Raw genomic sequence first — 139,992 nt, forward strand, 5'->3', positions numbered from 1 at the left:
TATCCCCACTGATTCTGCGCAGGCCCTGTTTCCTGTAGATTTGTTTGGCCCCTCTTCCTCCTCCTCCTCTCCTCCCATTACATTGTGAGTTGTTCGAAGACCATCTTTTGCCTCAGCATGTGGCGGGGTGCCTGGTATGCAGCAGGCGCTTAATAAATGTTTATTGACTATTTACCAAATCCCCACCGGGTGAGCCCGGGCGTGAGGGGGGAGGGTCAGGCTTAGAAGAAAGCATGTCCCAGGAGCGTGGAGGGGAAGGTGGCCCGGGAATGGGGGCCGCGTTAGACCGAGTAGGACACACTCAGTGCACCTTCCGAAGGCCAGGAAGACGAGAAGGCAGAGGCAGATGTTGTCGGGGCCCACGGTGGTGCACCGAGCGGGCGGCCTCCGGCCCTAGAGTGTGAGGGACTGCGAGAAGCCAGCCAGCTTTTCTGAGGCTGTGCCCGAGGGAAGGCCCGGGGCAAAAAGACAGAGCTGGGAGGGGGAGAGTATTGGCCGGTTATTGGTCCAAACCGGTCATTTTTTTTTTTTTTTTTGCACGGGTAAACTGAGGGCTGGGAGAGCCGGAGTTGGGGACGAAATCTAGTGTCCGGGCAAAAGTGAGGAAGCTCCCATGGGGCGTTTCGCAAAACCAACCCATGAAGGCAGTGCGCAGGGTGGGATGTGGGAAGGGAGAGAGGGCCTAAAAGGATGGCCCCCGGGGCTCGCGACCCCCGAGGGTGGGGAAGCGGGCCAACAACGGCTCTCTTTGGAGGCCAGCGTAGCTCGACCCCGAGCACTTGCTCACTTCTCTCTCGCAGCCGTCCACACTGTCCGGCAGCACATTGGCTAGAACCAGGCGACGGTGTCCGCGCGCCTGCACGCTCGCGCAAGTGTAGACGGGCCCGGATCGGCTGGACGTGGCAGCAGCTATGACCATGGAGAGGGGTGACGCCACCTCACGTCCGAGCGGCCCGGGGCCGAGATCGGAGGGGACTGGAGCGGGCCAGCCTGGCGGGGTGGGGAACTGGGAGCCGGGCCGCGGCCCAGAGCGGGGAATGTGCCCCCAACAGAGCGCGGGGTGTGTGCCCGCGGGGAATGAGCCCCCGGCCCAAGCACAGGGAATGAGCCCCCGCCCACCACGGGGTATGTGCCCTCCGGCCGAAAGCGGGCTGTGTGCCCCCGGCCGAGTGCGGGGAATGTGCCCCCAACAGAGCGCGGGGTGTGTGCCCGCGGGGAATGAGCCCCCGGCCCAGAACGGGGGGTGTGCCCACGGTGGAGCGCGCGCTGTGTGCCCCCAAGCGAGCGCGGGGTATGTGCCCCCGGCCCAAGCACAGGGAATGAGCCCCCGCCCACCACGGGGTATGTGCCCTCCGGCCGAAAGCGGGCTGTGTGCCCCCGGCCGAGTGCGGGGAATGTGCCCCCAACAGAGCGCGGGGTGTGTGCCCGCGGGGAATGAGCCCCCGGCCCAGAACGGGGGGTGTGCCCACGGTGGAGCGCGCGCTGTGTGCCCCCAAGCGAGCGCGGGGTATGTGCCCCCGGCCCAAGCACAGGGAATGAGCCCCCGCCCACCACGGGGTATGTGCCCTCCGGCCGAAAGCGGGCTGTGTGCCCCCGGCCCGAGCGCAGGGAATGTGCCCCCGGCCGAGCGCTTAGTATGTGCCCCCGGTGGCCCGACTCTGAGTGGACGGCGGACACTTGGGCTCCCCCGGGCCCTCTGCCAACCAGTCCTGCCCCGCCCCGCCCACAGTCATCCCCGCCTCCCATAGAGCCTAACCCGCCCAACTCAGGCCAGAAGAGCAAGAAGCAGCAGCAGGGGAAGGAAGGGGGCGGGACGGGCGACGCTGGGGGTAGCGCCCCGCAATCACAAGGGGGCCGGCTCAGGCAGCCCGAGCGGACACAGCAGATGCGCCAGCAGCAGCAGCAGCAGCAGCAGTAACAGCAGCAGCAGCAGCAGCAGCAGCTCCTCTCTGCGCTCCGCTGCCCGCCGCCACTGGCTCCTCCGCTGCCACCTCCGCCGCCCCCTCTGCCACCCCGAGGAACCTGCACGAGCATCCCAAGTAAGTGGGCCCGCGCCCGCTGCGAGCCGGACCCCTAGGAGGGAGTCGCCATCTCCGGGAGGGAAGCCCGAGGGGTCCAGGAGGAGGGGGTGCCGTTGCGCAGGCGGCTCAGAGCCCGTGGGGATGGGGGATAGAGTAGGGGGCGGCTCGGCCTGGAAGGACTGAGGTATGGACCCGGCCCCCGAGAGCGGACTGGGGGGGGGGGCGGGTCTGAGAGTTCTGAGGCACTCCAATGGGAGGAGTGGGGGGGCGTGGCAGGCCCAGGGCTGGCCTTTATTTCCTCCTAGACTTTGGGGGCAAGACCCCAAGAAGTTGAACCAGACTGAGGAACTGAGGAGTCCTTTTCAGTCGGGAGCCGGAGACAGGCAGAGGGAGCCCACCCGCGGACCCCCACAGTGAGATCTCCGCGTTGTAGAGTTTAGACCTAGAACATGTAGTGCACTCCCTTCAGGTGGCCCACGTTGGCCAAGCCAGCTCTGGGGACGGCTCCGTTTAGGTAACGTGTGCCTTTAAGAGTTAAAGGACCAGGACCCTCAGCGAGTGTGTGGAGTGGACTTTTTTGGGTGGTAGGGGGAGGGGACCTTTCCACTGACATACCTTTCCCTTCCCTAAAAGCAGCTGAGAATCTATTTATAACCTTTTCCCTGGCCGGCCGAGTGAAATCACCCCAGCTATAAATGCCACTCTCTCAATCCGCTCTCTCCATAGTAGAGATAAGGTCTCCCTCCTCCCAAAAAAATTCCAAAAGAGGAAATTGACGTCAGCCCCATCCCCACTCCCTACCTCCAAAGAGCTAGGCCAAGTGACTGAGGGCAGAGCGGCCGGGCTCTCCGGGCCTTCTACATTTTCCTGGCAGCCCCTAACTTGGGGTACAGTGGGTAGGCTAGTGGTGAAACGGAGATGAGCTCAAGCAGCAGCAGCAGCGACAGGTAGGGGGTGCCTCGAACCCGCGGGGCCCAGAGCCACAAATGGACCCCTTGCTGGGCTCCTCCTGGCCGGGGCAGGGCTGAGCGGCCCTGAAGAATGGGTTGGGGGTGGGGGAGGGGGAGGGGAGTGTGGGGGAAGGGAGAATCTGGTGGGAGTGAACAGGAGGTGGGAGGGAGGACTGGGGGAGGCCCAGAAGGCCGGAGGGTAACCCGAGGCCCTTCCCTCTCCACCCCTACCCACAAGCTCACATCTTGCATGTGGCCACGAGTCCGCTGAGCTGGACGTGAGAGCCGGCCGGCTGCTCCCCCCCATGGTTCTGGAGGGCCTCCTGGGCTCTGATGATGAGGAACAGGAAGACCCCACCGATTACTGCAGGGGTAATAGCGAGCCGCCAAAGCCAACCGGCCTCCCCCTTTGGATGGGGGGGGGGCGCGGGGGCCTCCCAGCGCGAAGGCAGAGAGAGCCAGGCGACTGCCCTCCCGGGGAGGGGTGGGCCGGAGGCGGGAGGCCAGAGTGATAGCATCTGGGTCCTTCGCGTTCCCCTGGCCGCGGCGGGAGGAGAGAGCCGGGGGGGGCTGCGGGGAGGCCGGCCCGTGGCCCCCACGGTGGGGACGCGCAGCGAGCCCGGGAGGGGCGGAGGGCCCGGGGTCAGCCACGAAGTCGCCTTCCCCCCAGGTGGTTACTACCCCGTGAAGATCGGAGACCTGTTCAATGGACGATACCACGTGGTTCGGAAGCTGGGGTGGGGCCACTTCTCCACCGTGTGGCTCTGCTGGGACATCCAGTGAGTGGCTGCCCCCCCTACTCTCCCCCAGCCCGGCTGGCCGGTGTCCGGGAGGGGGTCCCCCTCCCGCCCTTGGATGGGGAGGCCGCTGGCTGACAGTGCTGGGGGGTCTCTTGCAGGCGGAAACGGTTTGTGGCTCTGAAGGTGGTCAAGAGCGCTGTCCACTACACCGAGACTGCTCTTGATGAGATCAAACTGCTGAAATGTGTGAGGACTGTCTCCCTTCCCGGCCTCCCTATCCGACCCTCCCTTCTGCCTGCCCCACCCCCCACATCCCACTGGGTGCAAGGGCTGCAGACCAAAGGAACCCCAGGGGAGGGAGAACTCAGGAACCAATTCCTGGAGGGCCCCAAGGCCTTGCCCCCCCCAGCCCAATCCCCACTGACCAGTACCCACACGCCTCCAGGTCCGGGATAGCGATCCCAGTGACCCCAAAAGAGAGACTGTGGTGCAGCTCATCGATGACTTCAAAATCTCAGGGATCAACGGCGTCCGTATCCTTGGAGGTTTGGGTGGTATTGGGGGGGGGCGGCACTGGAGAAGGTGAATAGTAAGGTCTGCAGTCACAGCACGGCCCGGTTTAAAAAATGAAACTCTAGGGGGAGCGGGCAGTGCCAAGAAGGCAGCCAAGGATGTCCTTGGGTTTGGAAAAGCTCGGGCCCGTCTGGAAAGCTATCTCGGGAGCCGTCTCTTCCCCAATCCCCTCAGCGCCCCCCCGGGGGGGGGGTCCCAGCACGAGGAGGGAGCGCCCATCCAGCTACTGTTCCGTTCCAGTACCTTCACTCCCTCCCCCGGCCAGATGTGTGCATGGTATTGGAGGTTCTGGGCCACCAGCTCCTCAAATGGATCATCAAATCCAACTACCAGGGCCTGCCCCTCTCCTGCGTGAAGAACATCGTCCGGCAGGTAGAGCTGGCCTTGGAACTGGGGGGGGGGGGCGGGCTAGGGGCACTTACAAAGGGCAGGGGGCTTCTGGGAGCAAGCCTGGGCAGCTCAACAGTTTGCTAGGCACTGTTCCCAGTGCTTCAAACCCAAAGAAAGGCAGAAACGTCCCTCACGCCTTCAGGCAGCTACTCCGACAGAGCCCACTTGGCTAATTGCTTACAGATGGATTCCCAGTTTGTGCGTGAGTGTACAATCAGGTGTGCTCCAGGTTCCCATCTCTCAGATAGCCCGGAGAACCACTCTGTCTCACGCCATCCCAGGCTTCCAAGAGCAATAGAACAGCCAGCACAGACCAAAGTAGGAATTCTCGCTGAAGTCTGTTGCTTCACCACCCTAGTCCTCTGGGGTTTTGTCCTGTATTATGGACTTTCTATATTGAATTTAGGCTTACTCTCCTGGACTTCTTTCTCCTTCTGGCTTCTCTGTTCTGTTGACCAATTCTCTAATTTTTTTTTTTAAACTACTATCAATTTTTTTTTTTAATGAAGTAATTGAGGTGAAGTGACTTGCCCAGGGTCACACAGCTAGTGTGTATTGAAAGTCCTCCTGACTCTACCCACTGCAGCATCACCTAGCTGCCCCTTATTTAAATTTTTTTTAACAATTTCTGACTTGTATAGTTTGAGATCTCATCATTCGCCTAACATCTCATTTATCTATCTTTCCGATCTGTTTTATCTCTTTCCCTATCCAATCTATTTCTATCTATTCTATCTCTAATGTATTTCTCTAATCCAACTATCTAATCTGTCTAATTTACTTGATCTACCCTATTTCTATCTGATCTATCTCGAACTCTCTCTCTCTATATCCCTTGAGTCTTGTCCTCAGAACTCCGAATCACATTCTGTTATTATCTTTTAGTTCTTAATAAGCTCAAATGTTGATAATGTGATGGGTAGGATAGCCTAAGGTTATTCATTTGTAAAATGAAAGGTTGAGGCCAAATAACCTCTTAAGATCTCTTCCTGCCACGAATCTGTGAGTCTATGACTTCCCTGGAGGGAGTGGGGGTGAAGAGAACCTTGGGGAAATCCAGTGGATCACTGATGGTTCCACCACTAGGTACTTCAGGGCCTGGATTACCTCCACACCAAATGTAAAATCATCCACACTGACATCAAGCCAGAGAACATTCTTCTGTGCGTGGGTGAGGTCTACATCCGAAGACTGGCAGCAGAGGCCACGCTGTGGCAGCAGTCGGGGGCCCCCCCTATCTCTGGCAACACTGGTACCACTTGACCTGGGGAGGTGGGGGTGGGGAGGTACCTTCTCAGCCTCAGCTCTCTTAGCCCCCAGTTCCTGGCCCTGGGATCTAAGACTTTCATCTGCATTAACCTTCTCTCTTTCTGTCTCCCCTCCACGCCCGTTGTGTCTGCTACTCCCAGTGAGCTCTGCGCCTCAGCAGATCCCGGTAAATTGGTGTCCTGGTGCCTGTCCCGTGCCTTTGAGTTGACTCCAAAGTTTGTGTCCTCCCATGGGACATAGTAATGGTGCAGGGAACCAAGGCTTGGGGGTAGTGTCCTTTCTGCCACCTCGTCCTGAGAGGAACGTGGGCTGTGGGTGGGAGTGGCACCGATTGAAGCCTTGTTGAATAAATCTAGTTAATAAATGTGCCTTATATTCTCGGAGAACTTGGAGAAAAAGTGGACTTTGCTTTGGCTTGGTTGGATTTTTAAGTTACTTTTCAAGTTTCGCAAAGTCAACTTTTTTTCCCCCTGAGGTAATTGGGGTTAAGTGACTTGCCCAGAGTCACACAGCTAGGAAGTGTGAAGTGTCAAATTTGAACTCAGGTCCTCCTGGTTCAGGGCTGGTGCTCTATCCACTGCAGCGCCACCTAGCTGCCCCTCAAAGTCAACTTTGAAGAATTTTTTTGGAGCATCATTTGTGCAACCAGTCTTTACTGAGCACCCCTTCTGTTTCCTGGAAGAGTCCCCTGGAGGACTTCGCTGCTGACCCGGCCTGCCCTCAGGGTCCCCAATTTACAGTCATCTGTTTGTGAATAGCTTGATCTTGGATTCCCAGGCCAGGTCCCTTCTGAGTGTCACCCGGAGTGACCTTCGGATAAAATTAATAGCTAGCCCTTAAGATATGTTGGGGAACCAACCTTGGCGTTCCAGGACACCATGGACCAGAGCAGCCATTGCAATTCTAAAATCAAATGTTTGTGAAATGGGCAGTGCTTGTGCCAGGGTACACGTGTACCAATCATCTCGGAAGATCTTGCAGACTCCAACCCTCCTCCACCCCTTCATTACCAAGAAGGAAATCGAGGGCCAGAAAGGGGGGGTTTGGTCCGAGTGGTAGAGCTGAATCATGAAGGAGCGAGACTTTGGGAATTTATTGACCAATTCACAGGAGCCTAGAATTAGCCTGCATAGGGATCTTAGAGACAATCTAGTCTAACTCCCTTACCTTAGAGTGACGAGGGGGCAGCAGTGTGCAGAGTTCTGGGCCTCAAATCAGGAAGCCCTGAATTCAAATCCAGCCTCAGACATTTACTAGCCGTGTGATCCTGGGCAAGCCCCCGGGCCTCAAATTGCCCAAATGTAAAAGCGGGGTAGCTCTGTGTCTCACAGTTGTCATAGGGATCAAATAAGATAATCATTATAACACTTAGCCCAGTGTCTGGCACCATATCAGTGTTGGTTATTATTGTTATTTCCATGCTGGAAATGGGGGAAGGGGGGAGATAGGGACTGAAAACTCTCCTAGGATCTTTGGACCGGACTTGTGACCTCAAAGGTGAACGAGCCAATCGGGGGTCCCTTGGTTGGAAACTGTTAATGGGGGGGGAAGGAACATGTGACCCGTGGGAGGATGAGTTCTTCTCCTCCCTCCTTCCTCATCCTTCATCCATGTTGGCTTCTCTTTCCTTAGAATGGAAAGCTGTCTAAGAACAAGAAGAAGAAGTTGAGACGCAAGCAGAAGAGGCAGAAGCAGCTTCTGGAGGAGCGCCTTCGGGACCTTCAGCGCCTGGAAGACCTGGACGGGGAGGGGGGCCTGAAAGCCCTGCTGGCTCCACCCCCCCAGCCTCCTGACATAGACTCCGATGAAGCTGTAGGGGCCACATGTGAGTGGGGCTTTCTTTGCTGTGGAGGGAGAGACAGGGCCATCTTCCCTACGCCCCATCACACCTGGCCTTTGTCTCCCACAGTCACCAACTCACAGCTGGGCGAAAGCAAAGGGACCACCGTTGCCGAAGCTTTGGGGAGCAGCCTGGCCTGCAGTCCCCAGAGTCTGACCTCCTCTTCAGGCTGCCACGCGTGGGGCGGTGAAGGAGCCTCCCCGGCCTCTTCCTCGCCCCCTTGGGGACAACGGACGGGCAACCGAGGCTTGAGCCCCGACTCACAGACTTCTGGATTTTCAGGGTCCCTCTTCTCCCCTACTTCGGGCTCCACCCTCTCGGGCTTCTCAAACCGTCAGGAGAAGGAGGGACTTCTATCCCTCAACAGTACGTAGGGGGGCACATGGCCGGATTGGCTGGGAAGCACCCCCAGGCTGGAGCCAGCCGTATAGCTCCCTCTTCTTTCCTTCCCCCAACTCAGGAACCCTCAACGCCTCGGACTTCCTGGTTAACCCTCTGGAACCACAGAATGCAGACAAGATCAAGATCAAAATCGCCGATCTCGGCAACGCTTGCTGGGTGGTACGGTGATGGGGGGCAGCAGGGAGGCAGCCCCTTCACCCTCCTGAGGTCCCCACGGGCCGCTTCGGCTGCTAGGTTTGGGTCAGGCGGCACCACCAGTGCTGTAGACAGACACGAAATGGGCCGTGCGCGTGCACAGGTTTCTAGAGTAGTCTTGGTCTCTCACCTCGTCTTACTTTTTACTGGGAAATGTAATAATTTTATTAATAAGGACAGCATGTTTATCAACAAAAAGGATGATCATGTGGCCATCTCCTAGACCATCCTGGCCGTGAGCTCAGGGCTGATGTCTTCTTTTGGAAGAAGAATGTTCGGAAGGACGTGGTTAACAATTAATGAGAGAATGAATTTCCCAATGAGGGGCTGGACTTGAACTTTGCCCTCTTCCTAAGTAAATCCTAGCTTGGATGATCTAGTCAAAGGATTTATGCCCCGTTGGAGCAGAACACAATGGTTCCCCCACTTGGGTGGGTCTGAACAAGAAAGTTCCTCCAATGTCATTATCGGCGATGGCCCGAGACGGAACTTTTACAATTCGGACCTTAGAAAAAAGGGGGGAACTCTGGATCTCCCCAAATCATTGGTGGCTAATCAGCATTTCTCTCATTCCCTCAATTGATTCCATTGAGAGGCATGGCCTCGAGTCCCTGACCCATATGACAAATACTCCTGTCCCACCGTTTCTTAGTGAACAGCCCTGATGTGGGAGTCAGGGGTCCTGTCTGGGAGCAATTTGGGGCCTTCCAATGATCCTGGCCAAGCTAACGCCGAGAACGCCAGGGCTCCTGAGTGGTGGCCAGTGGGAGGCGGGAGGCCTAGCACCTGAATCCGCTCATCCCTGCTGACTTCCAGTCAGAGTCTGGGATGAGTTGTGGTTTTCTCAAGGATTTTTATAACTACTTCAATAGAACTCACCTCCTTTGTAACCTTGGTGAGTCATTAAAACTATTCTGAGAAGGGACTTATGACAGAAAAGGTTAGGGCCCCTACGTGTGGGGAGAGGAGGGGGTGCCCCTTCCGCCCCAAAGAAACCACTGTGGCCCAAGGTCACGAGCACTCTCAGGGCCTCAGGAGGGAAGGTAGGCGCTGGAGGGCGGGTAGGGGTGCAAGGTCCCAAGCATTTCAGAGGTCAGGACGATCGAGGTCGATACCAACTAGCCCGATTCTTCTGTTCCTCAGACTTGAGGTCGACCAGAAACAGGTCCCGTCTCCAGTGACCTCTCTCCCTTATTCCCACAGCACAAACACTTTACTGAGGACATCCAGACCAGACAGTACCGGGCAATAGAGGTGCTCATCGGAGCGGAATATGGCCCATCTGCTGATATCTGGAGCACTGCCTGCATGGTAGGACCCACACATATGGCTCCCCTTCCTTTGGGCCTAGAGTCAACTCACTCCACTCTCTTTTTATCCCCCCTTCCTCCCCTCCCCCCAGGCTTTTGAATTGGCCACAGGAGACTATCTGTTTGAGCCACACTCTGGAGAAACCTATACTCGAGATGAAGGTGGGTAACATCTACAGAGAGGAACATGGGACTCTACTACCCCTGGGGGACAAGAAAAAGGGAGGTGAGAGGGAAAGAGCACTCACTCTTGCCTCCTCCCCAGATCACATCGCTCACATTGTGGAACTCCTGGGAGACATCCCTCCGGCCTTTGCCCTCTCTGGCCGATATTCACGGGAATACTTCACTAGGCGAGGTACTAAGTAGGCTGGCTCTGAGGGCCTCTGGGAATGGATGAGAAACCGGGTGGACCAGCAGCCTTGAAGTCGGTTACAGTTAGAGGCAGAGTCTAGCTTGTTACCCACCTAGTGCTGAAGGCTGGGAATTTCCATCTTAGCCAGCTGTTAGCCAAGGATTCTAGGTGGCCAGTGGTCCGCGGGGGAGCTCCCATTAGAGGTAGGCCTGTATGTACTAAATCCCAACTCTGCTGCCGAGCACTGGCCTCAGGGACTGGCACCAGAACCACCTCTTCAAGAACAAGTAGGATGGAAAGACGAAGGCAGGAAGGAATGGGAGAATGAGTCAAGGAGTATGGGAGTCCTGGCAGGACAGTGGGGACAATTGGAGCCAAGATGACCTGTGTGGGAGGAGGATAGAAGTAACCAACTTCCTTTTTTTCCTCGTTTGCAAGGCAATTTGGGTTAAATGACTTGGCCAGGGTCACCCAGCTAGGAAGTGTTAAGTATCTGAGGTCATATTTGAACTCGGGTCCTTCTGACTCCAGGGCCGTGCTCTACCCATTCCACCATCTAGCTGCGGGCCCCGCCCCCGCAGCCAACGTCCAACCAAGCTAACTGACTTCTGCTGTCCTAGGTGAGCTCCGTCACATTAAGAATCTCAAGCACTGGGGTCTGTATGAAGTCCTCATGGAGAAATATGAGTGGTCACTGGAGCAAGCAACACAGTTCACAGACTTCCTACTGCCTATGATGGAGTATCTCCCTGAAAGGCGGGCCACTGCTGCTCAGTGCCTCCAGCACCCTTGGCTTAACTCCTAAACCTAGGCTCCTCCTGTTCTCTCTGTCCTAGTTTGCTGTGGTAGAGGGTGGCCTGCTTTTTAAATGTACCTTGGGACCCTGCCAGACAGGAGGAGACCATCTCAAGAGGTCAGGGCACCAGGCCCACACCGTCAGTGCCTGGGTTGCTGGGAAAGGGATTCAAAGCTGATCCGATCCCCCCCGTCTCTCTCGGAACCTTGGTGCACCCCCTTTCAGGCCCATAGATGATATATTAAGTTGGGTTGGACCATTAGTCAGCAGCATTTCTGGAGGATTTAGAGTTGTTTCCCAAACTGTTTTCCTCCTTTCTAATCCCAATTTTCAGCTCAGGGCATGAAGAAAAAAAAATAAAATAAAATTGTTTTTCTTACTGAAAGTCTTGCTTGAATCTGTTAAGTGAGCATAGCTAGCATGACGGGGCCCGGGAGGGGAGAAGTTAGCTATTTCCTAGGGGAGACACGTTGTCGTCCCCACCCCCACGCGTTTATTAATACACGACAGATGACAAAACAGGTGGCGAAATGTGAGTGAGGGTCTCCTCGGCCCGGGTTCAAACACACACCACAGGCAGGACTGAAAGGGAACGGTTTTATTTTATAACCTAAGAAGCAAGGAAAAAGAATGCACTTGGGACCCAGGAGGAGGTGCCCCCTCGCCAGCCTCCATTCGACAAGCAGGTATTAGGAGTCCAATAAATAAGCAGTACAGCTGGAGGGAGTGCAGAGGGGGAGCTTGGCTGGCTGGGGTTCCAGGGCTAGCCGTCCATGGCCCGCCCATTGATGACTCTGATATGATGGATGATGTCCTGGATCGCTTGGGAGGTGGTGCCTTGGCCCCCAATGTCTGGAGTGTGCATCTAGAAACAGAAACCCAAATGGGCGAGGAGCAAATCAAAGTGCCTCTGTCTCTTCCCCTCCCCCTTTCCATCAAAACTGCTGAGTCCCCAGTGGTAAGGGAGTTTGTACAGAAGAGAGCTCGTGGGCCTTTATACTTCCAATTCAACAAGAAAATCAGAGACCCAGTAAGAAGGCATTCAAGTTGCAGCTCTCCCATTTAAACCCAAAATGCTCAGTGCCTTAACTAAAATCGAAGACAAAACACTGAGAAGGGAAGAAACGGCCTCAAAAACGTCTGCCCCGTGACCTTCCCCTCCCTCTGAGGGCCCAGGGCAAGGGAGCTGCTAAGCCTCACGTTTTCATTGTCCATGGATGCCAGGACAGCCTTCCGGATTGAGGTGGCATACGAATGGAGCCTGGAGAGAGAGAAGAGGAAGCAGAAAGATCAGAGTTCTGGTCCACGGGCACCAGGAGAGAGGGGAGACAATCTGCTGAGTGCCCGCCCCAACTGTCACCAAGAGGCCCAAAGCATTAGACCGACTCACTTCAGGTGGTCCAACATCATGCAGCTGGCCAACAAGGTGGCTGTAGGGTTAGCGATGTTCTTGTTGGCGATGCTTTTCCCTGTGTTCCGAGTCGCCTGAAAGAAGACAGGGTAGGGATGTGAGGTGGTCTTTGGGAGGTAACAATTCTAGCTACTTCCCTCCCAGTTCAATCGCAGCCACTCACCGTCTCAAACACTGCATACACATGTCCATAATTTGCCCCAGCCACGAGACCTGGGCCCCCAACCAGGCCAGCACAGACGTTATTGACAATGTTGCCATAAAGATTGGGCATCACCATGACATCAAACTGCTGGGGCCGAGACACTAGCTGTAGACAGACAGAAATGCACAGAACTGAGACTTGATCTACCCGATAGTCAACACACAGAGGAACCTTGGGAGCAAAGCAGAGGTCCTGCCTTTTCTAAGGGGCAAAAATCAAACTTCAAGGACCAAGAGCAAGCAGAAGAGAGGAAATGGTCGTTGTGAAAAATGGGGAAAGTCCCTTTGGCAAGGTAAGGGAATCAAGAAAGCTCAATTCCTCCTTCCCTCATGGGTCCACAAGGGCTAAAATATAGCACACAAAATTCTAAAACCCAAAATGCATTCAAATTAAAACCCAAATGTCACAATGAACCAACCCCAAGTTCAATCAAATAAATCAGGGGTTGGTCGAACAAGCTGGTTCACAGACCAGGGGTTTGTTTAGTCCTGGCTTTTCCTACAACCTGCCCTTTTCCCTTGAAATCAGAGGATACCATCATGGAAAGATGTCAGCCTGACAAAGCTGAGCTAAGCTCAACTGAGGTGCTTCCCCAAGTCACCCAGTTGGGGAGCTGCAGGCTCAGGCCTAAGCCAGGAGGTTTCTGGCACACTTTCTGCTCTGTCAGGAGGGTCTGGCGAATGCAACCGCATCTATAGGACTAAGGAGTTGGACTACGATGATTGCTGTAGCCTTTTCCAGCTCTGCCATCTTAAAGGCTACAACGGGTGGTTTATCTACTTTGAAGGATTATGGGTTTGTTTGTTTGTTTTACCAACTTGGGGTCCTGGGGCTGGGAGAGGAAGCTGCAGTTGATCTGGGGCTAGTCAGATAGTAAAATTGGCCCTGGGACCCAGGAGTCAAGTACCTGCATTGTAGTGTTGTCCACAATCATATTCTCAAAAGTGATGTTAGGATAGCCTGCAGCTACCTCCTTACAGCACTGGAGAAAGAGGCCATCTCCCAGTTTCCTATGAAAGGGACAGAAAGTTTGGTCAATCACAAGAACTATAGCATTCGCTGAAGTGGTACAGAGGGATGAAAAACAGGATTGGAACAGGAGATCTTAATTCTAGTTCTGGTTCTACAACCAGATTGCTGTATGATCTTGGGCAATCTCTTTAATCTCTCTGGGACTCAGTTTCCCCATCTGTAAAATGAGTTTGGACTAGCTCTTTCAATGGGTCCTATGATCTGGATCGGGGAAAGGCACTGGGATGGAGAGTGGAGAGAAAGAACAAGAAAGGAATGAAGGGGGGAGGCAGCAGTAAATGAATCAGCTGTCATCAGTCTTCCATCCCTACATGATGTTGGCCTTGTGCACGGCAGTCACTTTCTTGCGCCCAGTTTCCTGGGCCAGGCGGAAAGCATACTCAGCAATGCGCAGGGACTTGGCCTTGGTGATGATCTTCAAGCTCTCCACCACACCTGAAACACTCTGTGGGGATAAAAGAGTAGGGGTGATTCCTCTTCCCTTGGGAAGCCTTCAGCTCCTTACTGCATAGAAGAGAATGGCACTGGCCTCATCTCCTCCTAATCCAATTCAAGGGTCGACAGAAATCCTGGCCTGGCCACTCCTTCCCACACTAAGAGGCAGAAGAAAGGGAAGATAGAGGCCTTCATTGCAAGGAACCCAGTCTAGGTCGGGAAGCCAAAATTTCAGAAGTCGAGAACCAGAGCCTTCATAAATCCCATCTTATTGCTACAGTAAGACTGGCTTAGGAAACTGACCTACCAGCCGTGCAAACTACGGCCCCTGCCACACTGACCCACGGAGGCCGCCCCACTTCAGACCGCCATGGACTTCACTGGAATCTCCCTTTGAGAATGTTTAGGGAACTCAAGAAAGAAATGGGCAATTCCATTCCCTTGTGAGAAGATTCTCAGGCCCCAGACGGATGCTTTTCACCAATATCTTCACACCTGGCTCCCAACAACAGCTCAAAGATAAATCAAGGCCATTCAAAATCATCTATTCCAGGCCCAAAGAGGAGGATCTCCAATGTCCCAGGCCTATATTGAGCTGCCTCGTAGCAATTAGAATAGAGCTTCTCGAGGACACTGCTAAGGTCTAGTAGGGAATTTGTCAGAAATGAATAAAATGGTTGTTGCATCATCTAGACCACTTCTGTCTCCCTACCCCAGCCCTTAAGCTGAACTCTAGTTCTCTCTCCTCCTCCAGTCGCTGCAATGAGACAGTGTCAAATGGAAGAAGATCTGGCTGCTGGATCTCACCCTGCTCCCAATGCTGCTGCTGCTTCTTTTTTTTTTTTTTTTTTTTTTTTGATAAATTAAAAAAATTTTAAACAGATACAAAATGAGAGAAAAAAACAAAACAAAACAAACAAAAACCATTTCCATGTACACAGAACATGAGAGAGAAATCAATATAAAACAGTAAGTTTCCACTTTAAGAAAACCTATAAAATAAATATCACACTATTTTCAAAGCTGGACAGCTTTTCTTTGCTTCCCTGTTGGTTTTCTTTTGTTTTCTGCTAGGCACTTTTTACTTTATTCCCCCCCAACCCACAATTAAGCAGAGATACCCAGGCACATAGAGAGCCATAAACACACACACACACACACACACACACACACACGCGTGTGTGCACACTTAGTTCAACACTTACTATCCCGCAGCAATATTCCATCTTAATCACATCCTATCTGAGAAATTGTCTATGAAAAATTTCCTCCAATTTTCTGCATTCTTTCTGAATAGGTTTTATTTATACAAGAAAATTTTAATTTAAAGTCATCGAAATTATCCTTTTTACACTCCAGCAATGCTCTGCCCTTATACTATATATAGTTCAAGGTCTGTTACTAGGGAATCTCCTTCTTCCAAATGAACTGTATTTTTTCCTAACTCAGTAAGATGATGTTTTAGCATCTTCTCCCAATGCAATGGGCAGCTCCATCCGGGTCAGTTTTGTAAGGATCCCACTTCCAGGAAAGCTTTGCTCAGGAATGACACACGGAAGCCATAACTGCTCTGAGGGCTCCATCGGCCTACGGAATCAGGCCCAGGTAGGCCCAAAGTCAAGGTTTCACAAAAAGTGGTGTGGCCAGACTTTGAAAACCTGAGTTTAGAATAAGGGAGCAGCTCCCATTTCCCCTTCCAAGATGATCAAAGGCCTATTATATCCTTGAGATAGCATCAAAACATCATATAAATGACAATCTGGGGACCAAACTGTACCCGTGATCAAAATTAAGAAAAATTAAGCTCAGCAAAGCCCAATGTGAGCGGTGTGCACTGTCAGCCTGGAATTTGGCAGGGGTCTACAAATGTTCCCATAAGAATCCTTATATAGTACTTTCTTCTAGTTGTTGAAGATGTTTCATTAGTCCATAATGACCTCTTGTGTACATAACTAGCTTACAAACTGGAACAGAAAGATACAAAAGATGCATCGCTATTATAAGAAGGGCCAAGATTTTTCTTTCCCCAAGGCAGACTCCCCAGATAAGGCTGAAGCACACTGGCCAGGACAGGCATCCTCTTCAGCTTATCTTTTCATTTGCCGAGGTGATTCCTGGCTGGAAGAGGGACTCCAAAGAGGCTTACTCTCTCCCTGATGACCAGCCCCCCCAGAATTCCTCCTTTCTGCCCAAGCTCACACTTTGCTGACGCCAACAAGAGTGACCCAACAAGGGTGGTCAAGGTCCCAGTCGGTCAGTCATTGCTGATATACTGCTCTAACCTAGATTTCTGAAGTCTTTCCTTCCACTAGCTGGGGGTGGGAGAGGGGCTGTAACGGCTTTTATCCCTCCAATGATGGAGCTGATCATAGTCGTGGAAGCTCAGTTTCTCGGTTGGACCTCCCTCTCCTTTTCAGCATGTTTAACAAAGTGACACCTCTGCTATGGAGAAGCGTTTGTGGGTCACTGCCAAGCCTACCGGACTTTTGGAACATTGTAAAAGCAGCACACGCCCATGGAAGGACTCTCAACAATTCTGATAAAGAATAGGAAAATTGCCTGCTGGGAAGGTTAGAATCTAGAAGCTCCACTCCAGCAGCTTTAGACTATTCTATGATTCTTGACTTCCATCTCTTTGGAGCACCCACCTGGGTCTTCGGCTATTACCTGGATGGATTCTACATGTGGGAGGGGTTTCCCAGAGCCAACTAGGAGCGTCCCCGGGATAGCGCAGCTAAGCCTAGGCCCATCAACACTTCACGGTCTAGCTGGGGATGCAGGAAATGGATAGGGAGGAAGAGGTCTTACCTCATGTTCCAGGCTGCTGTACTCTCCCTCTGTGTTCTCCCTAACAATGAGGATGTCTATGTCTTTGTGGCGAGTCACCACACCTGGCAGGCTTTTACAATGGATGACATTGGCATACAGGTCTAAGCTGGTGCTAGAGGGGAAAGGAGAGGGAAGAGAGGGTTCACACATCCGGCAGGAAACTACCAACATTCTCCCCCCCCATCCCCCCCGTGACGCCGGCTCTTACCGCAGAATGTTGTTACGGGACTTGTAAGATGGTGGCAGATTATGGTTGGTTTCAATGTTTCCTAGGAATTACAAGCAAGGCAGTCAGCTTGGGTTAAGGGGATACAGAGAGAAGTCACCCGTGGGCTCAAATGCTATTTCTACCCAACTAATGTCTAGCTCTGAAATTTCTCTCTTTCTCAAAACAGGGGGAGATAAATACTTCTGCTCAAGTGACTGGGGAAAAAGGGTCATGTCTCAACAATCTGGAAACCGTCTCTTTCCTTCCTGGTATTTCCTTTCCACCGAGCTCCTGGCACTGCTTGGATCTGGGGAAGGCCGGGGAACATTCTGTGACTGTCAGGGGCACAGGTACCCGGATCCCCGAGACAATGAGGAAACCCACTCTCCCAACAGGCAGGGCCAACACTAACAAGCTATGGTTTCACAGGGACCCAAGAAACTGCCGTAACTCAGGTTAAACACGCAAACAAAAACAGCCCCCCAAGAATGGGACAAGGCAGCTCTGACCACACATCAGTTCCGATGACTTGAGAGTTTTCTCCAGCTGCAAGCTCAGTATGAGTCAATGTAACATGACTGCCAATAAAACAAATGAAATCTGATGCTGGATTCCCATCCCAAACAAGGAAGGGAAGAGTCCTTTGCATTTAAAGAGGCAGACCAGGCAGGGACGGCTCTGGGTACCACACTACGGCAAGAGCAGTGGAAGAAGATGGGGACAGTCAGCCAAGAGAAGAGAAGGCTTCCAGGAAATACCAGCTGTGCCTTTAAAATCAGAGTTGTCATATAGAAAAGGGAACAAGGTTGGCTTAGGGAGCATTACTAGGCACAGACTATAGCATCAAGGGAGCTTCCTATCAGAAGATGCTGCTCCAAGGCAATTCCTGTTCTGACAGAGAGGTCCAAGAGACTCCCACAGCCTGTGTTCAAGGCTAGAGACAAAGATACAATAAAATCATCTTTGACCTTGAGGAACTTCTAAGCTAAAATAGATTGATCCAGATGACCACTAAGGTCCCTTCCAACTCTTGAGCTTCTCAGATCAGATTCTGTATTAGACGGTCCTGGGAATGGAGCCCAGGAGTCTGACTTCCTAATCTGCTGCCCTTCCCCCACTTGAAGAGAAAAGGGGGACGGGAGCAGCAGGAAACAGCAGCGGTGCTGGAGTCAGGAGCAGCTGAGGTCTAAGCCGGTTTCCGACACTTGGGAAAGGGGAGAAAGAGGAAGAAAGCAATGGGGTTCATGGTTCTCACCCCCCCCCATTCATCCTAAGCATAATCACAATCAAGGATTGGGCTCACCCTTCAAAGCTACACGATTGCGTCGGATAGCCATGATGGCATTGCGGATGTCTTCCTCGTCAGCATTTGAGCTCACCTGTACCTCTTCAAAATCCACAGGCACGCAGGCATGTCTGGGCAAAGAAAGGATAGTGGAGTGGGCAGTACCAGGAAGCCCTCCTCAAGTCCCCAGTTCAGCACTGACCCCAGAGCCTGAAACGCCCGATTTCCTTGTCGGGAAGCTCATTTCTCCTTTAAGTCTCAAGGTTCACCTAATTTCCCACTTGATCACCCTCTCCCTGACTTACAAGGTTCTTGGGTAGCTTGGGGCTACTCCCCAAACACGGAACACATTCAGAAAGCTAGGGCTCGGGCCTCTTTCTGCTCCCTTAACAGTCAAACCAAGGCCACGCCGTGAAGAACCACAGCAGGTGCCCAGAGTGTTTTGCAAAATGAAATGAGTACCCCCCTCTGGAGCAGGTGGCAAGCAGAGCAAGAATGCTAAGAATTAGTGGAGACAAAGCAAACCAAGCCATCGACAGATGCTTGTGTTTTACTCAAACTTGATCAGGAAAAATCCTGTTTTAGTCAAAGTGGGTTAATTTGGGGATGTTGGGGGCCTGGGGAGAAGAAAGCAACAGAATATTTCACGCGGGACATTTGCCAATGCCTCAGTTTCCTCATCTGTCAAATGTTCCAGTGGGGCTTGGGAGAAGCCACCCGGTCCAACCTCCCCATTGGATACACAATAGAAATGAGCCCAAAGGAGCTGGAACGAATCGCCGGACTTGCAAAGGGCCAGGTCTAGAAGCCTGTTCATTTGGAAGTTCATTAGCCCCACATTTTTTCCCTTCTACCCCACTGGCCTCAATGAGGAACTCACCAAACATGAGGTGTGACGGTTTTGTTTTTTTAATAACAACAGCTTTTTAGTTTTCCAAATACATGCAAAGATACTTTTTAACAACCACCTTTGCAAAACCTTGTGTTCCAAAGTTTTCTCCCTCTGTTCCCTCCCCTAGGCAGCAAGCAATCCAATACAGGTTAAATGTGCAATTTTTCTAAACAGACTTCCACATTTATCATGCTGTACAAGAAAAATCAGATCAAAAGGGGAAAAATCAGGAGAAAGAAAAAACCCAAACAAACATATAACAGCAACAAAGGGGAAAATCCTCTGCTTTGCTCCACATTCAGTCTCTCTCTGGATGTGGACGGCTCTATCACAAGTCTATTGGAATCGGGAGGCACGACTGTCACTAAACAAACTTCTTTCCGCTTTTCAGACCCACTGGGAGCTTGGAGTCTCTAGATCGGGGTCCAGTACCAACCATCTCTGGCCTTGGCCTCCCCAACTACCCACCGACTTCCCCGGGTCAAATGCTCTCCGAGGGCCCTGCTACCTAGAACCTGTGCAAAGCAGCAAGGCCAAACGTGGGGAGGGGACATCAGGGCAGGAGCACTGAGAGAAGGGACAGGGACGAGGAGGGAGAAGTCAGTTCCATACCTGAACACAGACTTAACATGCAGCATGAGCTCAGGCCCAATGCCATCGCCGGGAATCATAGTCACGGTGTGTCGGCCTCCATACTTGGCAGACGGAGGCTGTGGGAAACAAGTCAGGGGGTTAAAGGAACACCTCAGCAGCCCCCACCCCTTACCTCATCCTTGCCCTCTTTCATTAGGCACCGTGCCCGTGACCTGGGCTATAAGAAGAAGGGGAGCTACCCGTGCAGAAGCCATCTGCCCACCTGCCCTGAGTTGGAATGGATATGACCCAGAGGGTAGGAGGGGCATCCTGGGGGAGAGAGACCGCAGGACAGTTCTAGAAGTGGCCTTAGGCCTCTCCCACCCTACACACCCCAAGGGTCAAGCGTACATCAGCAGGGCATTCCTAGGCCATCTGTGGTTAGGCTGGTAACAGAATACCCTTTTAGTCCTATGAGTGGGGGCAATGCTCTGCCCACTGAAGTGCCCGGCACAACCCCCCACAGGGGAGGATGCCGAGCCTAGTGCTGCCTGGCCTCTCCTATCACTGAAGAGAAACGATGAGAAAGGGGAGAACACCCAGGCTGAACACCTGGGGAAGGCAGCTGTGTCAACCCTTAAACCCAGAGGGGACGAGGTGGTGATGGCGGGCAGGACCCTGTGCCTACCCAGAACCCATCTCTGCCCAGAAGCAGGAAAAACAATACTCACAATTGTTTGCTGTTAGTGCCAGGAACAGGAAAACAAAACAAAACAAAAAGGACGGGGTAAAAGGGAGGAGACAAAACAGCAGAAGTTAGAGTGGTCACCTTGTGAGGTCTGGCTGCTGCTGCTAACCACCTGGGGTGGGGCTAGGGGCTCATCAAGGCTGGCACTCCCTGGCATAGCACCTCCTCCCTTTCCCTCCCCATTCGATACTGGTTAGCCCTGCACAGCCAGGTGCAGGGCAGGACAAGGTGACATGGGACTCTTTGAAGGGCAGCCTGGGACAGATGAGAGATGGCCCGGGAGGGGGACCCAGCCCCACTCTAAGTGGGAAACCCAGAGAGGATCCGAGCCTCCTCCTTGGAAGCTCCTGTCAAGCGTGCTGCGGGGAAGAGGGAGGGCAAAGGGTATGTGGGGGAGGCGAGCAGAACCCCTGGAGGCTGGCTACAGCTCAGCAGCACCCAGAAGGACTGAGGCAAAGGGAATTTGCACACACGCAAGACAGGCACTTACTGAGGAGAAGCCCCTCCAGCTGGCCTCCCGGGCACCTAAAACCTGGAAAACAAAAATGAGACCCAAGCTTCCATTACCTACCATGCCGTTCCCTAGGAGAGGAACTGGGACTGAGGGCCTGGACTTGGCCTCCCTCCTTAGGACTGGCATTAGCACCACGTCTAGCCTTGATCAGACACTGTTTGACACAGCCTCCCGCTGTAGCCTGGGTTTACAGCTTGACTCCCAAGAAGCAGCATTCACTTTGCACAGCAGAGGGGTGTGTGTGTGTGTGTGTGTGTGTGTGTATAATAATATATATGTGTATACACACACACACACACACACACACACACACACACACACACTGCAGAGTGTATGTGAACCAAATAACCAAATGAGAGAATCAGAAAACTGGGAGTTTCACTCCCCCATTCTATAGAAGGGGTAACCGAGGCCTAGCCAGGGGGAGAGCCAGGGCTAGAACCATCCCATGATGGCGCTATGTCTGGGGAGCCAATTACCCGAATGCACTCGGGAAGCATTAGGAAGGAGAACACCAAGGCTTGATGAAGTCCCTACTGTGGGCCCAGCCCTGGGCCAAGAATGGAATAATGACTTGAATACCTGTGGCATTTGAAGGATTGCAAAACACTTTCCTGGAATAAGCAGGCCAAGCACTCTCATCTTACAGAGGAGAAAAGGGAAGCTCACCGAAGCTTGTTCAGGGAGCAGGCAGCAATGTTAAATTGATTCTGAAGAAATAATTTATTTCAGAGAAGTGATTTATTTTAAACAAATGGCCATTTATCATGCATGGGATTTACTTTAAAAAGGGGAGCACATGGAGACTGGAAGCTCCATGCTGTCGTGCCTCCCTCCCACCCATCCTGGTGAAAGGCTGAACTGGACCACAAGTGCTGACTGGAAGGGGAACTGTTCTTTTCAAGGCTCTTGGCAAGGCCGAGCAGGGAATGGGACTGCCCGCTTCTCTTTGGAAGTAGAACAGGCTACAAAAGGCAAGATGCCCCTGCCCTGTCAGCTCAATGTACCACCTGTCTCCTAGTTCTCCCTGTAATCAGAGATGGAGGAAACCTAGGGTCAGGGCAGCTACCAGGCTGGGACTCTCTAACCCTAACCCCAACAAGCCAACTAGCCCTTTTCTGTTTAGAAAAAAAAACAAAAAACAAAAAAAAAAAAAACGGAACTGAACAAAACAAAAAACAAATAAACAACTACAACAAAAAAACCAGGCCAAGATATGCAAAGCCAATTAGGAGCAATTAGGAAGCTAATTGCAAAGGAAAATAAATCACATGATAGGCTAAGGCCCAAGAGAAAGGATTAGAGATCAGTTAGGTGGATCTCCAGCTCAACCTAATTGTAAACACCCGCCCTAATTCCCTCAAGAGAGCTGAGCCTGTCAGTACACCAAAACCACGTGTGTGCTCTCCTCCGCTGGGGTCTTGTTCTGATCCCCTCCTCCTCTCAACTCTCTTCCTGACACTCACCCAAGGGGAGGGGCAGACAGATTTCAATCCGAGGCTGTTTACCCATTTATTTAAGGGAGGAAGAATGCCTAGATTCTCCCCTCCCTCTGATATATCTTACTGTGTGTGCCACTTGGCACTCGCCTGTCTTTGGGTGCACTTAGCTCTAACTACGCTGTAGGCAAATTAATAGGTGATGTTGGATTCAAACAATTATTTTATGCTCATTGCAAGAAGACCCCTTGCTGAGCTAGGACACCGGGTTCTACGTGAAACAATCCACGTCCTCAGAGAGTATTGCTAGGGCTCCAGAACGCCAATTCACCAGGATGATTTGTGAATAGTAGGAGGCACTTCGTTGTATACAGAGCTGCACTGTTCACTGATGGTCCGAGTCAATCAAATCCAGAAAGATTTGTGAAACAACTCGGTTCCCAAAAAGATTGTAAGCTTCCCTTGTGTGGCCTCCAACTAAGGGATTCTCAAGGAAGTACAGATCACAAAGGCTCCATGCAAAAATAACATTTTTTGGAGCATTCCAGTGGTGAGCAATGAAATGTTTGCAAAAACAAAGAGAGAACTGGCCTTCAGGGGACTTCCCTTTAAGCCACCATGAAACCGTCCTCACAAGTTATTAACCTGCTCTACAGAAACGCTAGCAGGAAAATGATTTCTCTCACTAACAGAACTCCACGACTTATACAAATAAAACATCACTCTCATTTGTATCAATCCAAAACCGCACAGAAATGATTTCTGACCAAAGAAAGAACTGTAGAGAGGTCAAGCACAGTGAACTGTTGTCAAGAATTCTGGCGGTGACACTAGGCCTGACACTACTGGCAAGCCACCCCCCCCCCAAGTTAGTTTCCTCTTCATTCAAATGGAAATCACAATACCTGACCTGACCTACTCAGCACTGGGAACAAAGTCCCCAAAACTTTTCACACACACACACACACACACACACACACACACACACACACACACACACACACAATTATTATTATAGACAAGGAGTTAACCCAATATCATAGAATCTAGCACCGAAAAACACTGTTCAAAAAAATGTTTAAATCCAATGCCCTCATTTTACACATGGGGAAACTGAGGATGATACAGGTAAAATGATTTGCTCCAAAGCAGGCGAGCTGAGATTTGAAGTCATATCCTCCAATTTGTAATCCAGTAAACTTTTTTACCTTGCCTCCCCTGGGACCTGTGGCAAATTCATCAATAAGCATTTATTGAGCAGAAGTCCAGGGGATACATAAGCAAAACCAAAGCAGCTTCTGGTCTACAGATGGAAACAAAAGCCAACAGTCCTAGCAGGTGAGGAGATCGGAGAAAGCCCAAGTTAAGCTTTGAGTAAAATAACAGCTTAAAGGAAAATTACAGAGTAGCAAAACTAGGAAGAATTTTAGAACTCATGGAGAATGCCTCCATTTCCCAGAAGAGGAAAGTGAAGTCAACAAAGCTGATAGGTAAAAGAGCCGAGGCTCAGAACTCAAGGCTCCTCCCCGTCCAGTCCTTTCTGCACTTTACCCAGAGCCTTTCCTCAAATCTGAACCAGCCACACAAAGAAAATGCCAAATGGGGCCCTCCATGGGTTCAATTTTATTATTCCAGTCTTTACCCCAGGAAAATGTAACTGATTTTCTCCTGGCTGACTCGCTCTCCCAAACAGCTTTTCCTAAGTTTCCTATGCTACCTGATTCTCTCCCTCTCAGCCAAGGGTCTCTCTTACCTCCTTTCTTGAGAAAACCAGAGGCCACTGTCTGCTCATCTCAAAACTGCCTCATCACGTCCCTTATCCCTTGCTCCAATCCTTGCTTCTTGCTTCTCTACTTGTACCCTTTCTGCCTTTGTTCTCTCCCAACTTTCCTTTCTTTCCCAATCTCATTTGAGTCTTCTGAAAACTTTTTGAGTTGGGTGACAAAAGTTGACATTCACAAATGGCTTTAAGGTTTGTAAAATCCCTAATTTTGCTACACATTATTGTCCCATTTTATAGATGGAGTAACTGAGAAAGTATTGGGAATGACAGGGAGTCCCCCTCTACCTTGTGCCGTTCTTGCTTCTTTTAGGTCTCTGCATTATGGATCTCCTGACCCCTTCCTGGCTTGGCTTCAGTTTTTTTAGTTCTGGCCTCCTTTATTCAATCTCACTGACTCCCCTCCCTGCATCAGCACATGTACATACACTAAGGGCTGCCTGGTACCAGACCCAAATGCTATTTTGTTCATTTTCTTTTGTGGCCTCCCCAGAGCGAATGCAGGCTGCTCCCAGGCAGAGCATTCGGGGCCTTCTGCTTCCCCTACTATAGGACTGAGAAGAACAGCTACTTATAAATGAATAGCTCAGTAATCTGTACTACTACTAATGATGATAGTGACAACAGTAGGAACACTTACATTTCCACAGCATTCTATGACTTACAAAGGGCTTTCGGTGAAATGGATCCTCCAGATATTCCACTGAGGGAACGGGCTCATAGAATTGAGAAAAGGAAGAGCAACTAATCCCAGTCTGTCACTTTCTAAAATCAACCTATGACAAAATCTAACATTCATGACAAAAATCACTTTAAAAGGGGGAGGGGGGTTACTTAATTGGATAAAAATATGTACCTCAACCCAGGAGCTGACATAATCTTTGAAGGAGAAATATTTAGCAGCATGGCTGCCAAAATAAATAAATAAAAACCCTTTTAAGGATTTTATTTGACAAAAGAACTGGTACACCCCGAGTTCAGCAGAAATTCCTCTGCCAGTTCCAATTTGTTTTAGCTCATTTTGGCTCTCTATCCATTAAGCCACTCTATCCCTTTAGCTGTCAGGTTTGGAAATTGCAACAAAATAGGAAAAACATTAGGAGGATTGACTGGGTAATATAAAGAGAACAACGATTTCTCAATGGCTTAATGGCCAAGCCTTTTTCAGGCCTTTGGTTTCAGCCCTGCAGCTTTGGCTAGGGCTTCTGATATCACCTCCACCTAGATTTTTCCGTCCCCGGGCTAGTTGGGACACCCTCCCACTAGGTTCCTTCCGACTTGCCAGAGTGCTCGATCCCAGTTTCTATCTCAGATTGGCCAGGGCTCTTATTCCCTCGCCCCTCTCCCAAGCTCTCTTGCTCCTCCCAGCTCAATCCAGTTCCAGCCTGTCTCCACCAATCTCACTGAGAGGCATTTTTAGAGGCATGTCCTGCGGGCCTACTCGGGCTGGGAGAAGGACTCCTAGCTTCCTAGAGCTTAGCCAAGTGGCTGGCACATAGTAGGTCCTTAAGTGTTTCCGGACGGACTCCTAGCTTCCTAGAGCTTAGCCAAGTGGCTGGCACATAGTAGGTCCTAAGTGTTTCCGGACGGACTCCAAGGCCAGCGCATTGTACGTGTTACTACGCAACGTGATGGCAGCCCACAGTTCTTCGACAGGGATGGATCCGAGCACTTTCTCAGTCCCGGTCCCGGCCCCGGCCCACACCGGCCACTCTCACTCAAGGTGAAGTTCGCGGAGCCCTCGCGTCAACCACACGCAGGCAACGGCCAATGAGCCACGATTAATGACCCTCTCGTCCCACCCCGACTAATCAAACCCGAGGTCTCGGAAAAATTCCCGCCCCCACTTCCGGACTGTCTGACAAACTAGGCTCCCTTCGGAAACCGCGGCGGTCCCTCCCCCACCCAGTTCGTCGCTTGTAGAGTTGTTGGGGTCGCTTAGGGAAGCGGTGGCCAATAATCCTCTCCCCTCAGTCGGTAGCCCGCCACCCGGCCACTGGCCCGGAAGCCCTCTCACCTCCCAAGGGCGACTAAGAGCCCCTAACTTTAAGATGGCCTTCGCGGTACTGCTGGCGGCCGTCACCACCTTAGTCGCCATAGTTGAAAGTGAATCCCGGCACAGAGACGCTCGCGAGCATTAGCCGCTGTCGCGAGATTTGAGGAAGGGCCGAAGGAAGAAGATATCTAGACATTGAGATCGAAAACGGGAGGCACGGCAACGCGCGTGCGCAGAAGCAAGGCCAATTCTGACGTCTTCTTCCGGTGCGAGACAACTCCCGGCCGGAAGAGGGCAGCAGCGGCCATTTTGCAGAAGCGTTTAACTTTGCTGGAGGAGGCGAGGCGAACAGAGGAGGCCACGTCAGACCGCGCCGAGCTCGAGCTCTCCCAATGGGGTGCCTGGGGAAGCTTCCCGTGATTGGCTCGCAAGAGCTGATTACGTGCACCATCCGGTCCAGCCCTCAGCAATTAAATTGGCCTGCCGAGCTCCACGCTCCCTCTCTCTCCCGCCCGCGCTGGAGGGAGCTGATGGCGCGCCCTCTGAAGCTCTCCCTGGCCCCTGTCCGCCAGGCCTTGGTCCTGCTGCTGTTCTTCGTTGGACTCCCCTGCTGCTCAGGTATCGGGCGGGCTGAGGGGGGAAGGGATAGCCACCTCCTCTCCCGGGCTTGGCGGGGGGAGGGCCGGTCCGGCAAAATAAAGGGTGCGTGGGGAGGGGTGCGGAAGGGAGAGGGCCCGGGCCCCGACCGCGAGGCGGCCGCCAAGAGGCAGCCCGCTCGGCCCCTGGAGGGCCTGGAGTGGACTAATTGGACTAACTGAAGTACTCCTAACCTGGCCAGGGGCTCTTGGAGGGGGGGTTCGCGCCGGGCCTCTGTTTTATAATCGTCGCCCGCCCCCTCCCCCCCTTGCAGGCTTTAAAGCGTTACGTGGACGGTGCCACGTACTCCGTTAGCAGTAAAATTCACCAACTCATCTATGTGGACTTGGGGGAGGGGGTGGGCTGCGGGCGAGCACTTTGAATAACTTTTGCCCCCCCCCCCCAATTTCCTGCGCACGTGTGGAGTACCCGGATATCGAGTGACTGCAGGCTATGCCACTTTTCCTGGGCCTCAAGTTTCTCGAAAAATGAGAACCTTGAACTCTAGGTGGCTCTTGGGAGTTCTCCTGCATATTAAATCCAACAGTTACCAGTAATGGCTTTTCTTTCTCTACTGCGGTTCCCCCACCCCCAATCTAATTGCACAGAAAGCTTTACTAGTTGTTTCCAGAGTGAATTTTAAGTAGACTCAAGCCTGGGTTAAAGCACCATGACATGGTCTTAGCCTTCTGTCTTGTGGTTTGAGTCTAGTTGCTTAGGAACGTGCATGGCTTTGGATTTATGAAAAACCCTTCGAAACAGGGTTTCTCATAGTGTATTCCATGCCAGAGAAATTGACTACCCCGAACCATTGCCTGGCCTCCACATCTGTAGGCCTTAGGCACTGAAGTGGGTAGGACAGGATGTTAAAACATCTTCTGCCTCAACCGTCGAGGTAGAGCCAAAGGGACACAGGACGTTTGCCTGTGCTGATACTGGTCCTCTCAAGGGCCCCTTCATACTGTATATACATACTCCTACCACCAAGCCACCCCAATGGTATAATGTTAATGTGATATTCTTTATCCTCTCAAAACAGCGGAACCATGCACCGAGCCTATGATCACTCCTTCCTACTACACCACGTCTGATGCAGTCATTTCCACTGAGACTGTTTTCATCGTTGAGATCTCTCTGATGTGCAAGAATGGAGCACAGGTGAGGGAGGAACTTGGGAAGAGCCTTTATGCAAGAGGTATAAAGTGCCTCTGATCCTGGATTTACCAATTCCTTGTATTTATTCATGAGTCCTTCAACTTTTAAAGTAGCTTTCACATCCATGATGGATTTTTTAAAAAATCCAACCATATGATCTTGTCCCCAGACTAGACCTTTTTAAGTGCAGTCAAATATTTGCATGCCAGTTCACTACAAAATGCTTAAGAAATACCAGATATTTTACCAAATAAAAAAAATACCAAGAAATCCTGGCAAGAGTGCATACCATATGAAGAATGATTGAATGGAGGCTTCCTGCAGAAAGGGCTTGGAATAGAGTGACAGTTGTCTTGAGTTATAGGACTCCTGTTACACTTATTTTACATGCTCTAGGGAGCAGAACTAGTTAGAAAACAAGTTAGAAACAAATTTCAGTTAAACAGGAAGAATTTTCTGTTAATCAAGTCATCCAAAAGCAGGCTAGTCTGTCTTAGGAGATCGTCCTTCTGGCAGGCATAATAACCTCTGAGAAATGGCCGCCATTGAGCTGGACACAGAACCAAGTTCTCCTAGAGTTGGATTTCTTTCCCCTGGCCTAAATCATATGTGAACATTTATTCCTAGAAAAAAAGATAGGCTGGTTTAAAATCCTCAGCTGGTATTCAAATGTGACAAATAATCTGTCACGGTTTGGGGAGGGGGTGGTTAGAGCAGGACTTCTGAAAGGTTTTAAGGGTCCCAGACTCCAGTGGCAGTCTAGTGATCAATGTGGACTTTGTCTCCAAATATTTTAAGTTCGTGGACTAATGTGGTATGTGTCCCTACCCCACATAAGTCTGTTGACAAAGCTCTAACAACCTTCTCAAAAAGATCTTGGGCTTTTGATGATGCCTTTGAAAGTATTTTGTATTTGCTAAAAAGATTTATTAGCCAAGCAAAACATGATTAAATCTAAGAGTGATTGCCTGCCAGCTACCTCTAGGAGGCCATGAGTTAAGTATTTGTACTATGTGTTCCAGATTCTATCCTTGAAAGGGTTGGGATCAGGGAATTTAGGTGGGTTAAAATTTTATTTTACTGACCTTTACTTTCAGTCATGGGTATAGGAAAGATTAGGAGAGGAGTCCATATGCTTTGTTAGACTGCCAAGGGAGGGTCTGGGACTCCTAGACTCTAGATCTAGGACAGAAAGAAGTCTAGAGGGTGGAGCTAGGTAGGAATAGGGCACAAGGCATTATGACTTAAGGGGTTGATTTCCCCCAAAAGCTTAGTACCTCACATTTTCCAGGGTTCCTTCCTAGCATGGTTTTTGAATTGATGGTAGGTCCCTTCTCCATGGGCCTCTCATAGTGAATTCCATGCCAGAGAAATTGACCACCCCGAACCATTGCCAGACCTATACCTGTAAGTCATGAGCACTGATGTGGGTGGCACAGCATAGTGATTGTATGAATGTCCTTTTTGAGGGCTATCTCTGGCTTCCTTTGATTTTGCCTGTCTCAATTGCTCCCCAGAATGTAGCCCTCTATGCTGATGTTAATGGAAAGCAGTTTCCAGTGACCCGGGGTCAAGATATTGGCCGTTATCAGGTAAGAGAGGGGAGAGTGCTTGGGCTTTTACAGGAAGGAGGTCCCTGGGCTGATAGAATGAGAAGACAACACCCCGGGGGATTTGGGGGCTCAGATTGGAAAGATTGTGAATGGGTTGTATTCTGTAGACAGTGTGCCCCTTACCCCAAAGCAAAAGGGTTCTGGAGGGTGGTAACACAAAGCCCCAGGATATTTCTGACTAGAGTTCTCATTCTCCATATTAGGTATCCTGGAGCTTGGAACATAGGAGTGCTCATTCTGGAACATATGAAGTCAAGTTCTTTGATGAAGAATCCTACAGTCTTTTGAGAAAGGTGAGCAGGATTCCCGCCATGGGGGGAAGCATTAGGGACCCAAGCATACGCCTAAGTATCTCTTTTCCCAGAGATGAAGTTGTGGCCACTAGGGGGCTCTGTTTACACATGAAATAAAGAGTTTGTATATCATTAGAGTACAAGATGGAGGCTTTGTGGGTGGAAATAAGCCATCTTTGTTGGGAGAGGCACAGTGAACACCAATTACTTGACATTTTTTCTCTCCACACTTAAGACTTTGGGCTTGCCAGTAATGATTTGAGATTTCTTCCAGATATCCTTGTCAAATATCTTGCCTCTTCTCCGGTGATGAGGTGCTCAACTCCTATCCCATATCTTCTCTGCTCTAGGCCCAGAGAAGCAATGAGGATATTTCAGCCATTAGACCTTTGTTCACAGTTAGTGTGGATCACCGGGTAAGTAAGGGGATGAGGATTTTTTCAGAGGTGAAAAGGAAAAAATCTGTGCTGGCCCCTAAAGTACAGGAGAGGGTGGGGTAAAGTATATACTATTTGTCTCAAGTTGTTGGGATGAAAAGGGCATTTTTTGGGGGGGGGGGGAGTACAGGAAATGAGGAACTCTCACTTCCCTACCAACTGTTCTTTCTTTCAGGGTGCTTGGAATGGGCCTTGGGTGTCTACCGAGGTGCTGGCTGCAATGATCGGCATGGTGGTCTATTACATGGCCTTTAGTGCCAAAAGCAACATTCAAGCCTGAGCCATATGAATTGAGTTTCTCTGAATACAAGTTTTTCTTCATTCACAATAAAAGGGTTTGTTAACTAGAGAATATGTTGTGGTGGCAGTTCATAACTTCATTAAAGGGGGAACGTCGGGTGGCCTGATCAGGAGTAGAACAGGTTACTGAGGCCTGTGTGACAAATAGATCCCAGGGCCAGGCTTCAAGGCTCCTCTGGGTCCAAGATGGAGGCCATTGGGAAAGTAGCTGGCTGTCCCTAGGTCAGCACTCGTGATGGTCATTGACAGTCTGCCCATTTCATTCAAGCAGCCTGTGTCTTTGTCTTCCCTAAATCATGCCATCTGGACCCTATCGGTACTAAGGCTTTGAAAACCTTTCCACAAGGAGAGATGTTGGTTGTGTTTGTAAAACAGCTCTAAACACACGTTAATCTGCTCCATTTTACAGAGGAGACTGAAAAGAATGAAATAGATCAAAATCTATTTCAACAATCTATATCAACAAAAAAATGAGGGCCATTCAAAAAACCATGGGATAAATCTGAGTTTTTCAGTATTTGCCAATTACATTTTAATTTGGGTTTTTTTGGTGTATTTAAGAATTAAAGAGGAACTTTGACCTCATGCCACATGGTCTTTCTAGTAACAGCCGACCAGTGGAATACCAGCTTCTGCTTGATCCCCTTGTTTGGCCAAGCCTTTTGAGCCACCTGTTTTGACTTGGGAATAGCTGGAATCAGGTTTTTCCAGGCTTGAAATAGAAAGGCACTTCTTGGTGGTCATAGCTATCTGTTCCACTTCCCAGTCTTCTCTTTTCTAGGCTAAACATCACCAGTCCTTTCGACAGAACCTCAAGGTGTGGACTCAAGGCCTGTGATCATTCTGCATGCCCTCTGGATACCCTCCACCTTCCCAGTGGCCATTTTATCCTGTGATGCTGCTTAGAACTGAGCAAAGTGCTTCAGATTTCATCTGACAAAAAAGACAGGGGACACTGACACACGCAGATCTGAATTCATGCAAAGACCTGTCAAATTAGGCTTCCCCTGTCCTGGACTGTAGAATTAAGCTGATGCCATTTATACCCTTCTCCAAGTCATTGTATAAATGACTTGGATATGGGGACAAGTGAAGGGTTATGGATACTTCAGCCAAAGCCTGTTATGTTAGTTCATAACATTGAATTAACCGCTCATGAGTCTGTGCATTCAACCCGTTCCAAATCTCTGCCACAAGAATACCATGAGATACCTAATCACATATTGCTAAACTCCTTAGTAAATTTGCACTCCTCGGTGAGGACCCTCAAATTCTTGTCACAAATTTGCATAGTTTGTCCATGACCCTAAATTAAATTTTATTTTGTATCTTGTGTCTCAAGTGGTGGCATTACAGAAAAGTAATTCAGTCCTCTGGTGTCATAGTTGGTCATTCAGTTAACAGTTTACAGCTTTTGAAGCTGTACATTTTTTTTGGTTCTGCCCACTTGATGTCTTCCCAGGTTTCTCTGAACCCGTTTGTAAGAAAATCTGAATTTTACACCATCAGTCCTTAAATGTTATAGAACTTCAAAGCCATTCATTGACTTAGTCAAAAACTGCTGGGTTTGATCCATTAATTTTTCAAATTGGGACCTTTGCTGTTGGCAGAATTTTCAAATTACCATTTAGCAATTACATCTCTCTTTGATACTAGGTGATTTGGTATAATCTGATTTGGAAACAGCTTGATCTTCACATCCGTCAGGAATCTTACCCTTACAATTTAAGGTGTGGTCCAGAAATTCAAATTCTATTAGAGCCAGGTGGTACAGCAACACTGGCCCTGGCAGCAGTACCCATGTTCAAATCCAGCCTCAGACCTGTTGGTTCCCTTCTCATTGTACATGTTTAAACTTTAGAACTTTTTGTTCTAAACAATAGTGACCCCCGTACCAGTCATTTATCTTTGTTTGCTTCATGTCCTGGAAATAGCCTTGCCAATTCCCCAAATGAGCTCACCGAGAGAGGTATCCCATGTTCTAACATCCCTCAGCTTCAGGAGGTCTTCAAAAGGCCAGCACACCCTATACTTCTTGACCACTGAAAATAGCACTGCCATACATGGCCAGATGCTCTCACCAGAACAGAGCCAGATATTTGGGGACCCCTGAACCAGGTGATCCCTGGTTGAGAAGGATAAACTGGCCAGACACAGGTGAGCTAGAGGAGCAAGGGGTAAACTTCCCTGGTATTCTGGCTCCTTAATTGTTAGCCACACACGATTCTGGCCCCCTGGCAAGCCTTTCCACCTTATTGCCAGAACTGTGGCAATCAAGACCAATGAGAAAAAAGTATGTAATGAGGAAGTCACTCTGCAGATGATATGTACCAACAATTGGGAAAACATTAAGTGCTCCTGGATAGGTCCAGCGACTATAATTTAGTGCTAATCAGACTCCCGAGGAACTAAAAAAATAAAATCCATCTAGAAGAAAAGGTCAAGAATTTCAAAGGAATTAATGAAGAGAAAATCAAATGAAGGTGGCTTAGCTGTATCTGATCTAAAATTTTATAAAGCAGCAGTCATAACTATTTGGTACTGGCTAAGATCAGTGGAATAGGTTAGGTTCACAGGACAAAATAGTTAATAACTATATTTGACAAACCTAAAGCCCCCAGCTTTTTTTTATTTGACAAAAACTGCTGGGAAAATTGGAAACTAGTATGGCAGAATCGGCATTGACCCACACCTAGCAAAATGGGTTCATATAAAAAGGATGATATAAATAGAACATACCTATAGAGGAAGGAATTTTGTGACCAGAGAACTAGAAATCATTATTGGTCATAAGATAAGTTTGATTATATTAAAAAGTTTTTATACAAACAATACCAATGCAGAAAAGGGAAGAAAAAAATTTATATCCAAGGGTTTTCATAAATTTTCTAAAATATAAGAAATCAAAGTATTCTTCGATTGATAAATGATCAAAGGATATGAACAATTTTCATATGAAGAAATTAAAACCATTTAGTAAAAAAATGCTCTAAGTCATTACTAATCAGAAGTGCAAATTAAGACAACTCTGAGGTACACAGGAAAACAATGACATGTTGAGGGGGCTATGGGAAAACTGGGACACGGTGGAGTTGTGAACAAATCCAACCTTTCTGGAGAGCAATTTGGAACTATGCTAAAAAAGTTATCAAACTGGATAACTTGGATCCAGCAGTGCTACCACTGGGCTTATATCCCAAAGAAATCCTAAAGAAGGGAAAGGGCCCTGTGTGTGCAAAAGTGTTTGTGGCAGCCCTTTTTGTAGTGACCAGAAACTGGAAACTCCATCAATTGGAGAATGGCTGAATAAATTGTGGAATGTTGATGGAATATTATTGTTCTGTAAGAAATGACCAGTAGGATGATTTTAGAAAGGCCTGGAGAGACTTAACATGAACTGATGCTGAGTGAAATGAGCAGACGGCAACAGCAACATTATACAATGATCAATTCTGATGGATTGATTTTCAACAATGAGATGAACCAAATAGAGCAACAGAGCAGTAATGAAGAGAACCAGCTACATCCAGGGAAAGAACTCTGGGTGTGGCCCACAATATAGTGTTTCCACTCTTTCTGTTTGCATGCATTTTTGTTTTCCTTCTCAGTTTTTTTTTCTTCTTTCTTTTTAGAACTGATCTTTCTTGTGCAACAAGATAACTAAACATATATATATATATATACATACATATATTGTACTTAACAAATAGAGTGGGGGGAAGGAGTGGGAAGTTTGGAATGGAAGGTTTTGCGAGCTTCGGTGTTCAAAAATATATTAAAAAAAGAGACCAACCTTCTCTGCTCCAACAGTCAGCATGTCAGCTGCAAGAGGTGCTGGGATGGCTGCCTAAGCTATTTCTCATAAATGAGAAATCACCTCATCAGCTAGAAATGGAGTTTGCACCCGTTGGATTCCAGGGCAGAGGGAGGGGGGAAGGAAAGGGGAAAAAATAAAGTAAAAAGTATCCAGCAGAAAACAAGAAAACCTGCAAAGAAGCAAAGATGGATAATTCCAAATACAATGTGTAATATTTATTTTATGTTTTCTTGAAATGGAAATGGCCAGTTATATCTGCCAAGTCCCTTTGACAGTCTATGGGCCCCTTTTTAGGACTTTTTTAAATGCATAAAACACCTAGGATTATGGAAAAAACTCAATCTCAAAAGGAGAGATTAATAAAATTGAAGCTAAGAAAACTATTGAACTAATAAAACTGAGTTGGTTTTATGAAAAAAAACAAAATTAATCTTTGGTTAATTTGATCTGAAAAAAGGAAAAAAAAAAAAAAAAAGCAAATCATAACCCTGGTCTCAAGCTTAGCAGTAGCTTGACAAGTAGCTAAAACTCCTTGGATCTCAGTTTTTTTTTATAAAATTAAGCCTCTGGGATCTTTTCCACTCTAAAGCTGTGAATTAATATCTGGATTAGGAAAATGTTCTCTTTGGAGACTTGGGGACCTGATGGGGGTAGCCTATCTCAAATACAATCTAGCCTGAACTTTTTTAAGGCCTGCCAAATACTAGAGGAGTATAGGGATGGCCTCAGAAGAGGCCATCTCATTTTTGAAGAAAATGAAACCCAGAGAGCTGACACATAGGTTGAACTGGCTGGGTTTGAACTTGAGCCTTCCTGTATCCTCTGAGGCTTTAAGCATTATTACACCTGCCTATACTTAGGTTATAATATACTTATTAGGTTATATATACTTAGGTTGAGGACTTAGGTTAAGCATGATCCTGAATGAAAAAATACATTCAGGCTTTCAGGATTTTGTTGCAAAAAGACCTGAACTTAATAGAAAATTTGACATATGAGATCCAAGAGAAATATCAAAGATTAATTTCAAGGGACAAAACTATGCTTTATACATGGAACTGTAAACCATATGCCTAGATTGTGGGTAGTTCAAAAGACTGAGGTAGAGGAGTATGATTTTTGCTAAAAAGCAAAATCACATGTGCCAAAATGTTTGTGGCGGCCCTTTTTGTAGTGGCCAGAAACTGGAAAATGAACGGATGCCCATCCATTGGAGAATGGTTTAATAATATATAACATATTATATAATATATAATAATATATAATATATTAATATAATGTTTAATAAATACCTGATGCTGAGTGAAACCAGATCATTATACATGAAAACTACAAGATTATATGATGGGCGTGGCTCTCTTCAAGGCCACTTCCAATAATCTTGTGAGGAAGAGAGAGGACCATGAGAGCTGAGTGTGGATCCCAATATAGCCTTTTTATCTTTCTGTTGTTGTTTGCTTGCATTTTATTTTGCTGCTCTTTTTCTTGTGTGGCATGATGATTGTATAAATATGTATGCATATACTTAACATATACTTGCCATCTAGGGGAGGGCATGAGGAAAGGGGAGGAAATTGGGACAGAGGATTTTGCAAGGTCTAATGTTGAAGAATTGTCCGTGCATGTGTTTTGAAAAATAAAAAGCAAAATCATGTAAGAAAAGGTAAAAATAAAAAGTAATTAGCTCATACTAATTGTTAGAATACAAGAAGTGAGAGTAAGAATTGACAGAGGAATTAGATGGGGAGGAGGGCTGGAAGTTCTAGAATTCTACTCACATCAAGAATGTGTTAAAGAGGGAACAAGACATATCTAGCAGAGTAGAAAACTCGAAATTAAAGAAATAGGGGGAGGAAATAGGATAAGGGGACATGGGAATGGGATAGAGAGGGAAAATATGGGGAGAAGGGAGGGATCCTGGGGCGGGGGAGATTAAGTATCAGCAAGGAAAGGTAGCAAGTAAAGCAGGGGTTGAATGCAAGTTACAAATAAAATAATGATCAGGAACAGAATTCACTAGGAAAAAAAATAAGCAAGGGTAGTATACTACCCTGATTTCAAAGTTAAAAGAGGTTCAATCAAAAGAAAAGATAGGGATTCTACGTTAGCCATGTAAATATGATTTAGACTATTAAAACAACTAGATAGTATAAGGTTGGGATATTGCTGAGCTATAGAAATTCCTAACTTGGTAGATTTAGAAAAATATGGAAAGAATGATGACAAGCATTGTCATTACATAGCATGCGTATGGACAGAACTTGTCTCTGGCATTACATAGGTATGTCGATGTGTCTATACACGTGTGGACATGTGTGTGGCTGGAGGCATCTGTATCTGTGCGTATGTATGTATGTATGTATATAAAAATATATTTATACTTAACTGGGGAAGGTGGGGAGGGGGGGAGGAAAGGGGAAAAAATAAAGTAAAAAGTATCCAGCAGAAAACAAGAAAACCTGCAAAGAAGCAAAGATGGATAATTCCAAATACAATGTGTAATATTTATTTTATGTTTTCTTGAAATGGAAATTTTGTTTCATGTTTTGAATCCTCTCATGTTCTGCTAAGTATGACATTTTTTTCATTTCTTCTTTTCTTACTTTCTATTTATGTTTTAAATAAATACATTTTGCCCCTTGGACTTAGCGGAGGATCTCTTCACCTACTTTACTAGCCTGGGTAACAGGGTGCCCCTTTTTCACTCACCCATGCCCCGCATCCATCTCGACCCCTTACTGGACGCCCTTCCTGTACGCTTTAACCTCGCCGTTGCTCTTATATATTTCTTGCACTCTTGTCCCTGCTAGTTTGACAGAGACAGAAATTCCATAGAGGTGTGACAATTAAGGCTGGGCTGAAATGTTGAGGCCAATGAAGGCAGCAACATCTCCCTTTGTCCTTGGCCCCTTTCCCTCAAAGCGACCCAAGCTGTGGCTTCCTCCGTTCTCTTCAGATGATGGCAGGATTCAAATTGTAGCAGGCTCGAGTAGGCAAACCCACATTAGATTGTTGTAGGAGTATCATTCTGGGACCTGGGATCAGTATCCAGCCTTCCAAGTAAAAGGGGCAGGAAGAGTGTTTTGCTGTTAGGAGGTCCCTCTTGAGGGACCATGTCCATGACAGAATTGGTGGATGTTTCAGAGACCACTACAGCCTCCCTGCTGTGCAGCCTCCCCAGTGATGTACTAATCTAAATCAGTGATATTTCTATATCAAGGCCAATTTTCAATGACCTCCCAGCCCCTTCACAATGAGTGCCGATTTTGTACCGCTTTTCGCCTGCACAAGACCAACTCTGGGCCTTGTGGCTCATGGTCGTTCATTCAGCAAATATTTATTTTGGGTTCCTACCATGTACAGGCCTTGGTGCTTAGCACTGTGGGAAAAAGTGAAAATCAGCGTCATCACAGACATGGCCCTGCACTCACTTCTGGCTAGCCCATCCTCAGAACTGGACTAGCCCGGAAGCCTGCTGAATCCAAACCTCACTGCGGTGATGCCGTAGCTTCCAAAGACGAAGCCTGGACTGGCGACTGCCCTTCCAATACTTGGGGAAGCTCTGCTTCGGTCCAGGCCAAGTCTTTGACCTTCTCTCATTTTTCCTGTCTCCACTTTCTCCATGTGATTCCTCCTCAAGGGCAGAGGATTCTTACGCAAGTCACCCCAATGCTTTTTGAGTAGTGGTGGAACACTGCCCAATTCTGTTTCGTGAACGTGGTTTTTGTCCCTATTGCTTCTCTAGTGGCCTTCATAGTCTACACTTTTTTTTTTGGGGGGGGGGAACTTATTCACGGTTCCCATTCCATAGCTGTATAATTCCCGCTACTCCAAAACAAAATGCTGTCAGATGTAAAATTTTCGCAAATTAAGGAGTACAGTCTGTGAATTTCAAATGGCTACTTTTCTTTTTTCTTTCTTTCTTTTTTTTTTTTAATTCCGCCCCCCCTCTACTCCCTCCCCTAGATGACAGGCAATCCCATAGATTTTACCAAATGGCTACTTTTCCCACCACTCTTCTTCTCCCTCTGTCCCTCCCTCCCACAAAGCACGTCATTGCTCTTATCAGACAAGTCCCTTCGAAACATAAATCAAGAGACTGAAGACGAGGAGTCAAAACACAGCTTGCTTTATTCTTAAGATGCAGGTGGTGCTGGAGGATGTGTACAGAGGATGGGGTAGCCTGCATGCTACCAATCATAGAGCCTCCGAATTGAAAGGGACCTCAGAGGGCATCTGGTCTGGCATCCCATAGGCATCCCTGACGGGGGTCATCCAGACTCTGCTTTAACGACCAAATGAGACTGCCCATCCCACGGTTGGGCTACTGGTTGTTACGAAGCCCTTCCTGATGTTGAACTGAAATCTGCCTTCCCGTAACTTACCCACTAGTCCTACTTGGGCCCTCGGGGGACAAGCAGAAAAAGTGGCATCCCTCTTTTACCTTTCAGCCCCTCTAGTACATAAAGACCACTCTTCTCCACTTTCTTCCTCCCCTTGACGTGTCTTCTCCAGATTATCCATCCCCAGTTCCTTCAGCTGAATCCTCTTACCATCCTGCTCACCCTTTCTTTGAACACTTTCCAACTTGGCAATGTCCCTCCTGAACGGTGGTGTCCGGAAGTGAACACAACACTACGGATGGGTCTGACTAGGGAGGAGTATGGCGGGGTGAGCACTTCCCTAGTCCTGGACATTGACTTTAGAGCTCCACTGGCTGGTGGAGAAGGAAGTGTCCCAGACTGGTGAGACAGCAGCCATATTACACACGGGACCTTCCTCCAGGCCCCCTGTGATGCCCCCCACCCTATCCTGGGCCCCATACTTCACCATTCCCCCTGTCCCGCTTCCCCCCCCCTCCCCAGACCCTTCCCTCCCTCCCTACCCTCCCAACCTTCTTCCAGACAGACATCACTCTTAGCTCCTGGCTAGTCACCTGAAGGAGCTGTTGGCCCCTGGGCAGGTTCACAAAACATAAAAACAAATATTGGCAAGCACAGAAAGGATAAAGACCACAAAATCAGGGTTGCTTTTGTCCATGACTCAAAGGCTCCCGGCGGGCCCCCAGTAGACACAGCACAGTGAACAGCGAGCCGCGGGAGGCACGACCTTCCACAGGGACTTTTGTGCTCAAAGAAGGAGTGTGTGCTCAGAATCCAAGGTAAGGAAATGCTTTGTGCTTGGCAAAGTCTTCCTCCCTTTCCGACTTTCTTAGTTCCATGGGCCAGCATCTCTTGTATAGTAATCCAGTTGTCCAGGATCTTCTTGTTCCTCTTCTTCATGGTCTTGCGGTGGCTCAGCGCGATGATGTTGAGCTCATGCTTGCTCTCGCTGTTCTGCTGCTCCTTCAGGCATTCCAGCCGGCTCTGCATCATGAATTCCCGCCGTTTCCGCTGCTCTCGGGCCCGGATCAAATGTTGCTTTCGCTCCTCTTTGCTCCAGTACCGTCCCATCTTCATCTCACTCACCGCGTCGTCATCTGTGGTCATGCCGCTCCGTTCCTCACGGATCTTCAGGGCCCGGGCCTTCAGGAGCCGGTCACGTACTGGTCGTTTGGCTACATAGCGAGTTCCATCGCTCCGTACCTTCACCTTCCATTCCATGCGTGGGGCTTCCGCCCCTCCGACTTTGGGGCTGGCCAGGGAGTCCTTGCACATGCTAGCCAAGCTCAGGGGGTTGTGACTCAGTTCCTCCAGGCCCCGGGCCTGACTTAGCTGCACACAACTGTGGTAGCGCTCACTTGCTTGGCCCTGCGCCCGGTGGCGCCTGGAGAGGTACGGACTGCCTTCTGCTCCCACCTGCTCCAATGTCCCCCCGGCCTTAGGGCTGCGGCGGAGTCGGTCATCGGCGTGCTGCCTCTGGCAGACCTCGCCATCGCGGGAGAGGGACCGGAACTTGGCAGGGCTCCCGTCTGGGGGGCCAGCCTTGTGGGGGCCGGCGACAGTCTGGTTGAGGTTTGAGTTCCCCGGGGCAGCCTTCTCGGCCCCTGAGCAAGTGGCCTTGAAGATGGTGTCGGTGACCCGTCTCAAGGGGCTCTCTAGCAGGGGTTCCATGAGTAATGGAGTGCTGCGGCAGCTTTCGCCGGTATTATAGGCGCTGGTGCTGTCTTTGTCGGATTTCTCCGGCAGCTCGGTGATGTCCGAGAGTTCGTGTTTCTTCGGCTCGCTGGCCCCAAAGTCATAGAGGCTCTCCTCCTCCAGCAGCCAGGCCTTCATGCACCGTTCCCGGAGCTGCTGCATCTTCTGGGCTCGCAGTATGTTCCTGCACTTGAATTCCAGGTGCCTCAGCTCCTCCTCGAGCATGGCCATCTCGTGGCCAAGGCTCTCGTTGCGGTTGACGTCCAGAGAGCTGTTGCCCCCTCCTGCCCTGGGGAAGAAGAGCCCCAGCTGGTTGCCATTCTCTAAGTGACATTTGATTTCCAGCAGCTCCCGATAACGCTCGTACTCCTCATCTGTGAGACCCGGCACGTCCCCTCCACCCAGCCCAGCTCCCTCAGCCAGGAGGGAGTCCATGCTGAAGTGGAAGTCCCGGCTCTGCAGGGCATCGCCTTGGAGGCCAAATTTACGCAGACTTCCAGGAGTGTTTGTGGTGCTTGGGGCCTCATCTCCCAGCAGATCATGTTCGGAGCTCTCTTCATTTCGAGTGCTTTCATCTGTCCGGCCTACCCCACTGTCCAGTTCTTGGCTATTGTTCAGGCCTGGGCCTGTGCTGGAAGTCCCCTTTCCATCTTCATTTTCAAGCTGAGGACAGAGAGACATTTAGGGTTCAAGTAGACCTAGACACAACACAGCTCTGGGGCCAACGGCACAGCGAGTGGTGTTTGACCTAAGGCAATATGGGCCACACGGGCCAATGGAGCTCCACCTCTCCCACCCTGCCCTTCCTCGACTCAGGCTATAGCCTTCTCTAAGGCCAACAACAGCAATTGTACCTTGACCCCTTCCCTGTCCTCACCTGGTAAGCAGAGGGGGATTTAAGTTTTTGGACCGGCAGTTCCCCCTCGTTCTCAGAGCCGAAGTCGTCTAGGAAGTCCTCACGGTCGCTGTCCTTCCACCGCTTGGTCAGCTAGAGAGAAAAGCCAAGCACAAGAGTCAGGGTCAGAGTCTCCCTGGCACCACGCTAAGGAGTGAGCTCAGCCCCGCCGAAGAAAGACACAGCCCTCCTGGGTCCCCTTTGCTGTTCGTGGAGCGGTTCTTTCAGAGGGCTTTTAAGATACTTTTAAGGGTAGAAGTGCTAGTCTGTCATTGCTCTATTTGATTCTCCTTCCCTAACATCCCCCTTGATTCTTCTGGCTATGATTACCTCCATCTCAGGCCTGGCCACAAGCAGTGAAATGTTGGTATTCTCCTCCTGGGTCAAGATGGCCACCGCTTCCTCCCGATTCTGGACATCCATGCCATTTATCTTCGACAGGGCAAGGAAAGAGGATAAAGTCACAATCCAGCCAGCCAAGTAACGGGCACAGAAAGAGCGGCTACTGGGAGTTCCACATTCTTAGCTCTGCTCTCCTTGCAGGGGAGACAGGAAGGTCCGCCATCTCCCCGGCTCATGCCCAAACCTACCTATTCTCAAATGCCCGGACCTCAACTCACGTGATCACATTATAAGATAGAGAGCTAGGAAAAGGATATCAAAAAAGCCATGGGGCCGTCACAGGACAGTTCAAATGAGAAGTGCTATTGGTGCTCCAAAAAGGAGAGCGCTCTGGGGGTTAGGGCAGGTGGAGAAGACTTCAGGGGCGATTGGGGGGGGGGAATCTGATCTCTATCTTAAAGGATGGACAGAATATGGAGAGGGGAGGGCAGCCCATCCCAGAAAGGGGAGACAGAGCCTAACTTTTGCTTGGAAGTCAGAAGACCTCCAGGTATGTTCAGGAAATGGCGAGAGGAACAATTTGACTAACACAGATATACAAGAAAAGGCTAAAAACATAGATTGGGAGCCAGACTGCAGAAGAGCCTTCCCTGAGTTGTGGGGTAAAGACCCAGGCCCATGGGAAGGGATGGAATGTTTCTAGCTAGTTATTTCCAGGCCCAGATGGAGCAGGCTATGACACGGCATCTCTTCTTGTAGTACCAGGACCAGCATGGGGTCAGACCCATTAGACACACTGCAAAGCCCTGGCAAAGGTTGCAGGGGCTCTGAATCCTTCTCATCCTGCTCATATCCCACAAGACATGAAAGGAGCGGCTCAGAAGGCAACAGGGGAACTAAGGTATCTGGATCAACAACCTTGGGCAATCATCGGGACAGGCAGGCCTTCTATCCGGCGCCAAGCAAGGGCTCTGGCCATGATGTGTATATGCCAACCCTAATTCACCTCAAAGAACCAAATACTCCTGGCTCAGAGGGCCCTGTCCGGAAGCCCCGCCCCAGAGGACCGGCAGATCATCTGGGTTCCTTCTGCTTCTCCCGAAGCCTTTTCTGGCTTCCTTTCATGGCTGCCTCCCCCACATCCCATTCTGGAAGAGCCAACTGGTACGGGAGGGGCGAGCCAGGTTACGGTCGTGCCCCCTCCCAACGTCCATTCAACGCTCACCTGGATGATGCGGTCCCCTTCTCGGATCCGGCCGTCTTTGGCTGCGATGCTGTTGGGATTTACCTATAGGAGCCATGCAAAGTGGGAACAGTGCTGGGTACTCCCAGGGAATGACAGATTGCTTCAAATCTTTCAGGCCCACTTCGCAGAGGAAGGAGACAGAGCAGCCCTTGGAATCCTTCAAGGTAAATGGCAACCCTTCCTACCCTCTGGGAACAGTCACCGGCTAGCCCCTGGCCTTGTTCTTGCAAGTAGCAGGGGGGAGCCTCAGAACTCGCTCCGAGGCTGAAAAGGTTTCAGACACGCTCCCTGGCCCTGCCTCACCACTCATGACCATTGCAACTGACACCGGGGATTATCTGACAGGCAGCTGCCCCGACCAGGGAGCTCTGCCCTTCATAACTGGCCCCCTGTTTGGGTGATGCTTCCCAGAAGCCACCTTCCCCGTCTCTGTTTTCCACATCAGACAAATGACAACCCTGTTGAGGGATGCGACGTGGACGGCCTTCCCTATACAGGCACATGCCATGCTGACGTGGAGGGCGCAGAGCATGATGGACAAGTCCCTTCCTCTCCTCTTAGTTTCCTCCTTTGTAAAGTGAGGTTGGGCTAAGTGGAATCTAAGGCCCTTCCGGCTCTCAATGTGGGAGCCCATAATTCAGAGCAAAGGGGTCAACTCTCCTCGGCATGAAAGGTGTGAGCAACAGCAGAGCTGTGGTGACAATAAAGTGGAAGCCCCGTCTCCATTCCCCCACAGCCTCCAAGCCAAAGCTCAGTGACGAGCTGGTGGAGGCTCTGAAATTCTTCAGCTTCCTCAGAGAAAGAGGAGCCCTTAAAATGCGTCCTCTTTAATCTCCTTTTTTAAACAGAGGAAACAGATCCTGAGAGAAGGGACCCGTCCACAGTTACAAGCCCAAGCCACAGAGTGGGACAGGGGAAATACAAAGCTGTCTCACACACCTAATGCTGCTAGTGGCCAAAGGGGCCCCCAGATCAAGGTGAACCCTCCCCACAAACCAAAGTGGAGGAACCCCCAATCAAGGTGGAAGATCTCCCACAAATCAAGGTGGAGGAATCCCTAAATCAAAGTGGAGGACCCCCCCAAATCAAGATACAGGAACCCCCCAAATCAAGGTGGAGGACCTCCCCCAAATCAAGATACCGAAACCCCCCAAATCAAGGAGGAGGACACCACCCCCCAAATCAAGATACAGAAACCCCCCAAATCAAGGAGGAGGACACCACCCCCCAAATCAAAACGGAGAACAGCCCCATCACACACACACACACACACAAGTCCTACCTCTCCAACGTAGATCCCCAGATCCTCTTCGTCATCTGTTCGGTAGCAAACCATCAAGCCCAGCTTGTCCTGGTGGCTGGCTTTATAGAGCTCCACCTCCTGCCACGCAGGGGGAGCAGGGAAGGGAGAATAAAAATCCCAGAGGAATCATGAGTGACGCACAGCTGGATGCCCAGGGGCCAGGACAATCACGCCATTAAGCTAGGCCATCCAAAACCAGCCCCTCTACCCGGGGAAACCTCACCTCTTCTCTCGCAACACCTACAGTGTGGCTACTTACAGTGTCTCTTTGTCTCTCTCGGGTCTGAGATCTGTTCTCACTTCCCCTCAAAAACTGTGATTGTTAACAACAGCCCGCTTCTCGGAAGCCCCAGGAGACACACGAGGAAACGTACGAGACAGCAGACGCACAGGAAGACACAGACTCACCTACACAGAGCAAACACGGGAACCCGCCCCAGGCCCTCCTTCGTGCCCGCGTGGCTATGGCCACGAGGGATGGGCTGAGCCAGGAAAGCGCCCCACTGACCCGGGGCACGCCCACGATCCACTTCTCTCCTGGGCATTTTCTGTCTCCCAAGAAGTGACCAAGCCTCATCACTCCCCAAATGGAGGCCCATGAGAGTGGCCACTGCCAATGTCAGCCCCTCACCTCATACTCCAGCTCATCCACACGGTCTGCCTCCTGCTGGCTGCCCTCCATGAACTCCGCTGGGTCATAATACTCATGGCCGATGGGGGGGCTGCCCAGGAGAAGGTGGGAGGGATCAGGACCACTGACCATCCGTCTATCTCCCCCCACTGCTCTCCCCACCTCCCCCCGCTCCAGGGTCGGACATATCTATCTCCCTGCAAGTGGCCCGGTATCCGGAATCCAGATGAGCTGCATACACTAGACCACCCTCAAGACTGAACCTGCTGAATTCCACTCCTTTCAAGCCAACTCATTCGTGCAGAGGCCGGAACCGCTTTGCGGAGCGTCCAAGGATCCAGAAGGGAAGACTAAGGATGCCTAGCCGCCCCCCGCCCCAGCGGGTCCTCACCGCTGCACCCTCCGGCTCGCAAGATGACTCTGGCCTTTCTGACCAAAGCTGTCCCCGCTAGGGCCGTGACTAGTGAGTGCCTCATCGCCAGCCCCAGCCCCTTAACTAGCCCTATCCCATGCAGTGCCCCCAGGAGTTAACCAGGCCCAACACATTCTCCGGGACCAGAGCTGGGGTGATGCTGTCCCCTTAAATACTGCTTTCCAATCCCCAGGAAATGCTTAGTACCAAGGTCAGCAGCAGCCCTTCCTCCCTATCTCCTACCTCCGACTGAGGAGAGGGGGCCCTGGTAGCAAGCAGCTCCCCCTGCGATCTGGCTGGAAGATTAGTGGTGCTGGGGCACTCACACTCTCAATCATCCCTGACTGGAAGAAGGCCTCTTCTTTCCGAGGAGTAAAGCAGAGAAACGAGAGGAAGGAAGCAGGCAAGAGATGAGAAGAGATCCAGAGAGATGAGGGAAATAAGAGAGAGGGAGAAAGCAAGAGGATTCAAAGACATGAAGCAGAAGGACAATGAGGAAGAAGGAAAGAAGGAAAGACCAACTCGTTCCCTCGGCACCACATCTAGCAGCAAGGAATAATCCACAGCCAGTTCCACGCCAGCAGAGGGGGGCTTGCCTCCCTTGAGCCCTGGGAGGAGATGAAGGGAGGAAGGCCTCAGTGATAGCTTCCTCATCCCATCGCTGGACGGTGAGAAGCCGGAGACAAGCGCTCCTGGGGCTTGATGGCGAATCCAACATGGACCTCCTGGGAGGCAGCCCCAGGACTGCAACCTGCCCAGCCCATTCCCCAGGGCAGATTTCCACAAGGAAGGAAAGCAGCCAATCCTGGGGATACAAGAGGATCGGAAAAGGTAGTTCCAACATTCTGCCTCCGAAGCCCAGGTCAGGCTTAAATGTGGCCTTTGGCAAACGGCCCTATCTAGATGCTGGCCCGGAGCCCTCCTGGGGGCAACTCCCAGTCCCAAAAGGACATACGGCTCCAGGATGACCATGGGCGGAGTGGGAGGGCGCAGCTTGCCCAGCGCCATGACATGCTCGAAGGTGATGTCAGTCTGAGTCCCACTGTCCACCAGCTGCAGGTCGTTGCAGGAGCTGTCCCCCCGGAGCCGGGGGCTTCGTCTTAGCACCTGGATCACCAGGGGCTCCTTGGAGGAGCGCAGCGCTTCCAAGGTTTGCTCCTTTCCATTCACCTGTGGGCAGAGACATGCCCATATCAGCATCCCGAGGCTATTTCCCCATGGAAGGGGGAGGAGAAGGGGACCCAGCCTGGTAGGACTTGAGCATGACACTCGTTGCCTGAGCTCACCGACCAGCAGCCCCAAATGGATCCGAAGAAGAGGTGACCATCCTTTTTGCTGTAACTTTGATTCCTGTTCCCATTCCTACCATTCTGCCCTTGCTGTCAAATAGCATACACCAAACCAGCTCAGACAAGTCGAGGAATGAGAGAAAAGACCCACAGGGGCCTAGTCTCAGGGCCAGGGCAGCATGCTCTACCACAAGAGACCTTTCTCCATGGCAACAGACCTTCCTCCAGAAGATCCCAGAACTTCTTCACCTTTCCTCACCTTTAGTCAGCATGGAGGTGTTTTGGGAAGGACCAAACCAGGGTCATCTGGAATCTGTAAAATACTTGAGAATCCGGTGGCAAGAGTCTAACATCATCATCACTACCCCAATATATTAGGTACAATACCAAGATGATGATGGGGACGGGGGGGGGGGTCGATCGGTGTGGGTCCCAAACACTCATGAAGTTTCTACTGGGTCCCCCATCTATGCGTAGCAATATAGAGGGGAAGGAACGGAGAACACTGTAAACAAGCCCTCGGAAAGCTTCCGATGTGCTGGATGGGAAAACAAATCCGCATGGCAAGATAATTAACAATGCAAGGCAGTCCATGATAAATAAATGCAAAAGGAAGCAAGGGGCCCTTGTGCTAGATCTTGAAGAACAGTTAGAAATGGAACCATCTCCCCATCCGGGTAGAAAGGAGAATGCGTTCTGGGTGATGAAGTATAACGACAAAACCAAAATCCCAGAGATGGGAATGAGTTTGAGGGTGGAGGTGCAGAGAGGACACCAGCCTGGCCGGAGCAGGGGCAGGAGAAACACAGATGAACAGTCAGAGAAGAGGCCAGACTGGGAAGATCCACCATTTCTAGTCTCCAGATACAACTCCTATATCTTCTAGAGCAAGGGTTCTCAAACTACGGCCCACGGGCCAAATGCGGCCCGCCGGGTTCTGGCAAATGGGCTGAGGGGCGCAGACAGAGGGTGAGCTTTTGTCTTTACTATAGTCCGGCCCTCCCACAGTCTGAGGGACAGCGAACTGGCCCCCTAGTTAAAAAGTTTGAGGACCACTGGTCTAGAACAACTGGGCCCATGCCAATATTCAGCCTGATCTCTTGGCGGCATTTCCAAAACCCTCTGGGCTCACTCAGTTCCTTCCCCCTTCAAAGCTTCATTGTCTTCAACGCCCTGCTGCTTCTCCTGCCACCCCCTCCTACCCTAAATTAGCTGCCTGTATGTCTCTCCTGGTGTCTGAAGGAAACCCTAAGAATCCTGGGAAACTGCATGCTACCTAATACCTCCATCCTAATCCAAAGTGACTTCTCTTTGGTACAAGTCCCATCTTTTGCAAGGGTCTGCGGCACTGAGGGTTATATGCCCAAATCATACAATTACTGGGTGGTTACAGAACAGGAAAAATAATGATTGTCTCATTCACGTTTATAGTCCGAAGCACCGATTTCCAGTTGGAGGGGGCCAAAGAGGCCATCTAGTGATTAGATTTTCGTCCAATTTCCTGTTTTTAAGAAGAGAGGGTGACACATACACGAATAAGTCTAGGATCGAATGTGACGGGGCCAAAGGCAAGAAACAGATGAGGGAATCTAGAAAACCCAGGGAAGGAGAAATATGGACAAAATGTGCTCTTGAAATAATTCTACATGGCTAACGCCAACACCTAGGCATTCCCCCTGCCCGCCTTCTTTTTTCTTTTTTAAAAATTTATTTTATTTTTAATTTATGGAATAAACCAAGCATTTCCATAACATAACATAGTATAATAAAGAGATGGCTGCATATAAAACTCTAGATCTTTTATGTACATTTTGCTATTCCTTTTAAATATGTAATAATGTGATAATGTAGATTTCTTTTTTTCTTGCATCCCTCCCCGTGCCCTAGAGATAGCTACCATAAAACATAAATGGAGGGGAGTGTGGGTGTGTGCGTGTGTGTGCGTGTGTGTGTGCGTGTGCGTGTGCGTGTGTGTGTGTGTGTGTGTGTGTGTGTAACATTCTAAACATGTATCAGTTCTCTCTTTGGATGCAATATGGCCCTTTCTTACTCAGCTGGAGTCCGTACAGTGGAGCATGATGTCTTTTCATCTGGCCAGCCTTCTCTGTATAAATAAACAACAAAATCTTCCATCCCACTTAACTTTTTCAGTTACTGGGCATTAGGAACTTAGCTCATGGGCAAAGAGATACAGGAACAAATACATCACGTGCTGTCACTGACAAGAATCTGGGTCAGGGAGGGACTTACAAGCATCTTCAACTATTTCCAATAAGCTAGATGAAGAAGAGGTCACGTGACGATGGGCAGGGTGTCATGGTTTCACAAAAAAAAAAAAAAAAAAAAAAGCAGCATGTGACGGCTTAGAAGCACACAGCAAGACCAGGAGTCTGCTATCTGCCGAGATGTGCTCACACCTGTGGTGTGCATGTATGTAAAGAACAAGGGTGTGTCCACACTGGCTGTGCTGAATCTAAGGAATTGTTGCGAAGTCACGTGTCTGCCGGAGGATGTGTGCGTGTACCTCTCCCTGAGGTGTGTGCTCGCGCCCTTCCCACATTTCCACCGTTGGGATCTGTGGGCAGGGATCCTGGGTGACACAAGGAGGCTCCGCCACTGTCTTTTCTCTGTATGGCTGCACAGCAGCTGGGTTGCTATGGAAACTGAGCCCAGGCTGTGGAAAGGGAGCATGGGTTGGTTGTTGAAGGGGCGCCATGTCAGGATGTCAGAGGTAGGGGGATGGGGCAGAGAGCTGCTGCTGTGTGGGGACTGTGTGTGGCTACAAAGAGTCAAAGCCGGTGCTCGAGGCAGGTGACATGCAGCTGGATGACCAAGCAGTCTCTGCCTGGAGCCCCATCCCCCACTTCCTAGCTCATGTTCCGTTAGTATTAATTGCATCCGGTCCCCCAAGCCCCAGTTGTTCCTCCCAATTGCTGGGCCAGCACAGGGCTGGGGGGCGTTGGGGTCCTCCGCTCTCTTTCACTGCATCTGAGCAGTTGAATGTCTACCATAGCGGCTCTCCCCCTCATTAGTGTGTGGGGGGGAGGAGTACAGGAGTGAGTCCCAAAGTGATGAGGATTGACGATGGCACAAGATGATGGGAAGGATGGGGGATGGGAAGCAGAACAACCATCCTCTTCTGGAGCTGCTTTTCCCTGCCTCCAGTGCTGCCCTCCCACCTCCCGCTTTTCTAAACAACGACCACAAAAAATCCATTTCAGAGTCTTCCTACAGAGACAAAGAGCCAGATAGAACATGGGGAAGAAGAAGAAGACAAAGCTATGCAAAAGGATGAATAAAATGAAGGAAAAGGGGGCAGAGTTGGGGAGGAGCAGAATGAATGTCAGGGCATTGTGGCTTCTTGAAGACTGTGGCTAACTGAAAGGAGACTGGGCACAGGCAGATTCTGAAGCCCCAGCAGGTAAAAAGCTAGAGGTGGATTACTCCCATTAGGCAGGAGATTATGGGATTACTCCCATAAGGCCCTGGGGCAGAAGGGGCACTGGCGGCTGACCAACATTCTTCCCCTCCCTCTCCCTTCAGCAGGAGCACAGAGCCCCCAGACACCAGTTAGAGGGACATGTCGACGTCCATTTTTAAAATACTGCTTAAGTCAAAGCTCATCCTTCCCTTCATCTTCTTTCCTGCCTCCACTGCTCCTCTCTAGCAGCCTGGGCTCTTCCATGCTGCCCCCTCTATCCCTCCAGCTCTCCCCTTCCCTCCCTCTCTCCTCAATCTCTCTGTCTCTGTCTTGCTCTCTCTCTGTCACACACACACACACACACACACACACACACACACACACACACACACACAGTCTTACCTCTGGATCTCTGTTTATGAGGGCTTGTTCACTTCCTTCCCTGGATCTATGAATGCCCACTCCTGAGACTGACATGAGCTGGAAGGAATGGCTGATGCCTACAAACCCTTCTAGAAGAACGTGGGCCCCAGGAAGAACAAGTGCTTTCCTAGGCACAGTAAGTTCTCAAAAAGACAATGAGGGAGCCACGAATTTCCCCTCCAAAAGAGAAATAAGCACTCGCTGGAACATCAGCTCCCTCTCTCAGTACAAGAAAAAGGTGAAGCTAGTGTGCTATTAGCCTTGGCTGACCAGGAAGTGATAATTGCTGAAGCCACCACAATGAGCAAACTTTCAGAAAGATCTAAGTCTTATTCCCCATCAGCCACCTCACCCCCCAGTAGTGTTCTCTAGCTACCATGCTAGAGGAGAATACTCTGGGCCTCAATCCAAGGCAGCACATCTGGTTATTCAGGAACAGGTGGGAAAGGAATGAAGAGGACAGACTGCAAAGGATAAGGGGATTCTTTTTTCTCTTCTGAGTCCATTTTCTCCTTAAGAAATTAGAGGCAAAGTTCCTGGAGCCCCCAAGAAAATATGACAGTTGAATCCAATCTCTAAGTGCTCCCTAACAGAAGTCTTATGAACCATGTCTTCTTTAGCCCTGCATTTTTCCAGTATATATATATATATACATACACATATATCTTTCTTTCTTTCTTTCTTTCTTTCTTTCTTTCTTTCTTTCTTTCTTTCTTTCTTTCTTTCTTTCTTTCTTTCTTTCTTTCTTTCTATATATATATAAAGAAAGTAGGACAAATCTGGAAGTCAATGTGTCTTTGCTTTCCTTATTCCCTTGCACAGCGTTTCTCTGTTTCTTCTTTGGGCTCTCTATGCATATCCAGCCAGCTCCTCATCTCTCTGCCCCCCCCCCCCACACTCTCTCCACCCCCTCCCATCCTTATATTCTCTCATTCTCTCCCTGACTCTCTCTGTCTGCTTTTTTCTTTCCCTTCCCTCTTCTTGTCACCCAGTGATTCCTCCTCCACTTGAGAACTCAGGCCTAGACCTTCTTCATGCCTGACCACTCTCCCTGGTCTTCTCCCTAGCCCACAAAGTCTCACTTTCACACACAGGCCTAACTGGAATTAGCAAGAGAATACTGATAATCACCCGGAAACCTAGATAGGTAAATTCACACCTGCCACTGAAAAGCTGCAGCACCAACGCTTTTTGAAAAAGTCACTGTGGCCACTCTTGGTCCTGAAAAACAGCTGATGAGCTTCATTTCCTTCCTTTTGGCACTAGCAGTTAGGAGTGCAAGGATGGAACTCTGTACCAAGCCCACAGCGTTGGTCTTGCTTGACTGTTTTTCTTTGTTACAAGGGAAGTTCTATCAGAAAGTGACTGTAGTGTAAGAACAAAGGGCATCAATAAAAATAAACCAGCCAGGGAGGAGTTTGAAGAGAGGAACACAAACAGGAGAGCCCCAATGCAAAGAATGAGAGTCAAAAATAAGCCAGTGAGAGATTGTGTCCAGAAAAACAGTATAAAATGAGATAAAAATATAGTTACATTGTGCAAAATCTGGGCATTCATAAATGCACATACATTCATGCAAGTGTGCACACATGTACGCACACGCACATGTGAAAACACACACACAGTGGGAGGAAGAATCCCATGAGGCAGCACTAGGCTTAAGACAGCTCCTGGATCCTCCCCATGTGGCATCTAGCACAACTCTGCTCCTCACCTTCTCCCCATCTTGCCAGGTAGCAGAGTAGAGCAAAAAAGGTGAGTGGACGTGGAGCCAAAAGAACCAGCTTTGTCACTTTCAAGTCGTGTGACCTTGGACGAGTCACTGAACCTAGCAGAGGATTCTTGGGAACATCAGATGAGAATGATCACAAAGTCATTGGTACTGAGTGAGCCAATGACACCCCACACAACTACTGGTCATCCTGACTGGGCTGTCTCCTGACTTTATTAACTTCCATTTGGTTTCTTCTTCTTCTTCATTCCTTTCCCTCTACTTTGTACATTTATGTCCTTTCCAGAAAGAGAAGGAAATAAGCATTTCTTTTTTTTTTTCTTTTTGCTGAGGCAACTGGAGTTAAGTGACTCGCCCAGGGTCACACAGCTAGGCAGTATTAAGTGTCTGAGGCCAAATTTGAACTCAGGTCCTCCTGACTTCAGGGCTAGTGCTCTATCTACTACACAACTAGCTGCCCCTGGGAATAAGCATTTCTTTAACAATGCCTATTATGCACCAAGCACTGTGCTAAGTGCTCTTTTTTTTTTTTTTTTTTTTTTTTAAACCAAAATTTCCTCTTCTCCCTCTCTCCATTCATCCACTGGACTTGCTATGGCCATCTCCCCTAACACAACCTCAAAAATCACATGAAGATAAAGGAGTAGAAACATGGCTGATGTTACTACAACCAGAGGGGCAGGCAGTTGATCTGTGGGAAGAGGAAGGCAACAACTGCTGCCGGGATTCCTAATGCGGGCACGAGTCTCTCCTTTAATTTTAAGGCTTCATGTAGGCATGGGAGTAGATAAAAAGGGCAAAAAGCCAGTTCTGGATTGATACGTGCTAAAATTGGGCCCATTATAATAACGGTGCTTGCGAATTTGATTGTACTGACAGTTGCATGGTGTATGAAGCTATGAATTGATACGACCATTCTGGAAAGCAATTTGGAATTATGTGAACAAAGTGGTGAAAATGCTCACGCCCTCTGACTCAGACCCTCCACCTTTAATCGCCCCATATCTGCCCCTAATTTTCAATCTCTCCTTATCTATGTCCCAGCTTATTCAGCTGTGGGTTGTGACCCTATGTGAGATCTCACAACTGAATGTGGGGGCCGTGAAATAATGATTTATTATCAGCAAACCTTTCATTTGTATTTTATAGTTTTTATTTTATATTATTTATATAGCCAGGCTCACAATCTCTTGAACGAAAAGGGGTAAGGAGTGTGCCGCTCACTTTCCAGCAAGTAAGGCTCCTTCCCTACTTACAAACACATTCAGACCTTCATCCTTGATGCAAGCCTTCATTTGATCCTATCATCCCCTTATGTTATCCTATATCTCGACCACACTCCTAAAAAAGCCTCTATTTTCTCACCTCACACTAACTTCTCAGCCTCTTATAGTCAGGCAACACTCAACTGACCCTTCTCCCTCCACAGGGAGAGATGATTTTGTAAATGACAGTTCCAGTGGCCTTTGTAAAAATGCCTCTCCTTCTTGGCCTTTCTGCTGACCACAGCCTTGGATACTCACTCTTCAGCGGATTTCCATTCTCTGCTTTCTTCCTGCTTCTCCTATCTGTCTGCCTAGTCAGTGTCCTTGATGTGATCATCATTGTTCTATTGTCCTCCTGGATAGCTCCCAGGGTGCTGCCCTATGCCTACTTCTTCCTTATCTCTTTCACACACTCTCTTACTGACCTTATCGGCTCCCCTGTGTCCCACGATCACTTCTAGCAGACACCTCCCAGTTACGGCTTCCGTCCTAGCCCTTCTCCTGACTGCCAGTCTTGGATCTCCAACCAGGGGTCTAGCAGGCATCAAGTCTAAAACAAAACTCATCATATTTCCCCCTAAATCCTCTCTTTTCTAAACTTCTCAATTTCTGCGGGGTACCACCATCCTTCTTATGGGGTGGACAAGCCCCCTTAGCTGAAGCAACAAGATAGCGGGAGGGAGAGAGAGACAGGAGGCAGCAGGTGCCAGGTGAGTAAAACCACTTCAAGCACCATCTCCTCTCAAAGCCAGATGGAGACAGGCCAGGATTCTAAATTCCCAACGTTAGGATCTGATTCCATTTCCTCACTGTATCCTCTCAATTCATACAGTTCTCATTCTAGCTCAGGCCTTCGTGCTCTTTTGCTTGGATTACTGCAACAGGCTCTTACTGGTCCCCCTGCCTCTAGTGTCTCCAATCTAGCTTCCACGCACCTGCCAAACCACAGCACACATCTGCGTTACTCCACTCCTGTCCAATTTGTTTTAGTTTATTTTCAGCTCATATTCTCTCCCTCCTCCGCACCCCTTGAGGAGACAAGAAATATAGAACTCATTACAAATATAAAGTCATACAAAAGAAAATTCCATATTAGCCATGTTTGGGGAGGGGCAGGGGAAGGAGAAAAAGAAAGAAACATCTAATTTGCCCTCTGAATTCATCAGGTGGTTAGCGACTTATGTTAGAGCTCCTTTAGAGTTGTGGTGGAACATTGTATAGTTCAGAGTTACTTAGTTTTTCATAGTTAATTATCATTACAATATTGCTGTTGTTGTATAGATTGTTCTGCTCCTGCTCACTTCACTTTGCATTTCTCTAGTTATTAGTGATTTAGAGCATTTTATCATATCACTACCAAATAGATTTCTTTCTCTGAAACGGGTGTTCATATCCCTTGACCACTTATCAACTGGAGAACAGCTTTTATTCTTATAAATTTGGCTCTGCATGTATTTGAGAAATGAGACCATCAGAGAAGTTGGCTGCAAAGATTTTTTCCAATCTTCCTGCTTTTCCTCTCATTTTAACTGTATTGGTTTTGTTTGTGCAAAAACATTCTCATTTTCTGTAATCAAAATTGTCCATTTTATCCCCTGTGAACTTCTCTATCTCTTCTTTGTTCACAAAATCTTCCCTTATCCAAACGTCTGATGGGTAATGTCTCCTACGTTCCACTAATCTGCTTATGATAGTACCCTTTATGTTTAAATTACGTACTCATTTTGAGCTTATTTTGGTATCCAGTATGAGATGTTGGTCTGTGCCCACTTTTTGCCAGTGCTTTGTTGAACTGAACTGTCTAAGTCATAGAGAAGTTGCAACATATAGTAATGGAAGCTTCCACTCTGGGAGTTCTTTGCACAGCTAAAATTGTAGATTCTTCCTATATTCCTGTGATGCAGTCCAAGGGTAATTACATCATCTATGCCAGGGAGAGAGACAGACGGGCAGGTAGATAGATATGTGGATAGAAAGATAGGTAGAGGGAGAGATAGGTAGATGGGTAGGTAGGTAGTTGAGTAGGTAAGATAAGTAGGTAGATGAGCAGATAGGCAGAGAGTTAGGTAGGTAGATAGTAGATGGTATGAACATGCAACGTGGCTTTAAAATTCATTAGCAGCAACATATTAAAAGGGCAAAAGGTAAGGACATTACTCTGAAAACAGAAGACCTATATGTCTTTCTCCCCCTTCATCTTTCTAGTCCAGCCACTTCAAAATGAGAAATGAGCCAAGTGGTCCCCCCGGCCCAGCACACAGCTCTTTGTTTAAATCCACATCTGTTGCTTTCCAGTCCTTGCTCTTTGCTGCACTGTCGTAGATTCTTTATTTAAGACCTTGGAGCAGGAAGATCTGAGTGCAAATCTTGCCTCCAGACACTTTCTAGTTATGTGGCCCAGGAAAATCACCTCACCTCCAGGCTGAGTCTCCTCTATAAAATGAGGGTAACAGCAGCACCCGCCTCACAGGATTATTGTAAGGACTTTGTAAAACATTTCCCAAATCTTAAAGCTCTATAATTATTATAATTATTAATAATCAGCTGAATCGATTTTTCCATTTCTCCCCTAAAGCCATCCTACATTTTGTTGCTTTGTAAATAAACTTCTTCCCCCATGGGTGAGTGGCTGTCAAAAAGACAAGGCTCCAAATTCATTGGCAGCCTGACGCTGGCTGAGGAGGGAGAAGAGCCAGGTTTAAACCCTCATTCTGACCTAGGCCAGGTCATCTCATCTCAGTGCCCATGGCTGATCTCCCAGATGCCAAACTACAGAACCATAAGTTCTGTATCTTCTTCTTCCAGCTTCTCTCCATCTTCATCTGTGGACATTTGCCATACTCAGAGCCTCCTGGAGATTTGGAACCCCAGATCTCAACTTCTCCTCACCATCCCCTCCAAAGGGCTGAAACCAGCCACTTTCCATTCTCCTCTTTTCCCAAGTATTCTTGAATTCCAGGCGTTTGCTTCATTTTTCTCTGCCCTTTGGTGCCCCTGGCCTATGTACACTGCCGCCCTTGCCCCCCAACCCCTGCTGGAGGAGCTGCTCCTTCTGTGCCCTGCCAAGAGTGGGATGATCTCAGACTCTGAAACAGTAAAATAAGATGAACATGCCTCCTCCTACTCTCCTACCATCCATTGAGCAATGAGCGCCTTCCTGTTTGCAAGGAGAATTTACACTGAAAGTAGATGTGGTTTGGGGTTTGTTAGTTTGTTTGCAAGGCAACTGGGGTTAAGTGACTCATTCAAGGTCACACAGTAAGTGTTAAGTGTCTGAGGCCGGATTTGAACTCAGGACTGCTGTTTTATCCACTGTGCCATCTAGAGGCCCCAGTAGTGTTTAACTACTGGGATGAACCCCTTCTCCCCCCTCCCAGGAAATACCCACAAGTACCAACCTATTTCTAGAAGCAATTCCTTTGTGGCAAAGAACTGAAAAATAAAAATATGAATTGGTCAATGCCTGAGCAAGGGATGGAATATGAAGGACAATGGAATATTGCCACACCATGAGCAATGATGAAGGCAACAGTTCCAGAGAAACCTGGGAAGCCTGTGGGAGGCGATGCAAAACAAAGTGTGAAGAACCAGGAAGATGATTTATACTATGATATCAACACGGTAAGAACAACTCAAAGACTTCTGTGCTCGAATGAGCAGAATGAGCAGTCTCGCTTCTAGCCAACAGGTGAGGAAATACGCTAGCCACCTCCTACCAGAGAGGTCTTGCGGTATAAAAGGAGACGGATTTTTGAGACACGGCCAAAGTGTCATTTTTCTCAACTGGGCATCTCTGTTTACAAGAGCTGTGTTCATCATGCTTTGTTTTATTTTTAAACTGTGGGGTGGGGAAGAGAAAATGGATTTTTTGTTAATAGAAAAAAAAAAGATTTAATTTTAAAAAAGGAAGAAAGTGGGTTTGCAATGGAAAGCAAATTAAATGAAAAGAATACAACCAAATTGAAAGTGTGTAATTATAATAATCAAGTGTGGTCCCAGAGAAGGGATGACAAAATGCCTTTCATTGGAGAAGTGGAGAGCATGGCCCACGTGGGGAAGAATGATGGGCAGAAAATGACTCTGCTGCATGTGCCAGTTGGCTTTGGAAATTAGGGGTTGGTTTGAGGTGTTTTGTCTGGTTTTCTTTTAAACCTCTGATACAAGAGAAGACTCGCTGGGTAGACGGGTTCACTGGATATTGGGGAATGAATGTGTTGCGACAACAAAAAGCATCAATAAAAACCTAAACCCGAGACTGGTCAGGATTTTCCCCTTGGATCTGCCACGCAGAGGTTTTACACGGCAACAAGACTATCGGAGGAGCAATTCTGAGGGACAACGAGCGATGAAGAGAGCCATCTACGAACAAAGAGGACCATGGGAGCTGAGCGTGGGCCACAGCATAGCAAGCGTTCTCACTCTCTGTTGTTCCTCGCGGTTTGTTTTCTTTCTCAGCTTTTTCCTTCCTTCTTGATCTGCTTTTTCTTGTGCAGCAAGCTCTCTGCGTGGCTATGGATACAGATGGTGGATTTGACATCTACTTTAGCATATTTCACATGTAGGGGAGGGGTGGGGGGAAGGAGGGGAGATTTTGGAACAGAAGGCTTTGCAAGGGTCAATGTGGGAAAATGTTTTGTAAATCAAGAGCCTTAATTAAAAAAAAAAAAAAAAGCTGGGCACTCTGGGGAGCCAGCAGCGGCTCCCTCTCCAAGCCCTGGGCCGCTCAGCCAGGGCCCCGCGGTGAGGGTGCACACGGGTGCAAGCTGGGGCCGGGAGGGAGGCGGCGACAGCGGCCGCCGGAGGGAGAGCGGGGAGGGGTCCGCTGCACAGGGCTCATAAAGGGCCCGGCCGCCAGACAAAGAGGCAGCCTCCTCGGCCGCTTAGAATGCACAGCCCCGTCCTCCCTCCCGCGGCCTGCGCATGCCCACGCCCACACGCCCGAGCAGCGCGCTGGGCGAGCCGGGCCCACAACGGGACCATCGGAATCCAGATTTAACCGGGAACACGTACAGCCGGCCCCTTTTCCTTGACGGCGCGTTCCCCTGTGTTGGAAACCCGGCCCAGTGACGGTCCCCACACAGCCCAGCGGCCCCGGTCCCAGGGAACAGTGTGCTCGGAGAGCCATTCCCACGGGCTTAAGTGAACATCAGAGGGGGAGGGGGAGGCCACAAGGACGCAGGAAGCCCGGATGTAAGGAGGGCTGGATTTATACACTCAACTTATTCAGTTATGCAGCGGAACCTCCTAATTCATCTTTAAGCACCGTGTCATGGAGTTGGCAACCTCCCTCTTCTATCCCCGTCCACCTCCATTGGGCCCGGCCCCCGCGGGCCCTCATCACGCTTCCCACCCAGGCTCCCTTGGCAGGCCACACCAGCAGGGTGCCTCCGTGCCGGTCGCCTCTGCCAAGCAGAAGTCAAAGGGAAGACAGGAAGGGAGGAGGGAGAGAATGGAGAATCCTCTTAAACTCTCACTCTTTGGGGGGCTGCCTCCAAACAAACAGAATAGCCACCCTTTGTTGGGAGAATTTGGCCAAAGGAGATGACGTCACATCTGGAATGTCAAGTCTTAAGGGGTCAGAGATGGGCAGCAGAGGCCCAGTGCACAAGGGAGGGACAGAAAGCTCCCGGTGGAATGCTGCCCTAGCCAAGCTCCTTCTCTTGTCAAACTTGAAGTCATTTTCTTAGACTGGCCTGCTGGAATTGGAAGAGCAAAGGAAAACCTGGCTGGCAGTGATATTGGGGCAGCTGTGGAGCCCTGCTTTAAGAGAAGAGCCACGATTCTGTCACACACGGAAGCCACAAACCACCCACATGAGAATCTCAGGAGCATCAATCATCAATCAAATAGCCATCATCGTTGTCGTGGTTCCATTTACCACTAATTGACTAGGTTTCCCTTCACTCACCTCAGAGCTAATCTGGCTGAGCTAACGGCACTGTCTACCCTTTGTAAAAATCACAAAGATCCTCTTTCCCCAGCACTTCAAGCACCTAAAAGGCACTACCCAGAAGACGCCCTGAAGGGAGTACATGGCTTATTACCAGCTTCACCACAAATCTGGAGGGAGATAGGAGAGGTTTTTGAACCCTTACCACTAGACCATAAATCTCAAGATTTCTTCCTGTCTTGGCAGGAAATACACAGCAGGTGAATAAGCCTTCCATTCCATTCTGTGACTTTAGTTCTTCCTAACTGCCTTGTACAGTAAAAAAGCATTAGCACCTCAAGGGAAATCATTCTCTCATATTTTGCTTTCTTGAAACATTAGTGGCTGAGACTAATGTTGGGACCGACCTGTTGCTCATCCCACTAGAAAGATCGCCGGGGCCCCGCTCTCCCACTTATTAGCCATGTGATCTTAGACAAATCACAGCCCTTCTTCTGGCTTCAGTTTTCTCACCTCTCTAATGGGACAGTAGTCCCTATATTATAGTCATCATGAGGCTTGTGAGATGAAGTGAAAATTAATATAGGTAAAAGTCAATCAAATCCAGCAAAGGACTCCATACACTCACTATTTCCGTGTTTTGTGGTACCCAATTTTTACTCTTCTGCTACTCTTTGTAAGAACAACTTCTCTGCTCAAATTCTTCCTTCAGCCTGAGCTCTCCATGTGCATTTACCCCAGGATGGAAACCAGACCAGGGTTCCATTTCAAAGCATAGTGATTCCTGTGCAAATGACAGGAACCCAATGATAGAATCTGCTCTCAATTCCAGAGAGAGACTGGCCCTTCCATCTTCCTCTGCCCTTCCCTGAAGAATCTGCCAACACGATTTTGTTGCCTCGTCAGCTACATACCTAGAAATCCACAAAAGTCCATCAATACGTAAATATCATCCAAACATACATATGCACATATCACCACATCTCAACAAAACAAAAACAAAAACAAAACCCTGGTGGTATCTAGGGGAAAAGGCATAGGAGCCCATTATGAGATCTGGCCCCCAAATCCAGCTCTCTGGACAACTCTGAGCCTCAATTTCTTCATTTGTAAAATGGAAATCACAATCCACCCACGATGTCTCCCACAAGCTTGTGGGGAAAATCCTTGAAAGGCTTTAGAATGATACAGAACTACGTGCCACTTATTAAGGAAGATGAGTCCGAGTTCTCGCTTCTAGACCTCAGAAACCAAGTAACGAGGACTTCGGGAAACCTTCAATAACTTCTTCTGGATATTCACAAGTGGGAAAGAGAAACCACTCTGAGTACCACCTCCACAAAAATGAGATTGGCTAATATGACGGAAAAAGGAAATAATAAATGTTGGAGAGGATGTAGGAAAAGTGGGACCCTAACAAACTGTTCATGGAGTTGTGAACTGATCCAACCATTCTGAAGAGCAATTTGGAACTATGCCCAGAGGGCTTTCAAACTGTGCATACCCTTTGATCCATCAGTGTTTCTACTGGCCTTATATCCCAAAGAGATACTAAAGAAGGGAAAGGGACCCACATGTCCAAAAATGTTTGTGGCAACTCTTTTTTGTGGTGGCAATTAAGGGCATGTCCATCAATTGAGGAATGACTGAACAAATGGTATATGAATGTAATGGAATATTGTTTTGTTCTATAAGAAATGATGAGCAGGCAGATTTCTTTTGTTTTTATTATAGCTTTTTATTGACAACATATACCTGGGTAATTTTTCAACATTGACCCTTGCACTCACTTCTGTTCCAACTTTTCCCTTCCCTCCCTCCATTCCCTCCCCTAAATGGCAGGGAGTCTTATACATGTCAAACATGTTAAAGTATATGTTAAATACAATATATGTATATATATTTATACGGTTCTCTTGTTGCACAAGAAAAATCAGATTTAGAAAGGTAAAAATAATCTGGGAAGAAAAACAAAAATGCAAATAGTCCACATTCATTTCCCAATGTTCTTTCACTGGGTGTAGCTGATGCTGTTCATCACTGATCAATTGGAATTGAATTGGATCCTCTCATTGCCACTTCTATCAGAATTCATCATCATACAGTATTGTTGTGGAAGAGTATAATAATCTGGTTCTGCTCATTTCACATCAGTTCATATAAGTCTCTTCAGGCCTCTCTGTATTCTTCCTGCTGGTCATTTCTTACAGAACAATAATATTCCATAACATTCATATACCACAATTTATTCAGCCATTCTCCAATTGCTGGACGTCCACTCAGTTGCCAGTACAAAAAGGGCCGCCACAAACATTTTGCACATGTGGGTCCTTTTCCCTCCTTTAAGATCTCTTTGGGATATAAGCCCAGGAGCAGCACTGCTGGATCAAAGGGTATGCACAGTTTGATAACTTTTTGGGCATAGTTCCAAATTGCTCTCCAGAACGGTTGGATTCTTTCACAACTCCACCAACAATGCATCAGTGTCCCAGTTTTCCCACATCCCCTCCAACATTCATCATTATTTGTTCCTGTTATCTTAGCTAATCTGACAGGTGCGTAGTGGTATCTCAGAGTTGTCTTAATTTGCATTTCTCTGATTAATAATGATTTGGAGCATCTTTTCATATGGCTAGAAATAGATTTTATTTCTTCAACTGAAAATTGTCTGTTCATATCCTTTGACCATTTATCATTTGGAGAATGGCTTGATTTCTCATAAATTAGAGTCAATTCTCTATATATTTTGCAAATGAGGCTTTTATCAGAACCTTTCACTGTAAAACTGTTTTCTCAGTTTATTGCTTCCCTTCTAATCTTGTCTGAGCAGGCAGATTTCAGGAAAAACCCGGAAAGACTTACATAAACTGATGCTGAGTGAAGTGAGCAGAATCAGGAGAATATTGAACACAGTAACAATAAAACTGTGTGATGATCAACTATTACTGACTTAGTTCTTCCCAGCAATACAGTGATCCAAGATAATTTCAAAAAACTTGTGACAGAAATGTCATTCACATCCAGAGAAAGAACTATGGAGATTGAATGCAGATCGAAGTATACTATTTTCACTTAAATTTTTTGTTGTTTTCCTTCTTTCTCATGATTTCCCCCCCTTTTTCCTGATTTTTCTTTCCCAACAAGACTAATATGGATATATATATATATTTACCATGATTGTACACGTATAACTTCTATCAGATTGCTTGTTGTCTGGTGGAGGAGAAAGAGAAGGGAGGGAGTGTCGGAACTCACAATCTTACAAGAATGAATTTTTGAAAGCAACTTTTACATGTAATTGGGGGAAAATTAAATACTGAAGTAAAATTTTGTAAAAAGAAGAAAGAAATGGTAAATCACTCCAGTATCTCTGCCAAGAAAACTCCACTGCCAATGGGGTTCAGTCAGAGATGACTGAAAAAAAAATGATTCAACAATGACAACAAAACAAACCACAGACCTTAGAAACTCAGAGTTGGAAGGATCTTAGATGCCATCTAAACCCATACATGAACAGGAATTTCCTCCAGACCTCCCTACTCGAACACCCCCGTGACAGGGAACCCTGCCTACTGAAGTGGCCCGCTCTGACTTATGTTAGGACTGTCCTCACAGAGAGCCCAAATCACCTTCTCTTCAACTAGTCCTGTCTCCTGAGGCCAGACAAAACAAGACAAAGCCTTCCTTCAAATGACAGTCTCTTCAAGTACTGTGCTTAAAGGCAGTATCATGTCTTCCACCCCAACCCTGTCTCTCCAACTAAGCACACCCAATTCTTTCAGTCTATAATGTGCTTCCTATTCCCCTCACCCGTTGGGACACCTTCCTCTGGATGCAATCTGCCACATGAATGACCAGGTAACGCTGGTTCTAGTAAGGCATGTACCCCTCTATAGTCCCATCCTGCTAGATCCAGCTCTCACCTTTCCCCACTTTGTTCATCTTTTACCCACTCAAACATTCTTCCACTCTGGGATTTGGAAAGGATCTGTGGGTAAATGTAACCTGGATGGCAAAAGGTGACATTTTTCTCTTCATTAATCTCTAATTGAAATTTTGGCATTTTCTTCCATTGAATCTCATTCTGAGAACGGTCCCAAAGGCTTTCCCAAACTGACTGTAAAAGGGTCTACACCATAAAAATTGTTAAGAATGCTTGGACTAGAGGAAAGGGCTGGGAAAGAGAAAGAATAGAGACAGTAGTAAAGACCTGGAGCCACTGGATACAGACACAGCCATTAGGGCCAGCCTAGCTCCAGAAGAAGTCCCTCTCCCCTTTCCTTTTATGTCTCCTTGGGAAAAAACTGTGAAGCCCCTAGAGCAGGGACTCTGTTTCTTGTGTCACAGGTCCCTTGGCCAGGGAGTCTGGGGAAGCCTATGGACTCCTAAGAATCATGCCTAAAATATATAAGATTATAAAAGAAACATTATATTGAAACAAAGTTATCAAAAATTAAAAAAACAAAAACAAAAACAAGTTGAGAATCCCGAGGCTAAGAACCTCCTCCTGAGAGGAAATAAAAAGTCCTCCTCATGTATCTGAAGAGACCTTGGTTCTGGTGCTCAATGTAAACAGCTAAGATAAGGCTGGGCATGGGGCAGGAAAGCCTGAATTTGCATTGTGCCTTAGAAACCAGTTGTATGACCTTGGACAAGTTACATAAACTCTGTGCTTCAGTTTCCTTATCTGTCCAGCAAAGGGGAGGGGCTTCATGGTCTCTGAAGGCCCTTCCAGCTCTAAATCTATGAACCTGAGAAATGATTCCACCTTTGGGATCAGTCTTTAAAAGGGGGCTGACATACAGACTCAAGAACACTAGAGGAGGGAGCCTGGACAGAAGGGCAGGGGATGGCCATAGGCCCTGAGGCAGTTTCCTGGAGTGAGGTTGCTAGAACTGAAGGAGAGGGGATGAGCAGGAGCAGAGTAACAAAGGAATTCCAGGCCAAATGGAAGCGTTCTTGCACAGAGTCACCACTTAAGAAGCAACAAGAGACTGAGCCACAATGATAAGTCTAGACTTCATTTTTTACTGGTTTTGTGGGCTCTGGAGATCTGGGGGAAAGATGTCTCTAGATACCACTAGTTCTTCCCCCATCCAGGGTAGTGCTAGAAGTCTAGAGGACTATAGAGGTCTCTGGAAGGCAGAGGCCTACCAGAAGGGGGTGTATTGTGACTCTAGCACCCCAAAATACTTTCCCCTTGTAGTCCTCTAAGTCTGGAGGACTACATAGATCCCTGGAAGACAGAAAGCCACCAGAATAGTACTATAAGTCAGGAAGACCACATAGGTCTCTGGGCGGTAGAGATCCACCAAAGAGGGAGATGGTTACTTGATTCCCTAGCAACCCTATTTTTCCTTTGCACTGTCCCTTAGCCAGGATAGTACTAAAAGTATGAAAGCCTGTAAGGGTTTAGGGGGAGGCAGATACTAGTCCTTAGTGTTTTCTGTGAGGTGGATCAAACTTGGCCTTTATTCCAAATTCTGTTAGCTTACTCGCTTGCATGGGAACTGGTAAGTCCACCAGGCATGAGCCCAAAACTGGTACCAGGAAAAATCCAGTGGAGGCATAAAAGAAACCAACTTCAAATATTTCCAGGTGAAAACGTGGACCAGAGAGATTATCAGAGAAAATTACCTAAGGCCAAACCCATTCTGTGTGAGCTCAGGGCTGCAGTTACAGAGGTAGGCTGATAGGACTTACTCGAGTCAAACTATCCCACTTCAACTTCATTCTGAAATCAAAGCAATAACATTAGACAAAGAGGACAACAGTAAAATTAATTCCCGAGAGCCACAGACCAAAGAAGTGGAGATGAAACAGTGGGTGTGAAGAAGCCGTGTGGTGGTGGTAGTTTTCTGATCTGAATTATAGATACTCATGATCCTCACATGCAAAGGACCATAGGGAAAAGGTACAAGCACTATCTAATATTAGACGCCTAGAATTTAAGGGACTTCAGAAGTCACCTAGTCCAACATGAGTCCTTTATAATGTCCTTTAAATAGACATCCCGCTGCCACTGGAATAATCACACTGCTTTCAGGTTTACCAAATACTCCTCCCACAATAACGTTGAACGGTGGGACCAATTATCACTTATTTTGCCAATGAGGAAACTGAGACTTAGAGAAATAAAATGTCTTAGTCAGAAGCCCAAAGTTAGTGTCAGAGTGACTCAAACCCTGACCACTGGAGTACAAGCCCAGCCAGTGCTCTTTTTTTTTTTTTTTCCCCCACTGCCTCTTAGCAGCCAGGAGCTCACTAGCTCAAAGGGCAAGTAGTTCAAACCCATCCACTGTTGAGTCCTTCTAATTGTTAGTTCTTTCTAATACTGACCTGAAATCTGCCTCCCTCTAATTTATACCAGTGGCCTTAACTCTGCCCTCTAGCACTACACAGAATCAGTTTACAGATGACAGCTCTTAATGTATCGGAAGATCCTGTCACCATCTACTCTATTTCCTCCTTTCATCTTCTGTTTTTCAGGTTGAACTGTAGTCCTTAGTGGGTGATGCTTTTAAATCTCCTCACTAGCCTGATACTCTTCCTCTGGATAGGTTTCAGCTTATCAATGGCTACTGAAAGTGGATTCCCACAAGCGAATGTAATATTCCAAATATAGTCTGAACAAGACGGGAACACTACCTGCCCAAGAGCGTGGGAGCTTTGGGGACTGCCAGATCACAGACTGGACGTATTCTGAATTTGAAGTCTAAAAATCTGAACCCTAAAACCACTAAGAAAAACTCCCAACGACCTGAACTGTCATTAAGCCATATCTCTTCAGCCTACTACCTGGGCTTTATATTTAACCCTGTCCAATATCAGCTTCATGTTTTTAGCCCACTGTTCTAACCATCAAATTCTGATTCCATGATTCAAAGCATTAGATATTTATGCCAGCTTCATGCCACCTACAACTCAACAAGCACACCATTTATCCAAATCGGTGATAAATATGTTCGACTTGACAAGGTTGAGGACTGATTATAGATACAATAGGACTTGATTTTTTAGTTACAGTGTGGTCATTAAACCAGGTCCTTATCTACTTAATTATACAATCATTCAATCCCTATCTCTCCAATTTGTCCACAAGAGGGTCGGGAGATTCTGTCAAGGGACTTGCTAACATCCAGATGAGCCAAATTCATAGCATTCTCCTGATTTGGCATGATTTGTTCTTCTGAACCCAGGGTGGTTCCTAGTGATTACTGCTTTCCCTCTGGATGTCTAATCTGTCTAATATTCCACTGGAGAATTTTGGATCACATGGATCAACATTAGGCTTACTAGTCCAGAGCCTCTGAAATCCACCTTTATCTCCTTTTTGAAGATCAAAACGAAATTTGCTTCTCTTTTCGTGATTCCTTAACAATTGTCAACATCTGTTTTGAGATGCTATCTGTACATTCTTTCACCTGGGTCTGCTCTTGAATTCAGTCATTTGGAGCAGCAGGTATTCTCTTATTATCTCTCTCCTAATCATGTTAATTCTACCTTTTCCATTTTGAAGGTAACTCTCAAGAGGAAAGACAGAAGCAAATGTCTAGATTGCAAATTCACTCCATGCCTGGCAGCCAGAGGTTCTAAAGCCCAACTGCATCTCATCTCCACAAGATCAGCCTGAGCTTCCCACTACAGCTCTTGACTTTATTTTAAAATAATAATAACCGTACCTTACATTAACGTAAGGTTTACCAAGTACTTCACACATATTATCTCACCTGAGCTTCACAACAATCCTTGAAAGTAAGTGGCGCAAGCATAATTTTCTCCCTTTGGAAAATGAGGAAACCAAGGCTAAGGGAAGCAATGACTTTCCCCAGGTCACAAAGCCAGGCCTCTACAAGGTGACTCACCCAGTAGCCCTTGTTTCATTCAAGATCTCTAAGTCTAAAATTCTGATTTTTCTTCCCAACCCAAGGAAAATTTTTTAACCCAAATATTTATTGAATGTTCAAGCAAAGGGGTGTTATGATCATGGAAAATATTTATAATAATGGTTCTTGAGTTAAAAGAATCCCTTCTGTTTTGCTTTTTATTGTCCTAATTAATGATAAACATGGAAGCTATGTCCCTTGCCCCACCTCAAGATCTCTCTCTCTCTCTCTCTCTCTCTCTCACTCACACACACACACACTCTCTCTCTCTCTCTCTCTCTCTCTCACACACACACACACACACACACACACACACACACACACACACACACTCTCTCTCTCTCTCTCTCTCACACACACACACACACACACTCTCTCTCTCTCTCTCTCTCTCTCTCTCTCTCTCTCTCTCTCTCTCTCTCTCTCTCTCTCTCTCTCTCTCTCTCTCTGGTCTTTGTCCTATAACGGAATCTCCAGCGTCCTTCCTTTCACTAACAGTGAAGATTCAGTGAGAAAGCAATTGGTTTCCATTTGGAACGATTCTCGACATTGAAACAGGAAGGATGGTGTTCGTTACAGCCCCACCAAGCTATCACTATCCCACCCCACCTCCTGCCAGCATTCTCAGAGAACAACACCGATCCTGAAGAATAGCCTGTCTATTTCCAGGTTGTGAATTTCCGGCATCGCTCTCTCAATGGTAGCAAACCTCAGTCACAAAGGCAAGATTTTGAGCGGGTGAGACCGAGAGAAAGAGAGATAGCATGATGGGAGGAAGAAAGTAGGAAAGGAGAAGGGCAATATAGAGAAATTGAACAAGGGAAATAGGAAATCGATCAAGAGAAACAGGTAGAAAGAGTACAAAAAGACAAAAGAAACGGGGAAAGAAAAGAAAAATTAACACATCCCTACAGGCAACATTTACTGATTCATATTTTATTCTTTTCAGCTCATTGCAAACGTCCAATTCTGGGACTCCCCATTGGGCTTGTTCCACCCTCCCTGATCCCGAGTTCTCTATACCGTGCTTCCTTCACATTGGCATCGTTTCTATTTTTAAAATAGCTTTGGAGAGGATGCTTCCCCCACCCGGAGCTGAATGTCTCCCTCACGCCTCAGGCCACATTCAGTCTTTCTCATTCCCCACCCTCTTCCATCCAAAGCCCAAAGGACGGGATGTGGGGAGTTAAGGACCCTGAGCTGATCGGGAAGGCGCCTTCCTCTCCCCTTCTGCCTCAGAGTGGCCTCCCGCCCCAGACTCTATTTAAGCCGCTACCCAACTCTGACCTCCCTCGCTATTGGGAACATTGCCCTAGGGAGGTTGGCTTGGCTATGGGTGACTAATTTTCTCGAAACAAATTCCATCCCAACACAGAAAGCATACATATATTAGCATGTCTACGTGCCCACGCAGCATGGGCTGTATGGCCACATATGCACATGTGTAAAGAATAGAAACACATTGAGCATATATATACATGAATAGACAGTATATATAGAAGGTACCTGTATTAAGTGTTATGAAATGTCAAATTCATACACTGCATACACAGCGTATATACAGATACCCATGCCCGGCTTGAATAGATTCTATATGTATATATACATATACATATACACACTAAACAGCATATACAAGTACAGACACAGAAGCACACCTCTCTGCACACCAACGGGATCTACGAGCTATTAGAGACACATTCTTGTCAGTATGTTCCCTCTCTAGTTTAAGCTTGCAAGCTGATTGGACGGAGATGGTGCTTTTCTCTTTTTCTCTGTTCTCTGTTCAGGCTGATCCCCAAATCATGCTCAATGAAAGCTATGAGCACGAGGGTGTCCTTGGTACATAACATGGACCTTCTCCTGTTCCTCAGTCTCTACCTGTGGGGACTGAAATCCCAGAAGAAATGTGGAAAACCGAAGAAATTGTGTCCTTGCACTTTCCCACTCTACTGGGCACTTCGGAACCAGAACACTGGGCGGTCAAGGAAGCTGAGGTGGCTTATTATTACGTGCTCCCGGGCGTGTGTCTACTCAGCCTTCGGTTTCCTCACCAGTACCTACGGCCCATCAAGGCTAATAAAACATGTAGCCTTATCCCAAAGGGAAACTTGCTCTTTGTGGGTGAGAGCAAGGAGGAGTCGGCGTGTCCTTGTCATCCGGGCCAGCCCGTGTTTTTATTTATCACTTATTCTCCTCATAGCTTCTTTCTCCCCTCTAGATAAGAGACGCCTCCCCCTGGTGGTTGGGTGACACAAGTGAGTGAGTGTGTGTGTGTGTGTGTGTGTGTGTGTGTGTGAGTGTAAAAGGGGGGAGGGGTTGCTGGGAAATGAACTCGTTGCTATGCAACCATCCCCATCCTGCCCTGGTTTCCCATTTTCAGTTGGACCTCTCTGTGCTCCCCAACCCTAAAGTGAACGTTCTTCAGTAAGGGCCTATTAATCCATGCCCACAGCAGACAATCCACGTGCCCGAGTGGTTCTATTTCAAGGCTCCTGCACAGATGCCCAGAACGATGTCCCCTTCTTCCACTCAGACGGTGGCATCCCAGCCCACAACTTCGGCGGGATTCCTGATAAACTACTCTAGAATTCTTGGCCGTCACCCCTCCCTGTCGCCCCCCTCCCCGGTCGGGCCCCGTTGGACTCCCCCTCCTCCTCCCCTCCCCGGGAACTCCCCCGGCCTGGGCTCCTTACCTGAAGCATCACTTTGTACTGCTCCTCTGGCTTCTGGACCACACACATGTTACATCCCATGGTGCCAGCCGGGGTTTGAGGAGGGAGGCTGGGGGTGGCGGGCGGCGAGCAGGCGGCTCCCGGGCTCACTGGTCCAGCCGAGAGGCTGGTGGGGAGCCGGGGGCTCCCGGGCCGCGGGGCGGGGGGGCCATGGCGCGGCTCGGGGGCGGGGCCGCCCTCAGCAGGGGAGGGGGGCGCGCCCCTGGCCCCTCCTCCCAGGCGTGCTGCGCGGGCCGCAGCCCGGCCAGGGGGGCATGCTCCCCTGGCCCGCGCGGTGGGGCCGAGCGCGAGGAGAGGGGTTCGAGGGCCGAGGGAGGGAGGAAGGAAGGAAGGGAGGGCGGGTCAGACGAGTGTTGCCTAGCAACGGCCGCTCCCTCCCCAAAGGAGCAAGAGGGCCTGAGGACTACCGGCCGTCAGGGGCCCTCCCAAGAGGGCTCCCGCTCGCGTCCGCCGACACCGCCTCGACCCGGCCCGGCTCCGTCCGGCAGGTCCCGCCAAGCAGCTGGAGGCGGAGGCGGAGGCGGAGGCGGCGACGGCGAAGGCAGCGTCTCCCACAGCCCCGCGCCTCGCCCGCGCTCCAGCCGCCTGGTCTCCCCCGCCCTCTCTCGCCTCCTCTCTCCCAGTCTGTAGGGTGCTTGCCAGCCGAGGGGGAGGGGGCGCAGCGCGCAGGCGCACTCCGCCGGACCCGGGAGGGGCGAGGAGAGCGAGGGGAGATAATGGGGTGGAGAAAGACACCTGGAGCCCCCTTCGACCTGGGTGGAGGCGGGGCTGCTTCCGGCCTCGCTCTTACCCCCCCCCCCAGTAGCGCTCACGCTCTGCCCTCGCCCAGCCCGTAGAGCCCCGAGAGGCTTGAAGGGCTGGCTGGGGGGCTCTCAGGGCAGCCACCCGAGTGGGCAAGGGAGACTTGGGGGAGAGGGCACCAGCTCCCGAGCTGGCTGGCGCGCGCTTCTCCGCTCCCTGCGCCCCAGTTTCCTTTGCTGTCTTCTATGAAAGGGGTCTGCAAACTAGAGGAGTCGAGGGTCACTGGGAACCCTGGCTCTGCCGTCGCTTTGGGGTCCCCAGCGCTCCCGGCTCTAATTGCTCGGGCTCAGCTTCTCTCCTCCCCCCTCTCTCATGCCTTTCTTTCTGCTCCTGTGTAATTGCTCCTTCCCTCGACATCCCTGATTCATGGCCGTGGCCGGTGGGTTGCCGTTTTTTCTTCGGGACCTGCACCCGCATGCTCCTTCCCCCCTCAGCCCGTGGAGCTCGGGAGACAGGGCAAGGATTCTCCCTCCCATTGGGGTGCGGAGCAGCCCCGCGATGGGCTTTGGAGAGAAAGCTGCCCCGAACCCACGCAACTCCAGACTTAGGGACCTAAGAGATGGAAGGCTCTTCAATGGCAGCGAGCTTCCGCAGCAGGGGTCAGGGTGAGAACAATCCGTCCCAATGGCTCCATCGCCGCACTGAGCCCTAGAACGGCCTGCGACCCTCCAACAGATCCGAGACAGCTTAGCTTTGCTCCCGTTCCTTGGGCGACTCCGAGGTCGGGCCTTGGCCTTCCAGGCAGCAACGGAGAGGTGTCAATACAGGTGACTCCATCGGGAGGGGCTGGGAAGCTGCATTGCTTAAACTTTCCACTCCAGAACCCTTTTTGCCTGAGAAATTTTTACTGGGTGTGTGCCAGAATATATATATATATATATATATATATATATATATATATATATATATATATATATATAGACATATAGATAGATAGACAGATATAGATAGATAGACAGATATAGATAGATAGATAGATATAGACATATAGATAGACAGATATAGATAGATAGATATAGATATATATTTTATATTCTATTCTACTATATATATATATAGAATATAAAATAGATACATAAATCAAGCATGTACTGAAAAAAATCATAATTTTGTGATCCCACATTCAATTCCATGATCCCATATGGAGTCGAAAAGCGCCGCTTAAGAAGCTTTTATGAAAAGAAACAAAAGCTGAGATGGCTTTAGTTCTATCTCTGCCTTTGACACGAATTTAATGTGTTAGCCTCAGTTTCCACCTCCATAAAATGGACAGAATGGTTTTGGCGGGGAGGCCCTTTCTAGCTCTAAATCCTGTGAATCAGTCTCTTCCCTTCTCTGAAACTATTTTCTTTTTTTAATAGTATTTTAGTTTTCCAAATTCATGGAAAGATAGTTTTCAACATTCATTTTTGTAAGACTTTGTGCTCCAGATTTTTCTCCCTCCTTCCCTTCCCTTCCCCCTCCCCAAGATAGCCAGCAGATATAGGTTAAACATGTGCAATCTTTTTAAACATGTTTGCATATTTGTCATGTTGTGCAAGAAAAATCAGACCAAAAGGGGAAACAACGGCATAGATTTCTTTTCAATAAAACGAGAGCGTTTTGCCTTCTTACGCAAAAGTGATAGCTGCAACCCATAGGAAGAAACATTTTGGACATCACCACCTCCTGGAATTGTTACAGTAATCTTTCTTTGATATTAATACGGGACGCAGGAATACAAGGTTAGGAATTCCCTCTGAAAGAGGGCCATTGAAATGTGTTTAAAATACAGAGAACAAAAGGAAGAAGTACAGACAAGTAGGACAATTTTGAAAGTAAAGCATGGACTTTAGTATATGTTCTTAGCAAGTGTTATGAAAGGAAGATTCACACTTTCATAGACAAGCTTCTTTTTCTCCTCTGGGTTGAAGTGTTTAAATCCAGAATTTAAAAAAAAAAATTAGAATGCATTAAAAGAAGTAAAAGGTGAGGGTTGGACTAGTTAGCTTCCAATATCCCATCCATCTCAAAATCCCATGGTTCTGGAAACCCAGCTCCCAATCCTATCATCCCATGAGTCTATAAAAGGCACTTGTCATCGTCCTTCCTACTGTATTTTATTTCTCGATTTTATATTGTGATAAATCCTAGAAGAGCATGGCTAAAAGTTGTTGGCAGTACATGATTGTCCAGCATAAAACACCATCGGAAGAATATTGCTTAAAAGAGGAGCCTTTATTTCAGGGCTGTTTCTCCAAAGGTAATCCAGCTGGGTTTTTTCTGGACCCAGCTCCCTGTTCATCTGCACTGTCTAAGGCACCACCAGCTGGCTTGGTTCTCCATCCTAGTTACTGACCTGTGGAGGTGTGCACAGGGAGCAGAATAACTAAGCTAGGGGGCAGCTAGGTTTCGCAGTGGATAGAGCACTAGCCCTGAATTCAGGAGGACCCGAGTTCAAATCTGGTCTCAGACACTTAACACTTCCTAGTTGTGGGACCCTGGGCAAGTCACTTAACCCCAGCCTCAGGAGGAAAAAAAAAAAAAAAGAATAACTAAGCTTAACTTAGCACCAGCTAAGAACTGGGCACCAGAGGCATCAGAAAAGGACCAGAGAAGGGACTCTTAGAGTCTAACCAAGTGATTTGCTCAAAGTCACAGTAGTAAACTGCACAACTGGGATATGAACCAAATTCCTCTGGTGCCATAATTCTACTCAGACGGACCGTGTGTTCCATGGATACTTATGTGATGTCAGGAGATCTAGCAGAAAGCCTATGACACATCAGATATACCACAGACAGGAGGCAGACATAGCCATAATCTCCTTGGTTCTCCATCTTTATTCCAGACTTTCCCTTCTATGCATCACAGCCAGCTCCTTTCCCTTTACTCTTGAACCCAATGGATTCAATTATTATCTCTCTGCTAAGAATTCTCACATCAATTTATCCAGCCCTAACCTCTCTTCTCTCACATCTCCAACAGACTCTTGGACATCTCAAACTGTATATCCCGTACCAATACGAAACTCAACATATCCAAAACTGAACTATTGTTTTCCCCAAATCCTCCTCTTTTTCTCTTTTCCCTATTACTCTTGAGGGCACTACCATCCTCCCAGTCACCCAAGCTTACAACCTAGATGCCAACTCTGACTTCTCCCTCCCCACATTTGATCAGTGGTCAACTTCCGTTGTTTTTACCTTCATATGCCCCTCAATTATGTCTCATTCACTCCCCTGACGGTTCCACTACCACGGGGCAGATTCTCGTTATCTCAAGCCTGAGCTGTTTTAGTAACTTCTTGTAGGTCTATTTGCCACAAGGCTCTCCCCACTATTGCAATAGTTGCTGGTGGGGCTGTCTGTCACAAGGCTCTCCCCATGCCAGTTTGTACTCTGTTCAGCTATTAAATTCATCTTCCTAGGCACAGGTCTAACCACTTGAATAAGGCACCCTTATTCAATCATCTCTAGTGGCTCCCTATTGTCTCCAAAATCCAATATAAAATCCTTGAGCACAAAGCCTTACATAATCTCACCCTCTTTTATCTTTACAGTCTTATTATGCCTCCACTTATTATCTCCATTTTTTCTCCTCTCCCTTTTATGCCCCTTACAAAGTAGTTGACTTCATCACTCAACTGAAATTGCTCTGTTCAAAGGAATCGGTGATTTTTAAATTGCCAGACCCGATGGCCTTTTTAAAACCATTCATCTTCTTTGATTCCTCTTTAGTATTTAATGCTGTTTTTAGATACTCTCTTTTGGGGGTTTTCATGACACTTTTCTCTCATGATTTTCCTACCTGAATATCTCCTACCTGTTTGCTGAATCCTAATCCATATCCTGCTCCTTAATTTTGGCTGTGTCCCAAAGTTCTGTCCTGCGCCTTCCCCTCTCTTTTGAAGGCCTCATCAGCTCCCACACCATCTCTGTATAGATAATTGCAAGCCCTAAATACATCCAGCCCCAGTCTCTCTTGAACTCCATTTCTGTATTAACAGTCACTTTTTGGACATTCCAAGCTCACTATCCTGCAGGCATTTCAAATAATATATCTCCCCCAAAACTCAATCTCTTCCCCTTTCCCCTAAAATCTGCACCACCATCCTTGCCATCCCTCAGGTTCACAACCTCAGCATCATCTTTATCTCTTCATTCTCACCCACCTCACATGTCCAGCCCATTGCCAAGCCTACCTCCACAACATTTCTTGCTTTCTTTTCCTTTTTTCTATTTACGCAGCCATAACTCTAATTCAGGCTCTCATCATTTCTTGCTTGGACTATTTTAAGAGCCTCCTTAATGGTATTCTTATTTCCAGTCCCTTTTTTCTTCAGTCCTCCATAGGGCTGTCTAAGTGACTTTCCAAAAGTGCAGATCAGCGTCATCTTCCTCCTCAATAGATTCTAATGGTTCCCTATTGCCCATTGGATCAAACAAAATCCTCTGTTTGGTATTTAAAACGGTTTAGATGCTAGCCCCAAACCCACCATTCCAGGCTTTTTACACAAAATACTCTCATTCATGCATTCTGGTGAGCTGGCCTTCCTCACACACAGCATTCATTCTATCTTCTGTCTTAAGGCCTTCTCACGACTTTTCTTCCATGTCACCTTCTCCTTAAGACTTTTTCTGTTTCCTTCAGCTTCTCGTGTTTTCCTCCAAATGTTCCCTTGCATTTATTGTGTATCATAGGGCACGTGTATGCATTTTGCATTTATTTCTGTGATCTTTCCCAGTAGAATGTAAGTTTCTTGAGGACAGAGACTATTTCATTTTCATCCAGCGTGCAGGAAGAACTTATGCTTGATGACTTGACTTCTATCCCCAGCCCCCAGCACAGCATCTGGGCCATAGCATCAATTTAAATGTTTGTTGATTGATTGAGTGCCGAGTAAAATAAAATAAAAAAGTAAATGAGTCTATACTGTTGGAGGAAATACTAACCAACCCCCACTCCCAACCAATGAAAACCAAGATCCCTTGAAGGATGGGACTGGAGTATACTTTTGGTCTGCCTTGTGTATCTGAGCATGATGGGAGGGCAAGAGATATGGACCTGCAGCCAAGGCACCTGGGAGACAGGGACAATAATAAAAAAGGATCAGGGGCACTTGTTCTTAGATTCCAGGAAGTCAAACTCACTATTTTGAGCCAAGGGGTAGAGATAAACCAGAGGAAACCATGGAGTCCCCTGAAAAAATCCCAATGGGATGTGACCTCCTGGGGAGCTGAGGTCCTTCAGAACTACAAATGAAAGTTGTATCTCCACCCCCTCACCCCAGAACAGAGGGGCCTTTTTGAAACTTGTCTCAACCACTCTCAGTTTGGGGCAAGTTTCTCGGTTCCCATTCTGGAGGCCAGGTAGTCATATTGGAGGGAGGAAATCGAAAGGTTGGTGTTTTGGACTAGAGGGATGCTTAGAAGGCGTTCAGTACACATGGGTGGGGAGTGAATGACCTGTCCTTTTAAACAAGTAATAAATGATCACCCATTTCTTCCCTCGAAGCTCTAAATTTGGTTTGAGTCTGCCCCAAGGCTCACTGCATAGAGTTCTGGAGGAGGCCCTGCCCAGGTGGGAGTCCAGGTAGTAGGGGTAAACATCAAAGATGGGAAAAAGGAGGCCTTGAGGGGAAAGGAAATGAGGGTAGGATGATGCTGGGAGTTAGGTGAGGGGAATGAAGATTATAAATATGATTGAGGAGGAGACCTAAGGGGCCAGGGAAGGGGGAAGCGGGCTCCCAGCTGCTTGGAAATTCTGAGCAGGTGCCCACCCAGGCTCTCTGGAGCCTCAGCAGAAGCCCTGTTCCCATCAACAGTGTCAGAAAGTGGGATTAGTTGGAGCTGGGAAAAAAGAAAGAAAGAAGAAATCAAAAGCTCCAGCTGCTTGGAGCTGACAGCCCAGGGCTTTCAGGCCTTCAAAGCTACAAGTGGGAATAGCAAAACCAAAAGGGAGGGAGGCTTGCAGCAAGCCCGGCCCCAGTGAGGGTAATAGGATCGGGGCCAAGTTGGGACTGCTGTTGTAACCAAAGGCTGGACAGCGAAGCAGAGGCCAATGAGAAGCCCAATCGACAAAGCAAGAAGTGCCATGAAGAAACTGAGGCATGGCACTGTGTTCTGGCATGCCAGGAAGGGAGGTTTGGGGGAGTTCTCCAGTGACTCCAGAGTCCAGCTCAAGCTCTCTCTCTCTGGCAAGGAGCACACCATGGGCAACGGGCAAAATGACAACGTGAAATCCAGGGCTAGATTGGGCTGTCTTTTTTCTGAATGCAACAGCGTAGTGCAGTGAAAGGAATATGGAAGACCTGTCTAGAAACCTGCTCATCTACTGTGTGCCCGGGGCAAGGCATTTAATCTCATCTCTAAAATGAGGGGTCATCACATCCTCAGTCTTAGAACATGGGAGGGCCCTAAGGCGTCACTCCAACTCCAATTCTGCAGAGACGAAAACTGGGGCCCAAGCGGGTTAAGTGACTTGCTCCAAAACACATAGGCAGCAAATCAACAGTTTTGAACCCAGAGCCGGGTCTCATGACACTGGATCACAATTACAACTCAGAATTTCTGATCCTGAAGAAAGTTCAGGATCCTGAGTTCTAGTCTTTGACATTACTTCAAGCTATTTTCTCATCCTACTCCTTTGCATAGCCAAACTCCTAGAGAAAGCCTCCACTGTAGCCTCTCTTTGCACACCTCTTTTCCAAATCTTTTCCAATCAGGCCCCCTGCCCCACCCCACCCTGTTCCCAGCTCCATTGAAAGTGCCCTCTCAGGACCTGTATGTGCTAAAATGTTTGTGGCAGCTCTTTTCGTAGTGGCTAGAAACTGGAAGATGAATGGATGTCCATCCATTGGAGAATGGTTGGGTACATTATGGTATATGAAGGTTATGGAATATTATTGCTCTGTAAGAAATGACCAGCAGGAGGAATACAGAGAGGGTTGGAGAGACTTACATCAACTGATGCTGAGTGAAATGAGCAGAACCAGAAGATCACTGTACACTTCAACAACAATACTGTATGAGGATGTATTCTGATGGAAGTGGAAATCTCCAACATAAAGATCCAACTCACTTCCAGTTGATCAATGATGGACAGAAACAACTACACCCAGAGAAGGAACACTGGGAATTGAATGTAAACTGTTAGCACTACTGTCTATCTACCCAGGTTACTTATACCTTCAGAATCTAATACTTAATGTGCAACAAGAAAATTGTTTTTACACGCATATATGGTATCTAGGTTATACTGTAACACATGTAACATGTATGGGATTGCCTGTCATCTAGGGGAGGGAGTAGAGGGAGGGAGGGGAAAATTTGGAAAAATGAATACAAGGGATAATGTTATAAAAAAAATTACTCGTGCATATATACTGTCAAAAAAATTTTGATAATTATAAAATTAATAAAAAAAAAAAGAAAGAAAGTGCCCTCTCAGCCAGTCTCCAACTGATAAATGGTAAAAGGCTTCTTAGCACAGTGCCTGGAGCATAGTAAGTGCTTAATAAATATTTATTGATTGGTCCAAAGAATATGAACAGCAGTTCCCAATGGAAGAAATTCAAACTATCAAAAGTCATATGAAAATAATGTTCTAAATAATTAGAGAATATAATAGAGAAATAATAATTACAGAAATAATTTTTATGTATTAGAGAAGTTAGAGAAATAAAAATTAAAACAACTTCACAGCCATCAGATTAGGAAAAATGACAGAACAGTAAATGGTAAATGCTGGAGGGGATATAGGTAAACTGGTATACTGATGCACTATTGGTCATTCTGTGAACTGGTGCAGTCATTCTGAAAAGCAATATGGAACTATGCTCAAGCAATACCATGACAAAGGCAACTTTGGAAGACATAGGGATTCTGCTCAACATGAAAGCCAACCTCAATTTGAGAAGATGATGGAGCATGTTACTCACCTCTTGATAGAGAGACTCAGAGTGCAGATTGAGGCATATATATATATATATATATATATATATATATATATATATATATTATATATATAAATACATACATGTATACATAAACACACACATGCACATATTATACACATTCCCCCCACATATAACCAATAGAGGAATTTGTTTTGCTTGACATATTTGTATCAGGATTTTGTTTAAATCTCTCTGTCTACTGGTTCCATTCCTACTGCCTCTAAGCATGCTCATCTCTTCCTTTTTCTGAAAAAACTCCCACTCGATCCCTCTATCCCTGCTGACAATCATCCTATATTTCTTCTGCCCTTTGTAGTTAACTTCCTGGAAACAGCCATCCACATAGGTGCACCTCCACTTTCTCTCCTCCCCCTTTCTTTTTAACCCCTTACAATCCCCTACCTTTTCATTGCACTGAAACGCTCTCTCCAGTTACTCATGATCTCTTAGTTGCCAAATCCAAAGGCCTTTTCTCCATCCTCGTTCTCCTTGACTTCTCTTCAGCCTTTGACATTGTTTATCACTCTCCCCTCCTTGATTCTCTCTTCTCTTGGTTTTCAGGATAGCTCCTCTCTTCTTGGTTCTCCTCCTACCCATGTAATCGTTCCTTTTCTTCCTCCTTTGTTGGATCCTGGTCCAGATCACACCCTCTCATTCTAGGTGTCCCTCAAGGTTCTGTTCTGGGCTCTCTTCTCTCCTCCCTCTATATTATTTCATTTGGTGATCTCATCAGCTCCCATAGGTTTAATGACTATCTCTATGCTGATGATGCCCAAATCTATCTTTCTTTCCCCAAACTCTTTGCTAATCTCCAGCTGCCTTTCAGATATCTCAAACTGATGCCCAGTAGATATCTTAAACTTAATATGTCAAAGCAAAAATGAAACTCCTCATCATTGATTCCCCCAAAACCCTCTTGCCACCTCTGCCTTCACTATTACTGCAGAGGTACCATTGTCCTCCACCATCCCTCAGGCTTCCAACCTAGGGGCGAGTCATCCTGTATCCCTCACCATTTCTCATCTACCCACATTCAATTTGTAGCCAAAGTCTGCCTATTTCACCTTTGCAATACCTCTCAAATATGCCTCCTTCTCTCCTCCGACACGGCCACAACTCTGGTACAGACCCTCAATACCCCACACCTGAATATTGCAAGGGCTGCTGGGAAAGTCTGCCTGCTTCAAGTCTCTTCAATCTATCCTGAATTCAGCCATCAAAGTGATTTTCCGAAAGTTCGTGTCTGGCCATGTCACCACCCTGGACTCAATAAACTCCAGTAACTCCTCCTCATCTCCAGAATAAAATACAAAATACTCCATTTGGCAATGGAAGCCCTTCATAACCTATCCCCCTCCTGCTTTTCCAGGCATTACTCTCTGGCATGTATCCTTCAAGCAAGGAACTCAGGCTTTCTGTCTTTTCCAGGAACAAGACAGTATCTCTCAGCTCTGGTCCTCTGACTGTGCCCTGTGTCTGGAACACTCTCTCTTGTCCATTCCAGCTACTGACCTCCCCGGTTTCCTTTAAGTCCCAACTAAAACTATATCTTTTACTGGAATTCTTCCCCAACTCCTCTAATTTCTAGTACTTTCCCTCTGGTAATTATTGTCTATTTATCTTGTATGTATTAGTTTATTTGCTTTGTACATATTTGTCTGTATGTTGTCTCCCTCGTTAGACTAAAAAGCTTGAGGGCAGGGACTGGTTTTTTGCCACCTTTTTGTATTTCCAATATTTAGAATAAGAGTTTTACACAGAGTAGGCAAATGTTTATTGATTTATTGTCTTGATTGATTGATTATAAACAAATGTCTTCTCAGATCTTTAATATATTTAAGACACAGAAAGAAAGATAAATAAGACAGAGAGCTAATGGTTTTATTCTGGGTTTGGGGGGTCTTAGGAGAAGACAAAAATTGGAAAGATGGTTGACTATATTGGAAAGGAAGAGAAGGGATGGAAAATCATTATCACATAATAGAGGAACATAAGACGGAGAATATTCAAACTTGGAAAAACGAATAGTAGGCATTTTATGAAGCTTACTTTCATCTCAATTGGATAAAGATAAGATCTGAACATAATTACACATCTGCCATCTCCTCCATGTACATAAAGATTACAGTAGAAATACATTAGACTCAAAAAGGAAGTAGGAAGAGACAGAGAGAAGAGAGTACCCCTCCTTAAAGGAGGACGGCAGGATTGGTAAGAGAATAGTCATAAGCCAAATAAATCCCAGCATCAGAGAGTAGAATGTGAAAGAGTGAATTAAAAGGAATGGAAGGAAAAATAGAAACCTAGAATCAGGGATGGAACAAAAGGTAGAGGAGAGGAAGAGTGGAAATAGAAAATGGGAAAATTTAAGGGCAAGAATGGAAATAGAAAAACTCATTTCTAGATTACAAGTGTTAGGCGTTTAGATAGATAAAATAAAGACTAAGAAGGTGCTCTTTTAAGCATTTTCTTATTTGTAAAGAGGGGGATGGAAAGTAAATATTGTAAAATAACAAAGAACAAGTATGGCTACAAAGAAGAGATATGAAAAAACACCCCTCTCCATCCTACCTCACTGCAAAAGTGAGAGGTCAACAGATGTGATATATTGCACATATTTTCAGACTTTTAAAAAAATGTATTGATCAGTTGTATTGATTTTTTTCCTGTTCCTTTTTTTGCTTTTAAAAATATGATTTGTTACATGGGATGGTTCTCTGGGAGGAGGAAAAATACTGGAGGAAATTATGGTAATATAAAAAAAGAGATCAAATAAAAATTTGTTTTTAAAAGTTTTGAAAGAACTGATGGGTAAAAAACAAATTACAGAAACAATAGAATAGAAAATGATAATGAGACAACATACAAAAACTTATGAAATAAAACTAAAGTAATCCTTAGGTAAAATCTATATCTCTAAATGTTTTCATTAACAAAAGAGAGAAAAAGCAAACCCATGAATTGGGCATGCAACTAAAAAAAGATACTAGAATGACAAAAAATCAAAACTGTCCAACTAAACAAAATAGTAAAAATTCTGAAACCCAAAGAAGAGATTAAGAAAAACTAAAAACAAAAAACCTCATTGAATTGATAAATAAAACTAACAACTGCCTTTTTTGGGGAAAAAAACCTAATAAAACAGATAAACAACTATCTGGTAAAAAAAAAGAAATTTCTCAGCAATTGAAGAAGAAATAAATTATCGGAAACTAGTTTGCCCAATTATATGATTTTTTAAAAAATTTCATTTTATTTTATTTTTAGTTCTACATAGTCTCTCTTCTTCCTTGCCCTCTCCCATCCAAAACTCTTTACAAATATGTATAGTCATACAAAACAAATTTCAGCACTAGCCATGTCATTTTTTCCCAGCTACTTAATTTTTTTAGAAGAAAAAAAATTTGTTTTTACCTCCTTCCCCTCACTCCGTTGTCAAAAAAAAGAGAGAGTTTCTTAATCTGATTTTCAGTATTTTAAGATCCTCATGAAAAATACCTTGTTTTAAAATTGAAAAGTGGAACCCAAAAGTTTGTCTCATTTGAAGATTCTCAGACGAGCTCAGTTTCTCGGTGAATAAGGCCGAGACAGTAATTGGAGAGTAATACCATAAGGTAGATGCCACTGCTGAGATATCTCTCTGTACTTGTCTACATCTAATCAATTATTTCATATGTCTGGCTAAATGAAAAAATCAAAGAAGAAGTGAGAGAAGAAAGAAGGAAAAAAGGAAGAGAGACAGAGAGAGGGAGACAGAGAGAAGACTATATGCTTCAACTGCATTCCATTTCCATCTGGAGATGGGCAGCATATTCACCATGAGTCCTTTGGAATTGTAGACCATTATGTCGATCAGAATTATTAAGTCTTTTATAATTGATTATCATTACAATATTATTACTGTGTAAATTGTTCTTCTAGTTATTCTCACTCCACTTTTCATCAGTTCATTTAAGACTTCCCCAGGTTTTTTCTGTTATCATTTCTTACAACACAGTAGTATTCCATCACATATATCATAACTTGTTCAGTTTCCAATTCTATGCCAACACAAAAAATACCTGCTATAAATACTTTTGTAAATACGGGTCCTTTTTCTCTTCCTTTGATCTCTTGATCTTTGAATTAGTGAATTAATATACTTATTTTCCTACAGTCCTCTAGCATTTGTCATTTTGTTTTTATATGCTAACAAATGTGATAGCTTAGAGGAAACAATTGAATACTTACAAAAATAAAATGCCTAAATTAACAAAAGAAGACATAGATTAGTTAAGTAACCCAATATCAAAAAAGAAATTGGACAAATCTGAAGAAAAAAATTCCCAAAGGGGAAAAAGACTCCAGGACCACATAGATTTACAAGTGAATTTTGTCAAACATTTAAAGAACAAGCAATTCCAATATTATGCAAACTGTTTGAAAAGGTAGGAAGTAGTGATGCTAAATAATAATAATAACTAGCATTTACATAGTGAAAAACATGTATAAAATAAAATGAAATGATAGCTATCTTTTCAGGCTAATTACATGTTAAAAAAAAAAAAAAAAGATGGGAAAAGACAGACCTTTTCCATTGTCTTTCTATCATACAGATATAATCATTATAGTTAAACAAGTGAGAGATAAACAAATATCCTCAATATGATGCAAAAATTTTTAATAACATATTATCAAATAGGCTACAACAAAATATTAGAATAGTTATACTGTTACCAAGGTAGGTTTAGAATCAAGAATGCAGGGTTCATTCAATATAAAGAAAGCAATTGACACAATAAACAATGATAATGTAAATAATAAAATTTACATAATTGTATCAATAAAAGATTTTGACAAAATCCAACATGCATGTCTATAAAAATATTAGAAATGTTAGGAACAAAAATTTTTAATAACATATTATCAAATAGGCTACAACAAAATATTAGAATAGTTATACTGTTACCAAGGTAGGTTTAGAATCAGGAATGCAGGGTTCATTCAATATAAAGAAAGCAATTGACACAATAAACAATGATAACTTAAATAATAAAATTTACATAATTGTATCAATAAAAGATTTTGACAAAATCCAACATGCATGTCTATAAAAATATTAGAAATGTTAGGAACAAATGGATTTTTTCTTAAAATAGTAAATAATATTTCTTTAAAATAAAGAGCAAACATTAAGATAATAAAGAAAATGTAGAGATCTTTCTAATATTATTGGCATAAAATAAGGTTGTCTATTATCACCATTACAATTTCACATAAAGCCAGAAACATTAGCTCTAGCAACAACATAAGAATGAGAAATTGAAAGAATAAATATAGACCATGAGGAGACACCCACTTAATGTTAGTGCTTTTCTTCTGTCAATCTCCCATTTATCATATATATATATATATATATATATATATATATATATATATATATATATATATACAAACAAAGATACATTTGTCCTATGTGTGTGTGTAAATATATCTATATGATGTATGTGTTGTTTGTCCATAGCTAGTTGTATGTTGTCTCTCACAATGGACTGTGAGCTTTTTATTCTTTGTGTTCCCATGCTTAGCACTGTGCTCGACCTAAATAATTGAGAAAAATAATTGTTAATGGATAGATTTGCGCCAACGTGATAAAATGACATTATTTAAATAAATTTGCTTATTTGATACCATACCAATCAAATTACCAGTGCATTATTTTATAGGGCTAGAAAAAAATAATAATGAAATTGATATGGAGGAATAAAAGTTTAAGAAGGAAGTAATGAAAAAAGTAGAAGAGGACCTAGTAGTACCTCATCTCAAATTATACTACAATGCAGTAACTATCCAAATAACTTAGTACTGGTTAAAAAGTAGAGATCAGAGGAAACGATTAGGTATATAACACATGGACAAACACAGTAGCCTAATGGTTGATAAACCTAAAGACCCCAGTGACTATGGTAAAGAGTTGTTGTTAGGCAAAAATCACTGGGAAAATGAAAAGGCGATCTGTCTCCATAGTTCTCTGTATGCAGATATTTTCCACCCAAGTCTATTGGAATTGCCTTGAATTCACTGCATTGTTGAACCAAGTCCATCACAGTTGATCATCAAATAATCTTGTTATTATTGTGTATAATGTTCTTTTGGATCTGCAGTGATTAGAATTTCTAAGAAAAAGGACCATTGTCCAATTGGTCAAGGGATATTGACAGGTAGTTTTCTTTTTTTTTTTTTATTTTTTTAAATTAATTTTATAATTATAACATTTTTTGACAGTACATATGTATAGGTAATTTTTTACATTATCCCTTGCACTCACCTCTGTTCCGAATTTTTCCCCTCCTTCCCTCCACCCCCTCCCCTAGATGGCAGGCATTCCCATACATATTAAATATGTTATAGTATATCCTAGGTACAATATATATGTGCAGAACCGAATTTTGTTGTTGTTGTTGTTGCAAAGGAAGAATTGGATTCAGAAGGTAAAAATAACCTGGGGAGAAAAACAAAAAATGCTAACAGTTCACACTCATTTCCCATTGTTCCTTCTCTGGGTGTAGCTGATTCTGTCCATCATTGATCAACTGGAAGTGAGTTGGCTCTTCTTTATGTTGAATATTTCCACTTCCATCAGAATACATCCTCATATAATATTGTTGTTGAAGTGTATTATGATCTGACAGGTAGTTTTCTTTTCTTTTTTTTTTAATTTTAGAAAAGTTAAGTTTTCAAAACTTTCTTTTTTTATTATTTAGATTTTTTTTCCCTACAGTATATATGCATGAGTAATTTTTTTTATAATATTATCCCTTGTATTCATTTTTCCAAATTATCCTCCCCTCCCTCTACTCCCTCCCCCCAATGACAGGCAATCCCATACATTTTACATGTGTTACAATAAAACCTAGATACAATATATGTGTGTAAATACCACTTTCTTGTTACACATTAAGCATTAGATTCCGAAGGTATAAGTAACCTGGGTAGATAGACAGTAGTGCTAACAATGTACATTCACTTCCCAGTGTTCCTTCTCTGGGTGTAGTTATTTCTGACAGGTAGTTTTCAAAGCAAGAAATCCTATGCTCAAAGGACTATAAAACTGCATATCCTTTGACCCAGTAGTGCTGCTGCTGGGTCTGTTCTCCAAGGAAATCATAAAGGAGGGAAAAGGACCCCCATGTATAAAAATGTTTGTAGCAGCTCTCTTTTGTGGTGACAGAGAATTGGAAAATGAGTAGATGCCCATCAACTGGGGAATGGCTGACTAAATTGTTGTGTATGATGGTAATGGAATATTATTGTTCTATAAAAAATGATGAACAAGCTGATTTTGGAAAGACCTAGAAAGATTTACATGAACTGCTGCTGAGCATAACAAGCAGAACCAGGAATATATTACACACAATAATAACAAAAATGTGCAATGAGCAATTATGAAAGACTTGATTCTTATAGTGGTTCAGTGATCCAAGGCAAGCCCAATAGACTTTGGACAGCAAATGTCATCTACATCTGATGGGGGTTGAGGTCCCTTTAAGATTCCTCTCTGATTGCCCAACCCCCATAGCTGACCTTGATTCACAAATCCTGGTCAAAAGCATCCTTTTGAATATCCAGGCCCAGCCCCCACCATTAGCTCAGCTTCCCCCAGCCCCCCCCCCCCATCTGAAGAACTTGGAACCGCCCACAATCTTTTAGGTATAAAAGATTCAAGCGGAGCTCTCTCTTTGCAGGAGCCCTCCCTGCCAACACATGGTATCTTTCCAGCCATGTAAGGGTTCCTGCCCGCCCAGTGACCATCTCTGGCCCTGGCATCTTTCTAACAGAACTTTACTTCCAAATTCCTACAATAAACCTTTTATTTATCAATCTAGGTTTTCAGGCCTGTAAATTCATTTACAGGGGACACTGCGCCTCATGGGATTATCTTACTATCTATGTGCTGACAAACGGGATTCCCCCTTTCCTTTCCCTCATTACATCCAGAAAAAGATTCTCTATAGAGATGGAATATAAGTCAACACATGCTATGTTCACTTCTTTTTTCTGGGTTTTTTTTTCTCTTCCGTGGTTTTTCCCTTTTGTTCTAATTTTTTTCTCTCCCAACATGATTCACAAAGAAATGTATATGAAAAAAGAAAGAAAAAATAAGAAACCCAATTCATCAACAATCAAATAAAAATAAATAGAATGCAAATTAGAGTACCTTTGAGGTTGCATCTCAGACCTATCAGATTGGCAAAGATTCCAAAAGAGGAAAATGACAACTTCAATAGGGATTGCAGGAAAACAGACACATTAAAATGCCATTGTTGGAGTTGTGAATTGGTATTATTTAGAATTCCTGCTTAAAAAGTTACTCATCTCTGCACGCCCTTTGATTCAGTGATACCATGACTAAGTAAAGAAAAGACAAACGAGCTCCCCAAAGAGAGTAAAAAAAAGAGGAAATGGATCTACACATATGAAAATATTTATAGTAATTCTTTTTATGGTAGCAAAAAACTGCAAACTTAAGAGGTGGTCACCTATTGGAAAATCACTAAAATTATGGAATATGAAATGATAAAATGGATAGTTTCAAAGGGAACTGAGAAGTCTGCAACAAAATGATGCAGTGAAGCAAGCAGAAGTAGAACAATTTGTACAATATACTATTTTAAAGAAAAAATGAAAGATTTAAAAACCACTAAGTGTAATTAAAAACCATAATTCCAGAGGACTGAAAATCAAGCATCCTACTTGCCTTCCATAAGAGAGGTGATGCACTTATTCAAATTTATCCACAGCATTCAAAAATTTTCCATTTGCTATAACTGGCTCCACATATGATTGGTGTGGTACTGGCTGGTGGAGCACTTATGATTTCTTGGGATTAATTGTTAAAACCAAAATTAGCACAAGCAGCAGAGAATTGATGCATACTTTATTCCATCTCAGCTTCAAAAGTTGCACTGAGCACACAATCATTTGCAAGCAAAAAATCATGCACCAATACTTCCTCCACTTTAGTCTTGGCTTGTAGTCTTTTCAAGTTGAAAATTTTACTGCAGGTGCAGTAGCTAACCTTGATGTCATGTTTGTCCTCACTGAAGGTGCTTAGCAACATGGCTGAAAACATCATGCATAAAAACACTGTGCATAAGTTCACTTACCTTGGCAGTGTACTTTCCAGGGATATCCACATTGATAATGAGGTTGACTCCTGCATTTCCAGAGCTAGATGAGTGTTTGGGAGGCTCCAGAGTAAAATGTGGGAGAGGAGAGGTACGAGGCTGTCTACCAAACTGAAGGTCTGCAGAGCTGTTGTGCTGACCCTATTGCTGTATACAAGACAATCTAGCAGCGCCATGCCAGGAAACTGAATGGCTTCCCTTTGAATTGTCTTAGGAAGCTTTTGTAGATCACCCAGCAGAATAAGACACCAGACACAAGTCCTTGCTCAAACTAAACTGCTAAGCAAACTCTACCACAGAGAGTGCAGCTCCATTGGGCTGGCCATGATATTCGAATGCCAAAAGTATGTTTGCCAACAAGACTTTTATAAAGAACTCACACATTGCAAGCTCTCCCAAGGTGGTTGGAAAAAATGATACAAGGACACTCTCAAAGTCTCTCTTTAGAATTGATTGTATGATATGGGAGACACTGGCACAAGACCACCCAGCATGGTATGCCCTCATCACCAAAGGGGCTGTTTTGTGAGCAAAATGGAAGTGAATTAGCCCTGAAGAAATACAAGATGCACAAAGTTATAGAGAATCCACCCCAAAAGTTCATAGGGACTACTTGTGTCTGATCTGTAGCGGAGCTTGTATTGCTCTGATCAGCCACAGGAGGACACACTGTAAGTTGGGCCCAACATAGTGGTGTCATTTTGGTCTTAATCAAGAATGAAAGACAACAATTAACCAACCAACAATGCACTTAAAGAATGACACATTTCAAAGGATATGAACAATTTTCAGATGAAGAAATTGAAACATTTCTAGTCATATGAAAAAATGCTCTAAATCACTCTTGATCAGAGAAATGCAAATTAAGACAATTTTGAGATATAACACCTTTCACATTGGCTAAAATGACAGAAAAAGATGTTTACCATACATTGGATTACTTGCCATCTAGGGGAGGGCGTGGGAGGAAGGGGAGAATTTGGAACACAAGGTTTTGCAAGGGTCAATGTTGAAAAATTATCCATGCATATGTTTTGAAAATAAAAGGCTTTAATAAAAATAAATAACTTGACAATATACAACATTGTCTTACTCCTTTTTCAATTTTAAGCCAATCACTTCTTAATGTTTGGTTCTGGCTCTTATTTCTTGATTCTCCTAGAGGTTCCTTAGAGAAAAGTCAGATGAGCTGATACTCATATCTGCTTGACAACTTGCCACCTTTTGTTGTGGTCCACACAATCAAAAGCTTTAGTTTCATTAATGAAGCAGAAATAGATGTTTTTCTGGAACTCCCTTGCTTTCTTCATAATTCAGACAAATTGGTCTCTAATTCCTCTGCCTATTCAAAAACCAGCCTGTTTTTCCAGGGATTCTCGATTCACATATTGCCGAAGTTTAGCTTGCAGAATCTGCAGCTGTGCAGAAAAGCATAACTTTGCTGGTATGGAAAATGAGTGCAGTTATTTGCTAATGTGAACAATCCTTGGCATGGCCTTTCTGTAGGATTGGGACATAAACTGATCTTTTCCAATCCAGTGGCCACTATTGTGTTTTCCAAATTTGCTGACATATGAAGGGCATCTTTAACAGCATCATCTTTTAGGGTTTTAAATAATTCAGTTAAAATCCCATCATCTTCACTAGCTTGATTGTTTGTAATGCTCATTTGGTTTTATTTTCTAAGATGGGCTCTAGATCAGTAACCACATCATCCTGGTTATCAGGGATGTTAAGATCTTTCTCATACACTCTTTTGTGTATTCCTATTCTCTTCTTTTTTTAATAATAGCTTTTTATTTTCAAAATACATGCAAAGCTAGTTGTTCTTGCCCATATAATAAAAGATGATAATTTTACCTAACTAATCTATTTATTCAATGTCATCCCAATCAAATTACTAAATATTTATTTTATTTAGAAAAAATCATAACAAACTTCATTTGAAAGAGTCAGGAATTTCAAAGAAACTAGGAGAAATGAAGTAAAGGAATGAGATTCAGCAGTATCCAACCTTAAACTATATTTAAGGCAAGAACATTGTTGAAAAATAAAATGGATAATTTCAATTATTTTCAATTGAAATTTTCTTGTATAAATAATACAATGTAGCCAAAAATAAAAGGAATGCAGAAAATTGGAAAGAAACTTTCACAGAAGAGGATTCTGGAGAGATGAAGTAGGTCAGAAAATATTTGGCTCTATAAATTTCCTTCACAGGAAAAAACAGGACATTGATGCAAAGGGAATGTAAAGCATCAGGGATTAAAAAAAAAAATTAAGGTCAAGCAATTGTTCACCTAAGAACTTAAGACGACCAAATGGAAAGACCTGACTTCTTGGGGCAAAGATTTGGTCTGAGTGAAATGAAAACACCTCAAAGTCCACTCTGTACAATCAGCAAACAACAAGTCCCAGAGAAAGCTGGACCGAGAGGGTGCCTCAGCCTTAGAAACTTTCATCTCATAGACAGTGTGAGGGTCTGATGGCTGAGTGGGAAAAGAGTGAAGGACCTTCCACTGCCAAAGGACGCCAGGTCTGACTGTCTTTACCAGACTCTTCACGGGCTGGGCTGCCACTGTGGAGAAGAAGGAGCTGGCTCTCACCAGGTGTGTACAGTAGCAGAGAGGCAGGAAGCCCACTAGCTGGGGGCACTTGCAGGAGAGCAGAGTCCCTGGTTTCAGTTCCAAGGGAGAGAGGACAACTCTAATATGTAGTCACCTGAGGGACTGCAGGGAGTAAGATCATTTTAGGGACTGCATGATCGGGACTGATCACTGCACAGAGGACTGCAGCCATGAAATTAAAAGTGCTTGGGCCGTGGAAGGAGAGTTTTGGCAAATCTGGACAGCATACTAAAAAGCAGAGGTGTCATCTTGCCAACATATGTATATATATATATATATATATATATATATATACATAAAACATTTTTATACAAATAAAATTAGATCCAACTAATTGAAGCAATATCCCTCGTTCAAGGGTAGGTAAAAATCAATATAATTTTTAAAAGAAAATTTTACCTAATTAATCTAATTATGTCACGCTATTTCAATTAAACTACTAAAAAATTTACTGAGTTAGAGGAACTGAATGGTCTGGAACTTCAAAGAAACAAAGAGGGGAAAAATGTAAAGGAAGCAGATTCAGTAGTATCTAGGCTTTAAACCATATTATAAGGCAAGAGCATTATTGAAGTGTAAAATGAATAATTTTGATTATTTTAAATTAAAATTTTCTTGTATAAATAAAACCTATATAGCCAAGAATAAAAGAAATGCAGAAAAATGGTGGGGGGAGGAGAACTTTCATAGACAATCTCTCAGATAAAATGTGATTGGGTTGGAATGTTGTTGTGGTATGGGAAATGATGAACTGGTTGATTTAGAAAAACACAGAAAGATTTGAACTTATGAAAGAAGATGCTATCCACAGAGAAATAGATGACAAGTGGAAACATGTACAGTACTGTCTATATTGTGTAGATATGTATATATATATATATATATATATATATATATATATATATATATATATATATACATATATGTGTGTGTGTGTCTAATATGTGTGTATGTGTATCCATGCCTAATTGTAGCCTTCCTGAGGGAGAAGGAAGGAAATAAGAGTAAGAAGTGCACAATAGAAAACCAAAAGAAAACCAATAGAGAAGAAAAGAAAAGCTGGGCAGCTTTGAAAACAATGTGTAATATTTATTATATAGGTTTTCTTAAAATGGAAATGTATTGCTTCATATTGAATCCTTTCTTATGTTTCACTGTGTACATAAAAATACAAAATGAGAAAAGAAAAAGTATTTTTATGTACACAGTGAAACATAAGAAAGGATTTTTTGAAAAATAAAAAGCTTTAATTAAAAAAAAAAGAAAATTTCTTAAATAGGATGTGATTTTATTGGAACATTGCTGTGGTGTAGGAAACGAGGAGCTGCTTCATTTAGTCCCCAGCTTCTTAAAACTGTAGTTCTCGACTCCATATAGAGTCATGTAACTCAATGCGGGGATCACAAAATTCTGATTTAATATCGGTAAATATTTGATCTGTACGCCTATTTTATATACCTATATATCCAGGGCCACATAAAATTTTCTCAGGTGAAAAGAGATCCAAAGTAGAAAAAATTTAAGAAGCCCTAATTTAGAAAAACATGGAAAGACTATGTAGGAAGATACTATCCACCTTCAGAGTAAAAAGTCACAAGTGAAAATATGCATAGTATGGGTCGTATACTTATCTTCGATTAGAAGATATATGCGTAGATATGTCTATGCTTATCGATATCTGTCTGTATACACACACACACACACACACACACACACACACACACAAATATGCTTAATTGTAGCCTTCTTTAGGGTGGGAAAGTGGAGGAGTGGAAGCTGTAGGGAGGAAAAAAATAAAGTAAAAAGTGCACAGAAGAGAACAAAAGAAAACCTAGAAGAAAGCAAATATGGGTAGTTTTGAGAAAATAATGTGTAGTATTTGTTATATAGATTTTCTTGAAGTGGAAATTTATTGCTTTATATTGAATCCTCTCTTACTTTGTACATGAAAATATTCTTTCTTTTTTTTAATGTTCTCTTTTTTTTTCTCATTTTGCATTTAAATTTGAGTAAAATTAAAAGCAAACAAAAATAAACTTTCCTACAAAATCTCTCAGATAGGATGTGACTATGTTGTAATATTGTTTTGGTGTAGGAAATAAGGAGCTGCTTGATTTAGTCCCCAGTTTCTTAAACTGTGGTTTACATAAAAACGGGGTCACATAAAAATTTCTCAGGTGAAAAGAGGTCAAAAGTGCGAAATGTTTAAATAAGCCCTCATTTAGAAAAACATGGAAAGACTTCAAACTATGTAAAAAGAAGCTCCAGAGAGACTTACATGAACTGATGCTGAGTGAAATGATCATTATACACTTCAACAACAACACCATATGATGATCAATTCTGATGGACGTGGCCCTCTTCAACAAGGAGATGAACCAAATCAGTTCCAATAGAGCAGTAAAGAACTGAACCAGCTACACCCAGTGAAAGAACTCTGGGAGATGACTATGAACCACTACCTAGAATTCCCAATCCCTCTATTTTTGTCCGCCTGCATTTTAGATTTACTTCACCGGCTAAATGTACACTGTTTCAAAGTCCGATTCTTTTTGTACTGCAAAACAAGTGTTTGGTCGTGTATACATATATTGTATTTAATTTATACTTTAACATATTTAACATGTATTGGTCAACCTGCCATATTGGGGGGGGGGTAGGAAGAAGGAGGGGAAAAGTTGGAACAAAAGGTTTTGCAATTGTCAGTGCTGAAAAATTACCCATTCTATATCTTGTAAATAAAAAGCTGTAATAAAAAAAGAAGCTCCAGAGAAAGAAATCACAAGTGGAAATATGTATAGTAGTCTTATACATATCTGTATGAGTGTATGTGTGTATGTTTGTAGATATTTCTGTGTGTATATATACAAATATATAGGATATATGTATAGTGTATGTATATATGTGAGTGTATATATATATATATATATATATATATATATATATGTTTTATATGTGTGTATGTATCTGCATTTAATTGTAGGTTTCTTGGGGGGAGGGGTGGGAGAGAGTGGGAAGGAGAAAAAAAAATAAGTGAAAAAATACACAGCAGAGAAAAAAAGAAAACCAAAAAGGAAGCCAAGTTGGGTAGCTTTGAAAACAATGTGTAGGACTTGTTATATAGGTTTTCTTGAACAGTCTTTGAATGAGGGCTAATTAAACTTTTGACCCCTTTTCACCTGAGAAATTTTTACATGACCCTGGGTATATATAAAATAGGTAAACAGATCAAACATTTACTGATATTAAATCAGAATTTTGGTTTTTTTTTAAATATTGAATCCTCTCTTAGGGTCCGCTGTAATACATGGAAATGTTCTTTATTTTTCCTTTTCTCGTTTTGTATTTGAATTTTAAATGAATAAAAATTTTGCCAAATTTTGCCTAGAGTGTAAGTTTGGGGGAAGGCAAGAAAAGGAGGTACAATGGAGAGCAGTCACCAAGACCTAAGTCATTTAGTCTCTCTTGACCTCATCTTTCCTAGCAGTAACACTGAGGTACTAATCCCTGTGGTGCTCTGTCCATAGAGCTGTTTATAAGAGTCACAAGAGATTGTTAGTGAAATCGTAAAATGCCACATAAATTCCTGTTGCTGTTGTTTTTGTAAACTTGGATACTTTGAGATGGAAAAACTGTGTACTTTTGTGTACACAGTCCTTGGAGAATGAATCTCAGCTACATTGGCACGTAATCACTAGGTACAATGCAGTTCAAGGCTAGAACATTTACATAAAACTCTCTTCATTGGCAGAAGGAATCATGATGACACAGGAGAGATTTGCACAGGAGGACAGCCTTCCTTTCTGTTTTGAGAGCAGAACAAGGGGTGCTTTGGGAACAAGGCATCATCCATAGCTGAGGCTGTTGTTCCATCCCTCATTTTCGAAGACCAGGGACATCACAACTTGATTTGCAAGTGAACTGGATTTCATGAGGCAGAGTTGCACAAAGTTGTCAGCCTCAGTCTCTTCCAGAGTCACCAAAGTCCAGTGGCATGACAAAGGTCAAGAAGACCAGCAATGGTCCATGATACAGTGGGGTGACATTGACAGTTTTGCTCTAAGCTCTGTGCACTTCACAGTGTCTGCTTCAGCCGCCTTCATGGCTGTTGGAACAAAATGCTCTCATCCGCCCATTCTACCTTCGGAGAAATCTTCACCTGCTTGATGAACGAGATGAGTGAGATCTCTTAAGACAGTTGTGAAAATCGAGTGAGGCTTCATCTACTCCAGAGTTGGAGTGGGCCTGAAGGTTCTTGAGCATTGACTCAAGGGCATACCTAAGTCCCCTTCCTGCTATTCTCCTATAACATCAGTTTCTCTCTATTTCAATCAAATATGGGCGACTATGTGCTTATTGGCCAAGTTCCATTTCTTGGATAGTTTCCACCATTTAAGAACCTCAGCCAATGAGGATGAGGGTCAGTGGTGGGACGGGTATTTGCTTTAGAGACTATTTAAAGTGTAAAACCTGTCCCAGAAGGTGCCTCCTCCTTTCGATTGCTTGCTCGAGGGGAGGGACCCCTGCTTCTTGCTTCTCTGGAGAACATACAATCAACTTTTGCTTTGTTCTTGGAGATCTCTCCGGCTTTTTATTAAATGATGACCACTCACCATTCTGAGGCACACATTGAGGTACACATCCCCCTAAGTTATCGGTGGGTTTGAAGCCAGGCCATTACCCTCATCCTGGTTTATCCTTTCTGCCAAGATGGTTTTATCAGAGTGTGGTCACTGTGCAAGCTACAGCTTCTTGGAGCCACGGGGGAGGTCTGGGTGATAATCAGTGGACCCTCAAGGTAAAAAGAACCACGATCCTAAGATAGATAAACACCCCTGAAAAGGGCTCGGCAGCCCTCACAGCAGAAATGCTAGACCTCCCCGAGCACCCCAAATACCTCATAACTGAGGATATGCTAGAATAAAATGGCCAGGAACCTGAAGAACTACCTCAGCCCTGGGACTTCAGCTAAATTGGATAGAACAGGAAGTTTGAGGACTGCCAGTTGTGTCCCAGCAGATTTCTTTTGATGATCTGTATCCAAATGTGATTTTTATGGATAAGTTTTTGAAATTGTCCATGATGTCGAGTCCCACCAAAGGAAAATGAGACTAGATGTGCTGGCAGCTAGCTGGGCACTCAACTGCAGGACACTGGCAAATGGACTCACGGTGCCTGGTATATAGTAATCAATGAATGTTTAACCAAATTGAAAATCACCAAATTTGAGAGCTGGAAGTGGGGAAGCAGCTTGGGCCAGCTCACTAGAGCCAATTGCTAAAGTTTCACTTTAGCATTTACACCTCAGAAAGAAAATACCCCAAACCAGGGTTGGATTTGTTGATTGTCTAAAAAGTGAGGGCAAAAAAGTTTGATGATTCCCATTAGACTGAAAAGTACGTTGTATATACATTTTCCTTGGACATTCAGTTGTTAAGCTTTTACCAGCACGGTCCTGCTTGGAAAGGATGTCAGAAGTCCACTCCAATCCATATGCAAAAGGAATCTTCATTATATAAACAATACAGTGTGGTTGTTGTTGGTCCTTCATTCTCAAAGAGGATCGATGACATCAAGGAGGTCATGTGTTGACTTGCAAGTGAGTTGGTTTAAGTGAGGAAGGGCTGCACGAAGTCATCAGTCTCAGTCTCTCTTTTGAAGCCACCTGGGTCCAGTAGCAAGATACAGATCGGGATAACTGGAGACGGCCCTGAATGCAATGGAAGACCGCGGCCTTTCTAAGCTAAAAGATGTTTCAATAGTATTTTGTTTTTCCAAATACATGTAAAGATAATTTTCAACCTTGATTTTTTTTAAGACTTTGTGTTCCAAATTTGTTCTCCCTTCCTCCCTTCTCTCCTCCCTACCCAAGATAACAAGCAAACTGATATAGGTTAAATATATGCAATTCTTTCAAACATATTTCCATATTTGTCATCTCGTCCAAGAAAAATCAGATCAAAAGGGAAAAACCATGAGAAAGAAAAACAAACAAAAAGATGAAAATGCTATGCTTCCACCCACATTTAGTCTCCATAGTTCTCTCTCTGAATGCGGATGGCATTTTCCATCCCAAGTCTATTGGAATTCTAAGGTCTTTCCCAGCTTTGTCTGAGGCAACACCCATTCAGTGATTTAAGACTAAGTAAGAATTAAGGCCCAGTTTGCCTTCCCGACAGAATCAGTCGGAGAGGGGACGATCCTCAAAGACTAGAGTCTGCTGGCAAAGCCTGCAAGAAAGCAGAACTCCTGGTGCCTTGAGTTTTTCCTGAAGTGGCCTTTCTGCAACCCCCGGCCTTACTCCAAAGGTAATTACTCCCCACCTTGTTCTGCTCTTGGGAACAAACCACAAGTTGAACCTCTCCTCCATAGGCTTGCCCTTCATGTGCTGATCAAGGAAAGGAGTAAGCAAAATCTCTGAGCACACAGAAGTCATCCAGCTTAGTGATGTGATGGTCCGATGAGTGCCTGGACCCAGGTTTTGAAGAGTAACTTCTGAGTGGCAGCCTGGGGAACCACGAGCCAAGAAAAGATTGCCCCGATTTCTGATGTAGGAAACCGAGGTTCTCTCTGTAGGATATTTATATATATATTGAGAGTTGGCCAGAGATGTGGGGAGATGAAGATCCAGGGGCTCATACACTATTCAAGTTCTGAGCTTCTAAAAACAAGCCCCCTACCCCAGCCTCAGGTGGTAGCTGAGATCTTGGAGAACAGTGCTTAAGGAACAGCTAGCCCAGACCTCTCACTTCACAGAGGACGAAACTGAGGTCCAAGAAGGAATGGGAACAGCCCAAGGTCTTCTCCTTGACCTTCGGCCATTCCCTAGCCCACCATGGCTTGAGCACCAAGAACAGCCAGAGTCTCAATGTCATTTCCAGGTTTTTATTTGACTGTTATAATTCTGTCATATATGTACATATATATAATATAAAAAGAGGGCATCGGAGTTTGTCAACAGACCAAGCGGACGTGTACAGACGGAGGCTGCGACGGCGCTGCTGGAGGGGTGACAGTTTCCACTTTCCCCCCTCTCCTTTTCATTTTTTGTGTTTGTTTTTTTTTTTTCCTTGGGATGGGATTATCAAAGCTAATCGCTATGGAAACCTAGCAACCACCTAGACTCAGACATGGGCCTACACACTAGCAGGGAGGGGGGGGAGAGCAGAGGAGGCTACGAACTGTCCAAAGTCACAAGGTATTTACACTGAGAAAGGATGCACTGGCTGGGGGAGGGGGAGGTGCACCAGGGGAGGGTGACGAACTAGGGGAGAGCTTGTGTCTGTGTGTTCTGTGTCCCAACCCAAGAGATAGGGAATGGAGTGAATATGGTCAGGATACTGGGTCCCGGGGGAGGCGGGAGGGAGTCAGACGCTCCATGGGCGACTGACCGAGGCCACTCGGCTTCTTGTCCAGCGTTGTGTGTGTAACAAAGGCAGCTTGTGTATGAGATGCACCTGGAAGCAGTGTGAAGGGGACCTGGGGGAGAGTGAGGGAGGGATGGAGGATGGAGGGGTTGGGGTCCTGCTATGGGGGGACTCTTGAGCCATCGGAGTGGTGGAGATGAGCCCAGCCTTGGCCTGGCTGAAGAGGGGGTATGGAGAAAAGGGCTGGGGGAGGGGGCTATCCAGTGGCACCCCCTTCCTGGCCTAGGAGGCAAGGCAGGGGATGAGGCTCTGGCCCCAGTCCTAAAGAGGCATGCTTCACACATCCCCCAAATCACTCCCCAGCCCTTCCAGAGGGTGAGGGTCCCAGGGTCTGGGAGACACTGCTTGGGGCTCACCCTTCATACCCTCCCAAACTGTCACCACTCAGAGAAAAGAGCTAGAAGGGGCTTAGGGCGGGGCCAGCTGTGGTAACTTTACATCTAGGGGTCAGTCCCTGGGTTGGGGAAAACCTGGGTGCAGGGATGGGGGAGGAGCGGACTTTATTTTTGGCAATTATATGGGGAAGGGCTGAGGAGAAGGGGATCCGGAGATACCCTGGTCCCCCGATCCTTGTATCCCCCCCACCCGGGGACAGAGGAAGAGGGGCAGGGGCTCCTGTCGGAGCGGCATGGAGGAAACCCCTCGGTGAACAGGAGACAGAAGCTGACTCGGTGGGAGCGTTCGGGCCCCTCCGCCTCCGGGCACTGCTGGACTACTCCAGGGTCACAGTGGTGGGGTTGATGGGAGAGGTGGCCCCAGAGCTGTCGTTGCCTCCGGCGGCCTCCTTCTCCTTCTTGCCGCTGTACTGGCCGATGAAGGAGCCGTCCTCGTTGAACTGAACGTCCACGCTGCCGCCGTAGTCGGCCAGGCTGTCGTCACTGCCCAGGGGCTTGATGTCTCCGTTCAGGGAAGGCTGGCTGCTCCCAAAGCCTTTCTCTTCGTTGTCACTATGAGAGAAGGGAGGTTTGGGTGTGCTGCAGGAGAAGGCGGACCTCACCCTGACCACATCTGGAAGACAGGCCCTGGCTTTCCCCTCCTTCGTCCCCTCCACACGAGTGCTTTCTGCATTCCCATGCCCACAGAGCACGTGCAAAGACCAGCACGTGCAAGGAGCCTGCCCAGCTCGTGGTAAAGGGGAGCATGCATGTTAGTAGGCTGTGGGGGGACCCTGAGACTCCTCTGCTCGGGCCCCAGGCATGCCTCGAGGACTGGATGTACATTTGGGAAACCAGAGCAATTCAAATGCATGTGTCTCTGGGGGGGAGAGTACTTGTTCATGTCATAGTGGAATGAATGATCTAGAGAATACGAGAATGGTGGTATAAACATCCACGTTTCAGGAAATGGTCGTTCCCAGATGAAGTCTATCTAGGTTGACTCATAGGACCATAGGTTAAAGCTGAAAGGGGCCTTCGAAGTCATTTGGGCCAACCTCCGGTTTTACAGAGGAGGAGACTGTGTAAGTGGTAAAGCAGGATTGGAACTCTGAGCCCCTGGCTCCCGTTTTCGAGGTACCGCAGGTGCACACACCTCTAATTTAAAGCACTTTCGACTTCCACTCGCTTTGCCCAACCCCCTCACCTAGGCATCAGGACATCCCACAGTTAGGAGAAGACAATATCAAAAGGGCAAGAGGGCAGCCCAGCCCGAAGAACCATGGCATGCAGGCCCCAAAGCTCAGTTCGGGAAGAAGGGGTAGGGAAGGGGGCAGGAAAGACTGGGGTCACGCTCTTCCTGAGTCCAGGAGCCAAGGAAGGGAATTAGGAGAGGAGGGTGGGAGAGAGGACACAAAAGCAAGGGGATTGCTCCGGGATGGGCCTGGGGTGGAGGCAGTTACCTATATTTAAGGATAGAGAAGCTGGTGTGGACAGGGGAGAACAAGAGAAAAGTGTCAGGGGAGGGGGGCATAGGGCAGGGCCCTTTCTCCCCACCCCCAAGGAAAATACCACCCCAGCAGCGCTGATCAGCCTGCTCTTAGGACCCTGGCCTGTAGCCTGCCCCACCCCCTGCTGCCTTACCTCTCCAGGGACCTGAAGGACCCAAGCAGCAAAGAAGGGAGAGAAAAACATGGCATCAGGTAGGCTCGGAGCCCCTCTTGAAGCCCCCCCAACAGCTGAGAAGGACAAGTTTGGACACCAGTGTCCCCCCCGGTTTCCCCCCCCCCCCACTCACCTGTACTCGCCGAATGTCTCATCTTTCATCGGCCTGGCCTCAGAATCCACCTGCGTGTCTTCCTTATCCTTGACTAGGGGCATAGGAAAAGATGGCTTCTACTGCTTTCTGCTATTCTCCCTCTCTATCTCCACCCCAGAAACCTGCTCCAACCCTCCAGACAAAGCTCGAAGACCCCCACCTCCAAGAACCCCCCCCAGGGCTCCCACAGCCTCATGGGAAGCGTGACCACATCAGGGCAGAGCCTATTTTGCCTGTCCCTGGAATCAGTCCACCAAGATCTAGCCCTGTAAAAACCCTCATCTCATTCAATCTTCACCACAACCTTCCAGTCAGGTGCTCTTCCTGAAGCGATTGCTTCGTCTTTGACCCCACTCCCCACCCCACCCCCACAGGGCTATCACTGGGGCCTGGAGATGCTCAGCAAGTATTTATTGCAGGACTGAAGGACTGAATGAGTCAGGCAGACACTGCTCCTCCGTCCAGAGCACGAGCCTCTTCCCTTGCCACCCGACTCCTGCGGCCTCTGTTCTGACCCTCTCCGCCCTGCCTTCCCTTCTCTTTGGCTGCTCTTCTCTTCTCTCCCCACCCTTTTCCCAGCAGCATGGAGACATGACCCAGAAGCCCTGAATGGCCTTCCAAGCCTGTCCATATGTGGATATATAGCCACATGCACATACACAGATAGGTGTACATGTGTATTTGCGTGACCATTCATGGGGGGGGGGGGGGCAGCAGATCTTTTTACCTGAGTATTTGCCGCCCTTGCTGCGCTTGATAAAGCAAAGAATCAGAAGGATGAGAAGGAGAAGGATGGTGGCACTTATAAAGACAATAAACCAGCTCTTGGTGGCAAAGTTCCCCGGCGTCAGCTTCACTCGATCTGAGGCGGGAAAGGTCAGAGATGCAGAATCCAGGCCCGAGCCGGGAAACAAACAAACAAAATAGCCATTGGAGAAACTCTCAGAGCTGTCACGGTGAGTGCATACCCTAAAGCACATGGCCAAGGGAAGCGCAGAGGAAGGCCCTGCCCCAGCACACTCTGAAGGAAAGGGTGAAACACTGCCCTCCATCCCCACCAGGCCAGAGCTAGGGGAATGCTCCCGGCTTTCTTGGCCAGACACCTACCTGTGATTTGCACACACTTCAAATGAGCTTGGCTCAGAAACCAGGAGATTTCTAAACCAGATAAATCCTCTAATATTTTTAGAAAGGAAGATTGTACTCTAGAGCCCTGTTTCTTAAGCCGTGGTTCTTAACCCCACGTGGGGGTCTTGTAACTGAACGTGGGGCTGGGAAATTCTGCCTTCTTATCCAGTACATGTTTGGTTTGTAGACCTATTTTACAAACCTATATACCCAGATCATGGAAAATTTCTTGGGCAGAGGTCACCACTGGAAAAAGCTTAAGAAGCCCTGTTGGAGACTAAATGTGAAGAGGACATCCTACTGTAGGGCAGGGAGGGTCCGCACTGAGGTATTCACAGCCCCTTGCTCAGACTTCCTAAAAACGGGCATGCGTTTGCAGCATGTTTTGTGAATCTGAGTAAGCATTCGGCCAGGGACCAAGGTCAGGGTGCGATCTGGGACCAGAGTCAAGGTTCAGTCAATGGGTCAGGGTTTGGTCTGTAATCCCACATTTCAAGCTCATCAGCATGACCTTGTATCGTACCAAAGGAGCCAGAGGCATTCCTGGGCTCAGGAACCCACCTGTGCCGCCGGTTTTCACCTCCATCTCCCTGAAAAGCACCATCTCATCTGTGTAGTTGTAGCCAAAGAAGCAGATGGTGTACTGAGTGTCGGGCTCGAGGTTCTCCTGAATGTAGAATTTCTGACTGTAATTGACATGCTGGGGCTGGATAAACTTCTTACCTTTGGGCAATAGCAGAGGGAGAGAAAGGAAGGAAGGGGAGGACAGCAAATAAACATCCCTAAAGGTATAGGAACCTCAAAGATTGGTCTCACCATTCCCACAAACCATCAAAATGTCCCTAAAGTCCCTCCGACAAACCGGACAGTCGCTGAATGACTCAATGACCAGACAAGTACAATGAAAGGAATCAAAATGGCGGCCAAGCCTGAGACTCCCTAACAGAGCTCCCCCACTAGCTGATGAAGTGAAACTAATAACGATGACAGGGTCAATAAGCAAGCATCGTCATCTGACGCACATTCTCACTTGACCCTTAGAACAAGGAGGATAGCTAGAAAACAATCAGAAGCAGGACAAAGAACACACCATGGTGCCAAGAGTATGAATGGAAGCAGCTCAACAAGGCAAACCAACGGTAGGGACAAATCTCCATCCTGAAGCTATGGCAATGTGCCGTGCCTTGTTCCTCTTGGTAGAGAGGTGGGGGGAGGGGGGCCTATGGTCCTATGGATGTGGAACATGGTATATTCTATAAACAGCGATCTCTGTGTCAGTTGGTTTTGCTCAATTATCTTCTTAATTATCAAAAAATATTCTGGGGCAGAAGGAAGTGAAAGGGATGTGAAAATAAAACATTGATGAAATGTCTTTAAGAAAAGAAGAAGAATCTGCTCTTAGAGGGAGGGAGGAGAGCCCAGAATGCAAAGTTCTGGAGAAAACAATGAGTCTTTTCAAAAGTCTTCCCATTTTTCATCCAGATGAACTTTTTAATGACCTTTGGGTCCTTAAATCAGATCTCAATGACACTAAACAAAGGAGGAGGAAGTTGTCCCAGAAACGGCAGGATGTGCTTGGGAATATGATTGGAATGGGTGGAATGAACTGATATTTCTAACGGAAAGAATATTCTTGAATTCATCCTCTGCCTGAACAAATAATGCCTCTGCTCCTTGTAGCTGCCTGACAACCTTGCGGGAATAAGGAGTCATCAAAAAACAATAAAGCTGTCAGCCCTCACAGCACTGTCAGAATAACATCCCTCACACCATCAGACAAGTTGTAGGATTCTAGATCTAGTGTCGGAAGGGACAGAGACCGTCAAATCCAATGTTCTCATTTTACAGATGGGGAAACTGCGGCCCACAGAGGGGAAGGGATTTGCCCAAATCGTAGTTACCGACAGGTCCCCTGGCCCAAATCCAGTCCTCTTTCTATTGTGGCTCGCTTGTTCCTGCACCTTGGACTGTATATACTCAAAGCCCTTCTCCAGAGTTGAGGTGCTATGAGACCTCGAGTCATTAATGATGATGAAGATGATGGAAGAAGGAAGAAAAGGCATGTCTTCTGTACCCCAAGGTTTGCAGCATGCTTTCTGAGCCTTCTCAGCTTCAGCACAAATCTATTCTCCTGCCCAAGGCTCAGGGAAGGTGAGTGGCTTAGCCTATGTCACATCGCACTGATCTCAAGAGTGAGGGAAAGGTGAGAATGACCGTGTGGATCCCAAGAGATGTTCTCACTCCATTTTGTATTTCTCCGCACTGGATTCTAATTATCCCAATAAAGGGAAGTGGTTCGACATACAATTAACCAAACGAATTAAGAGCCAGCCGGGCTGTAATGAATGGCCAGAGAAGCAGCTTCAGAGTAAGAAAGCCTGGCTTTGAGCCCCACCTCTGGGCCACCCAGGCCGTATGACAGAGCCAGTGCTGACCACAATTCGTGAGGGGAGTCTCCTCCTCAGGGGATTCCCTTACCCGAATGATGACTCCCTTCTCAGGTTCAGACCCTGCCCCTGCCAGAAAAAAGCCCTAAATGCAATTTCACCTTCATACTTTTTGCATGAATAAATTGAAAAATCAAAGAAGGGAAGGGAGGCTTTTTAGTGACTCTTCCCTGATACAGTGCCTGGGCTGCTTCAGAGGACAGTGTGGCCTTTTTGTCCAAAAAAGGGGCATTTGGGAAGCAGACCCACGGGAGTGGCCAGTAAGGGAGGTGGCCAGTGAAGTGGGGGGTCAACAAGGGGAAGAGGAACTGCTGAAGGCTCAAAGGCAGGGCTAGCTCAATGTCTCTTCCTGGGGTCAGGAATGACAAATCCTACTTTGGAGAGCCCCCTCTACCCTGCTCCTCTGTGGGTGGGTGGGTGTGTGTGTGTGTGTGTGTGTGTGTGTGTGTGTGTTTCTCTCTGTCTCTGTCTCTGTCTCTGTCTCTCCTCTCTCTCCCTCTGTCTCTTTCATGTCTCTGTTTCCCTCTGTCTTGTCTCTCTCTTTGTCTATGTCTCTCTCCTCCCCCTCTCTCTCTTTGTATCTGTCTCTGTCTCTCTGTCTCACTCCTCTCTCTCCCTCTCTCTCTGTCTTGTCTGCTATCTCTCTCTCTCTCTCTCTCTCTCTCTCTCTCTCTCTCTCTCTCTCTCTCTCTCTGTCTCTGTCTCTCTCTCTCTCTCTCTCTCTCTCTCTCTCTCTCTCTCTCTCTTTCTCTCTCTCTCTCTTTCTCTCTCTCTCTCTGCCTCTCTCTCTCTCTCTCTCTCTCTCTCTCTCTCTCTCTCTCTCTCTCTCTCTCACACACACACACACACACACACACACACACACACACACACCCTGAAGTACCTTCTACAGATTTGAACCATATCTTGAATGTGACATCATGCTGTCCCTCCTCTGGAGACCAATAAATAGTGCTTGCATTCTCACTGGTCACTGCTGAGATGTTTCCAAAAGTTGGGATCCCTGTGGAATGGTCAGAAGGAGAGAGGGAAACATTGTGGAGAGTGAGACTATAATGTACCCCCTCTTTTCCCGTCTTTCTACTTTACATTCTTCCACTTGGGGATTAGCCCGATGCCCTCACCAGCACAGGTATCCCATTGACTTCCAGGAATCGGGGCTTCCCAGTCCACTTAGGACAGAGGAGGGAGGCCGACCTCATTCCACCCGGGTAGGTGGCAGGTAGCAGGCGGGCCTCTCCTTTCCTCCGCCCTCCCCTCCCTCTGCCCCAGGCTCCTACCTGACTTGAGGATGGTGCTTCCTTCTTGGGTGATCATTTCACCAAGGCCCACTCTGGTGGTGGCTCGAAGCTGGAAGTGATACAGCGCCTGGGGGCTGAGGCCGCTCAGATTGAGCATCAGCATGGTGGGAAGCAGGAGCTCGGTCTTTTTCTCTTTCTCTTCTGTCTCCTGGTTAACTATGGGGATGATTCAAAGAATATACCAACTTAGCACCGCCTTTCCCCCACTCTGAGATTATCTCCTCTCATGATGCAAGCTGCCCCACTCGTCCAGGATTCCTTGGGTCCCAGAACCTGGCTCTTGGTATAACGGTACCCCTTCTCCCACTCCCTGAAATTTTCCCAGTTTAGAGTTATGGCCCTCAGCCATCAGACTGAGCCCCATCCAGAGCCTGAGAAGATTTTTTAAAAGTACTTACTGGCCTCATAAACAAGCTGATAGCCTTTGAGTTCCCCATTTGGGTTGAGAGGAGGTTTCCAGGAGAGTTGTAGGGCTGTATCAGACAGGCGTCGCAGATGCAGTGACTGTGGGCGGTCTGGTACTGAAGGACAAGGCAAAAGACACTCAGAATCTAGCATGGACTGAGGGACCAGGAAGGGCTGAAGAATACGAGACTGGAGAAGACAGGGAGGGAGAGGGAGGGAGGGTCTCACCTCCCTCTTCAGTAAGGAATTGCTTGGTCTCGCTGGGTGGACCCAGGCCCCGACCATTGAACACTTGCACATGTAAGTTATAGACGCTATAGGGCCGCAAGTCTGAAAGGATAGCTTCTGTGGCACTGGCGGGCCTCTCGATGTACATTTTGGAGCTGTGTCTCTTGCTCCTATTCCAGCGGCTATTCACCCACCAGTACGTCACCTGAGGAAGGAAATGGTAGAATGGGTAGGTACTTCTTCCTTGCACCCCGGTGGTGTAGATCTCAGGCCCCTGCTGTGGCCCCCCTGTTGACTCAGACCCTTTCTCCTTCCTTTTAGCCCTTCCCTCCTTCCCAATAGTGTACTTCAGATACTCTCAGAAGGGGAGCACTTTGGGGGGTAGAGGGCTCAGCTGGGTCAACCTCCTTTCCTTTTCCCAACATTGCTTATGGTCTCTTCCATGGCCCCTCCTCAGCAGGCCTTCCCACTTCCCATTCCCTTCCAGTTCCTCATACCCACCCATCTTTTTTGGGCCCCTTACCTTATATCCACGAAGATGCCCTCTGACTTTGTTCAGATCCACAGGTCCCCACTTGATTTTCACTGAAGTTGCATTCAATGACTCAATATCTATTATAGGAATGGCCTGGGGAACTGGACATAAACCCATGGACAGAAGTTGGAGTGTGCCCACCTCTTCTCCCCGACACTGACCCCAGCACTAGAGAAGAGCAAGTTCACACTCTCACCTTCAACACAGGACCCAGCTCTCTTACCCATCACTCAGACTGCTAGCTTTATCTTACATCCACTCACCCTCTTCCACAGGCCAGGTACTCACCATCCTCACCAGAGTAGCCAATGACAATTTGAGGGTCAGGTCCTTTCCCCACTTCATTGACTGCCTGGACCTTGATCTCATAGGGCACAAAGGTGGGCGTGTTAGACACCACAATACTAGAGGCTCTCTCCATAGCCTCCTGCCATTCTGACTCATTTTTTTGACGCCACTGCACTCGATACTTCAATTCCCGTCCATTCCAATCCATCCATTTTAGAGGCTGTGGGGGAATGAGTGAGTGAGGAAGAAGGGGAAGTAAGTGCAGGAGAAAATAGTTTTGACCAAAGATATAAACAAATGGTTCTCAAAAGAAAAGCTGCAAAGTATTCCCAACTGGATGCCAGTGTTCTAAATCACTAATGATATGCACATCAAAAAAAGCCTAAAGTATCACCTCCTACCCTATAAATGGACAAAAATTGGCAATACTCAACACTTGGAGAGGTTGGAGAATGATAAGCACACTAATAAATTGCTATGAAATGGTTCAACCATTTTGGAAAGTTATCTGCAAATATGCAACTAAAGTAATTAGAATATCTGCTTTGAACCAGAGACTCCAACATTGGGCTTATACCCCAAGGAAGCTACAAATAAGAAAGTCCCCATCATACACCAAAATATTTATAGCAGCACTTTTTGTGGTGGCGAGGAATTGGAAACAAAATTAATGCCCGTGGAAACAAATTTGTGGCATATGAGTGTAACAAAATATTACTGCGCAGTAAGAAAGAAGCATGGAAAGAGCTACATGAACTTATACAAAGTAAGCAGAGCCAAGAAAATGAAATGGTCACTATGACAATGTAAATGGAAAGAGCAACAACACACCAAAATTTTTTTAAATGAATATAACAAAATTATAAAGATCAAATAAGGTTTGAATGAAAAGAACACATCCCCAATCCAATCCTTTGTGGAGGAAGAAGGTCCACAGGTGTTACACATCACACATGATTTCAGATTTTTTTCAATGTTTCTAAATCAGTTGTGCTCATTGTTTTCCTCTTTAAAAAATACTCTTGTATATGGGATGGCTCTCTGTGAGGGGGAAGGGAAAAGATAATGACTATGATGATGTAAGAAATGTAAGATATCCTTAAAAACTTATTTTTTAAAAAATCTGACTTGTACAGAGCACAAACTTCCCTCCCAACTCTAGAACTGTGGACTCATAATAAAACTCAAGATCTTTGGACTCTGTTTCCATTTTAAAATCTCTAGAACCTGTTACTCCACCCTCAACCTGATAGAAAATAATAATAATAACATCTGGCATTTTGATAGAATTGTAAAGTGTGCAAAGCCCTGTGTATATACATACATACATACATACATACATATATAATCTCATTTGAAAAAGCTCCAAAAGAACAAAGACACTTCCATTTTTTCTTTGTATCCCCAGCATTTAGCACAGTGGCATTGGACACATGGTATTAGAATGCTTGTTGGCTGACATAATTCTCCTATTTCATAACCCTCAGACCATGCATACGAAAGTGCAAGGGTGGGCGATATAATGGAAAGCACTACTTAGCGCTGGTGCTTTAACCAGGTGAAAGCACTTTTTTTGATAGGATCAGTCAGAAATTAGTAGTAACAGGGCCTGTGCACCCTCTTGAAGCAATCGAAGTCATTGTATAAGAAACTGAGAAGCACATAAGTGTTGATTTGAATTCAGGTCCTCACTCTCTCCACTATGCCACCTAGCCGCCCCAAATCCAATCCTTAGCACTTTGCTTAAAAGGGACAAGTTTTCTCAGAATCAGGGAAAAAGAGATGGCAACTTCTGAATTCCCGAGGTTGGAGCAAAGGAAGAACCGGGCTGTGGTAGAGAAGGGAAATAACAAGGAGAGTTCTTGACTCTATGGGCAATTGTGGGCAGGAAGATGCAGGCAGAAAGGAAGAAGTCCCAAGAAAAAGGTCACTTTCTTTCCCCAGATTCTTCTAATGCCCAGCTATTCGCAGACACTATGCTTGCCGTATCGTTACAATACGATAAAGTGAATTGTGCCTCAGCCACAAAAGACCTGGGGTTAACCAGAAACAGATTTAAAATGTAAGATTAGGCAGAGAATGTAACTTCTGCCTAGATGTTAAGAATTGTTGCCAACTGGGAACTTGGAGTGACTGAACTTTTCATCTAAAGTAAACTCCCAAAAGCTAACAGAAAGAAACCAAGTTGGCCTTAGCTTGCCCCTTGGGTTTTGAATGAACTAATTATTGTCACAGATGTTGCAGTCTGCCAGACATATGCTCCCTTTGCCAGTCATCCGCAGACAACTAAAGCAACTAGGGTCAACTCAACGGATCAAGGTTCACAAAGGCTGTTGCCATGCCATCTGGTGGAAGTTCCCAACTTCCAGATGCAAAGTGCCATCTGTTTGTATCCCAGCTCCTTGGGTGTTACATAAAGTTTTCCTCATTCTTCAGATACTACCGCAGTCTCAGTATCACATGACCCTCTGAATAGGGGATCTATATCCACATTATTCTTCCCTGGCTGGTAGTGAGCTTGTCACGTCAATAAGCACGTACTATGCTAAGTGCTGAGAATACAAATAGGAGCAGAAAGAAGAGAACAGGAGCCCAACCTGGGGGAAAGGACCTGAGCCCTTTCCTTAAAATGGAGGTTCTAGGAGGAACCAACCACTCGGACGAAGAGGCTGCAGGGGCAAAGCGTCCAGTGTCCAGTTAGGTGATGGTCAGAATCTACCGGTGAGTTGTTGTCAGTTCAAACTTGTAACTTTATTCCATTCACTGGCTGAATTTCTCAGTGACTTCCACTGCTCATTCCAATGGGAAGGAACTCCAATTTGTGAATGGGATGCTGGGTCTCCTCGTCACTCCGACCTCTGCTGGCAAACACAACTGGTTTCCTATGACCACCATTCTTGTAGGAGAGGGCTGCTCCTAATCTCTTCAAACTGGCATCCATAGGCAGGGCAAAAGGTTTGCTTTAACATAGCTCAACACTGGTGCCCAAGTAGGACAGCTAAGTCTTTGAAATCTTGTTTATATCTGTCTATTCATTTGTCTCTGACAGGTTTATTGCATTTAAGTCAGGTTTATATTTCTTGTTTCTGTGTCTCTTCAATCATATATTCTCTAGTGAGTTCATTCAATTTTTTAAATCAATTTTTTCAGTGATAACCACCAAATAAATCCTAGAAAAATCCTCAGGGTAAGAAAATAATAATACCTAACATTTACATAGTACCTACTAAGTGCCAGGCACTGGGCTAAGTCCTTTACAGATTTGATCCTCATAAGAATCTTAAGAGGTAAGTGCTATAATTATTCCCATGATACAGTGGAGGAAACGGAGGCAGGCATAAATTAAGTAGCTTGCCTGGGGTCACACAGCTAGTAAGTGTTGATTTGAATTCAGGTCCTCACTCTCTCCACTATGCCACCTAGCCGCCCCAAATCCAAAGATTCTTTGGATCTGGCCAAGTCAGAAGTGCTTCCACCTTTTCTAGGTCACCTTTGAGATAGGACTCACGTGGGGGCTCTACATACAACTGGCAAGTTTTAAAGCATTTTCCTCTCGTCAATCTAACATTTTCATCAAGATCTTCCCACAGAAAGACAGAACAACACTTTCAGGTTGTCCTCGCTCCCAACTACTTTCTCCATCTGTCTCTGGCCTGAGTCCCTGAGATAATTTTGGCCACGCACACAAACTGATAGAATCTGGCTGGGCAGATGGAAGCCATCTTCTGTTAATAACCACCACGCAGATCCAATACAGAAAATCGCTGGCTGTCTAACAAGCATCTTCAATTCTTGGCATGGCATAATGACCACCTTAGGTTTCGTTGTTCAAGGTGTAGTACTTAGCATATCTGTGCAGCTTTCCATTCTTCTTTAGTACTATTACTATGGCTGATGCACATGAACTACTGGATTCTGTAATTATACCATTTGGCAACAGATATTCCCTCAGACAAGGGAATTTTCTAGATCTTCCCTGGAATGGTCAGAAGTCAGTGAGTTGAATCTTACAAGTTCTCCTTTGGGGCCATCCCACTCACGAAAATACATTTGTCTTCTTGCTAAACTCCTGCCCCTCCTCTGGTTCCAGAGAATCTCCCAAATCAAAGTTCTTTAGATCTACTTGGAAAGTTAGTCCAGCACATCCCAGGTATGGATACTTTTTATCTCTGTCATCCAAGGCCAAAAGCAACATGAGGCTGTATAGATACTTCCTTCAAATTCCTTTCGCATGGAATCACTGAAACATGAGGTCCCATGCTCTACTGTATAGGAAGTTAATGTAGTTAGTATTCTTAATTTTTGCAGTCGCCTCTATGTGAAGGCCAATGAATCCAATGAGAATGGATGGAAAGCTCTCATCACTTCTGCTGTGGCTTCTGTTGGGTGTGTAGTAGTGTCATGACCACAGTTATCTGTTACTTCATAGCTATAGTCTCAAGAATGGTCCCAAAGTCACTAAGAACATTTCAAATCTGAGACACTGCCACTGCCATGTCTGATTGACCAAGAACACCAAATTTTTAAGAGATTTGATCCAAAGAAGTATGGTTTTGCCCCTTAAGAGAGAAGAGTCATGGAATTTTAAAGGTCTTGAAGGATAAGAGAATTCTTAAGTTCATCACAAAAGGATGGAAACTCGCATCCCCACCCAAGTCAAGAGGAAGAGATGTTGCTCAACAACATCTTGGCTGCCATAAGGAAGGCTGCTGTCAAAATAGACTAATCTGGATCTTTCCTCACTTTTCTACCTACCCAATAAAGACTTGACAAATTAAAAAACAAACAAAACAGAAATGGGCGACAAGGTCAGGGATATAGTTTATGGATTCTGCAGTGAGTTCTTTCCCTAGGCCCATCTCCTTCCCCAAAAATTGATCCTACAGTCTTCCACATCTATGACATAGTAGTTACATTCTCTTTCTGGGAGCATATGACCTATATGTCATGGTCTCTAGTTTCCTTCTGATGCTGATGTTCATGTATCAGGATAACTTGCCTTCCCTTGTCTCATTACTTTTCTCGGTATTAATGGATTTGTCCCTGGGCCTGATTTTCCCCGCTGTTCCCCATGTTTCCTTCAGGTGAATCGATACCTACAGGACCCTGCTTGGTCCCCTGGTACCCAAATGTGTAAATGTGCACTAAATGACTAGAGTCTTTTGGTCATATATCACATTCCTTAATTCAGCATCCACCAACTTTTTGCCAGTTTATCCCAAGTTAACATTTTTTTCAATACTAAGTCTTATAAATCCCTTGAGGTCATGCCGGCACCATAGTTCTGCAACTACTTGGGCAATTCTGGTCAAGTCTTCATTCCCGGGAGGGATTGCCTGTCTTATTACAGTCTGCATAAGAGTTATCCACCCATGATGGAAATTAAAATGGCAGTTCCTCTCTTCACTGAATGTTTTTTATTTGTTTGTTTTTGTTTTGTTTTTTGTTGGTATTTTTTTTTTTTGCTTTTTTCCCTCCAAACTCAATCAGTTGGCACTATGGTTGTTTGGCCTGGGCCATGGAATAATTCGAGTTTATGGATGCATTCTAAGTTAATGAACCTAGGATTTTTTGTCTACTAATTCTCAAAAGCAAGGTTCAAGCCCTGGAGGCAGGAGGATCTGAGTACAAATCCAGCATCAGACACTTAATATTTACTAGATGTGTGACCCTGGGCAAATCACTTAGCCCCAATTGCCTTGCTAAAAAACAGGGTGTTTAAGACTTTCCATTAAGCAGTCTATTTTGTCAGTGTTAGACGGCCATCAGATCTATAACATTGCTATGGCTTACCCTGCCCAGAACTCTCCAGCATCTTTCTTAAGAAGACTAGAGATCTTCCTAGAAAATGCTCCTTTATTATCTTAGCTGTATATACCAATGTGTACAGTTTGCAATATATTGCCAGAGAAAGCCTCTCTGTGCCTTTTGGAGGATCTAGTCACCTTCCAATGTACTGATAAGGTGGCTCTGTCAGTCATGATGAACCTACCCTTGGATTAGGCCTTGCCATTTGATTTGGGGAAGATTGCCCTCCATGAACATTTATGCATCCTTGGCCTATAAAGTATAGACTCTGAAACACCACTGAAACATATTTCTGCCAGGAAAACTCTGATATTCTCAATAGGGAAAATCTTCAACTATTTTCAAACTTAAGCTTCAATGACGTGCTAAGTCATTTCTACTCAATAATGATGCCTGTGTATTATATATCTCCTCCTGCTTAAATGAAGGGCTTTGAATCAATTTCCAAGTACTATATTCCAGAGGCACCAAACTCATGGTCCACAAAACTCCCCAGTATGTCCAAACCAGATTCAAATGTCATTGAGAGTGCTCCCTTCAGCAGCACATATACTAAAATCGGAACAATACAGAGACGATTAGCATTGGTCCTGCACAAGGATTACATGCAAATTTGCGAAGCATTCCATATTTTTAAACAAAATTTAAAAAGTTATTGGGAAATGTTTAATAAAATAAATTAAAATCCAATACAACATAAAAAATGTGAACTTGTGATTTTCTAAATCAACATGTGGCTCCAGAGATCCCTTTCTATTTGAGTTTAACCCCACTACTATGTGATATCTGATTTTTTTTCAGGTATTTTTGAATGTGTGAATGATTCTGGTAATTCACAGAGCATACTCTACATAAATATTCTTGACCTTGCTTTCATACAGTCCTCTAATTCTCTTAATTTGACCTTCATGAAGTTCACAAATCCTCATTAATCACATGCACTATATTAGTTGTCCCTTATGAATGAATCTCAACCTCCACAAATAGACAATATTTTCTACATCTGATTCTCACACCTTAATGATGTTGCTCCATAATGCCAATTTACCCAATTCACCAATTTGATCCCAACAATAAAAAATAGTAATAACACTATCAACCACAGTTGTCAGATTATAGTGATTATAAAATAATTGTTCTATTAGAAATAGCTCAAAACTAAGATTCTTTTAATAAGAATACTTAAATGATACTGTGAGTAGCAAAATATATAAATATAATGAAATAATATATTAATAATATAAACACTACACAAATATATAAATATATATGTGTGTGTGTGTGTGTGTGTGTGTGTGTGTGTGTGTACAGAAAATCTTGCTTAAAAGGCAACCAGACAGACAAAACAAATTTTCTTTTAAAATAGTATCATTTTTAAACTTCCAGACCTATAGAAGAAAAAATTTGTTCTGGAAAAGCCCTGAATTTGTAACATCTTGCGACAATAATTAGCTCATTCAAAACCTAGGGGACAATCTAAGGTCCACTTGATTTTTCTTGTTAGCTTCGGGGAGTTTACTTTAGATGAAAAATTCTGGGTTCAGTCACTCCAAATCCCCACTTGGCAAAAATTTCTAACACCTTGGGAAGAAGTTGCAATCTCTGCCCAATATTACATTTATATTTGTCTCTAGTTAATCGCCAGCTCCTTTATGGTTGAGGCACAATTCATTTTATTGGAAACATTTGGGTAATAAAACAGTAGGTTATAATATAGTGTCTGTGGGACTATATTAGGTATAGGGATTAGGGATTAGGGATTAGGCAGGAGAAGTTGGGGAAAGAGCTGACCTTTTTCTTGGAACTACTTCCTTTCCACCTGGATCTTCCTGCCCACAATTGCCCATAGAGTCAAGAACTCTCCCTGTTATTTCCCTTCTCTACCACAGCCCGGTTCTTCCAATCTCTGGAATTCAGAAGCTGAGAATCTCTTCTTCCCTAATTCTGAGAAAACTTCTCCCTTTTAAACAAAGTGCTAAGGGGGTGTGCTACTCAGTTTCTTATACAATGACTTTGATTGCCTCACGAGGGTGTACAAGCCCTGTTCACACTCATTTCTGACTCATTCAATTTAAAAAAAAAGTGCTTTCACCTGGTTAAAGCACCAGAGCCAAATGGGGTGTTTTCTATTGTATTATATACTCTTATTATATTTTATATTACATATCATTATATATTTCTATTATATTCTATTATACTCTTGAAAAAGGAATTTGGGGATAGGGCAGAATCTGAGGGTGAACTGGCTTTGGTTTGGTTTTTGGTTGTTCTTTTTTAGTTTGTTTGCAATGCAACCAAAAGAGTTAAAGAGTTGCCTGGAATCCTGAGAGGTCAGATAACTTGCCCAGGGTCACCATCTGATGTGTATCAATGTCAGGACTTCCATACTTCTAGACTGGCTCTCTATCCATGCTTTATACTATCTTGCAGAGACAGTGGCATGTTTTCTGACTGATGCATGGAACCCTAATAGTATTTGTTATAAAAGTTTTTCCTCTTCTCCACTTCCAGAAATAACAGGGGGTTTTGAGAGAGGAGTAAGAATGGGAATAGGGAAGCCAATGGCTTCCTCATTAGTAAAACTAGAATTATAAATGGCCAGGCAACCTGAGTTCAAGGCACTTTGGAGGTGGGAGATATTCAATTCCAAATTGGTATAAAGGTATTCTGGGATGGAAAGGCCATTTCCATTTAAAGACCATCATCGAACAAAACAATGGAGCTAAGATTCCAACATGGGCTGCTGAGGAGTCTGGGGGGATTTAGCTAAAATTGGATTAGCAGATTTGCAAAATTAAATACCAGTCCAAGGTGGTTAAAAATTTTGGGCTCTCTAGAGCACTATTAAGAACAGCGCTCTATTCTTGTCCTTTCTGAATAAACCCTGGAAAATACAATGACCTGAAATATATTGTTGGCAGGAGTATTCAAATCCAAGGAATACAAATTACCAGGCTAAGAATTTTTTATTTGACAAGATCTGCTGGGAAAACAGAAGATTTCCACAGAAATTAGGTTTAGATCAATATCTTAAATTAGAGGGGTCAAACACAAAGCACTCCTAAGTATAGCCAAATACTCCTAAATATAGCCAAATCAGATTAAAATGCCATGTTTCAAAGAATAAATAAAATACATTAAAACATAGATAATTCTAATATATGGCCTTCTAAAGGGATCCTTATGTACAGTTTGATAGCCCCCCATTTCGATTTGCGTTTGACTTCACTGCTCTGTTCACACACAACATACTCCAAATGGATATTTCATTGAACTATAAAAGGTGACATAAAAATGTACAGGAGAACAGAAGGAAGTATCTTCTACATCTATGGCTAGAGTGAGAATTCTTAATCAAACAGATAGCTATGATTTTTTTTTAATCCAGAATAGTGATTTCATTTGATTTAAGGAGCTTTGAATGAGGAAAGTCCCTCTATTAATGTAAAGTACTTGCAACTGTTCTGTAACTTAGCCTTATAGTCTTGGGGTGTCAGAGGTCAGGTGATTTGTTTAGATCACAGGACCAGTATGTGCCAGAGTCCACATATTTCTGACTGCATGGTTGACTTTCTACCTACTATTATATTACTCTTGGAGGTTAAAAAAAAAAAAAAGTAAGATAAATTTTCATTATTTTAAATGTAAACAAACAAAATCAATACAACTAAAATAAGAAAGGAGGTTGTTTTTTTGAGGAAAAAAAACATTTACCATGAATGTATCTGCCAAAGGGAATTGATACAACCACATATGAGCAAGAGTTATTCTCCTAATGTATTGAAAAATATGAACAATCAGATTTTGCAAGAAGAAATGCAAGTTAGTAGCTACAGAAGAATATTCCTAATCACTAAAGTAAGAGGAATGAAAATTAAATCAACTCAACTTCTACTTGCAACTCTCAGACTGACAGAAATAACAAAATGTCCTATCTTTTTCGCTTGTGAATAAACTCTAGGAAATGCATTGTCCTTAGAATATGCTGGTGGCAGGGACAAGAAAAGAAAGAGGTAGTGAGTACTAGATTTGGGCACCGAGAAGGAGAAAAGGTCATTAGGGAACCAGTGATAAAGATTTTGGAACCTAAAGAACTAAAGCAAACTCAAGAGACCACAAAAGTTTAGAGATCAATGAGATATAGAAGGTTGTAGGAAACTTGGGCCAAGGATACTGTCCCTGTATCGCTTCCAAAATGGCCTGAGACTTCTGGGAAGTTGCTTCTACCAGCAAGGCCCAGGGCAAACCCTTTGGGACATTAGTTCATCCCATTAACCTCTGAGACTTTCTCCCTCTCCAACTGCATTAATGATGACCCTTCTTCAGACGTATTAAATTCTGGATAACATTTGCAAAAAGCCCCTCCTACCCAAGGCTCACTCACCGTCCAAGTAATGACCATATTGTTGGTCTCGTTCCCTTCCCCCTTGACATCTGTAGGATTCTTCTCTGGTACTGAAACATAAAATACTCATTAATATCCCAGCCCTCCCCTTGCTATGGAGAAGGACAGGGGAAGTACGGGACCTCCTTTTAACCTCAGGCACTAGGTTAAAATCAGAAGAGTTGGCCAGGACTTAGTCCAAGCTCTGCCATTTAGTAACTGGGTGGCTTTGTGCAAGCCCATCGCCCCACTTGTAAAAGGAAGGAGATTGTGCTCTAAGGACTCTCCTAGTTCTGACATTCCACTATTCTTTATTTCTTTGTCTTTGGGCACCTCCCTCCTCTGTACCCCAGTTCACCTGATTTGGGGGTGATAAAGAGCTCCGAGTCAGGACTTGGCTCGCTGGTACCATACTTGTTGCTGGCTACAACACGGAAGTTGTAATGGATAAAGGGAGACAGCTTGAGCTTGGTTGAGGTCTCATTCCCAGGTACTGTGGCCAGGGGGTGCCAGAACCCAGGGTCCAAGGTTCGGTCCTCAAAATAAATGTTGTACTCTGCCGGGGAGCAAAATAGCAGCCAGTCAATGGATGCTTCAACTCCACAGGGAAGAGGAGGGCCTCGGTACTCTACTAACTGGGAACTCCCAGGACGACACACAAAACTCAGAGAATAAGACAATACTCTATGGGGCAGAGAAAGGGCCCACCTCTCTGTGGAGGTGGAGGGGCCATAGGTTTTGGACGTTGCCCCTTTTTCAGGCTTTTCCCAATATATTGAAGGATTGTGCTGATTTTTTTCCTTAAAAAAAATACTATCTGTTATTATTTGGGGGTGTGGAAGAAGGAGTACTGGGGAAAACTACCATGACGTAAAAATAATGTCATAAATTGTCAAATAAAATTGACAAAATAATGTCAATAAAAGAGGGCGACAGATAGATGATAGATAGATGGCTGGATGGATGAAGAGATGATAGATTTAAAACAAGAAGACACAAGGCTAAGACCAAAGTGGGAGGCTGGGGCCAGGTTATGGAGGCCTGACTGAATTACCACCACAGACTGGGGGTCTACAGATACTGGAATGGCCAGGGTCCAACTGGCTAAAGCTCTGGTGTTTGGATTTTATACTAAGGATAGTGGGGAGCCATTGAAGTTTGGTGAGCAGGAATAAAAGAACCGCGCAGAGGGAAGATGATTTCAGGAGAGAAGAGACCAGAGGCGGGGAGACCAGGAAGGAAGTCATTATAGAAACCCAGGAGAGAGATGATAAGGGCCTGAACCAAGTTTGGGAGCCATGGGAATAGAGAAGGGATAAAACCAAGAAATGTAGAAGATAGAGATGAGAAGAGGAGGATACAGCTTTTCTCTCAGGTCTTTCTCTCTCCCATCTCTCCTCCAGTTCTGCCCAGGTCCCAGCTGGGAAAGAATGCCTATGCCAAGATATCTGCACCCACTCTTGACTGCTCGGGCCACTGAAGGTTGTCTCTGGCTGACAGTATCCAGGTACAGTGAAAGTGGCTTCTATCTTCCCCTCCACTGTGGGCCCCTCTCCTTTCTTGCTCCTTTCTCTAGTGAAACCCTTCAGTTGTGGGTTTTTAACCATATGGCATGGTTTTCCATAACAGCTGGCCCTTCTTCTGCCTGTTGCCTGTGGGTGAGACCAGACTGGGCATTCTCTATGGGGTGGGCCTAAGCCCCTCGGTGTTCTGTGAAGTCTTTAGTGTATGAAGGAAGGGGAGGAGGATGGTCTGGAGCCAATATGGCAAGACAGATGGCAGAGCTTACTCTCAATGGGTGAGTTGTGTTCCTCTGCTGGGCTCCAGGACAGCTGGACTTGAAAATCCTTCTGTTTATACAGCTCTACCTGACCCACAGGCCCAGGGCTCCCTATAAATGGAAGATGGGTATGTGAGTCCAGGGGGTAGGCAGGATGCCCTCAGTGCTCTGAAGGGCCCAGAACAGCCACCCCCCATCACCCTCCCACAGTCCCTTAGACAAAGTGTCCGTCCACAGCAGCCCTGGCTCTATACCCGCTCTGCCTTCTGATTGTAGGACTTACCCACCACCAGGAGTTCAGCCTTTTTCTCTACTGAGTCCAAGGCAGTCTTGACCACACAACTGTAGTTACCCTGGTCAGAATAGTCCAAGTTCGTAATGATCAACTCCTCTTCCTTTAGGATGTACCTGGCACAAAAGAGGGCCCAGATCGGCTTCAAAAACTGCCCTTCCCTGTCACAGAGCCCTGGGTCTGATGAGGAAACCACAGTCCTTAGTCCTCTTCATAGTCCCTTCCTCACTTTCTTTGCTCCCGGCGTTGAGGGGGGCACCACAAGGGCAGGGCCCTTCTGTGCTTTCTATCTCTTCCTCCCCTTCCAAGGCCTGCAAAAGTGAGCCCAGACCCTAGGAACTCCCTCGACTCACTTGTCATCACTGAAGAGGTCCTTGATGTTTTGATCATTCCAGTACCAATTGATTTGAATTTCCAGGGAGGGGTCAAAAGACACATGGCACAGAAACTTCACATTCGAGCCTTTCTTGACAGTCTCGTTGTGGGGACCCTTCTTGATCTGGGTGGCCTCTGGGAGAGAGAGCAACAGCAGTTACCCTGGGCCCATCTGGGCCGTCTGGCCCCTTTTCCTTGAGGACAGCTCTAGTCATAAAGATGGGGACAAGGAAAGACTGTGCCTTAGATGCAAGGGATTGGGGCCCAGACTCTTGAAGGTGAGTGGGCAAGGAGTGCTGACCTTTGACCTGAAGATGAGCCTGGATAGAAACGGTGTTTTGATCATTGTCAGCCTCACAAAAATAGGATCCTGTATCATTAATCTGAAGGTCCCGGATGGCCAAAGAACCATTGGCAAAGGGGACAAAGCGTTCATCCTGCAGGACTGTGGCTCGATCCCGAGTTAGCCTAAGGATGGAAGGAGATGGGGTGAAGGGAGACAAAGACATAAGGATCTCAATCGCCTTACTTTCGTCGCTGAGGGCCTCCAGTGCACCATTCTGCTCAGCCCTGAACGTGGGTAGCTTTCAGGAGTTTGCACCATTAAAATGGATCCCTAGCTCCTGGAGGGGGGGGGGGGGCATATTTTCCGTTAACCTTTAATGGGTAACAATATAAATGCCCACAGTTTGGCACACGCGGCCTTAATCCATCAGAGGCCCACGATGGCTCATTCATCCCTGGACAGCCTATCACTGATTGGCTGTTTGATCTTGAGCCATCATTCTAGGCCTCAGTCTCTCCAAATGTCACAGGAAAGGCCACATTCCCTTCTTCTCTGCCTGGAGCTGGTATTTTTTTCCCTCAAAAGCAGACTTGAACTATATCCCTTCTCCTGTGGTGCCAGGAGCCCTCCCCCTTCGGAGCAGTCAGGACTCTCACCACTGGATGCTGGGCATGGGCACCCCAAAGGCATTACACAGCAGGTAGGCAGTGCTGCCTTGGACCTCCCGGTAAGTCTTGCTGTCTGGAGTCAGGATCTTGGTGGGCAGCTCTGGGGATGGGGAGAGACACGAGAGACAGACACATGTCAGGGATCCCGGAGAGGTTTCCGAGCTGAGGCGGGGAGGTGATGGAACGGAGAGGGCAGAGGGGATCCTGTGATCTAGCACCCGCATCACTTGTCTGGCTTCAAAATCTCTGACCTTCCAAGATTCCCCATGGCCAGCCCTTGGCCTAACATGAAAGACTCTCAGTCTGGCCCCTTCTCTGCCTCTCCTTAGTCTGATCTCCTTGCCTGTCCCCCTCCCCCCAGCCCCTCCACATTTGCTCTTATGGCACGCTGACTCCCCACCCCAGAATGGCCTTTATCTTCTTCTCCACATTTAGCCAACACTCCGAACTTCCTTCAGGTCCATCTCCGGGAAGCCGAGGTCATGTACTGGCTCCCTCAGAATGTGGCTCCTTACTCCACTTCCTTTTCCTACCTCCTCTTCCCGCATCATCCCCTAGCCCAGAAGTAGAATAATGAAGTCACGTCCAATGTCGGGTTCATTCGTTGAACCCCAAGGATGGGAAAGATGGGGGCTGGGGAGTGGAATCAAACCAAGCAGCTAGGGGAATTAGCAAATCATGGAGACAGGGTAAAAGAGTGACAGGGGACAAAAGTTAGGGACAGGCAAGGGTAGGAGACGGGGCCGGGGGCTCAAGAAAGACACTCACGGACAACAAAGATGTAGGCATTGGCGAGCAAGAGCCCGTGCTTGTTTCTGGCCTCACACTGAGTCACCATGGTGTCATTCGGCTGCACGTTACTCAGGATCAATGCTCCTCCTTGAACTCTGAGCTTGTCATCCCTGGTCAGATCTAGAGGCAAAATGGGGCATGCTGAGCTAGGAAGACATGGTCCCGATGTCTCCGCCCCGCCACCCCCATCCCACTCATCACGCCCTTCCCACCATCCCAGCCTCGGAGCCCCTGCTCACTTTCCAGCGACACCCCATTGATCCTCCAAGTAACCATGGGGCGGGGCCTGCCCTGGACTTGGCAGTTGAGTCGAGCAGTCTCCCCTGGTGCCAAAACCAGGCTTTCGGGCTCCTGCAACCAGTATGGGGCAGCTGGTGGGAGGGCAAGGGTAGGTACTGAGTGACTTGGCATGGTATTCTACCATCCTCCCAGCTCCTGCTCCCTGCCATCCACACTGGCACAAAGCACACACGGCCTGAGCCAGGGTAGAGGTGGAATCACTGATCTTGCTCTTAGCTACCCACCCAGGATGCCATTCAGTCTGAGGAGTCTAGGTCAGTAGATGGAATAAGGTCAATCTGAGAATCTGAGTGGCGATAAATTGTGCCTTGGCGGGCAGGGGTTGTATCAAATAGAAACGGGCCATGTGCTAAGGATAACAAGCATGACGTACTAGCTGGGGGTGAGGGGAAGGGCAAGGGGTGCTATACCCTCAACAGTGACATAGTAGACATGTTGCGCCATCCCCAGGGTGTTCTCAGCCCAACAGCGGTACTCCCCATCGTCCTCCTCCTCCACCCTCACCAGACGCAGTGTCTTATTGAAGTTCTGGTAGGTCACTCGGCCTGCCTGCATCTGGTTGCTTGGGTATGACCACTTTATAGTGGGCGTGGGGCTGCCCGAGCAAAGAGGAAGGGTTGGTATGAGTCACCTTTCCCAAGCCCCACTCCTCCTCCACAGCTTGCACCGATTTCCCTTTCAGACCCCCTCCCCTCTCTCCCCAACCCCATTTCTGGAGTTCTTCTCCATCTGCAGTCCAATCTGGTATAGGACTGAGGGTCTCCAGGGAATAGGGGGCAAGTCAAAGATCCGGTGCCCAGTGGTAAAAGAAGTGGGCACCCTCCTTGCCTGAGAAGCCCTGGGTACTCTGTGAGGTGCCCAGCCCTTCCCCCAGGTGCCCCACAACTCACAAGCCCTCAGCGATACACTCTAAAACCAGAGGCTGGCCCCGCAATGCCACCAGACGGCTGGTCAAACCTTCAGGCAGGAGCAAGCGTGGCCGGCGGTAAATCATATTGTTAGCTGGAGGGGGCAAAAAGGAGGGGTGGTCACTTTTCTATCCAGTGCTGCTTTTTCCAAAGTCTGATGGGAGTCAGGGAAACAGGAAAAGGAGCCAGCATATGCTCTCAGAATCCTTGGACTTCCTGCCTCTAATCTCGGGCTTTCTGAGCCCTGCTTCAGGCTGCCCAAGTCCTTGCCTTGCCCATAATACTCAGCCCTTTGTGGGATAGACCCAAAGACTATAGAGGCATAGAGTTTGAGGTAGAAGGGATCTTAGAGGTCACTAAGTCTGACTCCCTTTTTTTATAGAGGAAAAAATCTGCCATCCACGGAACAGAAGTGACTTGCCCAGGAGTACACAGCTAAGAATTTTCAGGAGAATCTGAACTGAGGCCTTCTGTCCTCCAAATCTACTTGAGAATGCGTGAGCTTCAGTGGGCACCAATCACCAATACTCCCAGGCCAAAGTCATCCATTTATCCATTTGCTCAACAAAGCATTTATTGGGCACCTACTTTCTGGTCAGCTGTCCTGGGTGCTAAGGGGGATTTTTTAAAAGGCTAAGACAAAAATAAATAATTATTAATAAAAATAAATTCATAAATTGATGGTATAAATATATAAAGAAATATAAGTATGAATGATTTAAATAAATTATTAAAAGACTAAGACAAAAATAACTATTGATAAAATAATTTAATAAATTAAGTATAGAAATAAATGTAGGTATAAGTAAAAATAAACAAAAATGATTAAATAATTGTTCATTAAAAATAAGTTGATAATAAAAATAAATACAAATACATAAATAAAATATAATGTGTAAATAAACTAATTAATAAAAATAACTAAAAGGCTAAGGCAAAAAATTAAAAGAATTGTTAGTAAAAATGAATTAAATTAACGATATGAATAAATAAATATAAGTATAAATAAAAATGATTAGAAGGCTAAGAGAAAAATAATTTTAAAATTATTGGCAAGAGTTTCAATACATTAATGGAATAAATAAACATAGCGATGAGTTAATAAAAATAAATGAATAAATTAATTTTTAAAACTAAGGCAAAACAAATAATTGCTTATTTAAAATAAGTTAATAAAAAAAACAAATATAAAGACATAAAAGTATAGATAAAAATAATTAGTAAAAATAACTAAAAAGCTAAGACAAAATAATTAAATACGTGTTAATAAGAATAAATTAATAATGTGAACCAATAAAGATATGTAAATAAGAATATGAATAAATATAGGTATGAATGAACAAAAATTAATTTTAAAGGCTGACAAAAATAATTCGATAATTATTAATAAAAAGTCGATAAACATAAATATATAAATAACATTAATAAAGTAATTTGAATTAAAATAATTTAAAGGTTAAGATAAAATTAAATAATTATTAATACAAGTAAGTTAACAAATTAATAACATAAATACATGGATAAATATACAAATAATATGATATGAATAAATATAAATGAATAAAAACCATTTCAAAGGCTAAGACGTAAGCCTACAGTCGTGGGAGAAGACCAGGCTCCTACACGGGAAGCAGAACAAGCTTCTGCTTAGCAGTGGGCTAGGTGAGGTGGTCCAAAGGTGAGGAGTTGTGGACGCTGGGGAAGCAGAGGAAGGCTTCCTGAGAGTGCGGAGATCTGGGCTGGGCCTGAAGAATGGGGAACACCTGGGGTAGGTGCAGGGCAGTGAGGAGCACGTGGAGGGGGGTGAAAAGGGACGTCGGAGCCAAAGGGGCCAGAAGTCTGGGATGCGCGAGCGATGATGAGCCAGGAAACAGCAGGAATATGCTGGAAATGCCGGCTTGCTAGGATATCGAATGCCAGATTTTATGGCCCCAAAGGAGAGATCACAGAATCACTAAGTCACCTCAGAGCTGAAAGGGACCTCGGCCGCACAGCCAAATAAGAACGTCTTCTACAGTATGTTCAAGCGGCCTTTGCCGAAAGCCTCCAGGGAGGCCACTCTCACCCCCCACCCCCACCCCAGGAAGCCCTTTCCACTTTTAGCTAGCCCCCGCCGTTCAAGCTCCTCTTCGCCATTTGAAACATCCAAAGTTCGTCCAGCCGATGGTCATTCAGACGGTCTCAAGGTCCTCAGGAGCCCGGGATGTTTTGCAGCTTATCTTTCCTAAAATGTCACTCCCATGAAGATATGGGTTCAAATCCAACCTGCTGCTTCCTTCCTACTTTCCTGACTTGGAGCAAGTCCATTCCCCTCCCTGAGCCTCAGTTTCCTTATCTGTAAAACGAGGCAGTTGGCTCAGATGTCCTCTGAAGGACCTTCCATCGATAGGCTTAGGAATCTCGGGTCCTACTTAAACAGTAAATGCTTTCAGACAAGGAGTAAGAGAAGAGCTCAAGGGAGCTGGAGCCCGGAGTGCAGGAAATACTAAAGATTCATTTCCCTGACAGTTGGGGGGGTCAGTGCTCCCCTCCCCCAACACACACACCCCCCTGGAGACTTACTGGGTTTGACCCTGAGGTCAATGGGCTCCTTCTGCATGATAGTTCTGGCCCCCAAGAAGTGGGCATGGCAGATGTAGTCCGAGTGGCTGTCGTTGGTAAGCACATTGGCGAAGTAAAGGTTTCCGTTTTGGCCCATGGTCACCCGTTCATCCTGTGCGATGTGGAAGATCCCTGCGCAGGGGAGAGTCACAGCACGCAAGGGTCATGCCCGGATGGCCTAGCTCCTCCTCCAGAATGTCCTCCCAGATGGCAGCCCATGGCCATTGTGCCCGCAGAGTCCCTGCCCCAGTCCCCTCCCTCTGTTCCACCGTCTGACTCTGGGCAGAGGCAAGGCCAGCCTGCCCTCCAGGGGCAAGAGCCACTCACTGCTGTTCATCCAGTAGATTCGGGGCTGCACAACGCTGGCCGGAGGATTACAGGGCAGGACCACGGACTGACCTTCCTCCACCTCGAAGGGCTGCACCTTCTCCTTGGGCCACTTGGGGGCGCCTGGGAGGAGGTAGAGAGAAAGAGCCCAGCTAGGGAGGTGGGGGAAAGTGAAGAATGGGAGCTTCTAGGGGGAGTGGGAGAGTTCCAGCAAAGACAGAGCACCCTGGGCAGATCCACTAGACACAACTGAAGGACTGGCAAGGGAGCCCTGGGATGGGAGGGGGCAGGACTGGGCCCTGGGATGGGAGGGGGCAGGACCGGGGCCTGGGATGGGAGGGGGCAGGACTGGGCCCTGGGATGGGAGGGGGCAGGACCGGGGCCTGGGATGGGAGGGGGCAGGGCTGGGGCCTGGGATGGGAGGGGGCAGGACCGGGGCCTGGGATGGGAGGGGGCAGCACTGGGGCCTGGGATGAGAGGGGGCAGGACCGGGCCTGGGATGGGAGGGGGCAGCACTGGGGCCTGGGATGGGAGGGGGCAGGACCGGGGCCTGGGATGGGAGGGGGCAGCACTGGGGCCTGGGATGGGAGGGGGCAGGGCTGGGGCCTGGGATGGGAGGGGGCAGCACTGGGGCCTGGGATGGGAGGGGGCAGGGCTGGGGCCTGGGATGGGAGGGGGCAGGACTGGGCCCTGTGATGGGAGAAGCTCCTTTTAGTGCCCCCTGAATTCTGGCAGTCTCCAGGAAGGTCCTGCTTCCCGAAGCTGGGAGGGAGCTGGGATTCCCCAGCTCCAGCCAGCATCAATCTCCAAGCCACCACCCTCTGCACCAAGCCTCATTCCCCTCTTTCCAGTTACAAGTTTGGGGGGGGGGGCCATAGCCACTGGCAATCCAAGAGGAGACCTGCGGGGAATGGCAAGACTCCTTTACATCAGCCTGACACAGAAACCATGGCAACCATTGCCATGGCAACATGAGGGGGGCTAGGGCTCAAGGGAAGTAAGTAGCTGAGGGAGGACGAAGAAAGAAGCCCAGGAGAGGGACAGAGGGGGAAGGTGGTATAATTGGAGGGGGGCTTGCAAAGAGGGGGTGGGGTCAGAGGAGGAGAAAACAGAAAATGGGGGGAGAGAGAGAGAGAGAGAGAGAGAGAGAGAGAGAGAGAGAGAGAGAGAGAGAATACCAAGAGACAAAGGGGTCTGAAGGGAAGAAAACAAAGGCGAGGGGAGGAGTGGCTAAGGCAGGACTAACTAGAGACTTGTTATGGATTCAGGCACTGCCCATGCCTGAAGTCTCCGGGAAAAGCATCTGTTGCGGGTCCCAGGGCTCCCCACCCTCCTCCAAGCTTGTCAGGGTCCTCACCCTCAGCCACAAGCTGGATCTCATGGGACATAGCCGTGCCCAGTCTGTTGCTGGCAAAGCATCGGTAAGTGCCCTGGTATCGATGGGCAAAGTTGCTGTTGTTGCCAGTAATGGTGAAGGACCCAGAGTTCATATGTGTGATCACACCAGGCTCCTTCTCAGGAGAGAAGTGGATGTTTTCCTTAGTCCAGCGGAACCTGAACCCAAGAGAAAGGGAGAAGCGTGAGCAAGACTGAAAGGCATGAGAGGGCAGGGGTGGTACAGCGGGATCTGAAGGGGAAGGGAGAGCTCTTTGCCAACAAGCGCATGGACTGGGAGGCCAAGGGCTCCAGATCCCGGGAGGGAACCCAGAGGAGCCGGTGTCGGGTCAGAAAGGGGAACCAAGAGGTCCGAGCTGAGAAAGGCCCAAGATTCAGCCCGGGTGTGCAGTTACTCACTGGACTTCAGGCTTGCCACTGGCCTCACACTTGAGGCTGATCTCATCGGTGGGGAAGACAACCAGCCGCTCCGGGGACTGCTCTGTGATGTTAGGGGGCTGCATCACTGCCAGAAAAAAAGGGGGGAAAATGAGGGCGCAGGCCTCAGAGCAAGGGCGGTCTAATCTAGCCGATCCCACGGGCCCCCACAGGCCTTCTCGGCCCCTCCCGGACTTCATTGTTCTACTCCCCCTTGGGTTGAGCAGGAGAGTTTGTACGTGTGCGTGGCTGTGCCTGAACCGGTGAGTCTCACCTGGGACCCCGTGAGCGTTCTGTTCTCATCTGCATGTTATGAGCAGCTCATGAGGAAGTATGTGCTTGGCCGTGGGGAGGGGAGAGGGGGCGGCCCCGCGTGCTTGGGCTGAATCTGACCACGGGACAGGGAAGCTGGGAGGCCCACGGTGCCACGAAGGCCTGGGACTGCGGCATGCACGGCCCAGAGCCCGCATTTCCCTCTCTGCAAACGAGTGACTTTCCATGGCTTGCCAGGTGAAAGCCCAAGCGCTTGTTTGCTTTTCCAATCCCTGTGCACCCTGGTCTCAGCCGCCTTTTCAGTTTCATTCTATATCAGTCCCTCCACCACTTTGCAGTGCAATCATACAGGTCTTCTTCACGTTCCTTAAAACAGTGTCCTCCAGCTCCCATCTCCGTCTCCATGCCTTGGGATTGGCTTTTCCCGGAACACGCTCCCTCTTCATGCCTGCCTTCCTTGAAAGCTCAGCTTAAGCACTGTCTCCAAACCTTTCCCGATCCTCGCGGCTGCTTGGGCCCTCTCTCCCTGTCTGCTCTTTCTTCTCCACATAGATACGTGGCATCTTGCCCCCCCCTTGTCTCTGTGTCCCCAACACTTAGCACAGCGTCTGATACTGAATAGCTGTGAAATGTTCCATGAGTGGATAAGGAAAGGGAAGGGTGGCCTTCTCCCCCACTTGAGGGGAGGACCTCAGGGTCTAGAAGAGAAAGGGGTGGCCAGGTACTAACACTGTGGTAGGGGGACTCTCTACTACCCCTGACCCCAAACAGATACTTACTGTGTTTGTGGTCTGGGAGATCCCCGCAGCGAGAAAGACAGAGGATACGAGGTTAGACATGATCAGGGCAAGAAGGAACAGCCCCCCAGGCAGGAGCACGGCTAGGGAAGCATGCTGGAGTACCAAGGGGCGGCTAGAGATGCACAGGGGAAGCACGGAGGACTGAACTCCGGGGGCAGAGTGCTCGCGCTGGACTGACACTATTTCCCCCTTTGTAAAAAGGTCCTAAATGGTCCTAAAATTCCTTCTGGACCCTTCCCACAAAGCATCCCCAGACACGTGAACACGCATGTGTGAACATGGCAGAGCACTCTGCCTGAGTATGTGGACCCCCCGGAGACATTTTGGAATACAAGGAAATGGCACAGCCCTGGGTCGGGGGAGGCAGCCATCCCCTTGGGAGTTCTGGGGGACCTTTGGACAGTAAAGACTGTAGGAGCTAAAGAGCAAGGCAAAGGAGGAGGGAAAAGGGGGAAGAAGTAGGAAGGGCAAAGAGAAAAGAAAACCAAGAAGAGTGAGATGTCGAGAAAGAAAGTAAGGGAGAGGACTAGGCAGAGAGAAAAACCAAAGCAATGATGGGGAGGACAAAGAAAAGGGACAAGGCGAAAAAGGATAGAGAGAGACAGGTGGGAAAAGAGAAAGGGAGACAACAGGACAGAGACATAAAGAAGGATGGAGAAAGGAAGCGGGATAAAAGGCCGGAGAGAAAAAGGGATGGAACAGAAAAAAGAGCGAGGATTTGACCAGAGGAAGGACCAAAGGAATGACAGCAAGGGAGAAAGACACCCATCCACCCATCCCCTCCCCCATCCCCACCCAGTTGTTTGGGGAAAAAGATAATGAAGCTCGGCTCCCCTCTCCCCCCCCCCTGCATCCTTCTTAATCCAATTAGCACCACCGTGGGTTGGCTCCCAGTCTTCAATTACCAGAGGGGGGAGGGCTGGAGAAGCAATTAGGCAGCAGCTTGTGGGGGAGGGGGGCTACACTCAAGTCCTCCTTGGAGCCCAGCTTAGAGCCTCACCGAGGAAAACGGAGGGAAGTGGAAAGGTGGGTGAGGAGGACAGTGGGGAATGGGCAGGAGAATCCATGGAAGGAGACAAAGAAAGGGGAGCGCTCGGGGGAGGCAGGAGGCGCTGAAGAAAGAGGAGGCGAGCAGAGCCCCTGAGGGTGAGGGAAGGGGCTCCCCAAATCCCCAGTGAAGCTTTCAATGGCAAGAGGGGCCCTCATCTTGCTCTTGCAATTTTCTTTTCAATAGTCCTTTGTATAAATATAAATAAATAAATATATAGAATATAAATAAATTATAAAGTATATAAATAAATATAAATAGTCCTATTTATCTTTGTGTTGATAGAACCATACGTTCCCAAATCCAGAAAGGACTTTAAATCCAATGACCTTCATTTTACAAATTACTGACTCCCAAAGAGAGAAAGTGACTGGCTCAAGGTCATACAGTGCCCGGCCGAGGGGGGCTGGATGGGCTTCTCCATGCCCAGGTCAGCCCTAGGTCTACACTGGCCTTTACATTTGAGTTTGTTGATGTGACCATCTGCACGGATGCATACGTGCCTCCCCGGCTCCAAGCCCCCTGATGGGCAGATGCCCAGAGCCTCTCTTCACCTCCCCTCATACCAATCCCAGACACCTCCCGTCTGCCCCCTTCTCCATCAGGGTGTTATTCCCATGTAATTCCAGGCCTGAAACACAGCTGCCTCACGCAGGGCGGGGCTACGGGGGAATTCTAACAACTGTGTGAGCCTGGAGCACATACACACACTTACACGCACGTTCACGCACGGAAGCGTGCACACAGAGAGGCACAGAGCCCAAGCAGCCTCCCCGCTTGAACACACGCAGGCGTTTCTGCAGCCTGCAGATCCTCTCTTCCACTTCGCAGATAATAACAAGGGCAATAATAATCATTCATAATAATGCCGCGCGTGGTCCAGTGCCTTTTATTTTAAAGGTGACCTTTTCTGTCTGTGATCTCATTGAATCATCCCCGTTTCTGTGGCTGGATTGGCCAGACTGGCTAGACCATCCCATTTAACAGATGGGGAAACTGAGGGCTGGATCCTATTTGTCTAAGATCATACAGCAGAGCTAGGACCAAAATCCAAATCCAGTCTTCTGACCCACTTTTTGTTCCATGTTCCTGCTGACTGGAGGGGAAAAAAAACGACTGAGGGAGGCCAAGAGCAAGACGGGGGAGGGGGGGGAGAAGGGGGGGAATATTTCACCGGGAGCCACGGCCCTCATCATCCTGGGGATGCTGGCGTTCCCCTTCCCCCTTGCAGCTGAGCTGTACGGAGCTCTCGGGGCTGCTGTCCAGCGTCCTAGAGGAGCTGCTCTAGGCTGCCTCATCTCCTCTGCTGTCCCTGGTGCTAAAAGCAGCCGCTTCAACCACTGCCATCTGTCAGCTTCGATCTCACACCCTGCCCCCTTTTCCTTCTGAACATCCACCCGGAGACAGACACAGAGAAGGGGGAGGGAGACACCGAGAGACAGAGACACACAGACACAGACAGGCAGAGAGAGACAGAGACAGAGACAGAGAGACAGAGGGAGACGGAGACAGACAGAGACAGAGACAGAGGGAGACAGAGACAGAGAGAGAGACAGAGACAGAGAGAGACAGAGACAGAGACAGAGACAGAGAGACAGAGACAGAGACAGAGGGAGACGGAGACAGAGACAGAGACAGAGACAGAGGGAGACGGAGACAGAGACAGAGACAGAGACACAGACAGACAGAGACAGAGACAGAGACACAGACAGACAGAGAGAGACAGAGACAGAGACAGAGGGAGACAGACAGAGACAGAGACAGAGGGAGACACAGAGACAGAGACAGAGACAGGCAGAGACAGAGACAGAGGGAGACAGAGAGACAGAGACAGACAGAGACAGAGGGAGACGGAGACAGAGACAGAGACAGGCAGAGACAGAGACAGAGGGAGACACAGAGACAGAGACAGAGACAGGCAGAGACAGAGGGAGACAGAGAGACAGAGACAGAGACAGAGGGAGACAGAGAGACAGAGACAGGCAGAGACAGAGACAGAGGGAGACAGAGAGACAGAGACAGAGACAGGCAGAGACAGAGACAGAGGGAGACAGAGAGACAGAGGGAGAAGGGGGTTCGGATGGAAAGAGTGACAGAAGAGACTGGAGGCAATGGGCCGAGGGAGGAAGCCCAGCCCCTTCTCAGGTCGCTACTCACATTCTTTAGGGATCTGGATGCAGCGGCCCAGGCTCCACAGCAGGAGTGTCCACAAAAAGCTCCGGAGCACGGCCATGTTCCCGGTCCTGCAGCCGCGCCCGAGGCCAGGCCAGGCTGGGCAGCGCAGGCCGGGCTAAGGGCAGGCAGCTCCGCTCAGGCTTCTGCACCGCTCCTGCCCTCCCTCTGGGGGGGGGGAGGGAAGGGAAGGAAAGGGGGACAGGGAGAGGGGGAGCTGAGCTGGAGGTGCCGGTCAGAACTAGGGAGAAGAGGTGGAGGAAGGGGCGACAGGGAGACACCAGAAGAAAGGAGAAAAATGGACCGTTAGTGACAAATATGTGGCGTGCGGCACAGCTCCTGGGCCCGCCCCCCAACCCCTCCCCTAGAAGAAGGGGGGAATCTAAGTCCGAGAGGCAGCCTGGGCCTGCACCCCTGCACCCCTGTGCGCCGCTGCCCCTCCTCCCCGTCCCCTTTCCCCTTCCCCCCCTTATTTCTTCCTTCTCCTTTCCTGTGCCTCCCCCAGCCTCCCCCTCCCATCCGCTTGTCCCGGCAGACCCCCCACTCCACAGGCTGCTGTGTGTGCTTGGGGGGCGGAGTGGGAAGAGCCTGGCCGCGTGCACCAGCAGGTGTCTACAGCGGTGTGTGTGTGTGTGTGTGTGTGTGTGTGTGTGTGTGTGTGTGTGTGTGTGTGAGCAGGTGCACCGGGTCCGTGCGCTTGTGCGGAGGGGGGGGGGGGAGCCGGTGAACGTGGGAATACGTGTCCTCGTGGGGGAAATGGCCCTGCCTCGCAGCCTTATTGTTGTGGCTTTCAAGGCAACCTGACTTCCGAGGGCCATTCATCTCCAGGAAGCGGGGGGAGAGGGCATGGAGCGCAGAAGACGGGGAGGGCAGAGGGGGTGGCCACGGCCACCAGGCCGGCTTTCCCGTCACCGCAGCAAGGGGCCTCCGGGGGCCTGAGCACTGACCTCACCTCCTCGGAGATGCCGGAGCCGGGATTCGGCCAGGTTGCTTAGAAGCAAGAGAATCACTGAGGCCCGGGTGGGTGAGGCCCGGGTGGGTGAGGCCCGGGTGGGTGAGGCCTGGGTGGGTGAGGCCCGGGTGGGTGAGGCCCAGGCGGGTCTGGCCCGGCCTTCCCGACTAAGGTCCAGCCACCCTTCAGGGAGCATCTCCCCCTCTCAGGACCAGAGAAAAGCCAAGCGGTCCTGAAGCCAGGGCCCCGCTGCCACATCCAGGTCTGCAGGGAGGCCCCAGTCTGAGGGGGAGGGGAGAGGCTGCACGGAGCTACAGTAACGTGATACCCGTCCTTTCCCCGTCTCTGAGAATCCGAGGGAACAGCTCATAGCAAAGGGATGAGAGCCTCTCTTCTCTGCCCACAGCCAGCAGAGGAAATTGGTTCGTGACCAAGCGAAAGGGGTCACGGATCATAGAATGCTGGAACAGGAAGAGACCTTAAAGGTCATGAGAGCAGAGGGCACCAAGGCCCAGAGAGGGAAAGGGGCTCCTCAAGGTCACCCAAACCCAAGATCCCAAAGCTAATCCTTTTACATGAGGTACCAGGCTGTGGGGAGGGGAGGAAGGGTGTAAACACTCAGGGAATCAATAAATCTCAGCTGATGGATGGATGGGGTTTCCTTGACTTGGGATTGGGCCTGGAAGGCCCATCACGGCCTCATTCATGATCTCCGGGCTACCATGGGAGGGAGGGCAAGGGAGAGACCCAAGCCCTGCCCCCGGGGACTCCCCAAGTGTGGCCAAACTCGGGGAGAGAAGGAAAAGCAATCAGAGCGTGAGGGAGCCCGACTCAGAAAGTCGATGAGGACGGCTGGGACTGGACACAGAGGGTGGAGGGAGGACGAGAGACGGGATGCCTGAAGAGTAGGGGGGAACTGGGGGAGGGAGACCCAATTACAGCCCCCCACTCCCCTCAAACAAAGGCAGACACTGGCTGACCTTGCCCAGAGCCCGGGGTGGGGCCGCTCCAGCCAGCTGTCTCCTCTCCCCCAGCCGGCCTCCAGCTTCAGCACTGAAGGCAGCCGGAGGGGGCGATGGACTTCAAGGCTCTGTGGGTGTCCCGAAGGAGGGTTGAGATCAGAGAGCGGGGAATCAAACACTAGCACTGGGAATGGCAAGTGTCTTAGGAGGGAAGAGGGGGAGAGCCCTAGAGGAGGCTTCACCTCTTATTTCTCCTCTTCCCCTTCCTCTCCTCCTCCTCTTCCCTTTCTTCTCCTCCTCTTCCCCCTCCTCTCCTCCCCTCTTCCCCTTCCTCTCCTCCTCCTCTTCCCTTTCTTCTCCTCCTCTTCCCCCTCCTCTCCTCCCCTCTTCCCCTTCCTCTCCTCCTCCTCTTCCCTTTCTTCTCCTCCCCTCCTCTTTTTCCTGCTCTTCTTCCTGTTCCTCTCTCCTTCTGCTCTTCCTCCTGCTCTTCTTCACCCCGGCTCCCCGAGGGGGGAGAGGAGCAAAGCTGGAAAAGGAGGTTACTGCGCTGCTCCTATGAGGCTTGCCCTCGGCTTCACCCCCCCTGCCCCCCTGCCACATCCGATTCCCGAGCTGTTTGCCGTCCCCTCTGAGCTGGATCGGAAGACATGAAATGCAACACGCAGTTTATATGCAGAGAAGTATGGGCCCTGCAGCATCTCTGCCCCTGCCCCCCTCCAGGGCAGCCCTGTGCTCTCCCCCGCCCCACCCTCCCAGTTTCCCACTGCAGCTTTTTCTCCCGGCATGTACCACCCAGCTTGGTGTCCTAGTCCCAGAATCCCCCAAGCCAGAAAGTCAGGAGGCTCCTGGCAGCTTGGCCTGTATGGGGGTATCCCCCTCCCCTCTTCACTTTCCCTGCTGCTGCTACCTCCAATTTTTCACTATTCATCAGGCAATTATAGAGCAAAGGGCTGAGGTTGTCAGCTCAGCAGGCTCCCACCCACTCACCCCATCCCCCTCCCAGGAAAGGGGGAGGGGAGGGGGAGGAGGGGAGAGGACGGGGCTTCACAAGCTGGTGAACAGATGGAGCTCGGGCCTTTCACTGGGGATGGAGAGACCCAAGGACGGGGAAAGGAGGAAAGCAGAGGAGAGGGAGAGCCTTTGGAACTGGGGGAGGAGGTGAATCAAGGAGGGAGAGGGATGGGGGGCACAGACTGACACTGCAGGGAACGGGAACAAAAGGGAGAAAGGAAGACAGAGCCGGGGAGTCTAACAACAAAGATCCACAGACACCAGCGGAACCCGAGATGTCAAAGATGGGAAAGCAGATGGAGGAAAAACTGAGAGACACTGAAATACCGAGAGAAATCGATACCGCGAGGCAGAAAGGGGCAGGGGGAAGCCAGGGGAGGTGCAGCAGAAAACGCTGAGGAGAAACTGAGGGGCCCGGAGAGAATCCGGGCAGCGCGGGCCCTGCGTGAGCGGCTCTCTCGGTAGCCCGGCCTGCTGTCAGTGCCAGCGTCTGTGCTGCTGCCTTTGCTTCGTCCTTGGCCCCACGGGGGGTGGGCCGGGGCAGGGGGAAGGGAGGAGAAGCCAGCCAATGAGCCCCGAGGACGGGGAGGTGGAGGGGCTCGGGGCAGCGACATGGGGAAGGGGCATCTGTGGGAGCCGGGGCTGGGCAAGGAGATAGAGAAAGAGAAAGGAGGGAGGCAGAAAAGGACCACAGGAGGGAAAGACACAGAGAAACAGGCCAATACAGAGGAGAAGAAAGCAGAGACGGAGATGAGACAGAAATAGAGAGGAGAGACAGAGGAAAGAGAGGAGGGGGGGGGACAGAGACAGGCAGGCAAATACAGAGACAGGATAACAGATAGCTGGAGATTGAGACAGGAAAGAGACACACACAGAGAGGGAGACAAACAGAAGAGAAAAAAACAGTAGAGACAGGATAAAAACGACAGAGATGGACACAGGAGAGAGACACAGGAAGAGAAAGAAGTTGGAGAGAACGGAAAGTCATCAGAGGGCCAGAGACAGAGGGAGAAAGCGAGAGCACCTGTAGCTCCCGGATGGGTGCTGGGGAGGGACCCATGGGGCCCCTCGTGCTGTTTGGGGGCAGGGCTCAGCGCCTCCCCAGCCCCAGTCCTGAGGGGCCAGACAATTGGAAGGGAGGGAGGAGCGGGCACATCCAGCCTGGGACTCCAAATAAATGAATGCATAATGTGATGGGGGCCAGGATGTGAATGCTCGCTTCTCCCTCAAGAGCTTAGGAGCATGTGATTCCGGCTGAGTGCGGGCACCTGTGCATTCAGCGCGCAGTGTGACATTAAGCCGGGCCTTCTTTCTGCTGTGCCTGCCGGGTGTTCATGTAGCTTGTGCCTATATCTGACTGCACTGGGTCAGGGCGTGCGTCCACGCTGGCAGTGGATACTGCGGGCGCTCTCTGGGGATCAGGAGGCCTAGGCTGTAGTCCCAGCTTTCCCACTAACTCACCTGGTGATCTCGGATAATTCACTTCCCCTCTCTCAGTCTCCTCGTCTGTAAAATGGGGGGGGGATGTTGGACAGGTGGTTTCTAAGGATGTTGGACAGGTGGTTTCTAAGAACCCCCTGGAGCCCTCAGATCTGTCCAGCAGACATGCCCGGGGGCCACATCCTAGCGTGTGGACACATTTATTTGTAGGCCACCAGAAGCCAACGGCCGCGCAGGAATTCCCAGGAGACTTTTAGGGACTCCCCTTCCCGGCCCCTCTGTGGCTCGAGCTAAGAAAAGCTCCCCTTCCTTCGTCCCCTCCCCCAGCCTCCGGGATTAATGAAGCGTTGGACAAGCGTTGTCAAAGGGCATCCATCTGTGGGGCAGGGGAGGAGCAGCACAAGCTGCCCCCCCCCCCCAGAAAGGCTCGGGCGGAACGCACAGCTCGCGCTGAGGGCCCTGAGGCTGCTAGCACGCAAACGCAGGAGCGGGTGCCATCCAGCAGGTTCCAAATAGCCGCGGAGCCCAAATCCGAGGCTTTGGATTCAAATTCGCTTCCCCGCCTACCCCAGCAGGTGCAAAGCTCCCCCAGGAAGGGAAGGCTCGGAGGCGGGACTCTGGGCCCTCCTGGACCTTCTGGGCGGCGGACGGCCACTCCCCCCGCTCTCGCGGGCCGCCGGGCGGAGCGGGGGCACGGGGAAAGGAACCTTTGAGGCTCACAATCTCGGTCCAGGCCGAATTCCCAAGATGGCCTGGAAATTAGTCCTCAAAGGCAACTGCAACCCCTCCTCCTTCAGCCCTCGGGGACTAGCCCCCCTCCCCCTCCGCATTCCTACTCCGGGGGAGCCCGATCCAGGCCCTCCCTCCTCAGGCTGCTCCGCCCCGGCCCCGGCCCCTCAAACTGCGGTCGAAGAGGAAGCTTCTATGGGGGCTGAGATTGCGTGTGGCTCTGGGGAGGGGGGGGTGCCTCCACGCCCCCCCCCCCGTGTACTTCTAGTTGTGGAACGGGCGAACCTGTTTGCGCGCACGCGCGCGCTCGTGTGTGTGTGTGTGTGTGTGTGTGTGTGTGTGTGTGTGTGTGTGTGTGTGTGTATGTAGCGGTTGTGGATATCTGTGAATACATTACGTAGAGGGGTGTGGCATGGGATGCATGAATATGTGTCTGCGTGTTATCTAGACGTCAGTCTGTTGGGGGCATCTACATATCATGTCCCTTTAAGACAGAAACCCCCTCGCCCCCCGCCTCCCAGAGTCTGCGGCTGGCTAGTTTCCATGGCGACAGAGCTGCGAGAGCTCTGCGGAGAGGAGAGCTAGGAGCACTTTCCCTCTTATTTAAATAATTCCGAAAGGAGGAGGCAGCTCAACAGGGGGCCTACGGGCCGCGGCAGAGAACCCCGACACTTAAAGGGCCCTCCCTAGGGCCTGCGCGGTGGGAGGGGCTCGTCCCCGTGGGCTGGCCTCGGTCCCCGGCACAGGCAGAGCGGCTGGGAGGAGGGGCCCCCCAACCTGGGCTGGCCCTTCCCCTTCCTTCTAAACGCATCTGCAGCTATTCCTCCCCCCTCCTCTCCCCTGACCAATTCCCACTGGGCCCGGCCTTCTGCCCATTGTCCCACTTCCCCAAAGATGTCCTGCTCTGCCTCAGCCTGACCCTCGTCTGACTTCGACCTTTGCCCTCCCACTCCCCAGGGCCTCTTATTAGAGGAGTAAGAAGGGAGGGCGAGGTCCCGCATTGGAGAGCTGCAAACGATGGCCATAGCTTCTCCTCCCTGTCTCCAGTCTCCTCCTCCCCTCCCCACTGGTGCTGATGCTGTGGTCTCCATGACAACAGCAGCACACCTGTAATGGACCATTCTCCTTAAAGTGGCCCTGGCTGGGGTGAGGAGAGAAAGGAAACCCAGAGGTTAACCCTTTAAGGTTCGTCAGGGAAATGGAAAGGCAGGCGGACCCCCGTTTCCTCTAGGAGGCAAAGACTCATCTAGAAACAGGGGATTCCTCATCCTCCTTCGGTATTTACATCTCTCACCATCCCCTGGGGACAGGAAATGAATTAAAGGATCCTAGAGCTGCTGTCACACTTGCCTAGGCCCCAGATGAAACCTTTTAACAGGTAAAAACAGGGCTGGGGTAAGGGACACCACATTTACTGCCACAAGGAAGTTGAGGAATGGGGGGCAAAGGAAGCCAGAATCCCCATACTGACTAGTAAGTATTATTCTGGCGTATGGAAGTAGATCAACTCTTGACAGCAAACAGGCTTTGTTCCCATTCTGGACTGCAGTATTCGGTTGGGGTGGGGGTAGGGGGAGATGGCCTTGGAATCTTAAGGCAAACCAGGAGGGGGGAGGGGGGTCTCTCAGGGAGGATTAAACGAGACCATGAAGAATGTCACCACCACCCATCCCACCCCAGGGAGGAATAACTGATTTGTCAGGCAGATGTCAAGCAAAAATATGTCAGGCAAATTTCTAGGTGCTACTACCCTTGAGAAAGAAGGAAGGAGGTGAGTGGGGGGGGGTAGTGTTTGATCTCATCTCTATAATCTCCCCCTTCATAATGGGGGCTATCCAGGGGACGCTCCAACTGAAAGTGGAGGCTTGCTGAGGCTTGCCTTATGTTCTCCCCTTACACAGGGACTCCTCAAGTGCAGGGCTGTCTCCCCCTGACTGAGTATCCCCCTCCTGGTAAGAGGTTCCCTCAGACTAGGGGCTCCTGATATCGGGGTCTATGTCTCTCCCTCAAATTGGGGGCTCCCCAATGCTGGAGCTGTTTCCCCCTCAGACTGGGGCTCCCCTTCACAGCAGGATATCAAGGTAGAGAACCATGTCTCCCCCTCAAACTGGGGGCTCCCCAAGGGTGGGACTGTGTCTCCCCCTCAAACTGGGGGTTCCCCAAAGGTGGGGACCACATCTCCCCCACAGGCCGGGGGCTCCCCCAGGGTGGGGTCATGTCTTTTCCCAGTTTCTTTCCCTAACTTCCATAATTGTGATTTTCTTGATGTTTTTCTATTTTCCTTATGTTATAAGGGAGTTTCTTAGCTGCAGGTTCTTGTCTTATGCCTATATTTGAAATCATACCTCTCTGTGTGTCTCCCTCTCTCTGTTCCTGTCTCTGTCTCTTTCTTTCTCTTTCTCTCTCCCTCCCTTTTGCCATTTTTCTGCACCACATCTCCCCTTTTCTTTTCGGGGACCCAATTTGAGAGACAGTCATTAATCTTCCATTCTCCCAAAGACGTCCTTTCGTTCCTCTCTTGGCCAACAGAAAGCCAAACGTGTGTCCTCTTCTGTCCCCTGTTCTGATGCCCAGCCTGGCCATTCCTGTCCCTCTCCCCCACCTGTCACTCTCTTGGTCCCATAACCATCACTTTGACCCCCAAATATATGTCCTGCCAAGGCCCTTGTATCCTACCAGTGACCTTCCAGATAGGCCTCAGGCCTCAAGTTCTTAGAAATTCCGCCCCGAGACCCCCAGGACAACCACCCAGCACAGCTGAAAGATGGACAAGCAGTCATCTTTCCTTACTCCATTCCTCCCTCCAATTAGCTCTGCCTGAAACAGAGGGAGGACCCCCAGAGGTTAGGCCAGGTGGGGGGAAGAGGTGATTGTAGGAGGCAGGTCAAGCTGGGGGGCAGAACAAGCAAGATCCTACTGCGGGTGAGACCGAGAAGGCTGAGAAAGGAGGAAGCCTGGGAATCCCCGGGAGAGGGAGGGAGACAAACACCCACAGAGAGAGAGCTCTCACAAAGCAGAGACAGCTAGCGACATGGGTGGTTGTAGGGCTCAATACAGAGACAGCAGCGAGCAGAGATAATGGCATCGGGATGTCGAGACTGGCCAAAGCTGAGAGACAAAGAAAAGACAGAGCCGGGAGGAAGGGTAGTGGATAGAGAAAGGTACAGAAAGACAAAGACAGCCCATTGGAGGCAGACAAGGGCAGAGGAGAGAGCAGAGGCAGGCACAGACACACCGAGAATGCCACGAGGTGTGTGCCTAATGGCAGAGATTTACAGGGACCGACACATGGGAAGAGAAGTGAGGGAGAGCCCAGGAGGCTGAGGGCAAGGGCGGAAAGGCCCGCACAGTTGGAAGGGAGCATCCCTGGGGCTCCCAGCACTTCAAGGGTTAAACAGCTCAGGCTCTTTCCCCCTCCCCAGGTCACCCCAAGGAGAGAGGAAAGAGAGGGAGGAAGTGTGGGGGTGCCCCAACAATGGATCCTCTTGTCTACCCTGATCTCAGATTCCTAAGGGGTGAGAGCAGAGGGGTAGGGGGTCAAAGGCTACCCTGTCCCCATCCCCCATCTCTGGAAACGAGTCATAGACGCCGAGGGAAGGAGAGATGAAGTGGGGCCCCCAGCAGAAGCCCCCAGCTCCCTCTCCGCTCACCAGCCTGGCCCTGGGGCACGGAACTCTCTCAGGAAGCTGCCCCTCCCCTCTGATCCCACACAAAGACATGTCTGAACACATACACTACATGGATGCCTTACACTCAGGTACACATCTACATTCACATAGATAGCCTGGGGGGGCAGGTCT

At 47.2% G+C, this 139,992-nt stretch overlaps 5 protein-coding genes and 3 non-coding genes across 15 annotated transcripts in view; 5 read left to right on the forward strand and 3 right to left on the reverse strand.

Annotated features, from left to right (window-relative positions):
- Positions 1 to 1,772: 1,772 nt before the first annotated feature.
- SRPK3 (SRSF protein kinase 3) lies at positions 1,773 to 11,226 on the forward strand. 3 transcript variants are annotated; one of them, XM_074278682.1, is made up of 16 exons: positions 1,773 to 2,039; positions 2,327 to 2,535; positions 3,210 to 3,343; positions 3,642 to 3,750; positions 3,870 to 3,957; positions 4,157 to 4,244; positions 4,550 to 4,656; positions 5,761 to 5,926; positions 6,084 to 6,109; positions 7,576 to 7,768; positions 7,853 to 8,149; positions 8,244 to 8,344; positions 9,584 to 9,691; positions 9,783 to 9,852; positions 9,956 to 10,048; positions 10,666 to 11,226. In XM_074278682.1, the coding sequence occupies exons 3-16, from the start codon at positions 3,277 to 3,279 to the stop codon at positions 10,848 to 10,850; spliced, it is 1,698 nt and encodes a 565-aa protein (XP_074134783.1). In that variant the 5' UTR covers positions 1,773 to 2,039; positions 2,327 to 2,535; positions 3,210 to 3,276; the 3' UTR covers positions 10,851 to 11,226. The 3 variants fall into 3 exon arrangements, with proteins under 3 accessions (XP_074134783.1, XP_074134782.1, XP_074134781.1); XM_074278681.1 differs by having other exon boundaries at positions 2,327 to 2,434; XM_074278680.1 differs by having other exon boundaries at positions 1,875 to 2,039; positions 2,327 to 2,968.
- Positions 11,227 to 11,424: 198 nt separating this feature from the next.
- IDH3G (isocitrate dehydrogenase (NAD(+)) 3 non-catalytic subunit gamma) lies at positions 11,425 to 26,505 on the reverse strand. 4 transcript variants are annotated; one of them, XM_074278686.1, is made up of 13 exons: positions 26,210 to 26,503; positions 20,950 to 20,991; positions 20,443 to 20,451; positions 19,751 to 19,848; positions 18,265 to 18,377; positions 16,962 to 17,022; positions 16,733 to 16,865; positions 13,801 to 13,934; positions 13,365 to 13,467; positions 12,416 to 12,562; positions 12,232 to 12,326; positions 12,042 to 12,102; positions 11,425 to 11,706 (listed from the first exon to the last, which is right to left on the reverse strand). In XM_074278686.1, exons 1-13 carry the CDS (start codon positions 26,288 to 26,290, stop codon positions 11,605 to 11,607), a joined length of 1,179 nt encoding a protein of 392 aa, XP_074134787.1. In that variant the 5' UTR covers positions 26,291 to 26,503; the 3' UTR covers positions 11,425 to 11,604. The 4 variants fall into 4 exon arrangements, with proteins under 4 accessions (XP_074134787.1, XP_074134785.1, XP_074134786.1 ...); XM_074278684.1 differs by lacking the exon at positions 20,443 to 20,451 and having other exon boundaries at positions 20,946 to 20,991; positions 26,210 to 26,505; XM_074278685.1 differs by lacking the exons at positions 20,443 to 20,451; positions 20,950 to 20,991 and having other exon boundaries at positions 19,751 to 19,899; positions 26,190 to 26,397.
- SSR4 (signal sequence receptor subunit 4) lies at positions 26,449 to 31,950 on the forward strand. Its single transcript, XM_074278687.1, has 7 exons — positions 26,449 to 26,806; positions 27,864 to 27,982; positions 29,497 to 29,571; positions 29,796 to 29,885; positions 30,236 to 30,301; positions 30,498 to 30,657; positions 31,404 to 31,950. The coding sequence occupies exons 1-6, from the start codon at positions 26,581 to 26,583 to the stop codon at positions 30,600 to 30,602; spliced, it is 681 nt and encodes a 226-aa protein (XP_074134788.1). The 5' UTR covers positions 26,449 to 26,580; the 3' UTR covers positions 30,603 to 30,657; positions 31,404 to 31,950.
- Positions 27,550 to 27,688, forward strand: LOC141549277 (small nucleolar RNA SNORA42/SNORA80 family). The gene has a single exon (XR_012484311.1). It is a non-coding gene; the product is annotated as a small nucleolar RNA SNORA42/SNORA80 family (small nucleolar RNA).
- LOC141549278 (small nucleolar RNA SNORA42/SNORA80 family) lies at positions 29,283 to 29,420 on the forward strand. The gene has a single exon (XR_012484312.1). It is a non-coding gene; the product is annotated as a small nucleolar RNA SNORA42/SNORA80 family (small nucleolar RNA).
- A 5,862-nt stretch (positions 31,951 to 37,812) lies between the features above and the next one.
- On the reverse strand, positions 37,813 to 70,133 carry PDZD4 (PDZ domain containing 4). The gene is made up of 9 exons (XM_074278400.1): positions 69,948 to 70,133; positions 46,301 to 46,515; positions 44,934 to 45,024; positions 44,282 to 44,380; positions 42,979 to 43,041; positions 41,742 to 41,843; positions 41,394 to 41,504; positions 39,647 to 41,179; positions 37,813 to 37,818 (listed from the first exon to the last, which is right to left on the reverse strand). The coding sequence occupies exons 1-9, from the start codon at positions 70,005 to 70,007 to the stop codon at positions 37,813 to 37,815; spliced, it is 2,280 nt and encodes a 759-aa protein (XP_074134501.1). The 5' UTR covers positions 70,008 to 70,133.
- Positions 70,134 to 97,390: 27,257 nt separating this feature from the next.
- The window catches only part of L1CAM (L1 cell adhesion molecule), a 48,091-nt gene continuing 5,489 nt past the window's right edge, over positions 97,391 to 139,992 (reverse strand). Inside the window, exons 1-27 of one of the 3 annotated variants that reach the window (XM_074278581.1) lie at positions 131,084 to 131,275; positions 126,788 to 126,893; positions 126,351 to 126,547; positions 124,994 to 125,116; positions 124,628 to 124,798; positions 122,048 to 122,159; positions 121,568 to 121,752; positions 121,097 to 121,228; positions 120,834 to 120,977; positions 120,054 to 120,165; positions 119,413 to 119,579; positions 119,090 to 119,246; positions 118,728 to 118,852; positions 118,454 to 118,555; positions 117,023 to 117,220; positions 116,665 to 116,735; positions 106,473 to 106,692; positions 106,173 to 106,285; positions 105,650 to 105,854; positions 105,415 to 105,537; positions 104,996 to 105,172; positions 104,599 to 104,718; positions 101,830 to 101,991; positions 100,868 to 101,002; positions 100,120 to 100,192; positions 99,966 to 99,977; positions 97,391 to 98,894 (exon numbers count right to left, since the gene is read on the reverse strand). In XM_074278581.1, the coding sequence (XP_074134682.1) occupies positions 98,660 to 98,894; positions 99,966 to 99,977; positions 100,120 to 100,192; positions 100,868 to 101,002; positions 101,830 to 101,991; positions 104,599 to 104,718; positions 104,996 to 105,172; positions 105,415 to 105,537; positions 105,650 to 105,854; positions 106,173 to 106,285; positions 106,473 to 106,692; positions 116,665 to 116,735; positions 117,023 to 117,220; positions 118,454 to 118,555; positions 118,728 to 118,852; positions 119,090 to 119,246; positions 119,413 to 119,579; positions 120,054 to 120,165; positions 120,834 to 120,977; positions 121,097 to 121,228; positions 121,568 to 121,752; positions 122,048 to 122,159; positions 124,628 to 124,798; positions 124,994 to 125,116; positions 126,351 to 126,547; positions 126,788 to 126,893; positions 131,084 to 131,159 (3,753 nt within the window). In that variant the 5' untranslated portion in view covers positions 131,160 to 131,275 and the 3' untranslated portion in view covers positions 97,391 to 98,659. Of the gene's footprint in view, positions 98,895 to 99,965; positions 99,978 to 100,119; positions 100,193 to 100,867; positions 101,003 to 101,829; positions 101,992 to 104,598; positions 104,719 to 104,995; positions 105,173 to 105,414; positions 105,538 to 105,649; positions 105,855 to 106,172; positions 106,286 to 106,472; positions 106,693 to 116,664; positions 116,736 to 117,022; positions 117,221 to 118,453; positions 118,556 to 118,727; positions 118,853 to 119,089; positions 119,247 to 119,412; positions 119,580 to 120,053; positions 120,166 to 120,833; positions 120,978 to 121,096; positions 121,229 to 121,567; positions 121,753 to 122,047; positions 122,160 to 124,627; positions 124,799 to 124,993; positions 125,117 to 126,350; positions 126,548 to 126,787; positions 126,894 to 127,857; positions 127,877 to 131,083; positions 131,340 to 139,992 lie in introns of those variants that run through there. The other 2 variants (XM_074278583.1, XM_074278582.1) reach the window with 2 other exon arrangements.
- LOC141549283 (U6 spliceosomal RNA) lies at positions 112,809 to 112,915 on the forward strand. The gene has a single exon (XR_012484316.1). It is a non-coding gene; the product is annotated as a U6 spliceosomal RNA (small nuclear RNA).

Source organism: Sminthopsis crassicaudata, chromosome X (assembly GCF_048593235.1).
Source record: "Sminthopsis crassicaudata isolate SCR6 chromosome X, ASM4859323v1, whole genome shotgun sequence".
NCBI lineage: Eukaryota > Metazoa > Chordata > Mammalia > Dasyuromorphia > Dasyuridae > Sminthopsis > Sminthopsis crassicaudata.

Excerpts from the sequence above, each read along its gene's own strand:
- SRPK3 (XM_074278680.1), top strand. The coding sequence starts at position 2,940 with ATGAGCTCAAGCAGCAGCAGCAGCGACAG. Across the intron at positions 2,969-3,209 it reads AGCAGCAGCAGCAGCGACAG|CTCACATCTTGCATGTGGCC; the intron begins GTAGGGGGTGCC and ends CCTACCCACAAG. Across the intron at positions 3,751-3,869 it reads TGGCTCTGCTGGGACATCCA|GCGGAAACGGTTTGTGGCTC; the intron begins GTGAGTGGCTGC and ends GGTCTCTTGCAG.
- IDH3G (XM_074278686.1), bottom strand. The coding sequence starts at position 26,290 with ATGGCGACTAAGGTGGTGACGGCCGCCAGCAGTACCGCGAAGGCCATC. Across the intron at positions 17,023-18,264 it reads CAATCGTGTAGCTTTGAAGG|GAAACATTGAAACCAACCAT; the intron begins GTGAGCCCAATC and ends TGTAATTCCTAG. Across the intron at positions 16,866-16,961 it reads TCCCGTAACAACATTCTGCG|CACCAGCTTAGACCTGTATG; the intron begins GTAAGAGCCGGC and ends TTTCCCCTCTAG.
- SSR4 (XM_074278687.1), top strand. The coding sequence starts at position 26,581 with ATGGGGTGCCTGGGGAAGCTTCCCGTGATTGGCTCGCAAGAGCTGATT. Across the intron at positions 29,572-29,795 it reads AAGATATTGGCCGTTATCAG|GTATCCTGGAGCTTGGAACA; the intron begins GTAAGAGAGGGG and ends TCTCCATATTAG. Across the intron at positions 29,886-30,235 it reads CCTACAGTCTTTTGAGAAAG|GCCCAGAGAAGCAATGAGGA; the intron begins GTGAGCAGGATT and ends TCTCTGCTCTAG.
- PDZD4 (XM_074278400.1), bottom strand. The coding sequence starts at position 70,007 with ATGGGATGTAACATGTGTGTGGTCCAGAAGCCAGAGGAGCAGTACAAA. Across the intron at positions 43,042-44,281 it reads TGGGGATCTACGTTGGAGAG|GTAAATCCCAACAGCATCGC; the intron begins GTAGGACTTGTG and ends TGGCTCCTATAG. Across the intron at positions 41,505-41,741 it reads TGGCCAGGCCTGAGATGGAG|CTGACCAAGCGGTGGAAGGA; the intron begins GTAATCATAGCC and ends TTTTCTCTCTAG.